This window comes from Gadus macrocephalus, chromosome 12 (genome assembly GCF_031168955.1).
Source record: "Gadus macrocephalus chromosome 12, ASM3116895v1".
In the NCBI taxonomy this organism is placed as follows: domain Eukaryota; kingdom Metazoa; phylum Chordata; class Actinopteri; order Gadiformes; family Gadidae; genus Gadus; species Gadus macrocephalus.
The window spans coordinates 11,397,406-11,541,584 of NC_082393.1; the positions used below are offsets into that span (position 1 = coordinate 11,397,406).

The following is a 144,179-nucleotide window of genomic DNA, read 5'->3' on the forward strand; positions in this document are numbered from 1 at the left end:
ATGTAGGCCTAAAAAATTCAGTTCAATGTTATTGCTTAAGAAACAGATTCCTTCCAACTAACTATTTACGAAAAATGCAATCATTTATATAAAAGTAAATGTTTACATATCGACCAGCAACGAAGTTGGAGTAGCCTACCCAAATAATGAATTGTAATACACCAACATTGTCAACTGTCATACATAGCTAACCATAACCCTGTCATACATAGCTAAACAAGCAAATGAAAATGAAATACCTACCAACGCAACTGAAATGTTAATATTAGACAATTAACAATATTATGAAAATTACGTAGGTCTCCCATAATCATTCAGGTAATCAATACGTCCGTGCCTGTTACAGCTATTTCAATGATATGTGTGTTATATATCCGTGTTCAACGCCATTCATGTTAAGTAAAAGGACAAATCTCAGACTTTGGAAGTTAATGGAAGTTAATTCGGAATTTAATTCAATTCGGAAGTTAATGGAGCCGTGCACTTCAAAATAGGACCATAGCAAGGAGCCGTTTGTTTCAGTACTGCTCCTTTCAGCTGCCCACCCAACATAAACTGCTAATAAAACGCTTGAGGAGGCGTTTTGAAAAGAAAAAACTTACATTTTTTTTGAACAGGGTAGAAATATAATTATGAGCCTTTGATTGATATCCAGACATTTTTTGCGGAGACACAATCCTGTTCCCCACTTGTATTGGAGTGGACGGCGATATCTACTTCTGGGCCACATGAAATGACAGACCCCCGTCCACTCCCAGCTTAAACAGCTGCAATACCAGGCTTGGCCTCTGAGCACTGGTGGATTGTGGAAGTATGCGCCTATCCTGGGGGCCTATGGTGCGTTTTAATATCCATCCGTCTCGGAGGTCCGAGGACGTTGCCTAGCGACACGCACAAACACGCCCCTTTTCCTCGGACGGCGATCTCCCCATCTCGGTTGAACTCAGTGGTGACCGAGCAAAATTCCGAGACAGAATTCAAGATGGCTGCGCCCATTGTGACTTGAAGTATGAACTGTTTTCATTGTGCTTGGACCACTTTGGTGGTTTAAATGGCAATTTCAATCACTCGTATTACTGCAATACCTTACTGCGTCCGTATCTCTGCCTATGTACACAAATATATTGTATTTTTGTACAGCACTTTGGTCAACTACTGTTGTTTTAAATGTGCTATATAAATAAACTTGACTTGACTTGACTATGGCCTATAGCCTACTTATATTGGATCGCCTGTATGGCAAGCCGAGTGTGCCACAATTCGACTTCAATTAAACGCGTTCTGAAACGCCAGCATGCGTGCCCAGAACGCGTTTTGGTTTTCCAGAACGTGTTCCGGCGTTTCAGCGCGCGCGCCCAGAACGCGTTCCGGTGTTTCAGCGCGCGCCCAGAACGCGTTCTGGTATTTCAGCGCGCGCGCCAAGAACGCGTTCCGGCATTTCTGCGCGCGCGCTCAGAACGCATATTAGCATATTAACAGCACGCGTGCTGTTAATATGCTAATGCGCTCCTCCCCTCAATTTTCTCAGCCAATAGATTTGAGCCGTTTTCACCTAATCATATGCTAGGGCAAACACACAGACATCAGTCGAGACCAGAGCTCTTCTTTCGCAAATCTTTTCTGTTGTGTCGTTCTTAAAGTCGAAAGATGTTAAGATGTTTCAAATTAGGTGGTTAATGTGGAGGTGGTGAACACTACAAGTACATACACTTTGACTATACACTATCTAAGCTACTTGACCGAACATTGTGTATGGTAAGTGCCGTGGCAACTATGATAACATAATTAAAAAATACTTTTATTTATAGCGTATCGTTTATTACATTTATTTATTACAGCATTACATGAGTCAGCTTATTCGTCTTCTGAGTACAATAAAAACAATAAAAGAGTTCAGAAGTTAGAGTTAAAATTCCATTAGAAGTAAATAAGTCCGTCTGAAGTATTAACATGCAGTTGCAGGTTTTAGCCTACGTGGTAGTAGCCTATAAGACGAGGTATAATTCACTTCATCAGTTGGAATGAGACAGATAGAAAAAACTATATATATATATATATATATAATATAGGGAGGTGAGGAGATAGATACTACTACAACTGATACTATTGGTAACCAACTGGTAGGTATTGGTACCCAACAGACCAAGCCCTTTAGGAAGACTTCCATCCCGCTCCTGTCACATTACATAAATAGTTGGTGTATAGCCTATATAAATGCAGAAAATATTGCAGCCAAAATTGCCCCCAAAATATTCACAACATTTACCATTTAACCATCCCTTTTCACATTAAACTGGCCTCTACTCTTGATACATTTGTAACTCACCTACAAACTCACTCATAGCCTTTAATTTAGTGAAACGTTTTGGTCACCTGTTTCCTATTTCTTTTTCACAGTGTCTACACGTCAGGTCATGGTGAGGAATATATGAATCATATATTTATATTAGTTAGTTAGTATGTTATTACTATATTGTTATTAAGTGAACATCAGTCCATGTGTTACAAATGTTGGGAAAAATAACCTGCTGAGTACATCACATGTACATTATAAATATAGCTAACTCCTACCCTAGCCTGATGAGCACATCACATGGACACATTATAATATAGTCAACTCTTGCTCTAACCCAACAACACAAACATGATAATATATAGTCAGGTCAAGGCCGGAGCTGAAGGCCCCATCTCCCAGGCAGGCAGATGGTGGACACTCAGACAATGCACTAGTATCATCTCCAGAACGGGAGAGCCACATTAATTTATCACACAGGAGACATTTTGAGAGCTCTTCCCCGTTCGGAGGAACCAAGAGATACCTCTGCCCACACCAGGGGCCTGAGAGCCACATTAAATTATCACACACGAGACATTTCAGGGGGGCACTCCCCGTTTTAATTTATCACACCGGAGACACGAGGAACTCTCCCCGTTACGAAGCTCTCTCAGGGCATGGGAGCCAAAACACACAGAACCGCACACGCCTCAAACGCACACACCTCATCGAGAGGAGGATACAGCATAAGACTGCATCACACAGGGACTCTTCACCTTCTTCTGCAGCAGACCTTCCACGGAGGCGAAGCTCTGGACGAACCATCAGCGCTGATTAGGGACTTAGACATATTCGATTTCTCACGCTTTATGACTCTGTATAACCGTTGCCACTTTACTTAATAAATCCAAGGTCCTCGTGCCGATAGACTTTATTACCTCTCCGTCTCATTTCATCTGGTCCAGTAACTAGACAGACCGTTTTTCCCAACACAAACAAACAGCAGAAATCAAATGCCGGGAGGAGGGAGAAGCCTGTCTGGGCAGGCTCTATACACTGCGGTCCCGGTCCAACCAGCACCTGTCGACAATCTCCTGATTAGGAGTGAGAGAAACACAGGCATACACACAGCAGGGGCCGGGTCAAAGACCCGCCTGGGTCATCACACCTGCAACTGAACACCTCCAAGAGAAATTGTGGTGGATTACAGGAGGACTAAATGACATATGCTACCAGTCTCCATTGAGAGGGGACAATGTGGAGGGGGTCACCACGTACAAATGCCAACACAGATGCACTCTAGAAAGAGCAGAGCCGGCTGTACTTGCTAAGGAGGCTGTGGTCCTTCAATGTCTGCAAGGTCCTCAGGATGTTTAGCCAGTCTGTCATTGTACTCTCCTATATGCTGTTGTGGGGAGGCAGCGTTAAGAAGATGGATACTGGGCGACTGGACAGGTTGTTAAGGAAAGCTGGCTATGTTTTGGGTATAGAGCTGAAGTGCATCACTTCAATAGCAGAGAAAAGAAGACTGAAATGGATGATGGCAATCCTGGATAATGACCCCCACTGTACAACACATTCAAATTGTTGGGAAAAATAACCTGATGAGCACATCACATGGCAGGCACATTAATATATAGTCGACTCTTGCTCTAAACCCAACGAACACATAACACAAACATGATAATATATAGTCAGGTCAAGGCCGGAGCTGAAGGCCCCATCTCCCAGGCAGGCAGATGGTGGACACTCAGACAATGCACCAGTATCATCTCCAGAACGGGAGAGCCACATTAATTTATCACACAGGAGACATTTTGAGAGCTCTTCCCCGTTAGGAGGAACCAAGAGATACCTCTGCCCACACCAGGGGCCTGAGAGCTGTTCAGTTGGCCTTGCAACACATATTAAGATATCAAGGAGACTCGTAGAGACGTGACTGCATGGTATGAACTCCGTTCTTTTAATGGCCTCCCCCCACTCGTTGCCTAGGTTACATGTATACAGAACGTTCCAACGTATTACCGTATTACCTCTAATACTACATCCCCCTTTCTGATTTAAGGATGCTGTCTTAGAAAATGCATAACAAAACAATAAAACTCCTGTTAATAAAACATTAATTATTTCTTTCACTCCTCTTGAGAGTTAAACTAAACACTTGCATCTTTTCAAGCAAACAGGTTTTTAAACTAAGACTGTTTTATGTTAATCTCAAACTTTTAACCTTTATGTCAGTCTTACTGGAACTATGAAATCATGTCAAATGTAAACAGTTGCATTTTCAATTTCAACAAATAGATACTCTAACAAGCATCAACAACATTTACAACATTTGCACATCACTTTCTCTTTTCTCTTCAGTCATGGACTTAGTCTTTTAGGTACAGTCATAGTCTTTTAGGTACACTGGTGGTACTCTCACTCTGGAAGGGACAGGTCCTTCTTTTACTGGTGTCTGCTGCCCCGAGTCACAAGGATTTGCAGGTGTGACAGGTGTGTTCACCGCAGTGGATGCACCATCCTCAGGTAAGTCGGTGCGTGTTGCTGGTGCAATAGGGGTGGGCGAGAGATGGTACCTGTTTCTTCGCAACGTGCCCCTAGGTGTCTCCACATTGTAGGATCTTGGAGTGCCTGCATTTGACACCACTGTGCCTCTCTCAAGGATGTCCTTGACCCACACATGGTCACCTTGTCGGAGGAGTGGCAGGTTTCGAGCTCTGTGACGACGGTCGTAGTTCAGTTTCTGCTTCTGTCTGTATGCTTGTTCAATTATTTTTAGACTGTTCATGTCTGTCCAGCCCGGGTTAAGCTGAGATGGGATGACAGGGACAGGTGTTCTAATGTTTCTGCCCATGAGGAGCTCTGCTGGACTGTGTCCGTTCGCCAGAGGAGCGGCCCGGTAGGCCATGAGGCCAAGGTAAGGGTCACTGGATTTCTTCAGGATACCCTTGATTGTCCTAACGGCCCGCTCGGCCTCACCGTTGCTTTGTGGGAAGTGGGGGCTGGATGTGACATGACTGAAACCCCACTCTCGTGCAAACTTCCTGAAGTACTCGGATGCAAATTGTGGCCCATTGTCTGAGCGCACCACATCTGGTATGCCATGACGTGCAAATATGGATTTGAAGTGCTCCACCACCGCCTCAGATGTTGTATAAGTGAGTTTGGCTACTTCAAAGAATCTGGAAAAATAGTCTACAATGACCAGATAGTGCTTATTATTTTCTGTCTGAAATAGATCTGCCCCCACAGTGGACCATGGTCTTGCTGGGAACTCAGTGGGTTGCAGTGTTTCTCTAAAGTTGGTTCTCTCCCGACTGCAAACATCACAGTTCTCTATCAGTTGTGTCAGGTCTTTGCTAAGGCCTGGCCACCACACAGATTGCTTGGCCCTCTCTCTGCATTTAGTGAGTCCCAGGTGGCCCTCATGCAGTTTGTTCAGCATCTCTGCTCTAAGTGACACTGGAATTACTATTCTACAGCCGTAAAGTAGCAAACCCTCATTAACTGTTAGCTCACCTGAGAACGGCAGGTAGGGACGGAATGCTGTTTGTATGGAGAATTTATCAGGCCAGCCCTCCTTGCAGTATCTCTTCAGTGTGTGGGATACAGTGTCTTTGTCCTGATGTGTTTCTATTTCTTTAAGTCTTTTGTCTGTAGCTGGCAGGTTTGCCATCACAGTGTCCACGTACAGGCTCACCTCTTCTTCCTGTAAGCCCTCCGCTGTGTTCTCGATTGGCGCTCTGGAGAGCACGTCAGCGGTGGCGATGTCCTTGCCTGGCACATGTGAGATGGTGTAAGAGAACCTCATCAGCCGCATACGTAGACGCTGTATGCGAGGTGGCAGTTCATCCAGACTCTTTGAGCCTAGCAGGGGAACCAAAGGCTTGTGATCTGTCTCTACGTGGAAGTCCTTTCCTATAAGGAACTCTGCAAATCTCTCACAGGCCCATGTTGTGGCTAAAGCTTCTTTTTCGATTTGAGCATACCGCTGTTCCGTGTTGCTCAGGGCTCTCGAAGCATATGCCACCGGCTTCCAGTCTTTTCCATTTCGTCGCTGGAGGAGAACAGCACCCATGCCGTATGAAGATGAATCTGCTGAGACAAGTGTGTCTGCATTTGGGTCATACAAGGCAAGACCCGGCGGTGTTGTAAGCTCAGCCTTAATCTGTTCAAAGGCTTGCTGCTGTTGTGGACCCCAGGCCCACATGTTTGATTTCCTCAATAGATCTCTGAGAGGGCGCGTTTTCTCCGCCAGGTGAGGCAGGAATTTTCCCAGATGATTGGTCATTCCCAAGAAGCGCCTCACCTCACTGACGTTACTGGGCTCTGCCATGGCTTTCACAGCGCCCACCTTGTCAGGGTCTGCACTGACTCCAGTGGCGTCGATAAGTTGTCCCAGGAACTTTATCCTGCTCTTTGAGAAGTCACATTTGTCATTGAGTGTCACCCCTGCCTCCTGCAGACGTGTCAATGTCTTCCTTAGCCTCTCATCATGCTCACTCTGCGTGGCACCCCATATGAGCACATCGTCCATCTGACATACAACACCTTCCAGGCCCTCCAGGATACGAGACATGCGTTTTTGGAAGTGCTCTGGAGCGGACGAAATTCCAAAACAGAGACGGTTGTAGCAGTACCGCCCAAATGGTGTTATGAAGGTGGTGAGAAGAGAGGATTCTTCGGACAGCGGAATCTGCCAGAATCCAGCATTGGCATCGAGTTTAGAAAAGATCTTGGCTCCTGCAAGCTGTCCTAAAGTGTGCTCAACAGATGGTAGCGGATGCTTCTCCCTCATCACTGACCTGTTCAGCTCCGTGAGGTCGGTGCAAATCCTGACTCTGCCAGAGCTCTTGGGCACCACAACCATGGGTGCACACCATGCTGTAGGCTCCTCCACCTTTGAAATCACTCCTTGCTGCTCCATGCGAGTGAGCTCTTCTCTCACCTTTGGCATGAGTGGGAGGGATATGCGTCGCGGGGTCGAGAGAGAAAAGGGCTTTGCTCCAGGCTTCAGCACAATGGTGTACTCTCCCTCCATTTTCCCTAGTCCAGAGAAAAGATTTGGAAACTCTCTTTTCACAGTCTCTTTAGTATCCAGGCCTATGTTATTCACACGAGCAACCAGTTGAAGTGTCATGGCGGCTAGTCCACCCAGGAGTGGCGTACGTAGCCCATCAACAACATAAACTTCCTCTTGTGTGCTTTTGTTACCCTTACTGAGAGTAGCTGTAAATTTTCCATTCACCTTTAATGCTGTCCCTCCTGGTCCATAAAGAGTCTTTGTGGCTCTGGAAAGTTTGCTGAACTGGCCCTGGGTGTACAACTTTGCTGGGATTGCAGTGACATCTGCTCCAGTGTCTATCTTAAACACTGATTTTTGATTGTCCACCCTAACCTCTGTCATCCATGGGCAGGCACCTGTGGACTCCACAGAGCCCAAGAACGCGACGTCCTCATCGCTGTATTCCTCATCGCTGTCTTCCTCAGTCACTGCAGCTACATGAACTCCCGGTTTCTTTTTAGCTTGGCAGACTCTAGCATAATGTCCTTTCTTTCGGCACTGGTTACACACAGCCTCTCTAGCTGGACACTGCTGCGGATGATGCCCTCGTGTGTCCCCGCATCTGTTACATTGTGTTTGTCTTTCCAGTGTCTTTTTATGAAATGTCTGCCTATCTCGCTGCATGCTTTGCTTTGAGCCGCTGCGCTGCCACGATTGCATACTGTCTAGCTGAGTGCTACTGGCTTCTGCTTTAAAGTTTGTTTTTAGCATTTCAAGTTGCTTCTTTACCTGCTCACTTTGTCGTGCCTTGTTAATTGCCTTCTCCAACGTCAGTTCAGGGTCCATCTGCAACTGTTCTGAAAGGCGTTTATCCCTCAGGCCCACGACTAGACGATCTCTCACCATTTCGTCGTGTAGAGCACCGTATCCGCAGTACTCAGCAAGGCAATGCAGCGCGGTGTGGAAGCTGTCTGCTGACTCGCCGACCTCTTGTTGCCTCTGGTTGAACTTAGCCCGTTCGAATATAATGTTCCTGCGCGTTACAAAATGTGCGTCCAGCTTATTTTTCACGGTACCATAGTCTCCCGCCTCTTCTGCGTTTAAATGTAGAGAAACTACAATGTCCTCTGCTTGTTCTCCCATTGTGTAAATCAACGCATTGACCTGATTTTCCTCGTCCTGAGCGTCCATTCCAGACGCGATGCGAAATCTGTCGAATCGTTTTATCCATTTCGTCCACTCTTCTGCCTTGAACGAAAACGGCTCCGGAGGCTTAACTTGGTACTGAGCCATCGTTGCTCCCGCCGTCAAGCTGCTAACGCTAACTCACTGACTGGCTTATCTAACCTAACTCAGCGAATACCACTAACACTTTGCAGCTCACTGTCTTCACTTCTGACACCATGTTCAGTTGGCCTTGCAACACATATTAAGATATCAAGGAGACTCGTAGAGACGTGACTGCATGGTATGAACTCCGTTCTTTTAATGGCCTCCCCCCACTCGTTGCCTAGGTTACATGTATACAGAACGTTCCAACGTATTACCGTATTACCTCTAATACTACAAGAGCCACATTAAATTATCACACACGTGACACGAGACACTTCGGGGGGCACTCCCCCGTTTTAATTTATCACACCGAGACACGAGGAACTCTCCCCGTTACGGAGCTCTCTCAGGGCCTGGGAGCCAAAACACACAGAACCGCACACACCTCAAACGCACACACCTCATGGAGAGGAGGATACAGCATAAGACTGCATCACACAGGGACTCTTCACCTTCTTCTGAAGCAGACCTTCCACGGAGGCGAAGCTCCGGACGAACCATCAGCGCTGATTAGGGACTTAGACATATTCGATTTCTCACGCTTTATGACTCTGTATAACCGTTGCCACTTTACTTAATAAATCCAAGGTCCTCGTGCCGATAGACTTTATTACCTCTCCGTCTCATTTTATCTGGTCCAGTAGCTAGACAGACCGTTTTTCCCAACAAAATTCATACTCTTATTCTTTCCATATTTATAGAATATGTTCCACATTCAAATTTAACAACAAGCCATACTTACAGTGATTATGTCCTGCACTGTGTCACTTTACACTACCACCATTGCACTACCATATCTGTCTCATTCCAACTGATGAAGTGAATTATACCTCGTCTTATAGGCTACTACCACGTACAGGCTAAAACCTGCAACTGCATGTTAATACTTCAGACGGACTTATTTACTTCTAATGGAATTTTAACTCTAACTTCTGAACTCTTTTATTGTTTTTATTGTACTCAGAAGACGAATAAGCTGACTCATGTAATGCTGTAATAAATAAATGTAATAAACGATACGCTATAAATAAAAGTATTTTTTAATTATGTTATCATAGTTGCCACGGCACTTACCATACACAATGTTCGGTCAAGTAGCTTAGATAGTGTATAGTCAAAGTGTATGTACTTGTAGTGTTCACCACCTCCACATTAACCACCTAATTTGAAACATCTTAACATCTTTCGACTTTAAGAACGACACAACAGAAAAGATTCGCGAAAGAAGAGCTCTGGTCTCGACTGATGTTGTCTGTGTGTTTGCCCTAGCATATGATTAGGTGAAAACGGCTCAAATCTATTGGCTGAGAAAATTGAGGGGAGGAGCGCATTAGCATATTAACAGCACGCGTGCTGTTAATATGCTAATATGCGTTCTGAGCGCGCGCGCAGAAATGCCGGAACGCGTTCTTGGCGCGCGCGCTGAAATGCCAAAACGCGTTCTGGGCACGCGTGCTGGCGTTTCAGAACGCGTTTAATTGAAGTCGAATTGTATGGCATATGGCAAGCCGAATTGACATTTATTAACTAAGTTTGACTATCCGGAATTTACATTGTAGATATCAACAACTTCATTCAAGATATCTGTTACGTAGTTGTGACTAGTCGAAACGACAGTTAGAGATATCTGTGACGTAGTTTTGACTAGTCGAAACGATAGTTAGAGATATCTGTAATTCAGTTTTGACTAGGCGAAACTGAATTACAGATATCTGCAATGACTTCACGGAAAACGACATTCAACTCGTCACACATCTTAAATGACAATTGCAGATATCTGTAATTCAGTTTCGCCTAGGCAGAATGAAAGTTAAAGATATCTCAAACGTCATTTGAGTGTTGGGCATTACGTTTTAGATATCCAGAAATACGTAATTTCCCCTTGCCGCCATAATCAAAGAAGAAGTGGGTTCATTTCCGAATGGAATAAGAAAGGAGCAGTCATGGCGTTGGCTGTGATCGAAAAGATCACGAGAAAATATGGAGCGATGTAATCAGTGAATTGTGTGAATGATGATTGAACAAGGAGCTGCTCCGCTCCCGCTTAAAGTAAACGGTCCTATAATTTGTCATTACAGATATCTGAAACGTCATTACAGATATCTGAAACGTCATTTCGCCTAGTCAAAACTCGAATTCAAGATATCTATAATTCAGTTTCGCCTAGGCAGAATGAAAATTAAAGATATCTACAATTGTAGATATCTCTAATCAAAATTCCTTTCAAGATATCTATAACTTGATAATAGATATCTACAACGTCATTTTGACTAGTCGTAACTCCAGTTAGAGATATCTACAACGTCATTTTGACTAGTCGTAACTCCAGTTAGAGATATCTACAACTTCATTTCGCCTAGTCAAAACTTAATTTAAGATATCTGAAAAGGGACATGTAGATATCTTGAATTGAGGTGAATTAAAGATATCTTGAACTGGAATTATGACTAGTCAGAATCAAGTTGTAGATATCTCAAACTGGAATTACAGATATCTACAATTCAGTTGCAGATATCCGTAATTCACAAAGTGGATATCCGCAACTGAATTGTAGATATCCGCAATGAGAAACCCCATAGACATGAATGGCGAAAATGACGCAATTTCGCCTAGGAGGAATGTCTTTGTGGATATCTGAAATGACAATTGCGGATAGGAGGAATGTAGTTGCGGATATCCGAAATGTTAGTTTTGACTAGGCGAAACTGAATTGCAGATATCTGCAATGTAATTTCCGGATAGTCAAACTTAGTTAATAAATGACAATTCGGCTTGCCATAATGGCAAGCCATCCCCGCCAGAAAACGGCATAATTTAGACGCGTATCACCTTCATTACGCCGTAAAAAACGCCGTAAAATGTAGAAAAACGCCGTAAAATACGCGGTCATGCGCAAAAAAACGCCGCTTTTTACGCCGCAATTGAGCCGTTCAAGAGCGCGCGTAAAAAGCGCCGTTTTGAACATCAAACCGCGCGTAAAATACGGCGCTTTTGTGCACATCACAACGCCGTAAAATACGGCGTTTCTCTAGTATGCTAATAATCTCCGCCCTTCTTTTCTCTCAGCCAAGGCATTTGAAGTGTTTGCGCCCAATCGCTGAACAAGACAAGCAGACCAAATCAGTTCAACACAGATCTCCTCTCATTTGGCGTTAGTTGTAGCGCCATATTCATATAGATATATATATTAGTAAATGCAGTTTAAACGTTGTGATAACCGTGGTCCAATCGATAGAGACGCTTGCCATGTAGGGAAGAGGTTGTCGGATCGAATCTATATATTGTCAGATTTGTGCTTTTGTCAGATGGTCACGCTTTTATGATCGCAATGCTTTTTAGTCCGCAAGCCAGACCTCCTGGGTTATAAGTTCCAAATTCAGTGCCTTTTTAGTCAGCCAGCCAGATCATCTAGGTGTCTTGTTACACGCTTTATAAGTTAATTATAACTTATAAAGTTATAATTAACGTTACGAGTTATCGTAACATCCTCTCTTGTTCAATCGATATAAATACACAGTGGAAAGGAGTGAGAGGGAGCATAGAGAGAGACACTGATGAACTGGGGAGCCATGCTCTAACAACGTTCAGAGGCTTGTAACAGTCTACTGAGTCTGACACGGTGCTTAAATGGGCTCTGGAGACGCAGGAATGTTGTTGGATTCAACTATTTGTGCATGGAAGCAAAAAAATATCTCCCCATCAAGGCCAACAGCAGAGTAGCCGAAAAGAATAGACTGATATGAATGCTTCAAATATTAAAACCCGATTGATTAGGCCTATGCCGACATAATATCAGTCCTAATCCTGAACGCACCGTGCGTACATTTTTCACGGCATTTTCCCCCAGACAGACAGACAGACAGACAGACAGACAGACAGACACTTTATTTACCCCAAACTAACTTTCATAATCCAGCAGGTTACACAATACAAATAACTCTTACACAAATACAGACAGCCTATACAGTAGGCTAATACAGCGCCCACCTCAGCAAAAGGTAAAATGTAAAAAGAAGATATAAGCTACATTTAAAATACAGATGCTGTAGCCTACATAAAAATACAGATGCCACATGAAATATGAAAATAGGATGCAATGTATAAATATGCAAAACTAGGATATAACTAGGCTATAATGAGAATACTTGGTTAACTTACATCTGTGCAATGACTATCCTCCTAAATTAAATTAGTTAGATGGAAAGATTTTTGTCTATGGAATGATCCTGTCACTTTACTGCCACACATTGTGTGTGTCAGTAAAGTGATGAGGTAGGAGAATCCGTGTATGGTTCGTTCTTTGAATATTCCGATTTATAACAAAATCAGAAAAAAATATTAACAGGATTGTTTTTTGGTTTTTCAGATTTGGTTTTGAAACTGAAAAAGGGCAAAAGGAATAAACAAATAAACGGCATTTGATTTTGTGCGTTGGTTTTTAAAACCCGAAACAGAAAAACAAATAGGGCCTACAAAAATATATACATTTATAGTTATAGGCTACACCAGAAGGCAGAACGCAGCGAAGAAAAAAGAGCCAACCACCTAAACCAGCAATAGACTATAGCCAGCAATTATATTTAGCCTTAGTTATGGCCGCACTTGAACCTTATGTTGATTTTATTCGTGAACTATTTGACACTGGAAAGACACGATGCGATCAGTACCGCTCTAAAGCATTCTGGTGCCCCGAAGTACTCCGTTATGATGGTGAGGAGGTTCTGTGTGGAGCACAACCTTCGAAGAAGAAATCTAGTTTCGCCGGCTCCCATGGGAAACAATAAAGCTGCCCATTGTAGAATGCGAGAGACTCGATGGAACGTTTGAAACGTCTTTATATGTATTATTATTATTTATTTTTAAACAACCTCTTGCCTACAGAGCAAGCGTCTCTATCGATTGGGCCACGGCCACGGTGACCACACTGTAGGAACTGGATTTACTAATATATATCGATATGACGCTACAACTAACAACAAATGAGAGGAGAACTCCTCAAAGCAGATCTGTGCTAAACTGATTTGGTCTGCTTGTCTTGTTCAGCGATTGGGCGCAAACACTTCAAATGCATTGGCTGAGAGAAAAGAAGGGCAGAGATTATTAGCATACTAGAGAGACGCCGTATTTTACGGCGTTGTGATGTGCACAAAAGCGCCGTATTTTACGCGCGGTTTGATGTTCAAAACGGCGCTTTTTACGCGCGGTCTTCAAAGGCTTAATTGCGGCGTATAAAGCGGCGCTTTTTTGCACATGACGGCGTAAAATACGGCGTTTTTCTACATTTTACGGCGTTTTTTACGGTGTAATGAAGGTGATACGCGTCTAAATGATGCCGTTTTCTGGCGGGGATGGCTTGCCATAGAATTGTGGCACACTTGGCTTGCCATACGCCTGGTCCTCTGCCAAGGCTACCGCGACAACAGCTTTCCGGGTGGCGTCCATGTTTTCCTCCAACGACCGAGCGAAATAATAAAACGCTTGAAGTGTGGGCGTGGCATCAGATCCGAGATCCGAGTAGGTTCGCAGAGAATACTCGAACGCGTAAGATGGCCGCCAGTGGTGACGTTAGACTCCATTGGCCAGCAGCGCGGACGAGACATCTAGTTCTATGGTCGCCCCCAGAGCTATAGAGAGAGAGAGTTGCGACACGCTATGATCTCGCCGACAGGGTGGTCACGTGGTTGTCACGTGGTTCATGTAAGCCTCAATAGTTCCAAACACGCCGCGCTTTCAATGTTATTCTATGGGACGACAGTAGAGATTTCAATATTAAATGGTAAATATGAATGAAAAAATCACATACAAGTATTTGTCTGACTGTTATTGCATTATTGCATATTTGTAAATGTCAGTTTTACATTTAGAGCGGTAGGGGGGCAACTGAAAGCTATCTATAAGTACTATTACTTAGATACGTTTTTAAGTTTGAGGGAAAGCTTCACGTTCGTGTTAGCATACTGGCCTAACCTTAACTTTTACCTTACATCTGTGTTGAAATCAAAGTATTCAAGATGTTCTACCATGATCATTTAAAGATATAAGCCACACAAAGTATCAAATATATTAAAGAATAACAACTCATTACGCTTGGATGAATGAAATTGTATTTTTTTTTATTAAACAATTAGTGTGACAAGAACAAGTGATTGCGATTGTGTGAACAGATTCAACAATGGACACAGCAGGGAACACTATATACTTAGGGCAAACCATTAACATATAACGTTGCAAATATACTATACTTTATGCCATTACAATACTTAGAATAGCCCTGAGCAAATTCAAAATGGGTTTAGGAGGGAGGATCCTCGTTTTGTCATGAACTCTGACCTCTAACCTATTCTCAAAAGTCGGGGCATAAGTGGTTGAGGAACAGTTGTTACCCGCTCTGTGATCTTCAATGGTGTCATGGTTCATTGGTTACAACTAACATTTTATAGATCAATGGTCATACCATGGTTGGCTGTGCAGCATTTGGATGCTCCAATCGGTCCGAGAAGGGTTATCACGGCTTCCCCAAGGACCAAGAGCGCAGGGAGAAATGGATGGCAACGGTCAGCCGTCAAAATTTATTGACAGTCAGCAACAGTCAAAAACGATGTAACGTAATGTTCAGATCACTTGCTTGCATTTCAAAGGGCATAATAATTCTAAGTGTAGAGAATTATGACTTTCCAATGATATTTGAAGTGCAATGGAAACTGATCTTACAAGCCTACCTACAGGTACACTTTGAAAATGACCAATTCAAAGCCACAAAAGTAGATAGGATGTTGAAGTTGAGGCCCGATGCAGGCCCAACAGTTTTCATCCATCGCCCTAAACCGAAGAGGAGGAAACCCCCTTCTGTGAGGGTGCCTCCGGAACCAAGTGCAACGGACCACACATATTGCGCCAAATTAAACTTCGGTATGATCCATGCAGCTAACAATATTCCCCATTTTATGTAATTCAAGGATAGACTACACTCCTAATGAGATTACATAATTCATATTTGTACATTCAGTTTAAAAAACAACCAGAAGGCAGGGATTCTCTGAGGATTTGCACACAATGTAGATAATCGACACATTTCTACCCAATTAACAATTGCCGGTAGATCCATTTATAAATTGTATTGGTTTCTGATTGTGGCAGATGATTTAATTCACATTACAGAAATGTTTTGCTTTAATTCATTTTCTTACATTGGAGATGACAGTAGTTGCAAATGCAAAGGCAAAATACATATAACAGCAACATTACCTTGTAATTGTTACAGAGATTGAGGGAGAAATTTAGGTGGATTTCAAGAGCGTTGAAAAGGACATCACAGGAGACAGAGCAATCAAGAGGCCACATTGCCAGGGGCAGGTGATTCAGGGGCAGGTGATTCAGGGGCAGGTGATCCAGGGGCAGGTGATCCAGGGATTTGTGTGCCGAGGGCCAGTCAGTCAGGGGTCAACAGTGAAGGAATAACTTTTGCCAGGGCCAGCTGCTCCAGGGACCAGACTGCCAGGGACTGATGCCCGACTGTGGAGGACCTAATAAGGCAACTAGAAAAGGAAAAATTAATGAGAAGGAGAGCAGAGAGGGCTATTGCAAAACAAAAAAGAATCAATTTGGCACTAAGAAAGAGAATCAATTTGGCACTAAGAAAGAGAAACAATTCAGTCAACAAGAAGTTAAAACGAAAAAGCCATACAGGTTAAATTGACCGCCCATCATAATCAGCATTGTTGAATCGGCGGCATCTGTAGGGCTTCATGTGCTGAACATCACCCTTTCCAGGATATAATTAAACAAACACTGTTATTTCTACTAGCTATCGCATCATAAAACCCGTCCTTAAATCAACCTAAATTATCCTAGTAATCCAACATAAATAACTAACTAAATAAAAGTTAGATTCACTAGTACTGAACTTTGTAATTGTTGGTGTAGATACCATCACATGGTGCAGTCGAGCTAACAAACTAGCAGGCAATCGGTCGTCTACCAAGATAAAAATATATATAATTACGCTGTGCATTTACAAATAAAGATCAGTATATGCATCATAAAGGTCCTGATACAATATAGACAGTTGACTTGACAATTCAAAAGAGGTAGCTATTTAATCAATTTACCCCTGGAGATACCTTCACAGATGGTGAAATCGAGCTAACAAACTAGCAAGCAATCGGTCGTCTACCAAGATAAATATATATATAATTACGCTGTGCATTTACAAATAAAGATCAGTATATGCATCATAAAGGGCCTCTGATACAATATAGACAGTTGACAATTCAAAAGAGGTAGCTATTTAATAAATTTACCTCAGAAGTTACTCGGCGGCCAGCAATGGAAATGAACGGTCTCCTACGCCGTAAAATGGTTGTTTGGAACTATTCGAGGCTCCATACCCCGGAAGTAGGCGCTACAACGGAGTCCAATAGAGTGGCGAAGTCACGCCCCTTCCGGTAGGGCTCATGGGACCTATGAGATCGAAAAATATGAATGGGTGTCAATGGAGAGAAAATAATTATTTTCTGGTCCCGGTCTTTATATGCCCTGGATTACACATATGTTGTTTGTGGATTTAAAGGATAATTTTTCATGCAAAGAGTTCGACCGTTTATTGTGCAATTGTTCAGATAAAGGCTGTAGAGAAAACACAACGAGAAAGACTACACGGCTCGTATGTGACGTCACGCTCCCTGCGACTGGCGTGGAGAAGACCGACAATCTTCCCATCGGCATAACTGAAACTCTGCACGTGCCCAGACTTATAATGGTTTTCTCCTCTTTCGATGCTTTTATCCTCCCCTTGGAAAAAGCGGTGAAGTGGGGCAGAGAGATCGCCATCTCTGTGCCGAGTTCCAAGGGCGGGTGTGGTGACGTATATCATATGCGTCGAGAGCAGCGAAGAGCTGTAGTTCACAAAGCGGCCTCACATAAAACCTAAAATTATCAAACTTCTTCACGAACATTTTTAGTTTTCTTTGCATGAAAAATTATCATTTAAATCCACAAACAACATATGTGTAATCCAGGGCATATAAAGACTGGGACCAGAAAATAATAATTTTCTCTCCATTGACACCCATTCATATTTTTCGATCTCATAGGTCCCATGAGCCCTACCGGAAGGGGCGTGACTTCGCCACTCTATGGAAGTGTCGCAACTCTCTCTCTCGTCGGCCCCCCTCTAGTCGTGTCACGTGACATTTGGCTCGTACAGGAAGTAGTCTGGATGTGGATTTGCCAAGGGCTGAGTAGCTGAGGCAAGCTATATGGTTTTATTTTCTAAATCATGTAGTACATTTGACGAAATATATTATCGTTCAGCTTTGTGCAAAAAAATCGAAAGATCGGAGACGGCTCACCTTATTACGTAAATGCTGGATGTAGCTAGAAGCCACACTAGCACAAAGCTGGCCCCATTTAATGGGGTAAGGTTAGTTCAAATGTTGTTTCGGATTGTTCATCAAAATTATATAGGTTTTGTCAAAAAGAATCAAAGTGATATCATATTTGCACAGTTTATAATATGAATGCATTGAACATCGAAAATACATCGACAGCATTGTTATCTCTCGGTTTTGCCATAGACGGCACTGTCCACCGCCACGCATTAAATTAACTGTTTTCAATCAAAAAATCTAACAGCATCCACAATGACAGCCATCAAACATGCGCTCCAGAGGGACATATTCACACCCAACGACGAGCGTCTCCTCAGTATTGTGAACGTTTGCAAGGCGGGAAAGAAAAAGAAGAATTGTTTCTTGTGTGCAACTGGTACAGTATAAGCACAATATGAATAATATAATGTATGAAGAAATGTCTGAGTAACCTACAATTGCTTTTGAGTTCCTCTGCAATAACAGAGTTGCTCACTAGAACACCTGCTAGTGCTTTGTGTGAACAGTGAATTTATGTGGATTAGTCTGTAGCTTTTAAATTGCGTTTCTTCTTCAACATAAGTAACGACAGAGAGGCCTGTCCAGGTCAAAGTTGTAAAGGTAAAGAAGTCTGACAAGGGGGACTTCTACAAGCGGCAGATAACATGGGAGCTGCGGGATCTTGGAGAGGTGGATGCCAAAGATCCAAGCAAGGTGAGGAAAAGATAACTACTTACTTATTTTCGTACTTACCAATACTCCTCATACAGAACAACAAACTAATCTAATAACCTTGTTGTTTGGAAAAACATATGCTTGTCTAACATGTCAAAAGTTAAAACATGCATGCTTAGGTTTGTCCCCCACTTTAAGATTATGCTGCCATACACACTCTAACCGTTCCAGGAAAATCCAGAATTTGACCTTCATTTTGAGAAGGTGTACCGATGGGTGGCAAGCAGTGTGGCTGAGAAGAACTCCTTCATCTCTTGCATTTGGAAGCTGAACCAACGCTACCTGAGGAAGAAGGTGGAGTTTGTTAATGTCAGTCCTCAACTATTGGAAGGTATGGAAAACACTGACTGACCCTGGGATTATCTGATGAAGCATTTGCTTTTTCACTATATACAAATTATGGCAAGCATTTTCCCCTCGGTTCCTGGTCTGTGTTTGTGTCCGCTAGTTGTCCCTGTGTAAGTGCTTGTGGTAATTGCACTCTTAATTACTACCATAAATGGAAACGTTTCCTGGCTGTACATGTTCTATTGCATGTTCAAATATATTTCTTTCCCTCTGTAAATTAATGTCTTGTTGTATAGTTTTGCTTAAATATAAATTGGAATCTAGTGTGTTTTGACTGTTATCTCCTTGAATGCAATACGTAGGCTGTAGAACAAAATCCTTCTGCTTCTTCTTTGTTTTACTCTTAACTCTTCTTTATTCTGACTCTTCTCTTAAAATCTTTCTCTGGCCAGAACTTCCTAAAGCGGAAGGTTGGTAGGACTTACCCCCATCATTCCTCTCCGTTGTATTCCAATCATATCAAACTACAATCACCATTTTTAATAACAGAACATCCCTCCTTTTGTATACTGATTTACCAGGATAAGGTTTGGCATGCATTTCATGAAATATATTGTGTTGATACATTGGGCTGGAAATTGTAGGGGTTGGTTGATGGACACTGTAGAATAATTCCTCGATTTAGATTCTCTCTTATTCCGTATACCGTAGTCGTCTTCTGCCTGAGTCAATTAGTATTTAATTATTTTACAGATTTATTTTAAACCAGACACAAATGTATAATTTTTTTGCCAGGTGCATTTAGAAATGATGCTGTCAGGGAATTAGGGAATTAAGTTGTTTGGCCGCATTAATTATCTTGACAAATGCCGCCTAAATTAAAAGTTGAACTAATCACTTATTCAGTGTTATATTTCTGCAAGTCATTTAAATCACTAATGATGGTTAATAATTTTAGCAAATTCCCATCACAGAAAGTCCATTGTCCGCTATTGTCTCCTTCCTCTTAGGCTTCATAGTACACTATGATTTGTGCTCATTTCTGACACATAGCACATATGTTTATGATGGGTTAGAGTCTGCGCCAAGAGGTGAGGCCCAGAGTGTGGCTGGCGGAGATGAGGACGCCCTAGATGACTACCAGGAGCTCAACGCCCGAGAAGAGCAGGACATTGAGGGCATGATGGAGGTGTGCGAATATGCCATCTCTAATGCCGAGGGCTTTGCCGAAAAACTCTCCAGGGAACTACAGGTTCTAGACGGGGTAAGTTATACATGCTCTGGCGCTCTGGTCTTAAGAGTTGCTCTTGGTAAACTCGCGATAAATATTTATTATAGCAGCTTGAACTTCAAATCTGATTTGAAGTCAACTCCAATCAAGTCCCTCCCTTTTTACAGCGTTGTTTAGGTTTTATGGCTAGTAGGCACTGATCTTAGTGTCAAGCCTTGGTGCCATCTTATTCAGTCTTTTCGAGAAAAAATAACTTGTAGTCAATAGCCCACAGTCAATAGCCCACCTTTCCGCAAGACAGGAATGTTGCTGTTATTGTGCCTGGCCTTCTCAAAAAATTTTGAAAACATGGAATAAGGAGGCATGGAATGTGTTTCCATTGTTCAAGCCAGCAGTGTGAGTGTGCCCATACCAGGGCTCCAGAGTGCGACCAAAATATTTAATAGTGCGACTAAAAAAAATTCTGGGTCGCACTGGTGCACCTGACGCTGCTCGGGTGAAAACATTTTTCACCCGAGCAGCGTCATCTCTATGGTCGCCTGATTTGTTGTCACCAATAAGAGACGGAGCTCAGGGCGTTTCTTTGCCTCTGATTGGCTGTCGTCTTTTTCTCTAAGTGCGAGTTAAAAAAATGCGATCGACCTGAGCAGGCTGAGCGCCAGAGTTGCCTAAATGAAACAGAAAAGAAAATAAACACGACAAAACGAGTGAAAATGAACAGAGGTAGAAACATTGAAAGCTTTTTCATTAAAGGTCCCATAACATGCTATTTTATGTATTCTTTAATCTAGGTATTAGTGGGCAACTAACACAGTATTCAAAGACGTTCCCGAAATTCAGCCGTGGTGCAGAGTTACAGCCACTCCGAGCCAGTCGCACATTGAGCTTCCCCCAAATGCGCTGTTTTGGTGTCTGTAGCTATAATGCAAATGAGGAGGAGCGAGGCGGGTCAAGGAGGAGGGTGGGGGTGTGGCCCTGAGCAGCTTGCAGCCACGGTACCATGCGCTCTGTTTACAGTGGATGTATCGCAATGGCGAAGCGCACACAGCCATGAGCCGTGTTCTGTAAATATTCTAGAACACACAGGAGTTCTGCAGCTCTATATCTAAATATTATCATATAGCCTGCATAGATATCGATATCATGAATCTCAAACGACCGCATTGGGTTCTCCGACGTTCCTGAACCGCGACAAGGAGGAGAAAGGGATTGTTGCCGGGCAGTGCTTAGGCACCTCCGCCTCCGTCGGTGGTCCCTCAGCGGGGCTCAAGCGGGAGACATTCGCCGCCAAGAATCCCTTTCTCCTCCATGTCGTTCATGTTCTTGAGGGAGTCAAAGCCAACGTTTTTTCCCCCCAATTCATTCTCAACCTTGGCTGAGATAACCCCCACACTACGAGTCTCGTTGTAGAAATACCACAGACGAGAGTCCGACGTGTTATGCGCCATAACACCAAAAGCAGAACGGTTATCCAAATAACAAGGAAGTGTACAACACTTGCGTTACAGTCCTGGAGCTCTATATCATATACATAGTACATAGTACATATATGCATAATACATAGATATCTATATCATATAATACATATTATCACGGCCAAAAGCTGTGTGCGCCTCCAGACGATATTATGAATCACAAACGACTTTGTCGGGTTCTGCGACGTCTCTGGTTCTTCCACCAACGTCTCTGGGCGGGCCAGGCAGAGTAAGGGGAGGAGCTTAGATGCTTTATGAGTTTATGACGTCCTAAATAAAGACGTTCCAAATCAGCGCGCTTGAGCCTCCGTTTTTTCAAAGGTGAGCAGAACAGCTAGTGCTAGTTTTACACCAAACGCAAGTTTTAGCCACTGGGGGACCATAGGCAGGCTAGGATAACTCATATTTATGTTAGAAAACCTCATAAAGTGAGATTTTCATGTCATGGGACCTTTAAGAAATCCAGCCAAGACACGGAGACCTCGGCGACGGTCCCTGGGAAGATGCCAACTGGCCCCGGTCCTTCGGCGATAACATTAGATTCGGAACCAGAGGAGACAACCGAGTCAGAGATTGAGCCCGGCCCCGAGACTCAAATTAAAAAGCCCAAAATGTGCTCTTTCAGACATGACTGGTTGACACAATTTCCCTGGCTGAGATACGACACAGGACGGAATGCAAGGCACTGCATTTACTGTCGGGAGTGCGGTCAGAATATGGCCGGTAATAGTGCATTCTTAGGCGAGGCAACAGCGTTTCGTATCGAAACGTTAAATGTCCAAAAAGAAAACAATATGCCGTGACAAATGTGTAGATAAAGTGGCCCCTCTCCCAGCTGCATTTCAGAGGCAGGCAGTAGTAATCAGGTCCTCTGAGGAATCCGAAATTATCATAAAATGTAATGTTGCATACAACATTGCAAAGGAGGAAATGCCGTTCACCAAATTTAAGTCAGATATTATTTTAATGAAGAAAAATTTATTAAACGTCAACCTGACCTACAGCAATGATACGGCATGTGCCCAATTTATTGGTGTAATAGGAGATACATTAAAGAAGAAGACTGCTGCGGACGTTGGTAAACTGCGGTCAGGTGAGCCGCCATTCGTTCATCCGCGGTTACGCCTCGTTTCCACATACGTATGTTTTTCGTATCCGTGCTTCCGTAAATTTACGGAAGGGGTCGCTAGTGTTTTACGTACGGACATGAATTTATTTACGCCAGCCAAAAAGATGGAGGTACGTATGATAATGGCCGTTTTTAGGAGACCGGTACTTTGGAACATGAGGATCGACATATACAGAGATAAAAACAAAACCAACCAGGCTTGGAAAGAGATCGGCGAGGAGTTTGGCCTGCCAGGTACTTACATGTTTTGTGAAAAACATAAAAACTTTCATACGGTATCTCCGTAAAACGACGGCGAAACTTAATTTTTTTGAACGTATATTGCGGACATACCGGACAGAAATTTTATGGAGGGGAGGAAAAACTGAGGAAAAACGGACATTACGGAGAATCACATAGGAATGACTGGACTTTCGTTCGGAGACGGTTGGATCGCATACGATAATGTATGTATGTGGAAACGAGGCGTTAAGCCAGCTGTCACACAAAATCTTCGTGCGCCTTTACTCTAAACAGCCTTTGGGTGGTATCTCGCAACGTTTTCAAAATAAAACCCTTCACCTACGTGTGTAAATGTATAGAAATGACTTACGGCGGCGTCTAGAACGTCCGCACTTGCGGCCATCTTGCCAGTCAGCAGCTCACCCATAACATTGTGTTGGTAGTGGTACATGTACCTTTTTAAATAACCATAATTTGCTAGATTTTCAACCGGTTTACCCACGGTTTGGTTTCTTACCAACGTTATTCATGTGGTTATAATATTGTACATATTTTAGAACATTATTCCATTATTTTTTAATCTAACATAATTATTGATCAGTATCAAGTATGCAGTGCCGTAACTACATCTCTGACGTTTAACAAAACAAACCGTTTGAACATTTGGCAAGTTATGCTTATTTAAAAAGTACATGTACATGTACCACTACCAACAGCAGCTGACTGTGGCAAGTTGGCCGCCAGTGCGGACGTTCGACTCCATTGGCCAGCAGAATATGCATATGTGAGTTTTTTTAAATGACATTTTCTCAAAATCTATGCAGTAAAATCACATGGGTCCGTGTGTATAAGTAGTCAGTACAACAGTTAGTATGGTCCTATCAGTCAGTGCCTGAACTTGCTGACATAATGCAATTTGCAAAGGCCAAAATGTGCATGTGAGTTTTTCAAAAGACATTTTCTGAAAATCTATACAGTAAAATCACATGGTTCCTTGTGTAAAAGTAGTCAGTACAACAGTTAGTATGGTCATATCAGTCAGTACCTGAACTTATGTGAAATTCGGTCTATAGCTCACTTCAAAGTGCTGACATAATGCAATTAGCAAAGGCGAAAATATGCATAGGCTATGCAAGTTTTTTTATATATATAATTGGGCTAAAAATAAAGTATTTCTCTACACCTTATTGTTAAAAAATCATTCACATTATATGAAAGTTATGGAAAGCTATAAAAAGGTGACCTTTTGGCGTTAAAGGCGACGCAATGAAAAATGTGGGTGCACCTAAATGTTCTGCTGGTGCACCTAAAAAAAATAAAAATAAGTTAGGCGCACCAATGCAAAATGTTAGTCTGGAACCCTGGCCCATACAGTTAGTTCCAGTGCTGCATCAAGGGTTGTTTCATTGCTCACACAAATGTAATTTTATGCATCAACATGGTGTATACCAGAGGTTTTCCACAAATTGAAATGTCTTTAAATACACATTAACATGAATCCAACACACTAGCTGTGTTTACATGGACACTTTGATCTGATTTCTAATCGGAATAGATCTATTCCTATCATGCGATCCGAATGGCATTTACAAAAGTGGTAAGCGTACGTTCGTATGTCTCTCGCGCACACCTGACACATCAGGACTGGCTGTGACATTTTTATGTATTTGATTTGAATGAAAGCCCGGCAGGAGAGACCTTTTCTCTGCATGCTCCTTCAATTAAGAAGAAGGACAGCACAGCGACTCGTCCGGTCTTTATATCTACCCCCCTCTCCTCCGCCGCAAACAATACGTATTTGGATGTTAATGCGCAGCCAAGACTGTTGGGAGAGAGAGTGCTGTTATGCAAGGGATAAAGTACAGAACACCGGGAAAATAAGCGATCAGCAGAGAAATAGTCCACCAAAGGCGTTGACGTCGCATAGCAACCGGACACGCTGGGGTTGATAAGTTACCGGACTACTCCCGGAGTGATTAGAAAGACACTAACAAACATCACTAATTTTCGTTTCCACATTTATGTTTTAAAAATTTCTATTTGAATAGCTTTATGCATGATTACATGCAATTGACAGACATTGTTGATCTTGGCAGGTATCAGTTTATTATTTTATGTTATGTTTATGAATGTCAGTGGCATGGCCACCCTACTCACTGTACCTTGCACATGTTTAAAATAAAAACATGAATATATGAACCAGTGTATTATTTGAATATCTGCCTGGAAAACGTTGAAGACCCCTGGTATATACGATGAACTTTCTTCCATTTAAAGAGTGGTATCAATGTGCACTGCTGGGAAAAGCCCCTTGACACATAATTTTTTAACCACAACGCATATGTTATAGGACACACATGAGGTTGACACTGTTGTGTTTAAAATCGTGCCTCTGATTCCGGAACGCCAACATGTTATGTCAAACCATACACAAGGCCAGCATATTCCTAATCTTTTTAAGGGCAATATTTTGGGATCTCTGTGAGTGGCTGTTGACTTGATGTCTGCTATATCACTTCTTTATGTTGTCATAAACTGCATAATCTTGAGAAAGAGATCCAATGGGTACTCCCGCAGGCAATCATGCTAAGCTCATTGTTCTGTAACCTATATACCGGCAGGCCAACATCCAGTCTATCATGGCATCCGAGAAGCAGGTGAACATCCTGATGCAGCTGTTGGACCAGGCACTGTCCGAGGTGGACAACATCGAGGATAAGCTGAGCAGCTACGAGGAGATGCTGCAGAGCGTCAAGGAGCAGATGGACCAGATCTCACAGAGCAACCGTCTGATCCAGATCAGCAACACAAATAATGGGAAGCTGCTGGATGAGATCCAGTTCCTTGTGGTATGGGGGGAAAAGAGCTTTCCATGACTGATATTGTTCTTCTAAATAACTGTGCCGCCTTTATTTTCTGATTAGTTATTTAATTGTAAATTTCAAATGCTTATTTTTTTTGTGTACATATAGCAGGGTGGTTTCAGTTGTTTTCTACTTCTTCATGAAATATAAACATAAAATATTAATGCGATGAAAAAACCAAGGGCATCGCATTCTTTAAAAGGACAGTCAGCCATGAGAAGCAGGGACGTGTTCTACCCATGAGTTTGATGTTGAATAGGCTTCTATTGGGTGTGTGTGTGGGGGGGGTGCTTACACTGGTATAAAATATCTAAACATTGAAGCAAGCTACCCAAAACTGTTATGGGTGCACAAAAAAGCCTGGGTAGGTGTGAAAATGACCCAGGAAGTGTGTTATATATCCCCTTGAAGTAAACTGTGGGACATTTGTTGTCTTGTGGCAAAGCTTGTGCACATTCTTGAGGCAATCTCTCACTATAGTGTCTTCTTCCATTTTCAGAACTACATGGATCTGTCCAAGGGCCACATCCGGGCCCTGCAGGAGGGAGACCTGTCCTCCCCTAAAGGGATTGAGGCCTGCATCAATGCATCTGAGGCTCTGCTGCAATGCATGAACGTGTCTCTCCGACCAGGTCCGGTTTTAAAAATAAACTATCAATAGCATTTTTAATAGAGTAGAATCTAAAATATAAGTCACAATGCAACTTAATTGGGTGTATATTCTTCAAGTTGACCTCTGTCTGTCTTATTTCTGTTGTAGGTCATGATCAGCTGCTAGCAGTGAAGCAGCAGCAGCACCTGTTCAGCGACCTGAGAGACACCTTCGCTCGTCGCCTCACCAACCACCTCAACAACGTGTTTGTCCATCAGGTAACCCTCCACCCATAAACAGCCCAGTTCCTCCACCTGAACCTTTGGATCCCCTTATATTAATATATTATTATACTACAGAATTAGCATGGCACTTATATTTATATATTTATGTGAAAGAGATGTCTTGTCATGAATGGATATATGTATTTGTCCCTTAAGGGCTTTGTGGAAAACTGGTCATTACCAAACAATGACGAGAACACTCTCTCTCTCTCTCTTTTTCTCTCTTATCATAAACTTCGTAGGCAGATCTGACCCTTTCCTGTGCGCTTGTGTTTTCCATTCCCCCTTCCTGTTTTTGCTGTTTTGGACTTTGTGGCTGTGCGCTCTGTCTGTTAGTTTAACTACTTCAGTCACTTCAAAATGACCATCCCTCAGTTCAATAGGCCCTCCTGTCTGTCACTTCCGGTGAGTACCATCACGGTAGCCCTCACACGCCCCCCACAGTCCTTCTTACATTCATCATTCATTGCATCCCAGCTAGCCATTCAAGTAACTCTCTTTTCCTGCAGTACTAGCTGCACAACATTGGATGCAAGGGATATGCCACCTATTGACTCTATACACCCACCTCTCTTGCAAAAGCCAGAGTCACAAACCCATCTGTCTTGTCTTCTCATCCAAGGACTGGTCATTGCTTGCAGCTTTCTGTGTTGCGTTTTCCAAAAATGCGAAAAAGGACTTTGCAGTGCAAAGGTGCGGGGACATGGGAAATCTGCCTGTCTAGTCTGTTATGCCTGCAGCTGCAGATGAGACACTACATCAACATGGTATAAGAAAGTTCAGAAATTCTCCAACTTATACAAAAGTGTTGTTTTTCTAAATCGAATAGTCGTCTCACTAACATATGACCTGATGTATTTGTGGTTCCCAGACTTATGCACCCTATATCAAAATGAACGTGCCGGTAAAACAAAAAGTCCCCATCTATGATGGATGCACTCTACTCGATACCGGTGTGTGAATTTATATTAGACTCTGCTGGATACTTAATACTTGGATAAAAAATTAAAGGTTGGGTATGCGATTTGCGAAACGCCAGCAGATTTTGAAAATACACAACTCAAATGGTCCTACCCCCTCTCCTTCAACGCTGACTCTGACTCCACCCATTCCAAGTACCTGGACGCGCAATCATGCACGAGCGCGAACAGAGATGCGCGAGAGCGAGCCAGGCTAGCGTAGGTTTTCGTTTAACAACATGGCACTACATTCAGCTGTAAGTTGCACCCAGTACCGCGGGAAGTAGGGGTGCTGGGGGTGCTGCAACACCCCCTGTCCGAGGCCCTGTCTTATCACAGAAAACGATCATTTCTAAAAACTCCGGCCAAAGTGGAGATTTCTGAAAACGCCGGTTATGTGTTGTCGTGTCAACGGGGACTCTGAAGCGTCACATTATGCACCAGGAAATGCTTAACGTCATGTGAGCGCCCGCTGTACCGTATTGGTCCGAATATAAACACAAACCCCATTGTAAGACGACCTATATTTGGAAAAAAAGATTTGAAGACCAGATCTTGTTTTTATGAATAAATAAATTTTATTCATTGAAATAATATACGAAAATAAAAAGGCATAGAATAAAACACTGCATTGCCACTAAACAGTAGTGCAAATAGGCCGTACTGATGTGTACACCAAAGACTATTCCTGACACTCCTCTGCCCCGCTGTGTTCGCTCTGGCTGTGGTCGCTCCTAACTGTTTCGGCCCGTGGCAAAGCGAGTCATCCTCGCTGCTGTCCAAGGCATTTTGAGACGCAGCATTTATTTGATGCTCATATGACCTAGTGCTGAAAAAAGGTTATATGAAAAAGTGTGAGGGTAGCGGTGGTGCGCTAAACTTGTTCTGTGAGCAGCTGGATGTGAACCATGGTGTGAAGAAAGTGAACACAACGATCGATTTTCAACTGTGCGCGCATGCACTGGTGTAATTGAGCTGCGCTGCTATATATCTTTTTTATCAATGTAACGAGTTAAGAGTCTAGTGCAGGCTGAGTTTTTTTTTTCCAGCACCCCCTGCTGAGAATACGTTCTCGCGGCTATGGTTGCACCAGATGTTATAAACATTAAACGGTCACATAAATCATTACTATTTTTAGAAAATGTATGTTTGTTTCATATAATTGTATTGGAAGTCCTGGTTTTCACTAGGGTTGCTGCGGTGTGGACATTTTCACAACGAGTAATACACTTGTCTCAACACCGGTATTACCGAGTATAAACGGTATAAACTTTGAAACTATGTCAACCGCCACACAAGCATCGGTTTTTAGACCCTTCTCGTCCTTCAGTTGCCGCCAACGTTCGAAAGCAGCGCCTAGGATTATTCTTGATTTCAGTTTTTCTCTTTCAGCGTTTTTATTATCAATTACTCTCTGAAAAAGAGTTTTCCTTCTCTTTGCTGGTGGTGGTGGTGGTGGTGGGGATGGTGGCGTCTTGTCTGCCATGGAAATTGTCTTCTACTGCTAGGTCCAAATGTGGATTAACTAGTTCCAGTAGCTACCGCAGGATAACAACAAACAGGAGCTTGCTCTGGGTCACGAGCTCTGGGTCACGAGTACTGCACGAAGGGGTCGCGCGCGGGGCGCGGGGGAGGGGGAGTGCAGTACGACCGTTTGACGTACTTACTGTCCAATGCAACGAGGTGGCAATCCAAATGATTGGCTGGAGTTTTTCAAGCCCTGCCCGTTCCACAGATGATTGACTTGTTTAATTTTCATGTCAGTACTTCTAACTCAGTGGCTGTAAGCGGGTTATGATAAGGATTTCAAGTAATTTTGCAAAAATGGCCAAAAAAGCAAATTCCGTACCCAACCTTTAAGTATATTGTTCTTTTGTTGTCACAGGGCCATGACCAGAGCTCCACTTTGTCCCAGCACACGGTGGACCTCAGCCTGCCGAAACACAGCCCACTGCACAGGGACCTGCTTCGCTACGCCAAGCTGATGGAGTGGCTGAAGAACACGCAGAGGGAGAAGTACGAGGGCTTGTCCATGGTCAGTCTGTCTCAAGAAATACCTGCATGTTAGCGGCACATTATCTTATTACTCAATCTTATAATCATGATCAGGGTTTCTTATTCTAATACAATCTTTTTATAATTAATAATTAACTTCAATAATATTATAAATGACTACAACAAGGACAACATTATTCAAGAGGGATGTATGCATATGGCATCCAGTTAATGCTACAGGTTAACACCTTTTTTTTTAATATCTTTATAGACCTATGTGGAATACATGACCAGATTGTATGAACGAGAAATAAAAGATTTCTTTGAGGTGGCCAAGATAAAGATGGCTGGCACAAGCAAGGAGGCCAAGGGCAAGTTTGGTAAGATCAGTGTAATTAGTTTATTTTATTTTGTATTTCTTACGCAATTGTCCTGAACACACATTGTTTTCTATAATATTAGCTGTATAATTTGGTGTGGTCAGCATACATCCGTCTCATGAAGATGTAAAACAGTAAATTAATGCTTCTTGTCTTAACACATAGGCCTATATCTGATTATTTTCTGTAACTGAAAAAAACAATAACCTAGCTTCTTCTACTCTCTTTGTCCAGTCTCTGCAAGATGATTGCGATGTAGCTCCAACTCAAAGATCTCTTGCATATAATGTTCTTTGTTCTTTGTATTAGGGCCTGACCGATATTGATTTTTGAGTGCCGATGCCGATTATTTTCAGAGAAAAATTACGATTACGATTTAATCGGCCGATTAAAAAAAAAAGCATATAAAACGTAGTTTTTGATACCTTAAATATACTTTAAACACTTTTGACGAATATGTGAATTGAATTCAGAACCTTTGAGTGTTTTAGAATACATTTACAGTCAAAAATTAGTGTAATTTAAAATGTAAAATAAATAACTAACTCCCAATGTGCTGCGCTCGTGAGCAGTGACTAACACGTGCGTGCTGAGCAGTATGGTCTCACCGTTAGAGTCTACAGTATAACAAATTAACATGGCCTGGGACCTAAAGAAAAACAGGCACAACATGCTCAAACAACGCGTCTTGTGTACATTGGTGAGGTGAGCGTGCAGCTGCCTGAGCGAGCGTGCTTTCATGTTGTACGGTAAAATTCAATCTCCTCTTTTTTACTCCAGCTAAAGTTGTTAGTTAGCTAGGCGAGTAGGAGCACAATCTGCAGGATACTAAGCGCAATAACATTTAAAAAAAAAAAAAAAAAAATCGGTTGTAATCTGTGTCTTTTTGGAAGATGTCGATTATTTTCAAAAAGGCTATAATCGGCCGATTAAATCGGCAGGCCGATGAATCGGTCGGGCCCTACTTTGTATATATGTATAAAAATATCACTTGTCAGTGGTTTGTTAGCATTGTATAAAGTAGGACTCTGCTTGCCTTTGGTTTTGCTCAACACAAGTACTCTGCTTTCCCTGTTAAATGTCACCTTCCCTGTGAAAACAAAGTTTGAATTTTGTTTTCTGAACATTTGATCGCCTTAGCAACGTCTAGAGACCCTGTACGTCTAACCTGTACCTAGTGGCTCACTTACCTTGTGCTGCATGTTTTTAAGCCCTAACCTGTCTTTGTCTCTGATGCCTGCCTTTCTAACTGACCTCCAGCTACGCTTCCGCGGAAAGAAAGTGCACTCAAACAGGAATCCGAGAGTAAGTATCCCCCTGCACAGGGAAGTTCCACCTGCTTTTTATGCCGTCTGCTCCTCTCTGCTAAAGGTGTTACTTTGCCCAAGATCTTTTGCTTTCCTCTTCAGATAACTAACATGAAAATGTCCTGTTACATACTAACTACGCCATTAGCCCAGTGCTCTTTTACCCCAAAAAAGCTGTTTACATTGTAACACAATTTAGTTCAATCATAGATGTGACTCAGAATAACAGAATAACGAATTACTAACGGACCGATTAATTGTACTTATTGGTGGATGGTTGGATGTTCTTGGTGTGGTGTCCATGGTCACTTCTGAGATGTGGTGTGGTCTTTATCCAAAAGTACTATTTTAATTAAGGAACACAATTTTGAGTCTGACCTTCCTTGTGCTGTCCCAGGCCTGCATGGCAGCTCTGGCAAGCTAACGGGATCTACATCTAGCCTAAACAAGCTGGCAGTGCAGGGCTCCAACAGTCGGCGCTCCCAGTCGTCCTCACTGCTCGACATGGGCAACATGTCTGCCTCCGACCTGGACGTGGCCGACCGAACCAAGTTTGACAAGGTGACACTTCAGTGGTTCTAGTGCACTGAACAGCCTGTGGTTCTTTTCTTGGGATGATCCTGGGAATACGTTTGCATTAAACTGTCATCCTGTTGCCAGATCTTTGAGCAAGTCCTCAGTGAGCTGGAGCCTCTGTGTCTGGCAGAACAAGACTTTATCAGCAAGTTCTTCAAGCTGCAGCAGCATGCCACCGTCCAGCCGCCCCTGGCTCAGGTACAACTGACAGCTTCGAAGTGGCTGCAAAAAGGGAATCTTACATTACACAACAGCACTGACAAATGACTATCACCAATTGATTAGAGTCAGAGGGATTTGCAGCAAACCGGGCCATCACAACCGTTTATCTAGTATCGGGCAGGAACGATATGATGACGAACAGAGGTGTGTTGTGCTGTTGAGGCATTTTCATAAACAACCAAGGTAACTGATGGGTCAAACATTTCCTTGCCTTGATTGGTATGACTTTGTCAGCAGAGCTCCCCGGGGAGTAGTTCTCCAGTGTTTCATGAGGTCCCGTTTGTCAATTGTCTCAGTTTTCTGAAAAGATTGGCTGCATGCATTCATTGAGATCTGTCATGTGTCTCCACAGCCAGAAACAGAAGAAACGGATGGAGCGATTACATCTAAAGTGACACCTCAGAGCGAACCTAGACCCTCCTTATCATCAGAGTGAGTTGTCTTTGGGGTTTCCTGAATCTGTTACCAAACACAAAAATACTCAATGCCCAACATAAACTAAACCAATGCATCCCGGCAGTACCAAACGCAAAAGTACATGGCCTTCCCTAACCCAATGACATTCCACACTTACTAACTCAGCGCCAGACCTTTTGTGTTTGTCTATCATCCTAAGCCAATGTTTACTGTCCACCCAGGAAAGACTTGGTACGGATGATGATGAACAAGATCTTCCAGAGCATCGAGACGGAGCTTAACAGTCTGATCGCGCTAGGGGACAAGATCGACAGCTTCCACTCTCTGTACATGCTGGTGAAGATGAGCCACCACGTGTGGACGGCAGAGAACGTGGACCCGGCCTCGTACCTCAGCACCACACTGGGGAATGTGCTGGTCACCGTCAAGAGGAACTTTGACAAATGCATTGTGAGGGTTACTCAACTCCGTGTGTGTGTGTGTGTGTGTGTGTGTGTGTGTGTGTGTGTGTGTGTGTGTGTGTGTGTGTGTGTGTGTGTGTGTGTGTGTGTGTGTGTGTGTGTGTGTGTGTGTGTGTGTGTGTGTGTGACAAGGTTTACACCTTGAGCTATCTGCATTGCTTGACCCACATTCAAAATTCCAAGTCTAGACCCTCCCTTAAGTCATACTGGTAAATAAATCATTAACCACAATCATAAATCATTGGTGGTGAGTAGAGTTTGTCAGGCCCCCTCTTTGTTAAAAAAAAGAGTAATGCCGGCCCCCTATTTTTGGTTAACATTGGCTGGCCAAGTTCACGGGCGTCTGCTACAGAGCTTCTTCATTGTGATGTTCCACCGCAATGACTGCCTCCGTTTACTGAGTATTGGAACGTCATTGGTAGGAATATTGTTTTGGCCATAGTTTAGTAGTTAATTGTGAAATTATTTACTTTAACTTTGGGAAACACCAGCTTATGAGTATCATGAAAATAATCCATCTATTCTCCCAGTCTGGTCAGATCAAACAGATGGAGGATGTGAAGATCTCCAAGAAAAGCAAAGTGGGGATACTTACTTTTGTCACAGGCTTTGAGGAGTTTGCCGAGCTGGCCGAAACGATCTTCAGGAACGCTGAGCGGCGTGGAGATCTGGACAAGGCTTATGTCAAGCTGATCAGAGCTGTCTTCATGAATGGTGACACAAAATCACATAACTCATCATTGACTGCTTCTAGCTGGTGTGTCAAAAGAGGAGACGGGGAATATCTGCTTTCTTATTGGTTTCTGTCTCAAGTTGAAAAGGTGGCCAATGAGAGCCAGAAGACGCCACGGGATGTTGTGATGATGGAGAATTTCCACCACATCTTCTCTACGCTCTCCCGCTTAAAAATCTCCTGCCTGGAGGCAGAGAGGAGGGAAGCCAAGCACAAGTATACCGAGCACCTGCAGTCCTACGTCATCAACTCTCTTGGTCAGCCTCTGGAGAAGCTCAATGTAAGTCTTTGTTGCTATCATGACCATATATGCTCACTGTGTGATGTAGGGACTAGGGTGTTGGTTAAGGGTTCAATCCCCAATGCCTACCTTCTGCATCCTTGAGCAAGACGCCTTATCCCTGCATGTTCCAAAATTAGCTTTTTCCAAATTACTGCAAGTACCTTTGGTTAAAAGCTAATGCTTAATATATAAATAATAAATAATAATAAAGGGTTTAATAAATTGGTACCAAACGGCTTATATAACTACAATCAACTACAATTAACTATATTCGGTTTGGTCCTATTTCCAGCATTTCTTTGAAGGAGTTGAGGCACGTGTGGCACAGGGTGTGCGTGAGGAGGAGGTGAGCTACCAGCTCGCTTTTAACAAACAGGAACTGCGTAAAGTTATCAAAGAGTATCCAGGCAAGGAGGTGAAGAAGGGCCTGGACAACCTGTACAAAAAAGTAGATAAACACTTGTGCGAAGAAGAGAGCCTACTGCAGGTGAGAAGGACAAGAGAAAATGGCTAAAGCTCTTATTGCTTCATGAAAACAAAACTGTAACCCAATCTTGTTGATTCGTAAATGGTTGCAACTCTTTTTTTTCTCCAATAGGTGGTATGGCACTCGATGCAAGATGAGTTCATCCGCCAGTACAAGCACTTTGAGGATTTGATTGGCCGTTGTTATCCCGGATCTGGAATTACAATGGAATTTACCATACAAGACATGCTGGAGTATTTCTCTAGCATCGCACAGTCTCATTAATTTAGCTGCTCCGCGTTACTGTTTAGTTTACTAATTAACTAATGCTTCACAATGACAAAAAACACTACACCGCAAATCATTTAAACTCTCGTGCGTGTGTCAATACGTGTCTGTTTTACAGAAGTGCAAACCAATTTATAGTGTACTCTGCAAAAATGCTAAATAGATCCATAAATATTTTGTGTCCATTTATCTTCCTGCATCTCATTATGCGCATCTTGTAACACATCCATATCATGTATATTTCAATGATGCTTTCTGCATGTGTTTTTTTTCTCCTTTGTAATTGTTAAGCGAAATATGCACAATAAACCATTGTTACTCCGCCTCTCTGTGCAATCCCAGGGTACAAATCACGCCAGCCTTCACTGCTCGTCGTTTCCATGGTGTTTCTCGGTCAGTCGCAGTCGGCGCCCTTTTTAAAACACTTGGCGCGGAAAACAAGCTGTCCGTAGTACTAGTGTTTACCGTGTAACGTCTATCATTTATTATATGCGTGAGGGAAACAACGGATTATGGTGCATGTGAATCCTACCTTCGTCACATGAGAAGCTGAACTGTTGGACTGGATGCTAGCTGTGTACAAGGTGGGGTGGCAGTAGTGGTCATGGAGATGGCATTGCTAATGGTGCTTTGTGTTATCAAGACAGAACTTGGACTGCTGCCACACGAGTAGATGTAAGAAGCACTAAGATCTAAAGGTTAAACATTATACTTCAGATACGAGTTCGGAGCTATCGTTGCTAACGACACATCCTGCCGGCTAACTGTTACTACCCCCCTTCACTTTAGGCGTCTTTGAGTGTTATTAATTATTATTCTTCATGTTTAACCTCTGTTTTCCTTTTATTCCTAGTCTGTTTTACATAGTTTTGAATGATGACCATATGCTCTGTAAGGTGACCTTGGGTGTCTTGAAAGGCGCCTCTAAATTAAATGTATTATTATTATTATTATTACCATGGCGCCTGTTAAACATGGCGAACAAGCGGTACCACCAGATAGATGACATTGTCTCAGAATTATCGTAATGTTTGTTGCTTGCCTGCCTCTGCTATTTGATAGATTAAAAAATGAGCACCACCGCAGAGAGGAAGTTCCTCAGTCTGAGGAGACGTCTGGATCAGTTGGGGTACCGTCAGCCACTGGGCATCGAGACGTTACCACTGGTCGAACAACTATTTAGGTAAGACATGTTTCACTGGCTATTTCTGAATGAACGAACCCGCCAGTCTGACACGCTTACTAAAATGACGTACAGATGAACTTGTTCTAAATAAATTCATTTTGGAATCACAGTGATATGATACACACAACCGAGAGTTTGCGCAATGCCAAACTTTCTGCTGGGAAAACTGAAAAAGAAGGCAGAAACTTTGACGCTTTACTGGAACCATACAAGACCGACAATGCCCGGGTGGTCAAGGAGAACAACGAGCTGCACCTCGCCCTTCTCAGGTTAAAAGAGGACAAGGACCGTGTTTTTAGAGGTAAGTGATTTAACTTCGGTCATACTTTGAGTTGTTTATGCAGATGCATGCCATGTCAACACATTTCTAACCGTACGTCCCAATGTTGAGGGAACCAACTCCTAGGGTGACCGCTCCAGACGTTTCCGGGGACAGTCCCCGTTTTCAGTGACCTGTCCCCAGCTACTGCTGACCCCGGAACTGTCCCATTGTCTCATTATGGCTGAAAGATCCGAAATTGGATTAAGGAAAAAACGAAAATGTTGACCAAACGTAGTTGCGCACCCTACTCATTGCACAGGCTAATGCCAGACAGAACAAGCGCCGCTCTGCAAAGAGCTCAGAGCAGAATGCCCATCTAGAATGCCCATAATTCTGGTATTTTGATTGGTGGAATAGCTGCGCGGTAGAATATTTACCCTTCGCGAGAGGAAGCAACAGGTACTCCATTCTTTCATGGCATTGATGCATCCATTCAGCCAGTTTGTGGGTCACGCCCACTTTTAAATGTAAATTACATGGTCTAAAGATAAATCGGTGTATGGCATGAGACATGCCCCACCCTCCTCATTACTGTGCGGCCCACGCATAATAAATTGGGTACGGTTATTTGTAATTTTTGATTTTTGATTTTTACTTCAATTATTTCAAGTTACGGACCATTCACAATAAGACATTTAATATCGCACAACAAGAGGAGATGTATCATGCCAGGTTGTAGCTGTTGCTATTTCCCACCCATATTAAGGGAAAACTGATTCAACCAACTTAAAAACATACATTTTCTAAAACCATATAGTATATACCCTCAAGTTGTCATTCAACATGAACTGTAGCATTTTCCATTTAAAAGTCTTCCCCAAACCTTCCGAAAATCATATGGTGTAAGGAGGAGGCCTTAGTATGGGGCAAGTGACTGGCTGATCCCTGTTTATTACAATTGATTTTATGGATGTTCTTGATCTCAGCTACTTTGATCAGAGGAAAAAACAATTGTTAATCAATTCCTTTGCAATTTAGGAGAAATGGGGTGAGAGAAATTACTTTATGAATGGTAAGGGCAGTGTCCCCATTTTAGTTTTTCAAAGACAAAAGCACTACATGCTTTCAAGGTTTTTACGCCTCTGAACCGAAAATGTCCCTGGATTTTGTCACAGAAATCAGGTCGACCAACTCCTTTTTCAGATTTAACCATAATAATCACAGGAAGATGTGTATTAGTACATACGTATGAAGTTTCTGATTCTGTTGGATTCTGTTCTCAACTGCCCTGTAAATACACATTACAAGTACTTTGCGAAGGATCTTTTCTACAGAGCCCCCTCTGACATTTGATCAGTGGATACGCTATCTCAAATCCTAAAGCAGGCCTAACATTAATTTAACGTGTTCATAATGTTGTGCTGAATTACCATCTAGAAAGTTAAACAAGTCACATTCACAAAAGTACTCCTTATCCCTATCCAAAACGTAGTATCTCTTTCTTGTTTTAGAGCTCAAGTCACATGTCCGAAAACAGGAGAACGACACCACTGACCTGAAGTTCCTAAACAACCAGTACGTGCACAAGGTGCGCTGCCTGGAGAAGGACAGTAAGACCAAGTCTGAACGCATTCAGCAGCTACAAGAGAAGAACATGCAAGCTGTGGTACAGACACCAGGTAATACTAGGGCTGGGCGATATGAGCAAAATATCATATCCCGACATAGGTCATTCATATCCCGATAACGATATATATCACAATATAGCACATTTTCTGTAAATTCAATGAATAATTAGTTTATATAAAATGACCACATGGAATGGCCTATTTCGTATTACATTTAGAATTATATACTCTGCAAATAAAGATAACTTACTCATGAATATTTGTCTCCTTTTATTTAGAACATTTGTGCAAATTATGCATGCAACAAAATATTAAATATGAATGTATAAATATAAAACGGTAAATAGAAAACATTTTTTTGGTTGGTTTTCAAAAATATTAAAACCAACCTTACCAATAGTCTTTAACAGTAGAACTTTGTATTGTAGAGGCAAACAAAAATGAATACAGGCCTAACATAAATATTGGTCTATAAAATACGAAATGTAAACATGGAACACTTTCAAGTTTAAACCAATGCAGCAATTTAAGGCTCAAAATATAAAAATATATGATATAACAAATAAGTTTTAAGCACTCAACGACTGTTCTTTTGTTGATTTCATCTGTAGACTCTCCGTACTGTTTGTCGTGATTCATTCGTAGATGGTAAAATAGGTTGGTGGTGTTTGAGTCTGGTGAGGGGACCGGTTTGCGGCATACTTTGCAAAGTACGTTTTTCTGGTCCGTGTCCGACTTTTCAAACCCAAACCATGTCCATGCGATAGAGGTAGCCCCTCTTTTAGATATGAGCTCACTTTGTCTTGGCTGGTCGTCGGAGTCCTTCTCCTGTCCTTCTCCATTTTCACGTTCACTCTCCTCCATGTTAGTTTGTGTTGCATTCATGTGCCATGCGGAAGAATGTAAAGCGTCGTCCAAATGACGTAAAATATTGCCGGAAAGAGTGTGATTTGCGACAAGACGATGTAAACGATAGAGCATAATATGAAACGATAGACATTTTTATATCATCACACGATATATATCGTCATATCGCCCAGCCCTAGGTAATACCAGGACCCTGGACCAGTCCTGTTTAGGGAATCGACCGATGTGGATTTTTTAGGGCCGATACCGATATTTTTTCATTAGGCTTAGTCGACAACCGATACGCCGATACCGATTTTCTTGAGCCGATATTTGGAGCCGATAATACCCTGGAAATCCAGAGTTCTCGCGAGAGCACAATTTGAATTTACTCAGCGAGTCACTCTGGGAACGAGCAATATACTCATGTATATTCTGGATCTTCCCTGGCCCAGAACATTAATCAATGACATCGATGTATTAATTAGGGCTGGCCTGAATTATTAGAATATTCGAATACTCGTTCGGAAAATTAGTATTCGAAGCTTAAAGGCCCACTATGCAACTTTTTTAGCCAAAATTACATTAAGTATGCAGGTTGAGAGTTATGCTGATGGTTCTGCATCCATTTCTGGGTCGATTGGTGGGTGTCATTTTCCCATGTCGCCTCTACAGTGAAAAAGCGCATATGCAACTTGATCTGCTCGGACCGGGACATTCCGGATGTGACGCAGCGGAAGTATCCTCGAAAATGTAGTCAGATTGTAGTTTCGAAAATGCTTTACGGCACAGACACACACCCAAACATGGCACCGGCTAGATATAAACAGCCAGTTGCGAGGCAATTGTTGCATTCATCATGGATCAATCGACTGATAAGGAACCCAAGAGGCGACTGTCGGTGGAACAAAAGAAGAATGGACCAGAAAATAGATCAGACACGAGTGAAAGGGGAACTATGCAACTTTTTTGGCTTGATTTACCTTAATATAACAGGCTAGGAGTCATTGCGATGGTTCCATTATACATTTTTGTTCGATTGTTCGTTGTTTCAACTCCCCCTTGCGCATCTTGGCGGAGAAAAGGAATATGTTTCTGCCGGCGACCCGCCGCCCACTCTCGCGGGAGTCTCGGGTCTCGCGAAGTAACGAATTGCTTTACGGCACAGACCCCCAAACACGGAACCGGCTCGATATAAACACAAGTAACTAAGGGATTGTTGTTACATTCATCATAGATCAGCCGACTAAAAAGAGACAGAGAAACCCAATGTCGGAGGAACAGAAGAAGAGAAAAGGGAGACTGACCGACAGAGAGGCCAGACACGAGTAAACGTTGGGCAAGCTTTTCAGGAATAGCGTGAACTGAAAGAAAAAGAAGACTGCAAATCAGACTCCGACTTGGCCGTGTTGCTTTTGAAATTGAAAGTACCCTTGGGTGAACTTTGTCCTTGTGGTATTCTTGATGTTGATAGTCTCTGTACACATGTGTTTGATCAAACCATTTTGTTGTGAGCCCTGTAAAAATTGTTTTCTCGACCGTTTTGTTGTGAGCCCTGTATGTTTCTAGCTTGCTTGGTTGCAACCATATAAACACCTTTGTTTCCATTGGTGTTTTGCTGTTCGTCTGTCTCGTCCCCCTGATACAGACTGAATCCCCGAATCCAGGTTCTTGTTTATTTATATTATTATGTTGGCCAACACTCTCACACTGATTGTTCTGTTCAACCTAAGATAAAATAATTATAATCTAGGATATAAATTCTCCCCGTCAACTATAAAAAAGGATGGCTTTATGTTTATTGCAATACAAATACACCATTTTAAAAATGTATAACCTTGCCTACACTTCATGAACATTTACTTCGGACATGGCTCCACGCATTCGCCGGCTTCTTTGAAAACAAATGCACATGGCTCGCGTAGAAGTGCATGGGGAAGGGTCGTCAACGAGTTGTTACGACAGTGTTGTAAAATATCTACTACGAAGCTGTAGGGGGCGCTGTGTAGAGAAATGTGCGTGCCAAAACCAAGAAAACAGCGAAGAAATTCCCGAAGTTGCATAGTGGGCCTTTAAATCAGTATTCAGAGCTTCGTTTTTTCTTTTTTCACGTACGTGACGTTACCAGAGCGAGGGAGGCAAACTATAAGCGTCAGCGACACCAAGCAGAGAAGCGAGAGAGGTGGAGGAAGAATAGATATCTTGTTTCCATTTACTTCATAACACAACATTAGCGGGATCTCTGGAGGAAAAGTAATACTTAAAACCTTAGCTTAGTTGTTTGTTTACGTTCGCTGTACAGCGCCGCGCCAATCAACTGTGACTGGCTTGCTGCAGAGCGTGCGCGTCTTGGGAATACCCGGTCAATATAATGGATATAATATGGACACATAAGACAATCAATATTCGGTATTTGTTATGGATTTATTGTACAAATTCCCTGAAAAGATGCACGTTCCAGGATGAATTGAAAAGCTCCCGTAAGGGCTGAGATGGCAGAGAACAGCTGATTTGGAACGGAGCAACAGCTGTTCGCTTTCACGCGGACAAACTAAGGAACTTCAACCTACTTAGGCCTACTAATTAACATTCAAAAGCTATTAAATCTTCAACAAAATATGCAGATACTGTCAAAATCGGTTCCAGGGAGTATATAGGGATTATTAATGTTGTTTTTGATGGTGTTTTTTTCTGTAACGAGTATTCGAATATTCGCTCGGAAAAACCAACGAGTATTCGAAGCCTGAAAAATGGCATTCGGGCCAGCCCTAGTATTAATATAGGCGGGCCAAAAGCGTTGCATTTTTATCGACCGGATACGGCAAGAGTCTTATCTATTGGTTAGCTCCACTGGTCTGGTTACGTCACCCCATGTATTCTTCTGATATTTTCAAACACATGCTTGGTGCAGCCCCTCGAGTTGGGCCATTTTCATTACTCGTTGCCAGACCCTATAGTTTTCTAGATGTGGTTTCTGGATTTCCAGGCTAAGCCTCCCTCAATTAACATCATAAAAAGGACACAATGATGATAGCAAATGTTAGTGTCTCAATTTTAAAAAGAATCGGCCGATACTGAAAGAAATATCGGCCAATACCGATGCACGTAAAACGCAAATATCGGCCGATAATATCGGCCGGCCGATATATCGGTCAATCACTAGTCTTGTTCAAATACAAATACGTTTGTTGCGCAAGCTGACACATCACATGTGACAGCATATAAACAGCATGTAAATAACAGTGCCTGCCACACAGGTTAAAGAAAACAAATTAAATCAAAACAGAGTTAACATTAATTATTGTGGTAATTTATCTACTGCACCTGTAACAACACAGACATACACAAAATAAGCAAAAGATCACATTGGATCTTCGACAGCGCAAGGGCGAGAAGGAATTTGACCCATACAAATACACGAGGGACGGTCAATCATGTGACCACATTGACAAAATCATGTGGCCACATGACCTTTGATATTTACAATGTGCAGACTCTACTCTTCTCCCTCTCTTCTTTCAAATCTGCCCTCAAAACATACCTTTTCACACTAGCCTTCCCCACCTAACTCCCACCTTATTCATGTTTAACCTCTTTTTCTTTTATTCCTAGTCTTGTCTTACAGGGCAATATGTAAAGCGTCTTAGAGTACCATATTAAGCGCTATATAAATTTCATTATTATTATTATTATTACTCTTTGATAGTAACCATGGATATGTGTGCCTTCTACTTGGCAGTGCTCCTTAAACACCATACAGTCAATGAATTAATAATTCTGAAAATAAATCGAATTAAGTATTCACAGAATATCTGTGGTTACTTATTGTTATTGGAATTGCATCTTTGCACTTGCACAGGAACAGATTTGTTCCATTTGATAGGTGGGAAGAAGCGCAGCATCCCTTTCAGACGCCAGAGAATGCAGATAGACGAGCTCACACCTCCGCCTGCCACCTCTGCATATCCCGTGCCACAGCCAGACGATCCCTACATCGCTGACCTGCTGCAGATGGCAGACATGAGGTTGGCTTTTCCACGTCTTTCACCATATTTTGTCACACTGCCCTTGAAAGGTTCAGAGTTCAAATGCCAGTCATTCTCTCTGTATGCGGTAATGCCGAGACAATACCTCAAAAGAGTCATACGTTGATAAAAGATTACATTTATTTGTATGAAAGCGTCTAAGGCTAATACTGGTAAACTGTTAATTACTTAGACACACAGAGGGATGTTTCCATCATAAAACTGTGTTTACACAAGTCATTCTAAAAAATCACTTTTGGTTGATTGATATTTCTAGGATTCAGGAGCTCCAGGAAGAAATCATGATGGTCAAACTGGATCTGGAAAAGTCCCAGGACTGTATGGAGCAGCTGAACCAGCAGGTGTGTGTGTGTGTGTGTGTGTGTGTGTGTGTGTGTGTGTGTGTGTGTGTGTGTGTGTGTGTGTGTGTGTGTGTGTGTGTGTGTGTGTGTGTGTGTGTGTGTGTGTGTGTGTGTGTGCGCGTTACAATGATCCAAACGCTTTTGTGTCTCTTATATTTCCATCTCCTGCTCGTAGATACAAGGGAGTGATAAAGAGGTTCAGCGTCTGAACCACGCCCTTAGCGGGGGACGCCCTCACAATGTCCTCTCCCTAGAGGCCCAGAATGTCAGCAATGAGAAAATGATTGCCCACCTTAACCTGCAGGTCAGTGGAATCTATTTCAATGCACGTGTATTTGCTGCCTGCAGTGACTGAAAAATGACTGTGAGGCAAGTGTTGGCCCTTACTGGTTTTATATAATAAAACCCCAATTCAAATGAATTTTGGACGTTGTTTAAAACTTCAATAAAAACTGAATACAATGGTTTGCAAGTCCTATATTCAATTGAATACAGTACAAAGACAAGATATTTAATGTTCAAACTGATAAACGGTATTGTTTTTTTGCAAATCACTCACTTGGAATTTGATGCCTGCAACACGTTCCAAAAAAGCTGGGACAGGGGCATGTTTACCACTGTGTTACATCACCTTTCCTTTTAACAACACTCAATAGGCATTTGGGAATTGAGGACACTAATTGTAGAAGGTTTGCATGTGGAATTCTTTCACATTCTGGCTTGATGTACATCTTCAGTTACTCAACAGTCCGGGTTGCTAAAATAAGCAGGGACGTCCCTGACGTAACTGCTTGGACGGTAGCATACGTGGCTCCAAAACCTGTATGTACCTTTCAGCATTAATGGTGCCCACACAGATTTGCAAGTTACCCATACCATGGTCACCAACACATCCCCATACCATCACAGATGCTGGCTTTTGAACTTTGCGCTGATAACAATCCGGATGGTCTTTTTCCTCTTTGGGACGGAGGACACAACGTCCATCATTTCCAAAAACAATTAGAAATGTGGATTTGTCAGACCACAGCACACCTTTCCACTTCCACGCGTCAGTCCGTCTCAGATGAGCTCGGGCCCAGAGAAGCCGGCGGCGTTGCTGGGTGTTGTTTGTTATATGGCTTTCGCTTTGCATGGTAGAGTTTTAACTTGCACTTGTAGATGTAACGACGAACTGTGTTCACTGACAATGGTTTTCTGAAATGTTCCTGAGCCCATGTGGTAATGTCCTTTACACATTGTTGTTGGTTTTTAATGCAGTGCCGCCTGAGGGATCGAAGTTCACAGGCGTTCAATGTTGTTTTTTCGGCCTTGTCGCTCACATGCAGAGATTTCTCCAGATTCTCTGAATCTTTTGATGATATTATATTATATTATGGACCGTAGATGATGAAATCCCTAAATTCCTTGCAATTGTATGTTGAGAAACGTTGTTCTTAAACTGTTGGGCTATTTGATCACGCAGTTCACAAAGTGGTGAACCTCTCCCTATCCTTGCTTGTGAATGACTGAGCCTTTCGGGGATCCTTTTTTTATACCCAATCATGACATTGACCTGTTGCCTTAAACTGTTCACGTGTGGAATGTTCAAAACGGGTGTTTTTTGAGCATTCCTCAACTTTCCCAGTCTTTTGTTGCCCCTGTCCCAGCTTTTTTGGAACGTGTTGCAGGCATGAAATTCAAAATGAGTGACTATTTGCGTATTCAATTTCAACTGAATACAAAGATTTGCAAATCTTTGTATTCAGTTTTTATTTACGTTTGTTTACACAACGTCCCAACTTCATTGGATTTGGGGTTGTATGAACAATTCTTCAAGGGATGCAGTGATGATGTATCAAAATATGAAATTCCCCTTTACTTTCTTGGTAACGCATATATACATTATACAATAAATCCCTGACTCACAATTGAATAATTTACCTATCAACAACTCCTCATTCTGGTTAGAGAGTCCAACTACACACTACCGAACCATGCTCATTGCTCATTGTTCCTCACAGAGCACATCGTCCCAACACGCCGTGTGACCTCTCCTTCCTACAGATAGAGTACCTGCAGGCGGCCAACAGCTCCATGGAGCAGAAGGTGGAGGCAGCGCAGCAGAGGAAGCAGGACGCCTCCAGCGAGTTTGCCGACCTGTCGGTGAAGAACCATGAGCTGTGCCAGGAGCTCAGCCACATCGACCACCTGGCCAAGCAGCTGGAGATGGACAAGGAGCTGGCTCTGCAGAAGGCCCACCAGGAGCTGCAGGAGGCCCAGGTCGGAGGGGGAGGGCTACTGGATGGGATGGAGGGGTGGAAAAGGGAAGGTGGTCATTGGATATGGACCTAGATGTTGAAGCAGCAGTGTGGTGCTTTTGAAGGGGAATGGGAAATGGCCTTTTATAAAACTGGGCTTTTTGGTTAGTAATGGCAACTTGGTTATTTTGTTAGTAACAAAAGAGTGGATTTTAATAAAATACCTTGCCCCGTATCCCCCCAAATAGTCTGGCTTTCTTTGTTGATTATGTGCCAAAGAAAGCTAGACTTTTACTTTTCATCGTCATCTGTCATTTTACATTGAATCGTGCTAAAGCAATGCCATTTCATGGATAAATTAAATGCCAATCATCATAACGCGGAGAAAAATACAACACAGGTTCTTTATTTTCTCATTAGAAGGAAATTCAGAGGCATCAGAACACCATCGAAGACCTCAAGAATGTCATCCAAACAATTAGAAGGGTATGTATATTCATTTTGTCATTCTGTCTCAGTCGTTTGCATTCATGCAGAAAGATTTGTTGGTGTTAAGGGCTACTTCGACTAAAGTGTAATTCTCAGTTTCAGAGTTTAATAACTAGCCTTACCTTTCATTTAATTTAAATTCAGGATCAGACTAAGGGGGACTATGAAAGGAACCATCTGAGTGACCAGCTGGTAGAAGTACAGCAGCAGAGAGACCAGCTGGAGGGTCTGGGGAACTTCATGGAGCAAGACAAAGCCAGGCTTCAGGACAAATTAGAGAAAATGACAGCAAACGGTAGGCTGCTTTTCTCAACGTAAAAACCTGTTCTGTTTGGGGTTTCCGGGGTCTTTATTGGTTTTAAGTTGGATAAAACCAATAAAGACCCAATAGCGATATTTGTTAGCAAAGTGTTTGTAACAAGTTTGTCCACTATCCTGCGTTCTGCCCACCAGACAGAGAGCTAATGCTGGAACTGGAGACCATGCGCGCCAAGCACGGCATCTGCAGGAAGGAGCGCTCTCCGTCCCGCCTGGACGCCTTCGTCAGGAGCTTAGAGGAAGAGAGAGACCACTACCGGAAGGTGGCAGAGCACTATAAGAGGGTCCGCCGACCAGAAAGCCTGAGCCTCAGCCCCATCCGGAGCCCAGGCCAGGAGTCAAGCCCCAACTCCAGGAGGCGAAGGGTAAGTGTGTGTCTATAGAGGGCTCTTATTTTGATAGAGCTAAGGTTATATATCTATATGATGTTGATGTTTTGATGTGAGACTGATTAATTTAATCTGGAATTATCATAAAAGTGCATTACAACCCTGAATTTTGTCCAACGTAACCTCTGTACCTGTATTAGAATGTTCTGATATCCATTTATGTCCCATCCAGGATGAATCTATTTCATCTTATCATATTAATAAGAATTGTATTTGTCACACAGATCAGATTCTGAACTATCTCCACCTAACTCAGTCCATTGCACTAATGGCCTTTTTATCTTCTCTGTCTCCAAGAGCCCTGGGGAGGCAGAGTTAGTGCGCGTTGCGAAGGAGCGAGACGATCTGAAGAGCATTCTTCTGGGAATCGAGCGGCACATGGAGGACATCCAGACGGACGTACAGGCTCTCCGTGTAGAAAGAGACCAGCTCAAGGCTCAACTCAAGCAGGCAGGAAATACCGAACCTCCCATCTTGGAGTCCAAGTCTGTCTGACGGAGCTATTTATGTTTGGAACAGTACGGTTTACATTACCCATCATCCAACACAGATGGAAAACTAGCTAAAATATCCTGTCAGGAGTGTATTCGTTATTTTGCGTGTGGGCATAGCTTTATTTGGTGTTCTGCACCGTTGGCCCTTTGAATTGTTGTTATGCGACACATTTAGATGATCAGCCTCTACAGTGTGTGTTATAACTTCACTGTGTGTTTGTGCATGACTTCAGCAGCAGGAGGAGCTAGGGATAGGCCGTAGCGCTGTGGGGGCTCCTGATGAAATCTCGCGGCTAAGGAAGGAGAGGGAAAAGGCAGACTCTGAGCTCCAGCTGGTCACCTCAGAGAGAGACGTCCTCATGGAACGCTTTAAGGTCTCCACGCCGTAGCAACCCCCAAATATCAGATGCATTCCCATAATCCCAGATCCTGACGGCATTAGGATGGATTAGGATTCGGTTGTCAAAATTGCGACATTAGATACATATTTCAATTGGAAATGACTTTGGCTTGATGCGTCTGCTGTACATTATTTGGATGGGAATGTCTCAGATGAGTGGAAGATGTGTCACATAATTCATTGTTTAAGATAAGGAATTAGAAATTTTTCAAGGATATTTGGTATTTTAACAAAATGTTAAACATTGATTTTGGTGATTACTTGCCATTGGGTTAAATTAGATTCATTTTAGTATTTTTGGTTGAGGCTTTCATGTTAATGTTTTTCCAGGTTTCCCAGAGTGCAACTCTGACAGAGAGACGGCAGGATGAAAGGAGGATTGAAGAGCTCGAGAATAACATCAAGAGTGTGAGTCTGAGGAGCCATTCAACACCAATCTGCTGCTCGGACATTAGACAAATATAACTTTTCAAGAAAGAAATGGTATATGTGTGACTTGTTGTCTGTGGGCTACCAACAGAAATCTTGACTTTTAAGTGTATGAATACTTTTCCTTTGACGTCACTGTTTTCTTTAACGTCTCGGTTCAGTTGGAGCAGGAGCGGCGGGAGCTGCGTTCTCAGCTGCTGGTTTTGAAGGAGAATAGGGAGGCGGAGGAGGAGGAGCTCCAGACACGCTCAAGAGCTCTGGTCCACACTGCAGAGGAGCTGGCCCAACACAGGGCTGAGAGCAGCAATCTCAGGTTGGTACCAAAGAGGAGAGCACATTCTTCTCATTTAGCATCCACAGAAACACCACTGAAGTTAAAGTAGCATCACCACTGTGACACCATAGTTACAGTACCATCAATACCGTGCCACCATAGTTACGGTAGCACCACTACATTGTCACTGCAGTAGGGCTACTCGTTTATGGAAAAAATCATAATCATGATTATTCTGGTCAATAGTGAAATCACGATTATTCAAACGATTATTTTTGAGTTTGAAAACATGATGTATTTATTCAGCATGTCTCTCCCAAAAAACACTTGGTAACTGAGAACTTTTCGCCTTAAAACAATGCACAAAATGGTCAAAAAGAAAATGTTCGAATCTAAAATAATGTACAGATATGTATCCAGCTTTTCTGCACTTTCTATAAAACATTTAATAAAAAAATAATAGTAACAAAATAAATAATAAAAATTTGATTATAATAGTTTTGTGATCGTTTGATGCTAAAATCGTAATCGCGGTCAAAATTTGAATAATTGCCCAGCCCTACGCTGCAGTAAAAGACTCTTAAGTGTCGCCCTACGCTGCAGTAACAGACTCTCAAGTGTCCCCCATTACGGTTTGTGCTGGGTGTTTGGACAATAATTGCATCATCCATTTGTTCAACTATAAGTAGGATGTGTACTAGGGCCCGACCGATATTGATTTTTGAGTGCCGATGCCGATTATTTTCAGAGAAAAATTACGATTACGATTTAATCGGCCGATTTATAAAAAAAAAAAAAAAAAAAAAAACGTAGTTTTTGATACCTTAAATATACTTTAAACACTTTTGACGAATATGTGAATTGAATGCAGAATCTTTGAGTGTTTTAGAATACATTTACAGTCAAAAATGAGTGTAATGTAAAATGTAAAATAAATAACTAACTCCCAATGTGCTGCGCTCGTGAGCAGTGACTAACACGTGCGTGCTGAGCAGTATGGTCTCACCGTTAGAGTCTACAGTATAACAGATTAACATGGCCTGGGACCTAAAGAAAAACAGGCACAACATGCTCAAACAACGCGCCTTGTGTACATTGGTGAGGTGAGCGCGCAGCTGCCTGAGCGAGCGTGCTTTCATGTTGTACGGTAAAATTCAATCTCCTCTTTTTTACTCCAGCTAAAGTTGTTAGTTAGCAAGGCGAGTAGGAGCGCAATCTGCAGGATACTAATCGCAATAACATTTATATAAAAAAAAATAAAAATCGGTTGTAATCTGCGTCTTTTTGATCGATGCCGATTATTTTCAAAAAGGCTATAATCGGCCGATTAAATCGGCAGGCCGATAAATCGGTCGGGCCCTAATGTGTACAGTTGCTTAGACCAGGGGTTTTCAAAGTGTGAGAGAGTGAGCCCCCCCTCAGAGAAGAAATTTCAGCTGAGCCCCCCCCCCCCCAATTTTTTTTTCTAAATACCTGTTTTGAAAGCTATCTTAATTATTTTACACATTTTAAACATCTCTGATCATAATTTTAAAACATTTGAAACATATTTTTGAAACATTTGAAACATATTTTTTCAGCAACACGTCAGAATATTTTAAACATATTTCTGAAACATTACAACATCTTTGTGCGTTTTTAAACACATTTCTTAACACAATTTAGCAACTTTATCTAGGCATGTTTTAGCTTAACCTTTTTTAAAAACATTTGAACATCTTAATCTGTGTAAACTGCCAGTTTACACAGATTCATTCAGGGTCGAATCAGATCTACCTTTTCAGTCCAGAGATTCGACTATTCGGCGGGGTTTGTTTACCGGCGTTGCTATGGTGACCTAAATTATTATAAGCAACTGAAAACGATGCCGGATTGAAACTAAAACTGTGATTCTGAAAAAAGTATAAAAGCTATCAAAATTTCGTTTGTTTAATGGTTTGAACGATGGTAAACGGTTGAAAAATGAATGAGTTACGATGTCTAGAAGTAGGTGTATCAGAATGGGCTGACGTCTTCAATGAAAACAGCTGAAAACAAAGCGGCATGAAACTAAAACTGTGATTCTGAAGAAATTTTAAATATCGAAATTCTGTTTAGATATTATTGAAGATACAAGTGTGTACATTTGTTAAATGGTTTGCACGAAGATAAACGGTTGACAATTTATTTAGTTATGTTACTTCTACAGTTGAAGTACGACTGATGATTTGAATCATCGACTTTCAGTTTTTTTTTCGGGTTTATTTTTTTCTCACATCGCGCCCCCCCTGAAGAACTCTGGCGCCCCCCAGGGGGGGCGCGCCCCACAGTTTGAAAACCACTGGCTTAGACAGTTAAATTGGACATTGGGATTGAATGTCCTCACATGTATCTTTTTTGCTGAAATTGAAGCCCACTCTAGTCTGCCTTGTGTTGATGATGTCATGCGTGTCCAGGCTGCTGCAGGACCAGATGGAGCACTTGCTGTCCGACGTCCAACGAAGACTGTCGGTCAAAACCAATGAGCTCCATGCAACCCAGATGCACATCACACAACTGGAGGAGAGACTAGGTGAGCTTCTGTACATGGATGAACCGAGGGGAGGGGAAGGGCTGCAAGGGGCTGACTCAAAGACCAATGGAGGCATCTGCTGCATTTTCTTTTCCACACATCTATTCAGAAAATTAAGTTAACTTCAATTCACTTTAATGTGAATTGTGATTCCTATATAAAAAAAGGCATTAATTACCCTGATTTCTTTGCATGATTTAGTTGTGATTTTCGTACAGTGTCAAAATCTGGAGGAATGAATTTGTTATGTATTTTGTTAATAATTTGTTGCTAAGGGTGCACTCACACTAGGCCATCTGGCCGTGGCCGTTGGCCGTCGCAACTGTGGCCTGGCCACGGTAGGCTCTTGTACATACGTCATCACATCGTAACACGTCATCACCAAGCGTCCGCTGCATGGACCATAATAAAGTCTGCCGCCAGTCAGAGTTCTAACAACAATGGACAACAACACACAGAACACAGTTCGCACTTTGCTGAGTCTGTTGCTTATTTGGATATATGTTTGACGTTTAATGGGAAAGAAGGCTCGTCGCCTTTATTATGTCCGTGGTCGTCGCATGGACTATACGTCATCCAGCTCAGGTTGCGTAGCCGTGCGTGTGCGCGTGTCGGCTCATTAGCATCTGTACCGTAGCGGCCCGTGCCGTAGCAGCACACCTCTCCCAAGTGGCCAAATTGGCCCGGCCTGGCCAGACTGGCCACACTCACACTGGCAGATTTGAGCACGGTTAGGTGCTAAAACGGCCACGGCCAGATGGCCTAGTGTGAGTGCACCCTCAGTTCCATGTCAATACGTTTCCACCTCCCAGGGGTGCTGAGTGGCGTGGTCTCCTCCCACAAGGAGGAGGTGGCTGCTCTTCACAAGTCCATCACCGCCTTGGACCAGGAGAAGGACACCCTGCAGGACGAGGTAGACCTCAAGACCGAGAGGCTGGTGAAGCTCCAGGAGGAGCTGGCCAGGAAGGTAGCGGTTTCCTTCCAGTCACAACCTTCTTCCTGCACTTCCCGTCTGGTTCATCCGGTCTCATTTCCTAACCTCTATTCCTGTTGCACAGGAAGAGCCCCTGGAGGATCTCAGAATCACAGTCACAAACATGGACAACTCTCTAAGGTAAGTGTTACGACCATTCTAGGGGGTAACATGAACCCAACTTATTTTTCTTTTTGCTTTTGATCCTTATAACCTTGCTTGTTTCTTTTTAGTGGATCCCAATTTTTATGTGTAGCCTGCATGTCAAGCGTATCATGATATGGCAATAGGCGTGGAATTCTGTACAAGCCTACATAGGCTTCGCTCCCACCTTGCACAGATGTTGTCAATTGTGCTAAACAAATAAACTAAACTCAAGAGTTTTGGTTTAAGGAAACAAAAATATTTATTGTAAAAAGATATCTATTCCAGAATAAGCTAAACATCAGGGTGAGCCTTGGCCAAAATAACCAACATAAGGGACTAACCTTAAAGATCCCATGCCATGCTATTTTATGGATGCTTTAATATAGGTATTAGTGGGCCACAAACACAGTATTCAAAGACGTCCCCGAAATTCAGCCGTGGTGCAGAGTTACAGCCACTCCGAACCAGTCGCACATTGAGCTTCCCCCAAACGCGCTGTTTCGGTGGGCGTGTCAAGGCAGGTCAAGGAGGGGGGTGGGGGTGTGGCCCTGAGCAGCTTGTAGCCACAGTACCATTCGCTCTGGTTACGGTGGGCGTGTCAAGGCAGGTCAAGGAGGGGGGTGGGGGTGTGGCCCTGAGCAGCTTGTAGCCACAGTACCATGCGCTCTGTTTACGGTGGATGTATCGCAATGGCTCGTAGAAACCCATATTATACATAGATATCTATATAATATAATACATATTATCACCTGGCCCTGAGCAGCTTGTAGCCACGGTACCATGCGCTCTGTTTACGGTGGATGTATCGCAATGGCTCTTAGAAACCCATATTATACATAGATATCTATATCATATAATATATAATATATATTATCACGGCCAAAAGCTGTGTGAGCCTCCAGACGATAGGCTATTATGAATCTCAAACGACCGCGTCTTCTTCAGATTGATGTGGAAGTGGAAGAACCAGAGACGTCGGAGAACCCGACGAAGTCCTTTGTGATTCATTATATCGTCTGGAGGTGCACACAGCTTTTGGCCGTGATAATATGTATTCTTTGATATAGATATCTATGTATTATATGATATTATTTAGATGTAGAGCCCCAGGACTGTAACGCAAGTGTTGTACAGTTCCTTGTTATTTGGATAACCGTTCTGCTGTTGGTGTGATGGCGCATAACACGTCGGACTCTCGTCTCTGGTATTTCTACAACGAGACTCGTAGTGGGGGTTATCTCAGCCATGTTTGAGAATGAATTGGGGGAAAGGAACTTTGGCTTTGACTCCCTGAAGTACATGAACCACGACATGGAGGAGAAGGGGATTGTTGGCCGCGAATGTATCCCGCTTGAGCCCTGCTTCCCGCCGCCTCGGCAGCGGTCAGCGCTAATCACCGCCTCCTGAAGCCGAGGCGGTGGTCCATCGGCAGCGAGGCTCCGGCGGGAGACGACCGCGGTCAACAATCCCTTTCTCCTCCATGTCGTGGTTCATGCCTACTTCAGGGAGTCAAAGCCAAAGTTCCTTTCCCCCAATTCATTCTCAACCATGGCTGAGATAACCCCCACTACGAGTCTCGTTGTAGAAATACCAGAGACGAGAGTCCGACGTGTTATGCGCCATCACACCAAAAACACCTTACAAAAACAATAGGGATCCAACCTGTTGGCTTGGACCCCTAATAATCGCTACAAAAACTAGAACTGTTGGCAATCCAGTCCGGACTGCAGAACGGCCATATTTGTAGTCCTAAAAATATAGGAGAGGGCCAGAAAAAAACAGAAAGGGGAAAACCGAAACCCCTACAAATACATAGGAACGTAACCGAAAGGTATTACATAATTGTATGTAATGTAGTATTAGGTGGACGTGTTACACAACAACTTGGCAAGAAACAGGAAACGGCAAAAAATCTAGCATCCTGTTTGGTAATGGTCTACATCGTGATCATGAAGCGGGATCTGGATAAACCTCATACTCTCAATGTCACGTTTGTTACTAGGAGGTAGCGGTGTTGACTTTAACATGGCTTTGGGTGCTTCTTTCTCACACAGGCCTCTTTTCAGGAGAATGCCAGAGTTTTAATACCCTGTTTTGTGTAATTCCCCCTCGCCACGACTTGTTATCACTGAGTAGCGGTGTGAATGGAAGAGCAAATGTGTTTCTCCACCATTATGGTATTGGTCCAAATGTCTAGAGGCCTTTTTGGAATTTGCAAGAATCGTCTAAAATATAATAGCATACAGCAGGGGTTTTCAAAGTGTGAGAGAGTGAGCCCCCCCTCAGAGAAAAAAATTCAGCTGAGCCCCCCACAAAAAAAAATTGTTCTAAATACTTGTGTTTTGATAATAATCAAAACACATCATAATTTTAAAACATTTGAAACATATTTTTGAAACATTTTAAACATATTTCTGAAACATTACATCTTTGTGCGTTTTTAAACACATTTCTTAACACAATTGAACAACTTTATCTAATCATGTTTTAGCTTAACCTTTTTTAAATACATTTGAACATCTTAATTTGTGTAAACTGCCAGTTTACACAGATTCATTCAGGGTCCCCGACTATGAATTTTCTGAGTCTAATCAGATCTGCCTTTTCAGTCCAGAGATTCGACTATTCGGAGGGGTTTGTTTACCGGCGTTGCTATGGTGACCTAAATTATTATAAGCAACTGAAAACGATGCCGGTTTGAAACTAAAACTGATTCTGAAAAAAGTATAAATGCTATCAAAATTCCGTTTTGATAGTATTGAAGATACAAGTGTGTAGATTAGTATAATGGTTTGAACGATGGTAAATGGTGGAAAAATGAATGAGTTACGATGTCTAGAAGTAGGTGTATCAGAATGGGCTGACGTCTTCAATGAAAACAGCTGAAAACGAAGCGGTATGAAACTAAAACTGTGATTCTGAAGACATTTTAAATGATATCGAAATTCTGTTTAGATATTATTGAGGATACAAGTGTGTAGATTTGTTAAATGGTTTGCACGAAGATAAACGGTTGAACATTTATTTAGTTATGTTACTTTTACAGTTGAAGTACGGGTTTCAGGGGTCTTTTCGTTTTTTTTTTTTCTCACGTCGCGCCCCCCCTGAAGAACTCTTTGCCACTTGGTGTTTATTGGTGACTGAATCCTAGGCACCATACACTGTGTTCTGCAGCCCCCATAAACACATGTTGTTGCTATTCTACCTTCTGATTAGCACATACTGGTGGCAGGTGGGCGTTCTTGGAAAATGCCATGGCTGTCAATTAGAAACTGCCTTTTCAATTACCTGTGTTTTCTCGTAGGTTTGACTAAAGTGATTGTTGCTATTTATATTGAATCCTTTATCCTTTATCCCCCCTTATTTTCGTAATTAATTTATAATACATCAAATTAAACCACAACATTACCCCTCCCACCATTTTGACCCAGGTCTTGTTGTTGCCTTTAGGTTTGAGTTGCGGAAGAGCCCCACAAGACAAGTGTGTTTGTGTGTGTGTGTGTGTGTGTGTGCGTGCAGGCAGCTGAAGGGCTGTGTGGGCAGTCGGGACAGGGAATTAGCCAGCCTGAGGAGACAGCTGGACTCAGCTCAGGGGGAGGTGGTTGAGCACGGCCGAGCCAAGGACATGGTGGTCCGGGAGAACCGGAGGCTGCAGGAGGACCTGGCCACCTTGACCCGGGAGAACCAGGTGCACAACATGCACCATTTGAATTAATAGCAGCTCGGATGTCTTGTGTTTGAATGAGTCTTGCATTGAAGTATATTGCACTCTTTCAATATGCTGTCATGGTAGTGCTTGTGATGGCGGAGACACTGTAAATAAGTTGATAAAAGATGGAAACCTGAGTCCTGTACTATGTTGGTACAGTGTCTTGAGGTAGGCTCTGCTGTCCTCAGACCTTGCACGCGGAGATGGAGGAGGCCATGCACGAGAAAGATGAGCTCAAGTCCAGAGTTCTCTCTTACATCTCTGAGGTGGCCAGAATCGAGAAACTGATTACTACCAAGGCAAGGAACCACTGTTTTTCCTAAATGATTCAAGAATAGAGGTATATCTGTGCCTAAATGGCAGAATAGTATTCCATCTGTAGTTATTTGTGGCCCATTACTGGCTACTATCACTTATAATGAAAGGTAGGCGAGAACACTCGAGTGTGTGGGATGTCTATCACACATCACAATGATAATCCTAATATGACCAAAGATATTAGTAATACTATGATCTAAAGAATATATCAACAATGAGAAAAAATAAAAAATCTACGCTACAAAGGAAAAAGATGGATCAACAACAATGGCCGTTTGGGTCCCTGCGGGTGTGCAGGAGCAGGAGAGCCAGGATTTGCTAGAGCGGTTCCGCCTGGCACACACAACGCTGGAGGAGCGGGATCAGAAGCTCCAGCAGGCCCAAGGCTTAACCAGCTCCATCCGGCTGGAGCTGCTCTCCTCCGACACAGAGCGCAGACACCTCCGCCAGACCATCAGCCACCAGGAAACAGAGATCCAGCAGGTGAGCAAGTCTACCGCTCACTCGTTCTCACACAAACGCACACATCCTCAAAATGGATATAGGAGGGGATTTAGGACTTAATTCCTGTCATCATTTAATCTCTATGGTAGAGAGATTAAGTGCCAACTGAAACGTAATCACAATCGCATTTCTAGTAGGGTTGTCAGTCACGATACTGGATTTTCTAACTTCAACACTATTCCTGGAAAAAGATTGATATTCTATGCCATTTTTGATATCAGGGGAAAAGTTGCTGCAAGGGCGATAATGTCATCTTTGGGCCAAAAGAAAGATTGTTGTGCAAGTGAAATATTCAAATGGGGATAATACTTGGTTAAAGTGAATAAAGCCATGGAACACAGCATAAGTGGAAGATAGCATTTCCACCTGAAATAATTATCAGTATCAGTTGGTCGTTATCAGTTGGGAGCGCTGTCTTACTATGAGACACAAATAAAGGTAGATATCTTACAATTTTGACACTTGACACCTCTATTTAAAGTTCAGGGCAATCAAATGCACCAAGCCAAACACTCGCAAATAAATATATGGCCACTAGATTGCGCTGAAGAATATGTTTTCTGATTGAAGGCAATTTACCTATTTCCTAAGAAACCTTCTCTTATTCATTGATTGAAAACACCATGTTAAGTTGCAAAATTTGGCCCAGCTACTGGATAATCTGTTTATGGTGGTTTTATTCGATCAGAATCAACTTTGTGGACAAAAATCACAAAGGTAATACTTCATTTTTGGTTGTTAAAAGAAAAGGGGACGTTTCTTCTTAAGTTGTTATTTGCGAGTTTTAGTCACAGAATGATATGGTTTGGACTGTGGGAATAAGTGGAGGCTCAGCTTTCATGTAATATATACAGTAGTTTGTGAGGGTCCAATTTCGTGAAAAAGGTCGCTATTGCTGTGTGCATGTGCACTGTTATGAAACCCAAAACCGTGTTCTTGACTTTCCTTGATAATTTGCCTCAATCCAAAGTACTTCCAAACTGCACTCCTCCATCACTACTCCATTTAACTTCTACCTAAACCGTTCGCGGAGGTGCTGCACTTGAGATGCTAGCTGTGTTGGCTAACCTTTAGCGAATCACTGCCAGAGACCGCACTGCGAGTGAGTGACAGAAGGCGGGGCTACATTCGCACTGAAGCGATGCGTGTCTGTTAACTCGCTTTCCGAGAGAAGAGAAGACAGCGCGCTGATCAATTGCAAATACTTCTATTTTGTGTGGTTTTGAGGAACAAAAGGTTGTTCTGCAGTTTCTAAAAACATTAGAATAAATAGCTTTTATATTAACATCCACCCAAAATCCACTTGCCCGTTCGGGCAACCAGAAAAAATCTCAACTTGCCCAAACATTTTTTTTACTTGCCCCGGGCAAGCGGGCAACCGTTAGTGTCAACCCCTGGCTTAATGAATCAACCTGATCCCTCGCTCCCCCAGCACATGCACGCCCTGCAGGCCTACGATGCCCAGGTGTCCTCGCTGGCCCGAGGCATGGCCCGCCTGGAGGAGGACCTGAAGGGGGCACAGGAGGAGAAGGCAGCCCTGCTCTCGGACCTGGCCTCCGTCAGGGAGCTCTGTGTCAAGCTGGACTCTGGCAAAGAGCTGACGGCCTGCCACCTCACCTCCAAAAGCATGGAGCTGGAGCGGGTGGGTCGCACTGCAGGGAGACCAAGACAGGGCCGTCGCTAAACTTACGGGGATACATTCATGACTAGCCTAGCCTTTGATAAAACAGCATTAGTACAATAAGCCGTTAGCGTGGACATGGCTCAAGGTTATCTGTGTAGATCTACAACCGTGTGGAGTTTCAACTTCCCCTCAATCATTGTTCATCTTTCCACCTTGCCAGGCTGTATGTATCGCCAGATATGACAACATGGTTCAACGTGTGTGTGTGTGTGTGTTCTGCAGCTGACCGGAGAGCTTGATGATGTTCGCTCAGAGGGTGAGCTTCTGAAGAAGCAGCTGGCCAGCGAACGGCAAACGGTCCACAACCTGGAGGCTCTACTCTCCAACAATCGGCAGAAGGAGTTCCAGAGCCACCTGAGTGCCAGTGAGAAAGAGTCTGAGTTGAGGGTGCTGCGAGAACGCCTGGCACTGGCCGACAGCAAGACGTAAGGCTGTTGAACTCGTGAACACTTCTTTATTATATGGTATGAAGGAGTATCCGGTATTTCAATTTGTGTTTATGAAGGATTATCCAGTAGTTTATTATATGGAATAAAGGATTATCCGGTAGTTTATTATCTGGTTTGTTTAGGATTATCCCATAGTTTATTATATGGTATCAAGGATTATTCGGTAGTTCATTATATGGTAAGCATGATCTCCAGCTTTTTATGGTTTGTAAGAGTTACTGAACCCACTGAGATTTAAATAAATTCGTTTTTGGTTGAGAGTTTAAGGAAAGAGGGGGGGGTGTTATCACAATGGTTTGACCCACGCCAACTTTATGATACTTTATCAGTACCGTTGTTGTGTATGATCGTTAAATTGAGTGATGTTGAATATGAAATGCGCCACACACCTTATTATTATACTATATTTGTCACTATAGGTTATATTACACTATAAAAATACTATAGCTGTCCGGGAAGCCTAACCCTCACTCGGACACTGACATTAAATACATCGCTTCTCAGACGGAGCTTCCCCATCCACACACAACATGGTGTTATACTGTAAGTATTCTGAAAAACTCAACTTTCTTTTATACGCCGCAGACGACCTCTGCCCATTCAGGGCTGGGTCGTGATGTCTGAGCGCCTCGGAAAAGGCCTTGAGACATCCCAAACGGAATGCTTTCTGCGTTCTCAGCAGAGTGGTCCGTTCACAATGTTTTGAGGAGAATGGCAAAAAAATTAAGGATTCTACATATTTTTTCCCTAAATTTGAGACTTATTTCATTAAAAATTATATAAAAGCATAGATTAATATGTTGACGATCATGTGAGACAAATTACCAAGTTTAAAACCAAAATAAAATGGTTTTAGCATAATATCAAATTAATAAACTCTGAACTCTGAATGCGATGACTTGCGTATTAGAGCAACATTCTTGTTTATTCAAGATAATTGAAGATTGTTTTTGTGTGTGTTTGATAGTGCAGGACATGCCAGGGAGGTATCTCAGCTCCGAGGGAGAGTGTCTCAGCTTCAGACAGAGATGGACATCCTCAAAAGACAGTTGACTACAGAGCGCTTTGAACGGTGGGGTGCTCCTCGGTAGCCTCTCAGGGCCAGTGTTGAATATATTTCAAGAGAGCAGCATGGACACAGCTCTTGAGAAGGACTACTAGACTGGCATGAAAATTAATTTCACTTAGAGCTGTTGACATTTCTTAAAATAATATATTGCTTATTAGAACCAATCGGATAGATGGTTGATTAAGATCTATTTTTGGTAGGTTCAATATAAATTTCATGATGCCATGTGTCCATAATTAATGTTGGTTTTGCTTGAATTGGACAGATTTCAAGAATGGTATATACACAATAAGAATGTACAATTCACTTTCAAAAACACCAATGTACGTATCTCTGTCCTGTGCAGATTAAAGTAGTCGGTACCATATTAACTATTAAAGAAACGCAATTTCAAGGCCTACGTCTGCCTTGTTGGTAACACTCAAGTGAAACGCCAGATGCTGTTTGTTGGGTTGCTGGTCTGCTTCAAACACATCAGCCATTCATTAGTGACTACTGCTGCTCCCAACAACAGTTGTATGGCCAGGAATAATAGGCCTCTTAGTACGATGTTAACACTGAGTACGATAGTCACAGGATAAAACAATAACAACCAGTAATAACATGTGGTTGTTTAGATTTGCAGTGATCCATAATGTACATCTTGATGACCTACTAATACCATCCTCTTTCTCCACAGCGAGAGGGCTGTTCAGGAGATGCGCAGACAGGGAGTTTCTTTCTTGTCGCTGCGTAGCTCCTCCCCCCTCAGCCCACGGCCCCCCTCCCCCGAGCACTCCATCCTTCGAACCCCAGACCGCTCTGCTGAGAAGCTGCCAGAGAAGTCTGTACTTTCTTCTTCTTTTTTCAAAGTAAGATTTTCATTTTGGACACTTAATGAACTAAAGATTTCTGCTTATTTTGTTGTCCTCCACAGAAGTGTGAGCTTTAAGGAGTAGCAGCCAAGCCAAGCAGACAAGAAAAAAAAAGATAAAAGATTTCCCTGGAATTTCTCTTTCCCTGAGACACTGCTATGCAACCCGGTATACACACCAGACTGGCTTCAGGATTCAACTGCAGAAGCATCCTGGAAACCTTAGGTCCTCCTTCTGCATTAAGTTCCATCCACCAAAATTAAAATCATGATATTTCATGTAACAAAATGATTGCACATAATTTGACATGAATTATCTCACCAAATTTTTGACATGACCTGCCAAGTGTTTTTCTTCAACGTTTGTTATGATGTATTATTTATTGTGTATGTATGATAAAATATTAAATTATTACTGAATAAAAAGATGAACTGGCACCCCCCTGCTGCTATTTCTAATGTGCTGTCTGCTTATGGTTTGATAGGCTCACTGAGGGGGAGGGGCAGGGGCAGAGCCTTGTAGAAGGAAACGCACCATGTCGTCGTTTTGCACCATGTCGCCTTTATCCAAACGAGACATCACTCCATCGGAGTCTCAGCTCAGAGGGAGTGTCTCCGCTTCAGAAAGATGGATGTCCTCTAGAGAGTTGACTACAGAGCACTTTGAACGGTGAGGTGCTTGGTAGCCTCTCCGGACCAGTGTTGAAGACATGTAGCAGCAGCATGGAAATGGCTCTTGAGAACGACTGCTTGAGAGGAAGTACATTTTTAAATTATGTAAAGAATGATTAAATTTAAGAGGCAGTCTTGGTCAGTTACGATATTCCCCTTTTTTTCTTTAATTCCTAAATGAAAATTGTAAAAACATCATTATTATAAACAGGGTTGTGAATAAAACGTTTAATCGTACAAAAAAATTATCTAGTAGACTAGGTTTGATTGTAAACTAAAATTAATAACATTCAAATGAGTGGCTGGCAGTAACCTGTTAAACGTGGCAATTTGTACAATTGATTCAAGTTTTAGCGGTTTAACATGCCGCAACTTTCAGTCTTTGGATTAACAGACACATTTTGTAAAAATGTAATGGAGGAACAAGTCAATACAAAGACATACTTAAAAACATACTTCAAAAATTCAATGCTCATGTGTTGTATTTACGTATCTACGAATGATTCGGATGTCCGATACGAGTATGGTATGCATCCCTGCTGTGCCCCCAATATATCCATTAAACAAGACTCCCTCTTAATATAAATTATGGGTCTGCTACCATTAAATACCAGGGCATGACATTGAAGTAGCAATGATGAATATCTTCACTTTGGTCTACCTGCCCCCTGACGCATCCACAGTGCGTTTACATGACACTCAAGAAAATCTAATTATTGGCTTAATCCGACTATTATTGGATTATTCAGATGCACGTATACGGTTTGGTCTGACTAAAATCAAATCGAATCGGGTTACCCATAGTCGGATTAAGACCCCTAGATTATTCGATTGATAGTCGCTATTTAGCGTGCATGCATGCGTTAAATTCGATTGGAATTGCATTTTGCATTCTGCGCATGATCGGGATCTTTTCCCGGAGCCGTGAGCCGAAAGTATAAGGAGACGATACTTGTGTTGTCTCCATCGGAAAACGAGAAACAGCAATTTATTTAAAAAGGTGGCCAAGAAGATGGAAGAAGCTGGTGTCTTGCCAATGTAGTTACCCCCTATAAGTGTATCATCATCAAGCATTCAGTACACACTACACATCTGTTACGAGAGTAGCGTATGTGTGTACACGAGAATGGCAGTGTGTGTGTGAGTGACCTCAGCGAGTGAGTGAATGAGCGAGGAGATTGAGCAGTAGCGTGTGTCAGTTTCATGAATTTAACGAGTCCGGTTATGTCTGTTCAAATGTGTACTGTAAAGTTTGTGGAACTACGAATAAATTACCCAGCCCTTCCAAGAAACGATAGCTGCTTCATTCCGACCTAAAAGCAGACCTACTGCCCGTCAAAGTGAAGGGTGTTGCCCCGAGAGAACATCGGCCCTGGAGGGAACGTCTCTCCTGTGCTCCTCAACTACGATCTGGGAGCCGACAGCAGGTAAGGTGTAACACTTCGATTTCACCCAAGGCTGATTTAAAACTACATGTTTTTCTAAATGTTCGTCATCAACAAGGTTGTAAAGTAGTAACTTCGGGCATATCGGTCAAAATTAGTTTTTTTTCTTCCGACGTGTTTACGATCTTTATTCATTGCACCGCAGCCGAACTGACTGGGATGTTCTCTGTTATGTGGAATCTTAATGACTGCGTCGGGTTCTCCCACTCTCTGGTACTTCAGAAAAAAGTAAAGACTAGTGGGGGTTATCTTGGCCATGGTGGAGAAGGAATTGGGGGGAGAGGAACTTTGGCTTTAACTCTGAAGTAAAGATTGAACTGCAACATGGAGGAGAAAGGGATGGTTGCCGTATGCGGACTCCCGGAGGAGCTGCTCCGCCGCCACCGGAGGAGTCCGCACACGACCGAGAGGTCGGAACAATGGAGTGTCATGGACCCGAAGTGAACTGACAGCTGTCTACTGGAAACATCTTACTTGAATGCCGCCTGAATTTGGTGTTGCTAGTGACGTAAAGAGGTCAGCCGGTGGCTCTATTAGTTTAAATGGGTACAGTGCCACCTATTGTACCGGGGCATGAAATGCTTCGGCCGATGAATCGATTTTCTCACCGCCATGTATACTCAGAGAATTGCAGTTGTCCAAATGAGGAGCATTGTCGAACTACGGCTTTAATCTGATTAAGCTGTGCATTTTAACGTACTGAGCGAAAAGGGTCTATATACGGCTTGATCCCTAGTATAAAACAATGCACAGCTGAAAGACACAGATTCCATATCTAAAAAAATATTTCAACACTATAGCCTAAGCGTCAATGTCTGCAGTTCGGATTGGTTGTGTTGGGAAGTGGGTATGTGAACAGGGAGAAGTCTAGAATGTACTTGGGCAGAAGGTCTTTCAGCAGCTTCTGCGGAAGACTGCACAGGTAGTATTGCAGCGTCTCCGCGGTGACCGGCTTGTACCACGGCTGCCTGACTGGGAAGCGGATATGGTCGGGTGCCCCCACACGCCGCAGAACGTACTCAGCGTCGCGCTGCAGGTTCTCGTAGGAGCCGATGAAGTCGTAGGACACGGCGCAGGGCTGGCACAGGTTGTACGCTGGCATCCAGTGCTCGTTCATGCGCTCCACGTCCTCGTCCAGGAGGTACCGCACAAACTCTGCGAAGGTCACGTCGTCCCCCTTGACAGCCGGGCCCTTGGCGCCTTGGCCCTTCCTGTAGCGCTTCACGATTTCCACGCCGTACCTCTTCTGGTACATCTCGATCTCCCCAAACTTGTTCTTGTATGCCGAGAGCAGGCGCTCCATGGGCTCCCGCACAAACAGGAACTTGAAGTAGTGCTTGAGGCGGTAGCGGATCTCCTCAGGCTTCAGGGAGGAGAGGAAGAGCAGGTCGCTGTGGTGGTCCATCTTGATCTTGACGTCCACATTCCCCAGGGCCCCGCTGAGCACCTTGAGCAGCCTCTTCCAGTTGGAGCATGCCACCTTGGGGACATAGCAGTAGAGGAAGCGGTGCTGGTCGTTAACCAGGACGTGCTGCAGCAGGGTTTTTCTCTGCAACGGGCTCAGGGACCACACGTCGTGTGGCATGCTTTTCTGACCACACATAGTTCGGATCGTGCGGTTGCGGATCTCTTGAAGGATCTGGATGTGACACACACACACACACACACACACACACACACACACACACACACACACACACACACACACACACACACACACACACACACACACACACACACACACACACACACACACACACACACACACACACACACACACGATAAGGATTACTGGAACATATAAATAACAAGATCTGCCACAAGCTCTTTCTTAGTTATTTTCTTATTTCTCATGATTTTCATTAGCCTGGGTAAGGTCTGGCTATGGCATATAATGCTGCAAATACAGATTTTAAAAGTGTATGTCAGGTTGCAGACATGGGGGACTCGAGTCACATGACTTGACTCGAGTCAGACTCGAGTCGCAAATTTGAGGACTTGAGACTTGCTTGACTAATACTGATAAAAGACTCGACTTGACTTTGACTTGGTCTTCATGACTTGAGACTTGAGACAGTTGACTCGAAATGACTTTTCTAAAGTTAGATTATAGGTTGGATATCTGTTTTGCGATACGCCAGCAGATTTTGAAAAGACGCAACTCAAATGGTCCTACCCCCTCTCCTTCAACGCTGACTCTGACTCCACCCATTCCAAGTACATGGACGCGCAATCACACAAGAGCGCGAACACAGATGCGCGAGAGTGGGCCAGGGCAGGCTAGCTAGGTTGGAGTTTAGGGTTGTATTCTAGCGCTAGGTCCAAATGTGGATTAGCAAGTAAACTAGCTCCAGTAGCTACCGCAGGATAACAACAAACAGAAGCTTGCTCTGGCACGAGCTTTGAGTACGTGCACGTGCACGAAGAGGTCACGCGCGGGGAGGGGGAGTGCAGTACGACCGTTTGATTGACGTACTTACTGTCCAATGCCACTCGGTGTTTCTGAAAATCATTGGCTGGAGTTTTTCGAGCCCTGCCCGTTCCACAGATGATTGACTTGTTTAATTTTCATGTCAGTAGGCTACTTCTAACTCAGTGGTTTTAAGTGTATTTTTGTTCAAGGTGGAGGTACGAGTTATAGTAGTCCCTGCATCAAGTGCACCTGTTGAACGTGTGTTCAGCCATGGTGGGGTGATAATGTGACCGCATCATTCAGAACTCAGTGACAAAGTACTGTCAAATTATTATTTTTGCAAATGCAATGCATTGTAAGTCGATGTATGTTGCGAGGCAGCAAGATTGCTACCAGCTTTCAGGCTTGTGTATTACTATTTCCCCTTCCTACAGTATGTGTATGTGATATTACTTTTGAAATATTATTTTTATTCATGTCTGATGCCATGTGTTGCAAATAATATTCTACAACATGTAGGGAGATTGAGTGATTGACTTGAACTGTTGTCGTATACAGCTACCTAGAGGTTATATTTGATTCTGTTCATAGGTTGGAGGCAATGATCATAAAAAACATTTTCAAACTATGCACATAATGGTTTTGGAATGTTTTGAGTAGTTTGAGTTATTGTTATTGTTAAGACATTGTTATTGTTAATGTTGAAATAAAACTCAACTTGTGAACCACTCTCTTTACCGATTTTTAAATGTGGAAACTGGGTTCATTCAAAAATCATCAGATTTTTGTATGACTTGACTTGTGACTTGCTTGACCTGAGCAATGACTTGACTTGTGACTTGCTTGATTCTCACCACAGTGACTTGGGACTTGCTTGAGACTTGAAGGTTATGACTTGAGACTTGCTTGTGACTTGTACATGAATGACTTACCCCCACCTCTGTCAGGTTGTAACAGTCTATTGCGACATGATCATTTCCGTAACAACGTGCATTGCTCTAGGAGCGTTGAAGCGTTTTTCCTGGGTTAGCAATTAAGAAGGCATTAGTTAAATAGTTCCTGGCTATTTGCTTACAACAAATATTGGATCAAAAAAGTTGTTAGGCCCATGGGTAACTTGTAAGTTGTTATTCACTAGATAAATAACAAGGTAATACAGTTAGTAAATAGCCTACCAAAATGACTTTTGCCTCAGGATTCTCCCTGGATGGTCGCTTCACTGATATCAGCAGAATATCGATATAGGTACGATGCATTGCAGACGCATACCTGAAAGTCTGTGTCCACTACCCGGCCTTGTTGTCTGACATGGGCGGTATACTCGGACCGTTGGCCGGTCCCTCGAGGCGGAGGTGTATCCAGGCTGTTAAGCATTCCTTTCTCAATCATAAGCAGCAGGCCTCCGGATGCGACGATCACAGCGAACGTCAGCACCGACGGCAAAACGGCAGAACTGTGGCGTACGGAGCTCGACTTAACCGTTTTAAAGTTCATAACTGAACGGCTCCTTGGCCCGTTAGCTCCTTTCATTGCATAATCCTGCTTTCGCGGAAGCATGGTTTCTATCGAGTTGAGCTGTAAAGGAAGAGGTTCTATTTTTGGGGGGACAGACTTTAAATTCTAACACGTACCCATAGTTATCGTAAAGACTGTCTGCACGAGTCTCTTCTACTCTTTTCCTCAAAAAGTTCAGCGCCCGTATGGAATTGTGGGATATGTAGGCTTTGCTTTTCGAGAATGTCCAATAGAGTGGCGAAGTCACGCCCCTTCCGGTAGGGCTCATGGGACCTATGAGATCGAAAAATATGAATGGGTGTCAATGGAGAGAAAATAATTATTTTCTGGTCCCAGTCTTTATATGCCCTGGATTACACATATGTTGTTTGTGGATTTAAAGGATAATTTTTCATGCAAAGAGTTCGACCGTTTATTGTGCAATTGTTCAGATAAAGGCTGTAGAGAAAACACAACGAGAAAGACTACACGGCTCGTATGTGACGTCACGCTCCCTGCGACTGGCGTGGAGAAGACCGACAATCTTCCCATCGGCATAACTGAAACTCTGCACGTGCCCCGACTTATAATGGTTTTCACCTCTTTCGATGCTTTTATCCTCCCCTTGGAAAAAGCGGTGAAGTGGGGCAGAGAGATCGCCATCTCTGTGCCGAGTTCCAAGGGCGGGTGTGGTGACGTATATCATATGCGTCGAGTGCAGCGAAGAGCTGTAGTTCACAAAGCGGCCTCACATAAAACCTAAAATTATCAAACTTCTTCACGAACATTTTTAGTTTTCTTTGCATGAAAAATTATCATTTAAATCCACAAACAACATATGTGTAATCCAGGGCATATAAAGACTGGGACCAGAAAATAATTATTTTCTCTCCATTGACACCCATTCATATTTTTCGATCTCATAGGTCCCATGTGTCATGGTGTGTGTGTGTGTTTCCCTGTGTTTCCCTCCTGTGTTGATTACTGTTCCCTCCCCTAATGTGTCTCAGCTGTTCCTCGTTGTGTTTGTTATTTAAGCCCTCGTCTTTCCTTTGTTCCTGGTGCTGTCATTGTGGTCGTTAGTCCTGCGTGTTCCCTGTTGTCTCCCGAGTTCCCTGTTGTCTCCCGAGTTCCCTGTTGTCTCCAGAGTTCCCTGATTCCTGTGCCCAACGGCGTCAGTTTGTTTTTAGAAGTGGTGGGGACAATAACCATAAGCTTGAGTGTGGTCTGAAAAGTGCTGGGTACCCTTATGTAAGCTATTCATCCATTCAACGCTGCATTACAACATGCTGTACAGTGTTTTGTCAGGTGTTGAAATTATTCAAATACTGGTTCGGAAAATTAGTATTTGAATCTTAAATCAGTATTCGGAGCTTCGTTATTTTATTTTTTTCCACGTACGTGACTTTACCAGAGCGAGGGAGGGAGGCAAACTATAAGCTTCAGCGACACCAAGCAGAGAAGCGAGAGAGGTGGAGGAAGAATAGATATCTTGTTGCCCTTTACTTTATAACACAACATTAGCGGGATCTCTGGAGGAAAAGTAATACTTAAAACCTTAGCTTAGTTGTTTGTTTACGTTCGCTGTACAGCGCCGCGCCAATCAACTGACTGGCTTGCTGCATAGTGTGAGCGTCTTGGGAATACCCAGTCAATATAATGGATATAATATGGACACATAAGACAATCAATATTCGGTATTTGTTATGGATTTACTGTACAAATTCCCTGAAAAGATGCACGTTCCAGGATGAATTGAAAAGCTCCCGTAAGGGCTGAGATGGCAGGGAACAGCTGATTTGGTACGGAGCAACAGCTGTTCGCTTTCACGGGGAAAAACGAAGGAACTTCAAGCTACTTAGGCCTACTAATTAACGTTCAAAAGCTATTAAATCTTCAACAAAATATGCAGATACTGTCAAAATCGGTTCCAGGGAGTATATAAGGATTATTAATGTTGTTTTTTATGGTGTTTTTTTCTGGAACGAGTATTCGAATATTCGCTCGTAAAAACCAACGAGTATTCGAAGCCTGAAAAATGGCATTCGGGCCAGCCCTATGAAGATCCTATTCGAACAATAAAAGTTGAAAACCACAGTTTGGGATATGTAGGCCTAATACTAATACACACAGGACAAAGAACAGTGTTGGCAATTTAACACTTATCTTGACATCAACAAAGTTTACCAGACAAACAATGCCAGACTGTAAAGGGGGTACGAAATGAAACGAGGTACTGAACATCAGCCTTTTGAAGACGAGCAAGGGCTGGTAGCATATGTTATGCTGCATTAAAAAAAGAAGAAAAATGCAAGCACCCAGAGGAGAATTGCATCTGCCAAATCCTGACCACCAGTAAACACTTGCGAAGGACCAATGTAGACTTCACACGTTACAACATCATAAGAAAATTGTCCGCAAATAAAATACCCTTCGGTTTAGGATAATCACACAGGTTATGCGAGAACATATTTATGTAAGGATAGGCCTACCGGGCTCCAAGTCGTCACATATCTCAATCAGACAAAACCAACTATAACCACATTGGCATAGCAATCGCACCGTGTGTAGCTGCTACTAGCTGCAATCTATATATACAATGCATACTAACTGGAGCATCAACCAGAATCAGATCACAATCGCTTAGGACCGTGGGTAACCTTTGGCCAGGTCATCACGATTCACGAGCAAACAGAACCAGCAGCAAAGTTTACGTAAACCAATTTCTTACCTTATGTGGCACTCCACATGCAGGCTAGATGATGTAGGCCTATCCATATCGATATCCAGTGTCACAAACATGCTTTTTATAGGAAGCAAAAGGACCGGCTATTTTCTGAATAAAAATGTCAATTTTGGCTGTCTGTCTTGAAACTTCTCCAGTGCGTTCACACCAAACGCAACGGGACGAGATCCCATACAAAGTGAACGTATAGACGCGTATTGGGCGATTTTTTTTGATTTGTCGCGCCACACTTTCGCCGTGCACAGGCAAGCGTGTTCACGAGGATTTGTGGCGCGACAAATTTAAACTTTGACACGAATTTCACGTGATGACAGCCAATCAGCGTTCAACAGCGTGGCCACTGAGTGACATGTGTAACGTAACAGCCAATCAGCGTTCAACCGTCAAACTCAGCGCAGTGCAGTCCGGGGTGTACTGCAGCATGGAGGAGAAAGTGATTGTTGCCGTTTGCGACTCTCGGAGCTCTATATATAATAGTATATAATATAATATAATTGTATATATAATATCACGGCCAAAAGCTCTGTGTGCCTCCGGATGGCCGTAGCGCGGGGAGCTCATAGGGATTGGGCTTCTCGGGAGTCGGGGTTTGTTTACCGGCGTTGCTATGGGTTCCGGTCTTGTGTGTTCCAACGGTTTATTAGGTAGGCCTATCTAATAAATGATGTCTTCGAGCGCGCCTATCGCATGATTTTAGACTCGACGATTTCGGTTGAGTATGTGGGGATTTTTTCAGTCACAATTGGTTTGCACATTTTTAAAACTGGTGGGGACAAAATTCGTATTTCAAATAGTGGGGGGGACATGTCCCCCCCGTAATCGACGCCTATGCCTGTGCCTTAGCCTTTAGGCTTGAATAAGGTGCCGTTTCCTGAAACCGTCTGCGTCTGGGTCCTACCTGCCTGCCTGCACCCGCAGCTCCTTAACAGAATGACAGCACCAACATTGGACCCAGCGGACGATCAAGCTAGCCGTGAGTGGGAGGATTTATTTGAGTTCTTAGGGAAGGCAATAGATCGCTGGGAGAGTTTGGGGTACCACCCGGTTCCTCCTGGCACTCCAGCTCCCGCACTGACTCCGGTCCCCGAGCCCTGTCCGGTTCCTGAGCCCACTCCTCGCCTTCCAGAGGGGGACCGGCCTCTTCGCCTGCTTGAGGTGGTCCGCCCTCCGCTCCTGCCTGAGGGGGCCCGCCCCCTGCTCCTTTCAGAGGGGGACCGGCCTCCGCTCCTGCCTGAGGGGGCCCGCCCCCTGCTCCTTCCAGAGGGGGACCGGCCTCCGCTCCTGCCTGAGGGGGCCCGCCCCCTGCTCCTTCCAGAGGGGGACCGGCCTCTGCTCCTGCCGGAGGGGGTCCGCCCTCCAGACCGTCCAGGGGAGGCACGCCCTCCGTTCCTGCCTGGCCTTCCACCAGAGGGGACCCGCCCCCTACCTGGCCTTCCACCAGAGGGGACCCGCCCCCTACCTGGCCTTCCACCAGAGGGTACCCGCCCTCTACCTGGCCTGCCTCCTGAGGGGACCCGCCCTCTACCTGGCCTTCCTGAGGGGACCCGCCCTCTACCTCGCCTTCCTCTTGAGGGGACCTGCCCTCTACCTCGCCTTCGCCGGCCTCCTGAAGGGTTCCGCCTTCACCGCTGCCGGCCTTCTGAGGGGGTTCTTTGCCACTGCAGGTCTCCTGAGGGACTGAGCCCTCATCGTCCTTGCCGCCGGCCTCCTGAAGGGTTCCGCCTTCCCTCTGCCTCTGCTTGCCCCCCAGGCCGTCCGCCTGAGGCTCCCTGCCATGCCCTGGGGCAGTTTTCTGGCCGCCCGCCTGACGTCCCTCGGCTCTGCCCCAGTCCATTTTTTTTTTTTTGCTCTCTATCCGTTAAATAGGGAATGTATTTCATGTATTTTAAAACCTATTTAGAATGGCTGACCTCAAATAAAACGACAGTGAAAGAGACTGAAGGCTGTTATACCGTGTAGTGCACTCTACAATAAAAGGCTGACACGGTCATCGTGGGATTTACTATAACTTTTACTCGGCGACTTACATGTATATCAGTCGACTGCCAGTATGCCTACTGCATTCGGGGTAATGCAGTTAACGTAATGCACATAACAGAGAGGCAAACATAATTTTGCCTTTGTGGGCACGCTAAAGTTACGTATTAGCAGCGAGACTAGCTAGCTACTATGGGTTTCTACAGGGTTTTGAGCTAAGCGTTAGCCGAAAACTGCAACATTTTGAGAGTTATTGTGAAACCGCTAACTTTTAGCGGTGTCAGACTGGATTTTTTTAAATAAAGGTTTTTCATGATGACCCATAAATGGTGAGCAGACCATCATCACCTGCCTTATAAATAAGGCCTTATAAAGGATATTATGAATCATTACTAACTCATTGAAACCTGCTTGCTTAATCATTTGTAAAATGTGAGCAGACCATTATTATATACCTTATTAATGATCTTATAAATAATTAGAAAATGGTTTGAAAAATGTTCATACAAACATGACTACTCGTTTACAAATAGCTTGCTAATGTCCTTATAAATGATCTTTTAGATCGTTAGAAAATCATTTGAAACATGTTCATAAATACATCTATACTCATTTAAAAATAGCTTACTAATGTCCTTATATATGATATTATAGATCATTAGAAAATCATTTGAAACATGTTTGTAAATACATTAATACATGTTTGTAAATACATTAATACTCATTTATAAATCCCTAACTAATGTCCTTATAAAAAACTCTTATAGATCATTAGAAAACAGGTTCATAAATACATTACTACTCATTTACAAATACATTACTAAGGTTTGTAAATGTTGGGATAACAATTTGTAAATGATGAACAAACTATGAACAAATGCTTCATAAATGGTTTATTATGGAGGGTTATTATGAAGTGTTACCGACATATTTGTGTGTGGAACAGAAATGTGTATTTTTGTTTATGGATTTATTTTACATTTATACATGCCGATATCCATTTGTGTGTGCATTGAAATGTATTTGTGAGAAGAGAGTAATTTATCTATAAATCACAAAATACATTTGTGAATCCTTCTCTGTGCATTCATTAATAATGAGACTGTTCTGACTCCATATTGAACAGCTGCTGGGGGTCTGAACAACCTGGGGCTGGGAGTAGTAAATAAAGGATCCCCAACATAGCGATATTCAAAACAATTTACATCCGGCAGCCTGTAGGGGGCGCAGGGAGGCGGGTCTATAGAGGTATAGACCCTCCTACGTTGTTTGCCCTGTATAATGAATGTATTAGTACACGTGCATGAGTGTGGGTGTGTGTGCTGGTAGGTGCTTGTGTTTTGGTGTGTGCGTGTGTGTGTGTGTTGAACCAGTAGGGGGCGCTGGGATGCGGGTCTATAGAGGGATAGACCCTCCTCTATTGTTTGCCCTGTATAATCAATTGAGTGTATTAGGACACGTGCTTGCGTGTGGGTGTGTGTGGGTGTGCGGGTGTGTGTGTGTGTGTTTGTGTGTTAACAGATGTTTCTTGGTTCTTGGTTCTATTAACATCCTTTCTGTACCAACATCAATATATGATGCACTTCTTATGACAAATGTACTTATTGTAAGTCGCTTAGAATAAAAGTGTCTGTCAAATGCCCTGAAAACAGATGGGGTTATTCGGTGCCTAAAAGTCTGGGCTGGGTCAGAATGAGAGAAATGCATACAGAACAACAGAAGAAGCACCAGTCGTTGGGGTGGTTATCTGGATGTAAGACCAGGGTCTTACAAGGATGAAACACCTTGGGCGTCACAGAGATGTTTGAAGTCCAGACAAGGAGAATGGGATGAACTGGGGTAAGGATGGGGGGATTGCTGTGTGTGTGTGTGTGTGTGTGTGTGGGGGTGTTTTTGTATGTGTGTGTGTGTGTGTGTGTGTGTGTGTGTGTGTGTGTGTGTGTGTGTGATGGGGTTCTTCGAAGCCTAAAAGTCTGGTGGGGCCAGTATGAGAGATATGAATAATGAGCAATAAAAGAAGTACAGTCGTTAGGGGTGCTATATGGTAGTAATACGTTGGTTGGGGATGAAACACCTATGGCGTCACAGAGATGTGTGAAGTCCAGCCAGCCGACAATGTGGATTGAACTGGGGTCAGTGTGTGTGTGTGTGTGTGTGTGTGTGTGTGTGTGTGTGTGTGTGTGTGTGTGTGTGTGTGTGTGTGTGTGTGTGTGTGTTGTGTATTGTAATCATGTTTTATCTACCCTATTATTCTACGAATCCTCTTAGTACGTCTATCTCATGGCCAGCGTATTATAGTGATGGGAAAAAAACCATCCCGTAATTATCCGTATAGCGATACGTATAGGCCTAAGGGATATATCATGGGGTAAAAGGTGGGTTCACCAACGTTCCAGAGGGAAACGGGGGAAGATACGGACGGTAGTTCACATAGACGACTTATTATGAGTTATCATGAAACTATTAACAGCTATTCTATTAATTTCATCAATTATAATGTATGTGTATTAACTTTACTCATTTTCAACGGTAAATGTATAGACCCTTTTACTGTTTGTACACAATGATGACGTAGAACGCATGCGCGCGCAGTCAGGCAACAGAAGTATGGCAGAGATCAACAGCTTGTCAAGCTATGCAAGGGAATTATCAACACAAGATCGCGAATTTTACTTCAACAAGTTTACTTTGACAAATGGTGTCCGACTTCCAGATCCGTGTACTATTAATGAGTGGGTTGAAGACGTCAACAAGTGGCCGAATATACAGTGGCCAGATATATATACATACTTAATAGAGAAACCGAGCGTGTACACCAGAGAGAAATTACGAGCCTATAAGTCACTGGATGCTTATGAATACGTTGTCTGTGGTCATGTACAGAACGTCAAATACCATGACATAGACTCCGAGTTTTGTGTGGTGAAATCAGAAATCCTCCAAGGACACAAGACAACGATGTATGAGGCTTGGGTTATAATCAACCAACGAGAAAACGCAGAGTTACGTATGTAACTCCGGTTCTATGAATCCTGGATGACCGCCAGAGGCGGTGCATTAAGCACTGGATTTATCCATCTCGCGCATGCGCAGTTCGAGTACCTATACCAACAAGGTCACATGTGACCCTCGTGACACCGGATTGGCTATATAGCCCGGTGTCGACAGAGGATCTGTTCCCAGAATCTTCTCGCGAACCAGGAGACTTCTGAGTGACCTGTAACTCTGGCGGTCATCCAGGATTCATAGAACCGGAGTTACATACGTAACTCTGCGTTCTATTTCATCCTTACTGACCGCCAGAGGCGGTGCATTAAGCACTGGATGGCCAATACCAACAACGTCACGAAGAATCAAGGCGCTCACCTACTGACCAGAGACAGCAGAGCTTGGCATCAGGGCCACGCCCATTGGATGGGGAGTGGCAACGTTGACCCGGTAGAACCTGGAGAATGTGCTAGGCGACGCCCATGACGCCGCGGCACAGATGTTCCCCAGGGGCACCCCTCTCAGGGCAGCCCATGATGTTGAGACGCTCCTGGTTGAGTGACACCTCACCCTGGATGGCGGGGGGCGGCCACTGGCCCCATAGGCGTGCGTTATGGTCTCCACAATCCAGTGGGACAGCCTCTGCTTTGTTAAAGCACGACCCCTGTTAGGGCCACCATGGCAAACAAAAAGCTGCTCCGACTGGCGAATACCGGCGGTAGCAGAAATATAAGCCCTAAGGGCCCGCACCGGGCACAGCAGCTCAGACCCACCATCCCCAGAAGGGGGGTCAAAGCGTGCTAACTGGATGGGCTGGTTAAGGTGATTGCGTGGCAGCATCTTTGGCAGGAACGCAACATTCGGCCATAGAGTGACACCCGAGCCATCAGAGTTCCACCTCAGGCATGTATCACTCACTGATAGGGCATGCAACTCTTTATGGCGAGTAAAAAGGCAGCCTTCATGGACAGCCACTTCAACCCCCCTTGACCCAAAGGCTCGAAGGGAGGCGATGACAAGGCTTCCAGCACCAGCGGCAGGTCCCATGCTGGAGACCGCATGGCTGTAGGGGGACGCAGCCTCAAAGCCCCTCTAAGAAAGAGGGACACTAATCTGTGGCACCCTACCGTGGCGCTGTCAACCCTATCATGTAGGGAGGAGATGGCAGTGACATAGACCCTCAAGGTAGAGTGCGACCAGCCACTATCCAGGAGGGACTGTAGAAATTCCAGCACCGTAGTCACAGCGCAGTGCACTGGATCCACGGCCCTAGCCGCACACCAGTTGGAGAACAGCTTCCACTTGTTTCCGTACTGCAACCTGGTCGACGGTGCCCTGGCACTCATGACCGTACCCCTGACAGCCGCAGTGCACTCCCTCAGCAGTGGGTCGGGCCCTGCAGTGGCCAAGCCCAGAGCTGTAGGCGAGAGGGGTCGGGATGCCAGATCTGACCCCCCAGCTGGGATAGGAGATCCCTCCTGTCGGGGAGGCGCCATGGCGAGCTGCAGCAGAGCCTGAGCAGCAGTGGATACCAGAGCCTCCCCGGCCAAAAGGGGGCCACCAGAAGGAGCCGGTGGCCCTGCAAAAGGACCCTCTGGAGTGTCGGCAGAACCAGAGGCAATGGTGGGTACGCATAAAGAGGCCTGTCCGGCCAATCGTGCGCCAGCGCGTCCTGCCCTAAAGGGCTGGACGCTTCTGCCCAGGAGAACCAGAGGGGGCAATGCGCCGACTCCTCCGAGGCAAAGAGGTCCACCTCTGCCCTGCCGAAGAGGCCCCACATTGACTCCACCACCTCGGGGTGAAGCCGCCATTCCCCCGGTGGAGGCTTCCGTCGGGAGAGGAAGTCTGCAGCCCGATTCTGGGCCCCCGGCAAATAGACTGCCCGTAGGCTGGCCAGACGGGGAGAAGCCCAAGTCCACAGGCTCTGGGATACCCAGAGAAGCCGTGCTGACCTGGTGCCCCCCTGGTGGTTCACCTGGGAAACCGTGGCCATGTTGTCCGACCGGACCAGGACATGCCGGCCTGTCAAATGGGGAAGAAAGCTGGCTAGTGCCAGCTGCACAGCCCGGAGTTCCAGCACATTGATGTGTTGTGCCACGTCCCGGTCAGACCACCGTCCCTGCGCAGTCCTGCCCTGCCACACTGCGCCCCATCCCGAGAGGCAGGCGTCGGTTGTCACCAACTCCCGGCGTGCCGGGATTGCGCCCATGGGCACGCCTGCCTCCAGATACGCTCTCTTTCTCCATGGAGCCAGAGAGACAAGACACTGCAGGGTCACCTTGACCCTCCTCTGCCTGTGCCACTTGGCATCTAGGTGCAGGCTGTTCAGCCACATTTGGAGTGGGCGCAGGGACAGTAAGCCCAGAGGCACCACAGCTGAAGCAGCTGCCAGCTTGCCCATAAGCTGAAGAAACTGAATAAAAAGCAGCCTCCTGCCGGCTCTGAAGAGGGGAAGGAGGCGGAGGATGTCGTTCACCCGTCGAGGTGAAAGGTAGGCCTTCATGGCGACCGAGTCCAGGACCAACCCCAGATAGGTAACCCGTTGGGAAGGGTCCAGGCAACTCTTTGATTGGTTCACCGTCAAGCCCAGCCGGGCGACGTGCGACAGCAGGCGGGCCGTGTCCTGGGCCACCTGGGACCTGGAGGGCGCACAGACCAGCCAGTCAGTGCGAGGGCTGCCGCCACAACCCTGGTGAAAACCCTCGGGGAGAGGGAAAGCCCGAAGGGAAGTACCCTGAACTGGTAATGCCTGCCCCGATAGGCAAACCTCAGGAACCGCCTGTGGTGTGCCGCAACCGGTACATGAAAATAGGCGTCCTTCAGGTCTATGGTCGTGAACCACTCCCCCCTGGCAACTACCCTCAGGGTGTCCGCCGAGGTGAGCATGTGGAATGGTAATATTTTTAAAAACGTGGCCCCTTAGGTCTAGAATCGGCCGTCTTTCTTGGTTACCAGAAAGTACGCCGAGTAGAACCCCCCGGGTTGTAACTGAGGGTCCACTGGCTCGATCGCACCCTTGGCCAGGAGGGCGGATAGCTCCTGGGCCAGAGCTGCGGCCTTCGTCATCCTGACCCAGCCGAAGGCCTGGGGCCGGCGTCGGAACTGTAATTCGTACCCCCGGGTTAAGGTGGAAACCACCCAGGGGTCTATAGTACAGGCAGCCCAGTAACTGATCTGCTGCTGGGAAAAACAGCCGACGACCGGCCCCGTGGTCCTAGCGCCTGGCCCCCCGGCCTCTGTCGGCTCTGGAGGGGTACCGGTGAGGCTCCGCGGCCCGAGGCTGCCCGGGCGATGGGCGGGCGGGGGCGCGAAAGCTATCAGCGGGCTGCTGGGCGGGCCGCCGAGACCTGCGTAGACCCTCATCTCTCGCTGGGTAAGAGCGTGGTGGCTGGTAGCGGCCCCGGGGGGCAGCCGAGGGGGCTCTAGGCCTGCCAGGAGCGGACACACTCCTGTGAAGACCCGACAGCTGCAGGTTGGTTTGCCTAGCTTGGGCAGCTCGCTCCATCGTCTCCAGGGCAGCTGACCCAAACAGCTCCCCCGGTACCACTGGCACGGCTCTGAGGGTCTTCCTGCACGCCTCCGTCAGGGGCGACTGAGCCAACCAAACCTGGCGGCGAGTCTGGACCAGGGTGGACATAACACGCCCCAATTCCCTGGACATGAGGGCAAAGGCCTGTAGGGACGCGTCGCTCAGGTCCTGCGTAGACGGCTCAACTGCAGCTTGTTGCAGCGAGGTCGAGAGCGCCAGCATTAGGTGGGAGAGGGAGTTGCCAATCCGCCCCATACGCGCTGCTGCGTCATAGGCCTTCGAGAGCAGGTCGTCTGTGACCCTGCACTGGGGCCGAGGACACCTGGCATCCGGCCGCAAGGCCTGATCGGGGGTTAAAATGAGGGAGGCAATGGCGGGCTCAACGGGTGGCATGCTACCCAAACCATACTGCGCTGGATCCTGCATGGCAGCCAAGGCCCGAGCACTGGAAGAAGGATGGGGGAGAGCCTTGGCATCCTTCCAGCAGACGTGTAGCACCTTTAAATACTCCTCCGAAGTAGGGACAGAGAAAGGGGCTGTGGCAGGGCTGCGCCTGAAAAAGGCGCTAGGCTGAGCCAAGTCTGCCTGAGGAGCATCGAGCCCCAGGTGAGCCAGGGCCGTACGGATGACGGCCCCGATGGGGTTACCCTCTGTGCTGTGCCCAGAGCTCTGAGCAGAGGAGCGGGAGGCCTCCCCAAAAGCGTTTGAGGCTTCCTCCCCCGTGACACCCTCACTGAAGAGGTTGGCTGATGCCGCCAGCGACAGGACATCGTCCGTCCCCGGCACATCCCCCAAGGAAGGGTCAGGCCGGATGTCAGCCACCGCGCCACCTGCCCCAGGTTGCAGGGTCAGGAGGAGTTCCTGTATCCTCACCATGTCGGACGACAAGCGATCCACCTTGGATGCTAGCTCGTCCCTAGCCCTTTTCCTGGGGGGGGGGCCTGCTCTACCCCGACACCAAGAACGGACGGGCTGAGCCGGAGGAAGTGGCGCCATTGATGGATGGTCGCCGGCTGTTGGTTGTTCCACCGCTGCGAGCCTAGCCAGCCTGAGTGCCAAGGGCATGGAGCCGCAGTTCATACAGGCCCTCTCTGTAAGGCCCTCCCTCAAATGCTCGAAGCCGAGGCAAGAGGGGCAGCGATCATGGCCATCGTCAGGCTCAAGGAGGGCCACACAGGCGCCACACACATGAGCCATCAGCAGAACACTGGGAGAGGGAGCACTGCCTTCACCAGTAAGCTACTAATTCAAGAAAAGCCAAGAAAGTGTTACCGGGAGAGGACGCGAGAGTGCAGTCTTCACCAGCAAGTGACTGAAAATAATTACACACTCAAATATACAGCAGTGTTCTCGGGTGATGACGCGAGAGCGCTGCCTTCACCGGTAAGTGACTGAAAAGAAACCCCCAACAGTGTTACAGGGAGAGGGGGCGCGAGAGCGCTGCCTTCACCGGTAAGTGACCGAAAGAAATACGCAACAGTGTTACAGGGAGAGGGCGCGAGAGCGCTGCCTTCACCGGTAAGTGACTGAAAAGAAAACCCCAACAGTGTTACAGGGAGAGGGCGCGAGAGCGCTGCCTTCACCGGTAAGTGACCGAAAGAAATACGCAACAGTGTTACAGGGAGAGGGCGCGAGAACGCTGCCTTCACCGGTAAGTGACTGACCGGAAAAACTTTTACCAAACAAATTTGGTAACCCAGAACACAGCCGAGCTGTTTCTATCAGGGAGCTATCAAGTAGCAGCTACAAGCGCTGGGGGGAGCGAACTGTACAATGTAGCCAGTAGTGAAAATAATCCCAGTAGTGAAAATAATCCCAGCAGTGTTGCCGGGAGAGGACGCGAGAGCGCTGCCTTCACCGGTAAGTGACTGAACGATTATATATATATATTCTTCAAACAAAAGTGTTACTAAACAAAAACTTGGAAGCTTCTACTCAAAGGAAGCCTTTCAGCGCTGTACAGACAAACAGCCCCTTGAGGACGAGTTCACCCGTTGCTCCGACCCTTGGTCGCGAGGCTGCACACAGTCTGGAGCGCAATCCTTTTCAAAAAGCGAATACGCTATCCGCAAGCGGTACTACTACATGCGTCTTTGCGAGAAGATGAAAGGAACAGATCCTCTGTCGACACCGGGCTATATAGCCAATCCGGTGTCACGAGGGTCACATGTGACCTTGTTGGTATAGGTACTCGAACTGCGCATGCGCGAGACGGATAAATCCAGTGCTTAATGCACCGGTCAGTAAGGATGAAATAGAACTACGTCCTCACAGCGAATTGCACCTGTATGGCGGGGTAAGTTGCCTATTATTTAGGCTCTATGTTAGGATGGGAAGGACAGAGAAAGCAGCGGTTACTTCTGGAGTGTGCATGTGGAAAGATATCAGCAGGAAAGAAGTCATGCCAGCTCCATTGAGGGAAATCAGCTTCCATAAACCAAAGAGGCTAAGCAGGCAGCTTCCAGCAGCTTCAACATCTGCTAGGAAGAGTAGTATCACACCGAGAGGCATGTAGTAGTTGACAGAGCCTAGATAAGTTTCATTTTGCCATAGTGCATTTTATTAATTCAGAGGATTTCTTCTCAGTGTTTTGACACCATAATCTAGCCTGAGATAGGTGTTACTTATGCATAGATGAAAAGGCCTACAGACACAGTTTGAATAATGTCAGTATAATTTGTTATGTTAGTTTTAATATGTCTGTGCATTTGTCTTCAGATTACTGATTCTAGAAATCTGATTGTTTGTTATCTATTGTTCACCCATTTAAGAATAATTCAGTCAGTATTCTTAAAATGAATTAAACTGAACATTATGCAGCACAATAATCGTGTATTTTTGTTGCTCTATTATCAGTGTTGACAGATGATGACATCCGGGAACTGCAGGTTGTGGACCCAGGTGTTGCAGTGCTGACAAGCCTGGAAAATAGTGACACGGACACTGCATCATCTGACCCTGATTCAGAGGAGCTTCCAGACTTACCTGAGCCCTTGACTGCTTTATTTGATGCAACACTTAGGGAACTCTCACCACAGGAAATGCAGGTGAAATGTCAGGATATATTTCACAGACTAAAAACGACACTACAACCTCATCAATGTGAGAAATTGGAATTTGTGACTCGGCAACAGTCAATGTCAAAGGAGTGGCACACCTATAGGGCTGGTCGGACCAAAAGTACCAAATTTCACCATGCGACCACAACTGACAAGATCAGCATGACATACCTAACTGATATAATGCAGTACAACAAAACACAGTTAAATGTCCCATCTGTGCTCTGGGGTCAAAACATGGAGGAAACGGCAAGACAAGCCTACACTGCATTTATGTCCCAAAGCCATCCAGATTTCAGCATAAGCTCATGTGGCTTAGTGGTGCAACCTTCTGAGCCACACCTTGGATCATCACCAGATGGGATAGCAAGATGTACCTGCTGTGGCAAAGGGGTGGTAGAGATAAAGTGTCCCTACAAATACCGTGATAGCCTTCAAGGATGTACAGAAGACAAGCAGTTTTGTCTGGACAAGTCATTCTTATTGAAACAGTCACACACATACTACTATCAAACTCAACTTCACATGTTTGTGTGTGGTGTTAGCAGGGCCGGCGATCGGCATAGGCGAGCTAGGCGACCGCCTAGGGCGACAAATGCGTTGGGGGCGCCCTCTGGTGGCGCCCTTAATTAAAAAATATATCAATTAAAATATACGACGCGAACGGAGAAGCGAGGGGGTGCGGGAGCAATTGTCAGGGCGGCCCGAAACCGTCAGCGTAGCACCCCCCCCCCCCCCCCGCTCGCAAGACCTGTCCAGGGCGCAAGTTGATTTCGAGTCGCCTAGGGCTCCGAAACGGCCAGCACCGGCCCTGGGTGTTAGCTACTGTGACTTTGTGTTGTGGACGAAGGAGAAGTTCATTGTGCAACGTATTCTAAGAAATTAAGATTTTCTGCAGGAGGCGTTGCTAAAAGCACATGACTTCTTTATCTCAAGTGTGTTGCCTGAACTACTGACAAGAAGACATGACCCTGTCTTGGTGACACAGAGAGCCTGCGAATACTGTAAAAGGCCAGATTTTGGAAAAATTATCATCTGTGTCAAATGCACCAACCACATACACTACAGCTGTGCACAAATAAAAAGGAAGTCAGCAAAATGGTTATGTAGGAAATGTCTGTGAGTTGAGACTTGAATGCCTTCATTTAGGACTGAATTATTAGGAATTATTATTTACTGTTTGATCAGTTTGATTGTAATATATTGTACATACTCCTACTTTCCATGTCAATGTTTAATCGCACTTTAATGGCACCTATGTTGTTTGTATACTATGTTAATATCATTACAAATAAGTGATGCTGCACACTGAATTAAGAGGTAATCTGGGGGGGAAAGAACCATTAGACACACCAGCAGCAGACAATGTTGGGAGGTTTATTATAATTCATTCCGTTTTAAGTACAGTAAATACATGTTACAAATAAATCACTTTAACTCCTACATTCTTATGTGCAACTCATTTGGGAACAACACTCTTACAGAGGTTTGTGAGGGCACCACATACAGTCACAACATCATCCAGTAAATCAACCTGCGACACTGGAATAACTGTTTGCAGAATCTTAAAGTTTTTCCACCGACCAATAACTCGTTCCACATGGATCCTCACACGAGAAAGTTGTCTGGATGTGTCCACTTCCTGTGCAGAAAGCTGCTTTTTTCCCTTTGTGAAATGAGGGATACGAAGGGTTGCACCATAAGCTGCAAGCTCGTCTCTGATGAGAAATCCTCTGTCTGCTAAAACCTCATCTCTAGGCTCCAAAAGTTTGAAGAATCCTGACTCTTTAGTGATCTGCTTGTCTGAAACCCGTCCACCCCACCCAGGAGACAGAAATGAAATTGCACCAGCTGGAGTGATGCCGATCAAATATTTAATGGTGTTGTTGTGTTTATAATTTGACCATGTCTGGGCCCTGGAAGTCAGATTACTGGGTCTAGCTATGAAAATGTCTGTGCAATCTATTATGCACCTGCATCTTTTAAAGTTGCACTTGAATATTTTTGGCATATTTTTCAGTACTGCCTCCTTACTTGGCCATTTAATGAGTGGCTTGAGGACCACGGCCATAACAGGGACCCAGCTCCGCAAAATATTTGATATGGTTGTTTTTGATACCTTAAATCTATATGCCAAGTCAGTATTAGATAGGCCCAACCTTAATTTCATCAATATAACCAAAAGGTGGTCCTCAACTGTAAGTTTTTTGCAAATTATTTCTACGCTCCCTGTTATTTTTGTAAGCAGCCACTCAAAGATCACAGAGGTCAGTGCTGTGAGAAAAATCAATTGTACATTGTTGCACTTAACAGTGGTGTAGGAAAATGTAGATTTTTGCAGCTCCTCTTTCAGCTTTACATTTTCAGCTCGTAGTGTGTCCAAATCCTGTCGCAGGTTGACCTAGTCCTCCTGAAGTTGACTGTGTCTCAGGTTCAGATCATCATACTCTCTCCTTGGAACTGGGATATCCTCTTCAGCTTAAATATAGAAAAAAAATTATTAGCATGTGCTGCAACCAATGCAGACAAGTTCCCAATCAAGGGGTACTCACACATTTTTACCAATGATTTTTCAAAACGTTTCCATGATAGAAGAGCAGATACTTTATTGATCTCAGGGGGAAATTTTCCTCTGCATTTGATCCATCTAGGGGCCAGTGTACACATACATATGCAATTGGAGCAATGTGCCTGACACACACACACACACACACACACACACACACACACACACACACACACACACACACACACACACACACACACACACACACACACACACACACACACACACACACACACACACACACACAGTTGATTCCAAAACCACTTCAAGGTCTGGAAAACTGTTCTAATGTAATCATTTCTCCTGGAAATACATGGCGGTGGGAACCCTGACAATCAGTTAATTGTAAGATTAAATATATTCATACCAGAACAATGATCCATGCTGCATTCTTGTTCTGGAGTTTCAGATGGAACCGGAGGATCTGTTGCAGTGTTAGGTCTGTTAGGTCTCTCTCTCCTCCTTTTCCTATGGTACCTACAGTATAAAAATTATAGTTAGACTGATCCATATCTCCAAACAGCAGCTTTATGCACCAAAGCTTATGCAAGAGGAAAATAAACTAAAAAACGACGAAGAGGAGGGCAACTCAAATCGTACCTGTCCATCTTTGCATCGGGGTTCTGGCTTTGTTTTGTGTACACAAACACAGAAGGCACAAAATCGGGGCTACTAGAGTCCAATGACGCCTCACCTGCAAATAAAACACCTTTTAATCTAGTTTCAAAACTTTATTTACACTAGTAGGGCATTGTAGTTTCCCTCACTTACAATGACCACGAGTTTACAGCAAGGGACATGCAAACAGCAAATCTAACGCCAGCTTATCAAACTTTAGCTGCATTTGATTATTATTCTACATTGTAAATACAATCACTAATGTAAACCAAGCTTTTCTGTAAAATTAAAGAGTAGATAGATAACCTTACCTGATATAAAGTGGGCGCTACAGACCCGAGCATTTTTTATTATGTCCTCATTCCAGTCAACACGTTTAATCGCCTGCAGCCACAGACGCCGCCGGTTGCTCTTAAATGGTTGTGATCCTGTCGGAATCCTATAAAACTTTAGTCCGCCGGTGGAATATCGATTCTGACAACCATATACGCAACAACCAGACATTTTGATGCTGGAAACAGTTTTTTATCCAGTTTTAAACTCTTACTAGCCAGTTGCTACCTCGTGTGTGAGTCAGAACGACTGGGAAACAACACCACTTCTGTTGCCGGCCTGCGCACGCAACTATTTGATGACGTTGGCTGTAAAAGGGTCTATAGGACGCCAAGGAGTGGTGGGTGTGTGTAAACAAACATCCTAAACGTAGGTAGGGTGTGTCCCAGGTGTCTATTGGCCAGGATGCAATGACGCCGAGGGGGTGGGGGGTATGGTGATGAGCGCATGTCATAAATATCGATGATGGATCGGCATCCTTGAACCATACAGAAGACTGCTATTCTGCACCGGCAAACAAGTCTTAGCGTCTGAAAAAAAACGCGTTCCATCCTGTGATACTATGCCGACTGACTGCAAGTATTCATCTGCATGTGTGTTATATTTCAGATATATCATGACATGACAATGTGTATCTGTTGTCCATATCTGACTGACTGATGAATAGTATCTCAACAGTGATTTACGGTGCCGTCGATGAGACCGTGAAACACCAACTGGATCCACGATCACGTATGTTATTATTTTACAGTGTATAATATAGCTCTCTCTCTATTATTATTAGTTATTATAGTTTATGCATGTAGAACAACGGCTAGATCGTATTTCCTGGTATGTAACAGGTTTGTGCGATATTCAGCGAAATAATCAAAGATCGACGCTCGGCGATCTGACCAACGTGGGTGCCAGCTGTAGCCATGGTAAGTTATTAATAGGCCTACTAGTAGTATACATATATTATGGCTATTTATTTCACATAAAAAATAAAAAAACCTAACCCATACGCGCTTTTGTATTTGTTTTGTTTTTATGGTCCACGTAGATACTCTACCCGTAGCACCTAGCGCGTGTGGTGTAAAACAGTGGGCCCTTGGAGCCGGCCGTCTGCCGAAGAAAAACCTCAAAAGAACAAGCCGCGGATTGACTCTACCCTGCCCACTAGTGATGCGCGGGTTACCCAATTACCCGCGGGCACCCGCGGGCCGGGTGGGTTGGGTAGCAGTTTTCTCTAAGTATCGCGGGTTCGGGTGGGGCGGGTCAAAAAAGCCAAAACCCGCAACCCAGAACTTTTGGAATACATAGGTGAAATCGCAATTTTGCGTTAGCCTACAGAACTTATCATTTGCATACATCCCACTGTCACAAAGTTATTGCACTCAAAGCTCCCACTCCTGCTAGTCGTCTGAGTTAGGCTACATAACCTGGGTGTCCACCTCACATTTTATTCTACACTTTATATTTTGTAAAATTATGTTACCTTTTAGAATGGTATAGTTTAAGATACAGCTCCGGTTAGTTTATCCCAACATGCCATCCGTAGCTTTTGTTTGCACCGCCAAAACTTCTAGGAGGACTCGGCTACATTGCCTTTGATAGTTTTGAGAGTTAGTGCGTGTGCATTGCCTGCGCTATGTGTCTGTTTGTGGGAACATCATAGATAGACATAGGCTATGTCTTCCACGCATTTGTTAACAGTTCTTCAATAAATAATTGCGTAAAGCTGTCGTTGTTGTTGTTGTTTGATGTAGACCTGCCGTTGAAGTTTCACAATAATGCGAATTTAGCGCAAATCCTTCTCATTTAGTTACGTGTTAAATTAGGCATAAGCCTCAGCCCCAGGCTTTTTATTTTATTTGTTGTTATTATTATTTTTATTTTTTTGCGGGTCAAATTGGGAGGGTCGGGCGGGCCGCTTCAGAATTCCCCACGGGTCGGGCGGGGCGGTTTGGAAAATGTCTTGGGTCGGGTTGGGGCGGGTGTTAAAAAAACGCCCTCTCGCGCATCACTACTGCCCACCTCTGGCAAAGGATCCACAAAGTCCCCATAAAAGGGCGAGAAAGGGGGTCGCTCAAAACGCTTTAACTCCTGAGAATATAAACTTGATTCTCCATGCAGTCATTAACCCTGAAATCTCCAAGCAAGGGGGTGGATGGTCTGCGACCGAACAGCCTATGGCTGAGCCTGTGTCTGAGCCGCCTACAGAGACCGTCACAGTGAAACCGGATGGGACCATTCAGCATGGTAGGAAATTAAAGAAAAAGTACATATGCTATAGAGTGTGATGACCTGGGGGGCGTGATATTGATCATGTTGATTTCTTTTTACTATTATAAAACTGTTACGTATTTTAAGAACATAAGCTGCCCCCACATAGCCTCTAGGAAGCAGATTCAAACACGCAAGCTGTATTAGCCTCACACAGCCACTAGGAAGCAGGACCGAACATATAAGCCGTAAATACTGTACATAGCCACAAGGGGAGCAAGACCTTACTGAAGGCTGATCCATCCACAGAAGGCAGCACCTTTAGATAGGTGAAGAAGGCGAGGCTAATACGTCACATAGGCCACGCCCACTTCATATAGGCCACGCCCACTTGACCCTATCAATCTCGACAGAGAGGTTGGACGGCAGAAACTTCTAGCAGCCCAGACTTAAGGGCATGGGTGGATTACTGCACGGGCACACCGGGCACATGCCCAGGGGCCCAAGCTGCCCCACAAGTTAGGCTACTAACAGTTACTAACTACCCCACAAGTTACTAACAGTGGGGTAACTGTAGCCCCACTTTTAGTAACTGAAGTAGACTGAGCCGCCCCACGAGTTACTAACTACCCCACAAGTTACTAACAGTGGGGCCCTGGGCCCCACAAGTTACTAACAGTGGGGCCCAGGGCCCCACAAGTTACTAACAGTGGGGCCCAGGCAGGGGCGGACTGGCCGTCGGGCATACCGGGCAAACGCCCGGTGGGCCGAGGTGCAATATGGGCCGATAGTCCCGATTTTTTTTTATTTTTTTTTTCATATAATGGTCTGACCGGCTGGCCCACGAAAGTAGTTCATCAGCGGCCCTATTGACACTGGGCTGGCCCAATCACATCCCCTGGGCTGACCCAACACCAACCCCTTTCGATTTGGACCTGCCTACATAATGCATTAGGACGGTAAACAAACTCAGCGTGGCCCATGGCCTTGACATTCTTGACACGCGCACGCTAGTCTGCGGCCCATTGGCTGTCTTCTGTACTGACTATGGGCTCTTCCAATCATATCACAAAACACCTTCTACCTTTAGCTTGGTCGGTGCACAGAAACGCACGTTTCGTGAGAATCCTCCAGTCCAAAATGGAGAGAAAGAGAAAAGGGGGTGCAGAGAAACTGCGAGACAAGAAGAGGCTTGCTCTTCAAGCCAATGCTGCCAAATGTGGCAAAATATCAGAAATGTTTGCCACGGCAGGGCCATCCTCAGCTCCCGTGGATGACAGTGATGCTGGTGGCGATACGATACAACGACCTACGGTAAGCTTACTGATCATGAATTAAAACGTCTCTAAAATATGTTTGACTTAGGACCTATGTTCTATGGCCAAGTTCGTTTGCATTGTAAATACAAGACAAGTCTGTAGCTGTTGCTAGCCCTCAGCCTACTCTACTCTGAAACAGCCAGCCGTTAGCCTACACTCTAATGTTGTGTGTTTGAGTGGTGGGCTAGCCCGTTAGCCTATTGGTGCGCGGTCCAGATACCGAATTATGATAGCCCTATACTCCGTCCAGGGGTATTTTTCGGTAAATCACATTCAATAGTTTAATATTATAAATGAGATTCACACTGTCATAATTTAGCCTTGCACATATCCAGTCTATGGTAGCCTGTGAAGTGCTAATGTTAATGCATTGCGCCCTAACGTCATGCCATGCATTATTCAGAATGTACAGTCCCGTGCGTGAAGTTGACAAGCATTTGCAGTTAAGCATAGCCTCCGTGTACTTTTGAAGTTAAATTGAAAAAATAGTCTAATGGTGGTCGCTGGGACAAAACCAGTTGAAAACCCCTGTGCTAGAGAATAGCTTCTAACGCCAAATGCCAACCCTATGTTTGTGGGATGAGTAGTAGGCTCCCTTTTGACTGGGTAAGTTCACAATTTAGTGGGTACTACTCTTGATACAGTAGAGTAACATCTGATCCATCATTTATTCTCTTCTCTATTCTTTGTCTTTGTCTTCTATTTTTCGTCTTTGTCTTCTATTAAACGCAGGTACACACCCAGTCGGATGAACTCTACCCATTACTGTGATGGACGTGGAGTATACTTTTTTTGTTAATAAATAACACCTTTTGGAAGTGTATAATGCGTCCACTCTCACTGATTGATTTTAACTCATTGCATGGCTTAAGGTATGTGGAAAATAGTTGCACAGTAGGATTTTTTGTACAGCACTTGATAGTTTTTAGGTAATATTACAATTACACTGATTTATTTATATGTTTAGTAATTTAATACATAATAACAGTGAGTGTAACTGAAACTAGGCAACAAGGTACAAAATTCAAGTAACAACTTTAACAAAAAGAAACAACTTTCTACACAACTTTAAAGTGTATGATGTATATTGTATTGTATTGAATTTAGATTAACTAAGACCACCACCTTAACACACAAACTCTTGTTGAACTCATAAAGTAGTAGGTTCAGTGACGTGCGGTGAGACAGCTGTCTTCTGTAGCTTATGCGAGCCCGTGAATCAATGTTTCGTTGGAATCATGATGTAACGTTGTTGTAGCGGGAATACAGCAATGCTATTTTCTAATTGGCAGGGCATATGTATGATTCTAGACTTCGCTAGGGCACTGAAGCGACTGAAATGGTGAACTTTGATCACATTCAGCCAAGTTAACAGGTAAAACGGGAGAAAAATAGGGCGTCTTTAGGCCGTCCTGCCTAAAAGTAGGGCGTCCCATTTCTTCTTATTTTTTAGTAGACTATAGGGCAGACGCCCTGCTAGCTAAAAGCCTGGTTGGTGTAGACATTCGAGAGACCAAAAAGACTGAAAAGGTGTGTTATCGAATTTAGTGGGCCGGTCTGGTTCAAAATGCCCGGGCCGATTTTTTGTCCCAGTCCGCCCCTGGGCCCAGGGCCCCACAAGTTACTAACAGTGGGGCCCAGGGCCCCACAAGTTACTAAGAGTGGGGCCCAGGGCCCCACTCTTAGTAACTTTTAATGTTGCATTGTCGAAGCAATCAGTAGAGAAATACAAAAATTCAAGCGAAAACAGCAATAGTAGGCCTATTACTACTGAGTAAATAAATTAATCACAAGATCACTAGGGGGCACTATTTCAGTTTGTGAATTTGAGACCGGTCACGAACAAGTCACTGTCATTTAAACATGGAGCAACGGCGAACTCAAGTGGAGTGTTGAAGCGAAAATTAAAAAAAGAAAAAGAAACAAGAGAAACTGCCGCCTTGCAAAATGTACCTCGTGTTTCCCAATTTTTTTTAAAAAACCATATAATCTACTGTAGAAACTCAGGAGCCTGTTGCTACGTGAGATGAAGAGCAACGAGCTGGCAAAAATATTAACGTGCTGCTACCACCACCAGACATCGTGGAGGATTTCGCACGGAACAGAGCCCGAAAAAAATGCATTTCATAGGTGAAATGCATCACTGTCAATTAATGTAAGGAACTGTTCGTATTGAGTTGCTTTAAGTCGTTTTTATTTGTGGTTGAAAGCCGTGCATTCGAAATTCGTTCAAATCGCCAAAAATGTCATCAATTATATATATTTTTTATCCTGTTTTGGTTAAATAGAGATGCATTTATTTGTAATAATTATTGTGAGGTTGCCTTTCCTGTGCTACAAATCCTGCTGAGTTGCAGGTATAGGCCAATGACTTATTGTCGCCAATAAGTGTGTGTGTATTCTAGGTGCGTGAGTTTATGTTGGAAGGGGGGGGGGGGGGGGGGGGGCTGTGGAGTCCACGTGCCCAGGGGCCCGATATGTCATAATCCGTCTATGCTTAAGGGTTAAAGATTTGGTCAGCTGGGAGTCGCTCAGCACGTGTTAGACACGCTTCCCCTCCTTTTGCTCCATAGTTACCATACCGAAATACTTTAACGATCCAGATTGGACTACTTTCTTTGAAGAATGCTGCAATTTGGTGACCCTGTACGTTCTTGGGAAGTACCGGGACCGGAACTCGGACACACGCGGCCACCGAGACGCAAAACAAGCTCTTCGCAGGCCACACACGTATTAGGTAAGCAGAACCCATTGTCTTAAAGATTGAATCTGCAATAGAATTAGTTATAAGGACATTTAGGTGAAGAGCTTGTAGTGCCTCCGTCTGGTCGCGGGGCTCCGTGGTTTCGGGCCTCGGGTTGAAAATCATAACAGCCTTGTACTTGGACGGCCGCGGACAACGCTAACAGATTTAATTAAATAATTATATTCAAGGAGCAAGGGGCCAGAAGTGTGTTTTTTATGGGACTGTAGATAGAAGGTATCCACTCACATCTAGATCTAATGTTTGTACCGTGTTGGAGACATATTACATGCGGTTTAATTGTCAAATAGTGAGGGGACGAAGTACTCACTTTTGTGTTACAGCGGTTTTAATTGTTAAATAGTGGAGGGACTAAGTGTGCACTGTTGAATTATTGCGGTTTGATTGTTAAATAGTGAGGGGACGAAGTACTCACTAAAGTGTTATTTATAACCGACTATAACCGTTGATCGCCGTTACGGAGGGGTGCAAACTGGTCGGATAGTCTACTTAATCCAATACAGTGCGTTTGACCAAATAATATCTAGGTCAATTTGCGACACACTTTGTTTGTTACGCGAGCATTGGGTGAAGCACGTGGTTTCGGTGTTTAAAGGGACGGCGCGTTTTGTTGACGAAGGTTTCTTTTGTTACAAACGCCAGCGCCATCTTTGTAGTCTGGGAACCTCTGACACGTTTCAGTAGGCCAATAGACGCCATCTTGCTTTGTGTAAGGACCGCTTGGTCTGGCATAGAACAAGAACGGCGGGGTGCCCAGCTCGAGTGTTACACCCTCCCTCCCTCCCCCTCTCTCTCTCTCTCTCTCTCTCTCTCTCTCTCTCTCTCTCTCTCTCTCTCTTGGAAAAGGTGATTGACGCGTTTTGTTATTCCCTTTTGTTCAGACCACCAGTTCCATCTTGTGGTTTGAGTGCCTCTAAATCTGTTCTGCAGGACGGTAGACGCCATCTTGTCTTTTGTGAAGACTGCATGGTCTCTGACCTGGGACAGTAGCAACGCCCAATTCGGGTTTTGTTATTCCCTTTTGTTCAGACCGCCAGTTCCATCTTGTGGTTTGAGTGCCTCTAAATCTGGGGCTGTATTCACAAAGCATTTTATCTTACCGCTAGGAGTGCTCCTAACTCGTGCTAAAACATTTTACGTAGGAGTTTTTTCTTAAAAGTTATTCACAAAGCCGCTGAGACCTACTCTTACTAAGGATAAATCACAAAGAGTGAACTAAGTGACGCGCCGTTGCTATGTATTACGTCAATTCTCGTGCACGAGTTTAGAAGCGGTCAGTTCGGTGAATGGTTGTTCAGACGAGCCCACTGAATCACCGAAAAACAAGGAAATAGCCTAGGCTAGAAATGGATTCCTATTAAGTAGTTATAGTGCAGTTAGCAGAATACAAGCATGATGACAATTTTGTGCAGACCACGATAATGACGTTGTAGCCTGCACGTTCAAGAGAGAGAGAAAGCAAACAATAAAAATAATAATTTAAAAGAAAATAAATGTTATGAACTACCCAAGTGTTGACTGATATGTGCCAAGGTGTTTACCTAAAATGTGTTTTCAAAGTGATCCCTAAATGCCTGTCCACTCGGTTCCACACGGCCAAATTCCTTGTCATGTTGATCGCCATCATCATCATCATCATCATCATCATCATCATCATCATCATCATCGTCTGGCTGTGGAATGTTCCTCCGCTTGCAGAGGTTGTGTAGAATGGCACATACAGTGATTACTGTGCTTGCCCTCTCTGGGGTGAGGCGTATTTCGTCGTGGAGGACATGGAACTGACGTTTCATCTGCCCAATTCCTCTCTCCACAACATTTCATGTATGTTTGTGTGCTCTAGCACAGTGGTTTTCAAACTGTGGAGCGCGCCCCCCCTGGGGGGCGCCAGAGTTCTTCAGGGGGGGCGCGACGTGAGAAAAAAATAAACCCGAAAAAAAAACTGAGTCGATGATTCAAATCATCAGTCGTACTTCAACAGTAGAAGTAACATAACTAAATCAATTGTCAACCGTTTATCTTCGTGCAAACCATTTAACAAATCTACACACTTGTATCTTCATTAATATCTAAACAGAATTTCGATATCATTTAAAATTTCTTCAGAATCACAGTTTTAGTTTCATGCCGCTTTGTTTTCAGCTGTTTTCATTGAAGACGTCAGCCCATTCTGATACACCTACTTCTAGACATCGTAACTCATTAATTTTTCGACCGTTTACCATCGTTCAAACCATTAAACAAACACAATTTTGATAGCATTTATACTTTTTTCAGAATCACAGTTTTAGTTTCAATCCGGCATCGTTTTCAGTTGCTTATAATAATTTAGGTCACCATAGCAACGCCGGTAAACAAACCCCGCCGAATAGTCGAATCTCTGGACTGAAAAGGTAGATCTGATTCGACCCTGAATGAATCTGTGTAAACTGGCAGTTTACACAGATTAAGATGTTCAAATGTTTTTAAAAAAGGTTAAGCTAAAACATGCTTAGATAAAGTTGTTAAATTGTGTTAAGAAATGTGTTTAAAAACGCACAAAGATGTTGTAATGTTTCAGAAATATGTTTAAAATATTCTGACGTGTTGCTGAAAAAATATGTTTCAAATGTTTCAAAAATATGTTTCAAATGTTTTAAAATTATGATCAGAGATGTTTAAAATGTGTAAAATAATTAAGATAGCTTTCAAAACACAGGTATTGAGAAAAAAAAATTGGGGGGGGGGGCTCAGCTGAAATTTCTTCTCTGAGGGGGGGCTCACTCTCTCACACTTTGAAAACCCCTGCTCTAGCATATATGGAAGAAATCAGTAAACAATAATAAATATGGATTCAACAAATAAAAGGCGTGAAAGAGCCAATACGATGTGTTTTACGCATAGGACTAAGCGTAATCTGCGTAATCACTTTGTGGATTGAGGTAGGGTGTCTAGAGCCACGTCTTGCATGGATAGTCACATGTCACCCAGCAAGTGACACCCAACTGGTACATCTCAAAAAGCTGCCTCAGACCGCTCACCATTAAAATGCGCGAATCATGGGTAGCTGAAGATCCAGGCCACTTTGCAACAACATCCAGTAGGCTATGTTAAAATTTGCATCTAAAACAACCTGCGTGTTGATGGAATGCACTTTCTTCCTATTGACGAACACGTCCTCGTCTTTTGATGGCGCAATTATTTTTACGTGCGTCCCGTCAATAGCACAGACCACACCGGACATACCTGCAAATTGCTGCAATTGCCATGAAGTTGGCTTTGATCCTGTGTAATTGTTGAATGTCCAAAGGAAAGTTTATGGCACGGCTGACTGATGGTTGCGATAATTTTAAATCGTCGGCATTGCAAAGTTGCATTTCCCCTGTTGCTAAATGACGTAGTGTGGTCAAACATTTTATTTCGGGACTAATCTGATTATTCCTGTTAGTCGGGGATGTTATTGCATCGCGCATTAACTCCACAACAAGTTGAATACCCTAACATTTCGTCTCGCATTTTACGATTTTTTGTGAATAGGTCTTACTGAGTTAGGAGTCCTCTTGAGGACTTTTAAGCTCTCCTAGACTTAGGTGCTACTTTTAGGCCTAAAATACTTTGTGAATTGCTCTTAGTGAAAAAAGTTAGGAGTCCAACATTTAAGAGTGATACGCCCATTATTTTTAGGAGTTACTCCTAAATTCGCCAGTTAGGACCTACTTTTAGCCCTAAGATCCTTTGTGAATACAGCCCCTGTTCTGCAGGTCGGTAGACGCCATCTTGTCTTTTGTGAAGACCGCATGGTCTCTGACCTGGGACAGCATCAACACCCATTTCGGGTGTTAATTCTCTCTCTCTCTCCCTCTCTCCCCCTTTCCCCCTTATCTCTCTCCCTCTCTCCCCATAAAAGTCATTTTCTCTCTCTCTCTCTCCCTCTATCCCCCTCTCTCTCCCCCTTTCCCCCTTATCTCTCTCCCTCTCTCCCCATAAAAGTCATTTCTCTCTCTCTCTCTCTCTCTCTCTCTCTCTCTCTCTCTCTCTCTCTCTCTCTCTCTCTCTCTCTCACACTTTTTGAAGGCAACAGGGTGCCATTTTGTGGCCTGGGTGCTCCGGCGCAGTCCGATAAGGCGATAGTCGCCATCTTTTTACCTGAAACAATTGCAACAGGATACCCAAAGCGGGTGTTGCTCTTTCTCTCCCCCTCTCCCTCCCCCTAAAACTCCTTTGATATCCCACGTCTCTTTATCCCTGTCTCCACAGGTCCTGTCGTGACACCCCCCTCCCGTTCCCCACCCTTACAACTCCCGCTCCACAGGTCCTATCGTGACATCGCCATCCCCCTCCCCACCCTTTCATCTCCCGCTCCACAGATCCTGTCGTAAACCCCTACTTATATTTCTCTGTACTTTTACTTTTACTTCGCTACATTTTGCGAAGAAAACGGATACTTTTACTCCGCTACATTTCCCTTGAAACCTTCGTTACTCGTTACAAAATCAACTCATCTTTAGAAAAAAAAAAAAGAATCATGAGAGATATGAGAATAACATCGGGGACTGTGGTAGAACACAGACTGCGAGCCTGTTTGGCGAATCAGCTGTCCCAGCGCACGTTCGCAAAGCCCCCTTGCTTAGTTACTGTTGCTACGTCGATCAAAACTCCTACGACTGTAATAACCTATAAAGATTATTTATTCTTATTCCATCTCTGGCGAGGTATCTATCTAGCCAGTTAGTGCTAAGGCATGATTGGACGAGGGCAGTTAGTTATAGGGAGGAGTTTCGATAACGGTCAAACAAGTGGCGGTATTTTGATAACCAGTGGTGCCTGCCAGTGATGCTATCACTACGATAACTGAATTCGTGATGGAAGCAGACATGGAAGCTACTCCCTGAACAAACGACGAAGACCAACACCCGTGGCCATATTTGAAGGACATGTTTAAATATGTTGGAGTGAATGATTCATCGACTTCTTACAGGATGAAGTGCCTCTTATGCCTACCTAAAGAAATAGAGATATTGTCATTTAAAAACTCCCCATCCAACCTGAGGAAACACATTGAGGTAATTTAAGATTAATCCCATGAGCCACAACAGTAATTTTTAGTTATCATAATTAGCATAAATCTGTTAAAATATCAGCAGTTTTCCCACAGGATTGGAGTATATCTTTGGTCAGTGAGGGGGGACAGGTGTCTTATCCTCTTATTTAGCTATACATGGTGTATGTTAGTTAGGCTAACGTTCGCTAGCTATCGTAAATCAAATGAGACAATTAGTCTAGTAGACAGATCGCTAGCGAGTTACTGAGCTGAGGAAGTGTTCAGTTTGACAGTTGTGAGATCTTGTTGATTTGAGTCATCTTAGCTATAATCACTGTATCACTAGTTGGCTTACGTGAGCTAACTTATTGTTAGCTAGCCACTGAACCATAGGATTGTCAGGAGCGCAGCATTAGCCTACTGGCCATTTCCACATACGCCTTATTCTTCCCGCTCTTATTCTTCCCGCTCATTGGGAATGAATGGAGGAGATATCCCGTCCTTTCAAAGTTGGTGATTCTAAAGGTGTTTACATTACATTTTATATGTCTACATAAACTCGGTTTGTTATGTATATATTACACGACTGTGTAGGGCATAAAGAATATCAGGGGAAACAGAATAGTGTAGTTCTTAACTGAAGCCGTCGACCATTAATTGCAAGCTTGCTGCTAATACGTTAAAATAGAACTCACAACAAGCACCAAGTAACCTCTGATATGTGGGGATCTTGATTTAACTGGTTGATATAAATGAATCAGATACAATAAATGAATCAGAGTAAGACTGAAACTATTACTCGAATACCTCATTACAAAAAATGTGATGCTTTGTTTAATTAATATCATGCTCCCGTATTGCTGTTTCATACGGACTGTTATTATAGACATATGCACATTCACAGTTTTAGGGTGGCTCCATGGCAGAGATGTTATTAGAAGCAATTACCATGCTTTAGCTATGTTCTGTTCTTATGTTGATTCAATGTAATAAGGATGGGTTAATCCTGTTTAGTTGAGATTTCGACTTTAATGTAATATGGATGAGATATTAAATTGTTAGAGATGTCACAAGCTAATCTGCTATATAAGCGCTACACTGCAACTGAACTTGCTACTTGACAGCTTAACTTGATTTTTCTTACTACAACCCCTAGGCGGAATACAGCCTGGCGATAAAAACACATGTTAAATGGCCAGTTACGATTTATACTGCATCAAGTGGGGCTTAAGTTGTTATGCTTACAAAATGTCTTTCTCTCACTGTTTCAGAGAAAGCATCCACACCACCTAAAAAAATATGGAGAGCTGACGTCAACCAAGAGAAAGAGGACTACAGAGACTCCCTCCAGCAGCAAGCAGACGACAATAGTGAACACCTTGACGGTGTCTCAGAGGTCCATAGACAAAGCTGTGGTAAAGTATGTGGTCCAAGGGCTCCAGCCATTCAGTGTTGTGGAACAAGAACCATTTCAACACTTTGTGAAGGAACTGCAGCCTAATGCGAAACTGATGACACGACTGACCCTGCGCTCCATGATCAATGACGCTGCCATGGGGATGAAGCAGGCGGTGACTGAGGCCATGAGGGAGGTTGACCATATTGCCACCACCACCGACTGCTGGTCTGTCAGAAGGAGGAGTTTCATTGGTGTAACTGCCCACTGGATTGACCCTGACAGTCTACAAAGATGCTCAGCAGCCCTAGCCTGTAGGCAACTGAGAGGTTCGCACACCTTCGATGTGTTGGCAAACGCTCTGAATGACATACATTCTGAGTTTGAAATTCGGCATAAGATTCAGAGAACAACCACTGACAATGGCTCAAACTTCATTAAAGCATTCCAAGTTTTTGGTGAAGAAGAGAATAATGCCACACCAGATGTAACACCGGAAGAAGATGAAGAGGGGGGTGAAGAAGTGGAGTTTGTGGATGTTTCTGCGCTTCTGAAGGAAGATGAGGGCTTGGAATTCCAGCTTCCAAAGCACCAACGCTGTGCTTGTCATCTTCTCAACCTACGGTTGATGCCCAGAAGGCAACCTCCAGTGAGGTTTACAAAAAAGTGCACCGATCAACATTTGGAAAGTGTAGTGCACTGTGGAATAAATGTGGGAGATCCGCACTTGCAGCTGAAACTGTCGAGGATGCTTGTTCCCTCCAACTGCTGCGCCCAAATGCTACCAGGTGGAACTCCTTGTTCTTGGCAGTGGAAAGACTGCTGAGGATAATTAAAGACAAGGGAGAGGGGGCCATCAGAGCCATCTGCACAGACCTACAGGTTCCGATGTAAGTAAGAATTATGTATGTTTTATTATTTCATCGTAATTGGACCTTTTTGTTGAATCTGATGAAATGGTAATATAGTGTTATTAAACGGTGTTGTTGTTTTTTTTGTTTTTGTTTTTCATTTCAGGTTCAATCAAGCTGAACTCGCATTCCTTGTAGAGTATGCCACTGTCATGAGCCCAGTCGCCCAGGCAACCAACATCCTGCAAGCCGAGGCAAATGCACAGATGGGTTGGCTACTTCCAACCGTCAACCTGCTGAACGCCAAACTTGACAGAATCAAGTTGCCACTGAAATACTGCAAGCCTTTAGTGGATGCTCTACAGGTGGGAATTAAGAATCGGTTTGGCCACATGTCTGTAGACCCGGAGATGATAGCAGCTGCAATTCTTCTGCCAAAGTTCAGAACAACTTGGACAAAGGATGATGCCACAATCAAAATGGGTAAGACAGCATGGGGATAATGAAAAATAAGTGTATGGTTGTTCATTTTGACTTTGTCATATTGGCAAATCCACAAATCAATGATTTTTTTTACCCTCACTATATTTTCAGGAATGGACTACATCAAGCAGCACATGGAACAACCCTCCCTGCAGCTAGGTGATGCCACCAGGTCCAGTTCATCTGATGAAGATGATTTCTTCTCTGCTCTGCAGTCTTCTCAAGCCCAAGACAGCACCAAACAACTGGATGGATATTTGGCCTGTTCAGCAGATCAAATGAACTTGCTGAAATCCTTCCCAGCTGTGCTCAAGTTGTCTGTGAAGCTGAACACACCTCTACCTGCCTCAGCAGCCTGTGAAAGGCTATTTAGCATCGCAGGCCTAGTCTTCAGCCCAAGAAGAGCGAGACTGAATTCTCAAAATTTTGAGAATCAACTTCTTTTGAAGATGAACAGGAATTTTTTTAGTTTTAAGTAATGACGGTTTTTACGGTTTTTACTTTCGGCGCTGTTTTAATAATGATAAATAATTAATTTAATTTGTATAGCACACTTTAACACTGCAAGGAGGTTTGAGTGTCCTTCATTTAAAATGAGCGGTGAGGAGGTCCTGGAGGTAGGTTGGACCGGAAGTGTTTATGGCCTTGTGGAGTTTTGCCTATTGTGTTTGTGTTAGTTGAAATAAACTCCATTATTCTCAAAATTCTGACCCTTTGCTTTTTTATTAACAGCAGTTACTTGTACTTTTACTTTCAGTACTTAAGTACATTTAATATCAGAAAAGTACTTTTGATACTTAAGTACAGTAAAGATCAGATACTTTAATACTTTTACTTAAGTACTATTCTAAAAGGTGACTTTTACTTTTACTTAAGTAATTTTCCAGTAAGGTATCTGTACTTTTACTTAAGTATGGCTTTTGAGTACTTTATACACCACTGCTTATATAGGCCTACTGCATTTCAGGACGTTTATTTGGCGTTTGTTATGTAGCCTACGTTATGCTAGCATGTGTACTGTGAACCAATTGTGTACTGTAGTGGAAAAAGTAATGCTACAGATGATACTTTAAAGTAATGAGTTGATGAATGGAGAACGGCTCTTGGTAACTAGGGGTTGAGCACCGAAACTCGGTTCCAGTAGGGAACCGGTTCTGACGTAAACGGTTGTAACGAGATCGAATAAGAACGCACATTTCGGTGCCTCGTAACGATTTTTGATTTGCTCTGTTGTGTGGTGTGAACTTCTTACCATCACAAACCAGGTGAACAAGCTACTTCAATCAAGTTCCATGCAGCTTGATATTGTTGTTAGGCTCATTGACAGTGCCAAATGTAACCTCACCAAATACAGACAGTCTGGGTTTGACGAGGCTGTGTCAACTGCTAAGGAACTCTGTTGCCGCTTTCACACCAAAAAGAACCGAGAGCCAGTTCCGGGCTGGTGCTAGGGCCAGTTCCAAACTGGTTCCAGCCTTACCCCAGTTAAGGACCGGTTGGTTTCACACCGGCGAGAGCCAGCCACGGAGCCGGCGAGAGCAACGTCATGACGTCACTGCAAACGTTTGCTTACGTCTCCACTTTACCAGCAACCCTCGCAGTTTCAAACAACAAGAACAATGGTGGAACACTCCGCAGCTGTTCAAGTTTTGCTCCTGGATTTGGGCGCCTACAATTCGTGCAGAATTTCCTCGTGTCCCGGGAGTCATTCGAATACATCTGTGACCGTCTAAGGCCTGCGTTGGGGAGAAGGGATACCAACTTCCGTTTGTGTGTCCCGATTCGAAAACGTGTCGCCATTGCCCTATGGAAGCTGGCCACCGGGAGTGAGTACAGGACCATCAGCCATCTGTTTGGAGTCGGCGTCAGTACTGTGTGCATATGTGTCCAGGCGTTCTGCAGCGCGTCCATCAAGGTGCTGCTTCCCATTCACATCAGAACCCCCGATGCTGATAAGTTGCTGGAGATGGCAACTTTCTTCCAAAACCGTTGGAGAGTACCACAGTGTGTTGGTGCAATTGATGGAAGCCACATTCCTATACTGGCACCAGAGGAATACCCACGTGACTACTACAACCGGAAAGGATGGCATTCTGTAGTTTTGCAGGCAGTTGTAGATGGCAAAGGGCTTTTCTGGGATGTCTGTGTTGGCTTTCCTGGAAGTGTGCACGACGCCAGAGTGCTGAGACAGTCACAGCTGTGGGAAGTACTCGGTGACGGTGAGTTACTGGGTCAAAACAAGGTGAACATCTCTGGCTGTGACGTTGGACATTACCTGATCGGTGACCCAGCTTATCCCCTGCAGGAATGGCTCATGAAGCCCTTTTCGGACACTGGAAGACTGACCCCAGAACAGCACAACTACAACTACAGACTAAGCAGTGCCCGGTCTGTGTTTTGGGAGGTTAAAAGGAAGATGGAGATGCCTTTTGAAAAGAAATGACGGCAAGCTGGAGCTCAGCAAGAAGATGGCGCTGACCTGCTGTGTTCTTCACAATATCTGTGAGGAACAATGGTGACAATTTTGCATTGGAGGTCACGGATAGGCCGGTTAACATTCAGCCACATGGGCAAGCTTTACCTGAGCATGGCAATCTGGAGGGGTCAAACATAAGAGCTGCATTAATGGCGTACTTTAACAGAGGGGATGAGTGATTTAATTTTAGTAACAGCATCCCCCATTTTTCTTTAACATTGTAACTGAGCATTTTGGCATGTTGATGTAATCTAATTTTAATCCCAGAAAAACTTTAGATAATGTGGTATATTATTCCCCCCAATTCTGTTGTAATACTGCCTATTCTATTTGTTTGCAGAGTTTCATACAATAAACAACACAGAATAACCAGTGTCTTTCAGAAGTTTATTTAAAATATATAATAAAATAAAAAGGTACAAAACCATGTGCATAATTAAAATAGAAGTGCAAAATTTAAATAGAAGTGCAAATTACAAAGAAGAGGAACAGTGTCTTTTGGAGTTTTGGGGTCCATTTGGTGTTCATTTTTGCCCAGCCTCCATCACCGTCACAACACGTCCCATCAGCCCGAGCAAAGCGGTGTTGCTTGCGCTGATCTGCTCAAGCAAATTGTTGGTCACCACTCTGGAGGCCTCCAGGGATTGGAGGTGGCGCTCGTCAGACCTTTCCAGATACTGCAACAATTCGCTGTCCTTGTCCCGCTTTCTTTTTCCTGTGTACAAGAAATATTATATCAGATTTATATTGTATACTCATAACATTTAAATACACATTTTAGCAGGGGATTAAATATCCTGCTAAATGCAGATCATGAAGTAATATATTGTTTCTTGCAGGCAAGTGTAGCTGGAGTTGGTTTGATACTATAGTAGGATGTTGTCAGTATTTCGCAGGGTGTACAGATGAGTACACCAAATCTTTACTGTATGTCACAGCCTGGTGGTAAGATCAATATATCTTAACGGTTACATGGTCTGTTGTGAAGCATACATTATAAATAACACAACATGTTTACCTTGTCTGGCAAGTGAGCTTCCTTGGCTGGACGGTGATGGTGACGGTGATGGTGAGCTACAACTCTCTTCTACGGCAGACAACTCTGTAAACAACAACAAAGCTTTAAAACACAAACTTTTACATTATACATTTACATTATACGAACACATAGCCACGGGATTTAACATAACCCTAATTATAAAACGCACAGTAAGGTACATGAATAGGTGGTTGGGAGACGGAGTGAAACATTTGAAAAGTGTAACTTACCGATATCAGGGGTGCTTTCGATGAGCGACTCGTCCACCATCGATTCCAGCATGGCCGTCGCAGAATTCAACGCCCCGGTGATTTGGCATGCCGGTCTGTCGCCGAGGACCGAGTCTATGACATCAAAATGTGGACCTTTCTTTGGCCGTCCATTGCCGCTTCGCCCCAGGTCTTTTTTCTGGTCCCTGAAGTCCTTCTTCGACTTTTTCAATTTATTTATTATCTGCTCGGCGCTCCGGTCATACCCCGCCGCAGCCATCTCCCGCTGTAGCTGCTCGAAGACAACCTTCGTCCGGGTTGCTCCCTCTAACTTTTTCTGGACCTCGGCAGAAGACCAAAATCCAAGGAGACAGGTTCTCTCCTCCACGGTCCACTGTGATTTTGTCTTAGCGTCCATCGTTCACTTCGGTGATTTAAAAATGCCGCCCTTCGTTGGTCTTCCTGGGATAACCCCGCCCCCTGCCCCCTGCGTAAAAGCGGTTCTCGTTCTAGCCCAGCTCTAAAGTGGGGCCAGAGTTGAACCGGTTTTTAGGGGCCGGAGCCGGTTCTTTGGCGGTGTGAAACCAAAGCCCTGGCCCTAGCTCCGAACTGGCCCGGAACCGACCCCGATTTTGCGGCGGTGTGAAAGGGGCATGTGAGGCCCTGAATATAGAACCAGAGCTTAGGCAGAAAAGACTCAGGGGCACAAAAAGGCAGTTTGCGTATGAAGCTGGTGAAGAGCCCTTCAATGATGCCCTTAAAAAGCTTCACATTTTTCAATAGTGTTGTGGACTCTTCTTAATGTCACTGCAGGAGAGGTTTGAGACCATGAATCAAGTCAAAGAAAAATGCTGCTTGATTTCAGCAAAGGTAATGGAATGTCCAAGGAGGACTTAAAAAAACACTGCAATGAAGTACACAAGTGATGAAGAGAAAGTTCTCTCACGGACACGTCGGACAGCGAAATATTTGATTTAATCTTAAGGCATGATCATGGGAAAAGTACTGGCAGCAAAAGTTACCAAGAACACATTCGACGAGACAATAGATTCACAAGATTCTTATAGGGAACATTAACATTGTGGGAAGGAAGTGGGAGTGACCTTAGGCCAAGTAAATTTGTAATACAATGGGTGGGTATTGGACATGTCTACAGGTTTGGCTCTAAACGAGTTTACATAACAAAGGAGTCAGTCGATTGGCCTGGTCACAAAACCAGACTTACTGGCTCCAGTGGGAACTTGAATACGAATTAACTTAAGTTACAGGGAGAATGTATACAGTTCCTTCGAATGTAATAATTATATAAAAAAGGTTAATATAATTTGTATGTGATTGTATATTTATAGTTATGATTGATATTTCCACGACAACAAGACACTTACGGAAAAGGGAACAGCTGACATTGATGGACCTGAGATGCTGAAGGAAATCATCCACCTTCCTCAGCTACCACCAAAGACATCTGCCTTGGAAATGCTGACATTTCTTCATGACAATCAGCTCCAAGAGGTGTATCCCAATCTGTGGATTGCTTTGCGAATTGCACTGACTCTCCCCGTCACAGTTGCCTCTGCTGAGCGAAGCTTTTCAAAACTCAAGCTCATTAAAACATACCTGCGTTCATCGATGGGGCAGGAGCGTTTAAGTGGACTGGCCGTCATCAGCATCAATCGAGACGTGGCTCAGAAACGGTCATATGATGACCTGATAGCTGATATTGCAGCCAGGAAATGCAGACGTGTCCCTCTGTAGGCACTGTATTATTTTATTTATTTAAATGTTTGGTGCTATTGTTGATGCACAATTAGTGTAGTCTTTTATCAAGATTTTAATTCCTCTTATTTATTTGCAAACATTACATGTTGAAGTTATTTTGGAAATAAAAAGAAACGTACTGACAATTACTGAATTGAAGTCCATTTTTGGGGGGCACCATAATGCATTTGTGCTTAGGGCACCCAAATGGCTAGCGCCGGCCCTGCGTGCAACCCCCCTTACCCTTCGCCACCTTTTTTCCTCCCTCTCCGCAGGTCCTTTCGCGGAACCCCCGTCCCCGTGCCCCACTCTTGAGTTGTTTTGAGTACTCGTCGTTAACGATTGTTCTTGGTACTGGGTGCGAGGTGAAGTCCTCCACTATCGGTCTCTGTGTAGATCGGGCCACAATAGAATATTAACGAGAGTTCCAATCCTTACTATCTTTCACTTCTCCCATTCTTCTGAACTTTCCTGAGGCCGGCACGGTCTGTAATCCTAAGCAGTAGCTCCATAGCGGACGTTCGGACTCGAGTAAATACCATCTTATCTGCCGATCTGCTAATACCACCCTAGACTGCATGCTTACATTTTACATTCAAGTCTGTTGGTATTTTGTTATTAAAGACGATGAATTATTAATGTACGAGTCCCCCCTGACCCCCTACGCTCGTAAAGTCCCCACCACCCCCCCTCCAGGCCCAGTCTAACACCCCCTCCCCTCACTGGCCTTTCATCTCTCTCTCTCTCCAGGCCCAGTCTCGTGACTCTCCTCCTCTCCTCCTCCACTATCTTAATGAACCCCCCCATCACCACTCTTCCTCCCGCCAAACCCTCCTCGTAAACCCCCCCCCACCTCTCCCACGACACATCTCTCTCTCTGTGGCTATTTTTACCAAAAAAATAGCCACATAAGGTGGTAGCCTTATGCCATAAGGTACCACAGATTTCAGCCGGACAACTCAGAGAAGTTTCTGTTATCGGTTAATACGTTTGTAGTTTGCCCCGCCGCCATATTTGTAGTTCTTGGTAGTGAATCCAACACCCCCCTCTCCCCTCCCTCCGATCCCCCTTCGTGAATCTCCTCCTCCTCTCCGCCTCGACTATCTTAATGAACTCCCCATCACCACTCTTCCTCCCGCCAAACCTTCCTCGTAAACCCCCCCCCCACCTCTCCCACGACACCTCTCTCTCTCTGTGGCTATTTTTACGAACGATAACTTCTGTTTGTAGTTCCCCTTTTCATCCATGGATCTCATAGGGCTATCTGTGTATAGATAAATGTACACACAGCGCAGAGACAGAGTGTACTGAGAACGCAAATTGCGGTTAAGTGGTAGCCTTATGCCATAAGGTACCACAGATTTCAGCTGGACAGATAGAACTCAGAAAAGTTTCTGTTATCGGTTAATACGTTTGTAGTTTTCCCCGCCGCCATTTTTGTAGTTCTTAGTAGTCTATGTAGCCAACCCCCCCACCCTAACTTAACATCTCCCTGCGCGTTGAGAAGACAACTATTCCCGGTTCTATCTCAACGCCTCCCACCACTGGTTGAGAACAGAACTATTCCCAGTTCTATCTCGTCGTTTCCCCCTACTCGTTGACACCAGAGTATTCCCAATTCCATCTCAACATCTCCCCCTGTACCACAAGAATATAACTATTATAAGTCCCAACTGGACGACCCCCTGCTTTCCAAGAAGCCAACTACTACTGTTTTCCCCCCATCCAGCTCAAGAATCCCCTTAATTGTCTGCCCCCACCAGGCGAGCCCAAGTTTGCCTTGCAACAATAGGGTAACCCATTGAACAACCGTTCAAAACCCCTCTTGACTTTAACATTCATACTGGAACAGAGGGATCTCATACATACACCCCCTATGCCCCATCAACTTGATAGGCAAAGACCTGTTGATTTCCCTGCAGATCACACAGACCTGCAACTTAAAGAGGACCACACCTAGTCTGTACCTTCAAACACTCTCTTCCACACACTCCCTTATTCATATTGATGAAAGAAGGAGGCTAAACCCCTTCCTATTGTCAGTTAAATTGAAGTATTTTCTTATTGTTCTTTCTTCCCCTTGCCCCCTTCCACCCTAAACACTTGGCCATGTGTTGGGACCAGAATGTACATTTATTATATTTGTTTGTGTATTTGAGGCAGGCCTCGACATTAACGGTTGCCCGCTTGCCCGGGGCAACCAAAAGTCATGGTTGGGCAAGTTGAGATTGAATTCTGGTTGCCCGAACGGGCAAGTGGATTTTGGGTGGATGTTAATATAAAGGCTATTTATTCAAATGTTTTTAGAAACTGCAGAACAACCTTGTTTGCCGCAAAATAACACAAAATATAAGTATTTGCAATTGATCAGCGCGCCGTCTTAGCGAGTTAACAGACAGACACGCTTCGCTTCAGTGCGAATATAGCCCTGCCTTCTGTCACTCGCAGTGCGTTCTCTGGCCGTGATTCGAAGGTGTTGGCAAGGTTAGCCAACAAAGCTAGCAAGTGCAGCGCCTCCGCGAACGGTTTAGGTAGAAGGAAAATGGAGTAGTGATGGAGGAGTGCAGTTTGGAAGTACTTAGGATTGAGGCAAATTACCAAGGAAAGTCATATGCAAGAACACGGTTTTGGGTTTCATAACTGTGCACATGCACGGCAATAGCGATCTTTTTCACGAAATTGGACCCTCACAAACTATATATTACATGAAAGCTGAGCCTCCACTTATTCCAACAGTGAAAAACCATATCATTCTGTGACTAAAACTCGCAAATAACAACTTAAGAAGAAACGTCCCCTTTTCTTTTAACAACCAAAAATGAAGTATTACCTTTGTGATTTTTGTCCACAAAGTTGATTCTGGTCGAATAAAACCACCATAAACAGATAACCCAGTGTCTGGGCCAAATTTTGCAACTAAACATGGTATTTTCAATCAATGAATAAGAGAAGGTTTCTTAGGAAATAGGTAAATTGCCTTCAATCAGAAAACATATTCTTCATCGCAATCTAGTGGCCATATGTTTATTTGCGAGTGTTTGGCTTGGTGCATTCGAATACATTTGCCCTGAAATTTAAATAGAGGTGTCAAGTGTAAAAATTGTAAGATATCTACCTTTATTTGTGTCTCAGAGTAAGACATCGCTCCCAAATGATAACGACCAACTGATAATTATTTCAGGTGGAAATGTTATCTTCCACTTATGCTGTGTTCCATGGCTTTATTCACTTTAACCAAGTATCATCCCCATTGAATATTTCACTTGCACAACAATCTTTCTTTTGGCACAATGATGACATTATCGCCCTTGCAGTTGTGGAGATATACTCTATTTACTTTGGGTATGTTCTTTCCTGAAAAAAACTTTTCCCCTGATATCGAAAATGGTATAGAATATCGATATTTTTCCAGGTATAGTGTCAAAGTTAGAAAATCCAGTATCGTGAATGACAACACTACTAGAAACGCGATTGTGATTATTCAGTTAGAGCTACAAGAAACGTGAAAGTTAAAAAAGACATATCTTTGCTACTACCTCTGACATTTAGTTAAGTACATTTGCATGAAATCATGCAGGTCTACATATAACTTGGCGATAGCTTTAATAGGTTGCAACGGTGGACTGAAATCACTTCATGGCACGATGTGACCGCTCGATAAATAAGTAAACAAAGGGAAGTTTGTTATTTTTTAAACACAACATGTGTGGAAGCTAACCTTCAGCTTCAGTCTGAGCTAGGATGATTTTTCTGAGCCCCCCCAAAACCAGGCCGCGTGCCTGGCAAAAAGAGGCCTGTTCAAGATTCTGATTATAATTTGGGCAAGTGAACATCACATTCGGGCAAGTTGAACCTGACCTGTACTTGCCCGATGGGCAAGTGCTTTTGAAACCTTAATGTCAACCCCTGGTCTGTGTGTGTGTCTGGGTGCTGAAATACGGGGAGCCAGTCCCTAGATGATATCGGCAGAACACGCAAATATTTGTGTAGGTTGTAATCAATGTTTTTTGATTCACCAACATTCATAGTTTAAACAATCTATAAATGTTTGCATTTGTACTAAATTTGTTCTCTTTTCTCTTCACGCCTTTGCAACCCGAGCAGTGATGGATGCCCGGCATTCATCATTTTAATTGTTTACATCACTACAAATATTCTCTTTTCTCTTCAGGAATTGGCAACACAAGCACTCCAGTGGCCCAACACTCAGTCATTATGTTTTTCCAGGTTGCTGGGCCCTTCTGTCTATTTTCATGCGTTTTGTGTAACAAGACAGGAGTGCAATAGACACTGGTTGTGTCATGCACATTGATATTAGGGAACCAGGATGGTTCAAATAGACACAGGGTTCAACTGCTAAAATAATATGTTGAATTAATAAATGGTGCACATGGTTTTAACCGGTGCACAAGGAGGGAGTTAGCTCAACTGCTGTAGTTCAATTACAATACATTTTTTGCGAATATTAAATCTACATGGGTAAAATTCTGCACTAATCAGCTACTACATACGAATAAACTGAATAACACTGCGTGAGATGTTCAAAGGTCAACTATTGCTTCCATTGGAGCGATTGCAATAGATATAATATCGTACCACCAATATGCATGCATTATCTTGTATTCAATAATTAGGGAAGCCGAATTCCAGAACCGAAAGAGGACCTACCAAAAGAGACCGACCCAGGGGTCTTACATCAAAGCAGATCCCTGTACAAGAGTTACACGGTGATCTTAAGATAATTATCGACACAACATGAACGATTAGCCTTTAAAGTTGTCCATAGCATGCATACCGCTCGTCCACAGAAGTCCGGGGAATATCCGGGCCTGGGGATTCTTATTAGAAGAGTTCTGGGATAACCTGCCTCGTAGGAGAGCGGAAGAGTCCCCCCCAATAGAGGACCCTGAGGACAAGCGGTAGAAATGCATAGTTCCACAGACCTGACGAGGTCCGATTACCAAGATAAAAATATATTTCCTTACAAATTATGAAAATAACAGACATTTCAATAAAAGTCATCACGTAATCTATGGTTAATAATTGGCAATATTTACAATTAAATTAAATAAGTAGGATAAAATGTTATCCATAATTCATCCTAATTGTGATTGACAATATACGTGTTACGTTTTTCATTACACGACGGGCTATGTAGACAGTGGATACTCGATTATTAAAATATATCAGAACCAGTTTAATGGTCAACCAAAACGCACAGCCATAACATGACCCCGACTGTCCCCGACAGGACCCCGACTGACAACGTTCCGGTAACAACAGAAATGTGTTGCCTATTTGTGTTGCAGATTTTTTATATTATGATATTTTGTTAATGTTACGAATTTAAGTTTTGTATGTTTGTGTCTTCCCATGTGGTCTTGTCACCCTGTTATTCTGCACGGTCGTTTAAAATGTAATCCTTTGAGGTTAGTGGTCAATCAGTTCTCACTCTGTTCCTTTGTTATCTTATGTTGGTTTGGGCCTGTTATCCTTGATCCCCAGGGAAGCGCAGAGACGCAAGTGATAAGGAACGGCCAACCCCTTATTTATGACATCTTAAGGAACTTAAATGACCATGTGGTTAACAAAGGCTTTTGGTTTGTTGGGAGACAGCTGCCCTCAACAACCCATTCTGAGTGTGTAAAAACTCCTGGCCACTCAGCGGACTTCTCTGCGGACCATTTAGAAAATGAAGGGCCCCGCAGGGAGAAATCTCATCTGAGTCCTCAGATTATTGAATAATATGCCTGTTTTTTATGGTCTGTTGATGCATCTTTGTTCGTACTTTTCTTACGAATGTGTGTATAAAGATAAAAGATAAAATGAAAATAAAAATAAGTAAAAGTGTAAAATAAAAACAAATGAAGGATAAATATACCATGTGTGAATGTCCTCTCGTGTGTGTCAGAGCCACCAAGATAGTGGAGGTTACTCGACAGTTACATACACGAGGGGATATTGAAAGCATACTTCAAATTAAACTATAGGATAATTTGGAAATAGTTTATTATAATTAACTTACAATAACATTTGTTTCAACCGATAACTTCTGAATTTTTCTTTTAGGTTCAGTTTTTGTTTTGTTTATAGAATATCACCATATATTTAATACCCAGATGTGCATAATTGTTGTAAGTTTGGATGACTCTTTATTCTACCTAGTTTAGACGGTTTTGATTGACCTAGCTCAAGATTCACCAGGTGTCAGACGTAGGATTGTGGCACTCCTTGGGAGCCTTCGTGCCGCACGTCTACTGACTAATCGTTCCTGCGGGTTCTGGAGTGGTGAGGGTGGAGCTCATAGGGAGGCTCCGGGAGAGTTGGCAATCATGGGCTCACACGGGGAGAATTCAAGTGGGTCAGGATTTCAAGGTTAAACTAATGTATCAATTTGATGTTAAAAAACAAACAAACCAAAAATTAGGTACAAAAGAGTGAATCAAAGTGGACAACATCAAATGCGAACAATAGGTAGAATAAATGAAGATTAGGTCATCCAATATACATAGTTAGTGTAGGACAATCGGGTAGTATAATGAAGGTAACTGTTATTATGAGATACGGTTGACACAGAAGTGATATTGAACATGCAAATTTTAACATTGTTATTTCCCTTTTACATCTTTTTGGGTTATAGATAAGAAATGGATTAGCGATACATCTGCTGGGAAGGGAACCTATCGGCTAGGTTCTCAATTTAGATTCAGAAGTAGTGGGTTCACCTTTCAAATGCCACTGCTACTGCTGTAACGCTTTGATACAACGTCAGCGTTTCATAGTCTGATATTTTTTTACTCTGATAAGTTACGGCACACAGGTATACTGACTCATGAATCGTTTACGGTCTACTGCATTTGAGAACAGCGTGGTCTCAAGACGGCTGCATAGACCCACCACTATCGACCTTTGGTTTTGTATGCACTGGTCTTCATTTCTCTTCAAAATAGATTGGTTTATGAACAGATGATTAAGGAAAGGAACTTCAACTTGGTTGCACTACACCGTTGTTAGGTTTGGTTGTCATTCAATGCGCATGGCTGAAGCCATGCGCAAGATTTAATGAATATTAAATCAAGGTGGATACCGTAAATCAAAATTTTTAAAATAGAACTGTCATGCCAAGGTTGAAATCAGCTCAGAATAAGGAATGGGACACTCAATTTTTTTTTTAAAATCTGTACAAGCACTAAATAGAATTGGTTAGATGAAGGAATACAAATGAGGCATTATCAATTATAATACAAACATATTTAAAACACATACAATTTTCAGGTCCAATGTTTCCAGAAGCAAGATTAGTACCATGTATCACTCTGACACAGCTAACTTTGCACGTAATGCTTACGGTTAGATTCATAATTACACTTACATTTCAAGGGTCCCATATTGGACTTCCATAAGAACAATTAAAAATAGAATTAAAGGAAATATGCTTTTGAACAACTAACTGCTGTACATGAGTCTGTATTTCTACAATAGAAACACAAAGTTCCAGAGCCAGATGCAGACACATCCGGAGCCTACAAACTACGTCCGCCGAGCAAGGAGTAACAGTCACATGAGGAAATCAAATAACAGCAAGATTTGAATCGGTTCTGTTTTGGTTGTCCACCATTAGAAAAAATATTGTTTGGATAAATTACATATATCATAATCAGCAACAGTTCGTACAGTTTTCCACGAATAAGGTTAAAGGAATATATAAGGTATGGATATGTTATTGACAGAGCAAGGAGGGGTGTATGCGATGATAGGCACAACATGTTGTACTTTTATCCCCAATAACACAGTGGGTTGGTGACCAGGGCGCTGGGCGCTGGCATGATTACAATCCCTCAGGTTCGAATTGACAGAGAACTCCGGCATTAATGACCCTTTCACAGGATGGATGGAGAATATGTTTGGGAGGTGGAAAGGCATGATCCAGTCAGTGCCCGTCGCGGGAATAATGGCAGTAACCGCGTTAATTGTAGCCGGCTGCCGTTGTATTCCCTGCGCACCAGGGCTACTGCATCTGCTGATCACCACAGCAGTGGGTGCTACAGAAGCCCCAAGTGCCATTCAGGCTTACATGGGGATCAGATATGATCCGGTGAAAGTGGAGGATACATCACCTGAGGGGCCCAACCCAATCCAGCTGTAATATGTAGAATAGTCAACACCTATACTATTCTAGTAGTAGCGCCTGTATAAGATAATCAATATCCCGGATTTACTTGAATAACACATTTTTAATCAACCATACCAGGTTATGTTTGTTAATGTGTAGTCTTGCTTGGTTGCGAGTGCAACCCATTATTTCTGTATCACTGCATTGATAATGGGACTGTTGATTTTCTTTGAGAAAGTTGTTTACAGGTTTCCTGTTGCTGACACGACGACGATTGAACGCCTGAAGGAGGCTCCCATGATGTGAAAGTAACCTCTCTATGTGAGCTGAGCCCTTGACAAGGAGGGACGAGCCTTGGGTTCATGAATTACAGGTCCCGATGGCAACAGAAGAAACAATGGCTGCGATTACAACAATGTCCAATACCACATGCAACAGCGCACCAATACACGAAGATCACCTGAACCACCCAAATCCATGCTGGCCTACCAATAATCTTGAATTTTTTAAATTCTTAAAATGACTACTAATTTTGTACTTTACTTTTGCACATGCCGAAAATGTTATGACCTTGTTACATATAACCAAAAGTATTAGCTTGGATTTCTATGGATACTTATGTTTATGTGCCCTTTGACCATATGATTGTATGATAACCAGGATATGTGTTCATTGTTGTATTGTTAACAATGACTTGTATTACCTATGAAACCCACCAAGGCAAATGCCGTTTCAGTATTATGGGGACGCGTTGTGGTTTATCTCCAATATGGAGCTTTTTCCACTTCGGTCGGTGGTGTTAATGATTTATTATACTTTGACTATGTTTTCGGTGTGGTAAATGGTGTTTATGACTTAAAATCTTATTGGATGAAGGCATGTCGCGATATGCAATAAATCAATTAATTGCGCGATAAATTAAAATGGGCGATAATTTTTTGCCAGCCGCAATAATTTCCATTCACACTCTTTTTTTTAAATCATTGCTTTATTGGCCTAATCTGAAAATAAATCTATGCCATAAACAGAAATATTATAGGCCTTTATTACACGGGTCTTCTGAATGCCGTGGAACGCTCCGTTCACTTGCATGGGTAGTAGTCCGGTAACTTGTCAACCCCAGCGTCTTCGGTTGTTAAGCAACATCAACGTCTTTGGCGGACTATTTCTCTAACGAATAAATTGTAAAAAGACACACCATGTGAAGTTATTTTTTCGTCTTGGCAAGTAGCCTTGTAATAAGCGGGATAATGTATAGAACGTCGCCGGTCATTCAGGGCGAAGCAAGACACCTCCGCTGCGCGTCGGTCGCCTGTTCGCCCTGTCGGGGCTTATTTTCCCGATAATGACCAGCGTTCCATGCATTATATATCATCTCATCTCATCGTCATCCGCTTATCCGGGGTCGGGTCGCGGGGGGAGCAGCTCAAGCAGGGGGCCCAGACTTCCCTTTCCCGGGCCACATTGACCAGCTCTGACGGGGGGATCCCGAGGCGTTCCCAGGCCAGTGTTGAGATATAATCTCTCCACCTAGTCCTGGGTCTTCCCCGAGGTCTCCTCCCCACTGGACGTGCCTGAAACACCTCCCAAGGGAGGCGCCCAGTGGGCATCCTTGCCAGATGCCCGAACCACCTCAGCTGACTCCTTACTAAGTAAAGGAGCAGCGGCTCTAATCAGAGTTCCTCACGGATGGCTGAGCTTCTCACCCTATCCCTAAGGGAGACGCCAGCCACCCTTCTGAGAAAACTCATCTCGTCCGCTTGTACCCGCAATCTCGTCCTTTCGGTCATCACCCAACCCTCATGACCATAGGTGAGGATAGGAACGAAGATCGACCGGTAGATCGAGAGCTTTGCCTTGCGGCTCAGCTCTCTTATCGTAACAACGGTGCGGTAAAGCGAACGCAATACCGCCCCCGCTGCTCCGATTCTCCGGCCAATCTCACGCTCCATAGTACCCTCACTCGCGAACAAGACCCCGAGGTACTTGAACTCCTTCACTTGGGCTAAGGACTCATCATCACATGCATTATATATATTTATATATATTATATATATTTAGCAGGGTAGGCCTAAGTAACAAATGTCGGGTTGAAATCGGGCTCCGGCTCATAATTACAGGGCACAACGAATAAACCCCCTCGTCAAGTGTCAGTCACTTGTTGCATGGTCTGTGTGGGAGGCGGAGCCCTGGCGCGTGTTTATTATTTTTTGAAGCGCAATCGCGTTTACATCCTTTTTATTTAGTGTTCCAATTTTATTTATTGTTTTTGGTGGTGTTTCGTTTTTATTCAAGAGCATTTTTTGTTAATAATAGATTGTTTTTGGTTGTTTTGTTAATTTATTCTGGATATTTTAAATGTCTTCCAGACGTCCAGTCCCAGTGTTCTTTAAAAATAAAAGTTTATTGATCTTCGGAAGGGTGTACTTTATCATTATATTAGTTGAAAAACTGCAATATTATCGCTTATCGCAATAATTTCTGGGGCAATTAATCGCCCAGAAAAATGTGTTATCGTGACAGGCCTAATATGGTCATCTGAGATGACCAAGGAGGGATTGTTACGTATTTTAAGAACATAAGCTGCCCCCACATAGCCTCTAGGAGGCAGATTCAAACACGCAAGCTGTATTACCCTCAAATAGCCACTAGGAAGCAGGACCGAATATAAAAGCCGTAAATACTGTACATAGCCACAAGGGGCGCAAGACCTTACTGAAGGCTGATCCATCCACAGAAGGCAGCACCTTTAGATAGGTGAAGAAGCCGAGGCTAATACGTCACATAGGCCACGCCCACTTTATATAGGCCATGCCCACTTGACCCTATCAATCTAGACAGAGAGGTTGGACGGCAGAAACTTCTAGCAGCCCAGACTTAAGGGTTAAAGATTTGGTCAGCTGGGAGTCGCTCAGCACGTGTTAGACACGCTTCCCCTCCTTTTGCTCCATAGTTACTAATGAAGATTAACTGAGATTTAAAACACTTAGACTAATTCAAGAGAGAGAGTGCAAAAGAAATCGAGGGGTCCGGAGCAAGAATTGACAAAAGACTTTATCGTGCAGAAAAACAACAACGATAACAGCCTGAGTAGATTTGCAAAGTCACTGGCTGGACTTCGGTCCCAGCCCTCCTTTATACACATACAGGAACTTCGAAATCCAATGGAGGTTCCCTTTGTCCCTAATGAGGTTTTCCGCCTTGTCTCTTCATCTCAGCATGTTATCAACCGTGCCCCGATCTGAGGTACGCAGGGATTAGGCTTGTCAGTCAAAATGACCCACGCCTGAAAGGTGGAGGTCAACATGACTTGACCCTGCAGTTCCCAGGGCATTTCTGCGTACCTACCATCTGGTGTGAAACCTGACTCAGGCGTCATGTGTTTTCCACTATTTAAAATATTAAGCCTATTAATAATCATGGTTTACTATAGAATATACTCACTAATTTCTACCACAATCCCCCCTTTGTGACTACTAAGGTCACAACAAAAACATAACAGTCGTTTGGGTCATATTTTGCACTACATTTGATCATCGTTAAAAACCTTTAAACATGTTCAGGAGTCTCAACCTGATTTGAGGCAAAAAGATCTATCAAATGTCTATCATGTCTAACTAGAATTCACACATAACACAGTATTTTCAGCATGCATTGAAAATAAGCATTTCAAAATATATGACATAAAAATATGAAACTCAAAAATGATATTTCAAAAAATAAGTAAACAATAGGAATTAAAACTAAAAGAAATTAAAACTGAAAACTGTCAACAAGCTTGCATGGATTGGGATAGTTCTGATTATTGTCATGTACCGGTATACTATATAATGTGGGGGGTTAGGGCACCAGTTAAGAGAATAGGAACTCCCCCTGATGTCCGATTCTCACATTCCGGTCTCCTTTCTAGTGTCACTCCAATCTATCTCCCCATAGAGTATCCTCTCCCACTCCCCCGACTCCTCTATGCCAGACACCATGAGGGCCATCTCCTTAGAAAGCCTGGATGCTATTACTGATCTGACTATGGGAATGCAGCAGCAGAAGATAAGACCCATTGCTGTTAGTACTATTAGGAGCACTACACCTATCTTAGCGAACATCATTCCCCACATGCCAAACTTTGTTTCAAGCCATCCAAACATTCCCTGATCATGGCCTGCGTTTTCCTTTAACTCTTTTCTTAAACGTTTTAAATTGTTCATTGCAAGTGTAAATGATCCATCTGGGGCAGTATTATTTGGAATGAAGGTACAACACATTTCACCAATAAGATCACAAACTCCCCCCCTTTCTGCTAGAAGCCAATCTAACGCCTGTCTGTTCTGCCAAGCCACAGCGCTTGTGGCTGTCAGCTGTTCGCCCAATGCAGATAATGCATCATCTGTGTAGTTAATGAACCTCTGTTGGTTGTAAAAGATATAATTGATCCATTCCGCATTTTTAGCAATTCCGATTGCTGGCAGTAGTGCCTCAAATCCTGCTGCTACTTCACTTCGTGCCTTAAATTTATCGGGTATTCCCCTGGGTTGTCCTATTTTATCAATTTGTATGTTCTCGTCTGCCTCGTATGCTCTCTTCCGCCTATTTAGGTTATCTGTTTCTAAGTTATCGACTACATCTTTTATTGATGGTAGTATTGCAATTTCCGTAACCACTTGGACTTTCGCGCATCGTCCTCTCCACATTTTAGCAAGTATGGGACGAAGAATGTTATTACCGCAAAGCCAAAACTGATCTGCCACCACTCTGTCCTGGCTCACGAATGCTCCATCACTACACAGTATTGACATGTAATTCTCTCTAGACTTCTGCTGAGAGCCTGGTAAAAGCTGAACATTTTTAATCGCAGGTGGCTGATATAACATTCGTTTCCCGTCTATATCGAATAGCGTGACATTCCAAATTATGTTACATTGTTCCTCTGTTATACTACCTACATCGCTGGCATTTTTGTTTCCTTCGTCATTTTGAAAGCATTCTAATCCTTCTTCAATTTGAAAATTGGTTTGTGTTGGTCGTGTTACTTCGCCTATTTCTTGTGATAGAGTTATATCAAATTCTCGGCATCTTTTCATGATTACATTCCATGGCATTCCGTCATATTTATCTTCAAGATATTTGTTATGTTGACTCGATCCTACCAGCAGAAAACATTTCATTGAACATATAACATACTTTTTCTGATATGGAATACCTTCTGTTCGTGTTCTATTTAAATTGACCTCTATATCATACTCCTGCGGTGTCCGTTCTTCTAAGCAAAATTCAAACGCTGTAGAGCGGCGACCAATGCTTAACAGTTGTTCGTTCTACAAGAGTCTCTTCAAGAGACATGGATGTTGATGTAAAGATCCTTGTCGCCATAGTTTATTTTTGATTACACAAGGATCTTCTGCTTCTAATGTGAAATTAAACGTTCTGTCTGACACTGCTTTAAAAAAAATATGAATTCTCTCACGTTCAATTGATAATTTCCGTTGTAGTCCCATGTTCTTCCTGACGTTACTTTTAGACACCATTTCATTGAATCAAATTGGATATGTAATTTACACCGATCTTTCCTATGTGCATGTTCATAATTCTGGCGGAGGGTTAATGCACATAGGTGTTCATCATCCGACATAACAGTATACACAAAGTCATTGATTTGGTCTTGCGGTGGTATCTGAGCATACAAGACTATTTTCCCTTTGTTGTCAACCAGTCCTGAATGATTTTGGGCCGGATTATCCTGTGTTCCTCTCTGGCTCTCTTCAGTTGGCCTACTACCCCCTAATTCCTGGCCCTTCCAGGTTTGTGTTGCCCCAATGGTTTCATCCTTCCTCGGGGTCTGTGCTTGTGCCAGCTGAATCTGGCACAACCCGTAAAGGATCAGAAACAGGCTCCCCGTTTTCAGCATCACCATGCTGCTGTATCTCTTGGCTCGACTGGATCTGGTCCTGGGGCAGCTGGTCAGCCCCACGTGTGTCTGCGTCTGGCTCCTCCTCCTCACTCCTCACGTGCAGTGGTTGAGATGATACCACGTGGCACTTCCTTCCACTTGGATGGCTGTTGGTGTTGCGTTGGTGACTTTGTATGGTCCTTCTCTCCTGGGTTCGTTTGTTCCACTTTCTCCTGAAGACTCTGATGTACACGTGGTCACCCGGCTCCACCCCCCTTGGTGGCTCCTTCTCCAACTCTGGAACTCTGTCTTTCTCCTGTTAGTAAATAAGCCTGTGTATGCCAGTTAGTTGTCCCATATAGCGTCTTAATTCAGTTTCCAATTGTTCAAATGGAGGTCCTTTGTGAGGCCCTCGAATGACAGGCGAAGGCATGGGTCGACCCGTAAGCATTTCATGCGGGGTTAGATGCGTCGTTCTGTTAGTTTTCATGCGATATCTTATTAGTGTCAGTCGTAGTGCATTAGTCCTTTAAGTTAGTACTCTAATTTAATTTTGTTAATCTTTGTCTTAAGCGTCCGATTCCTCTCTCCACCATACCTTGTGGTTTGAGGAATGTAGACACAGCCTAATCTTTGTTTGACATGCAGATGTTAAATCACTTGTTTGAGTGTTTTCTGAATAAACGCTGCCCTATTGCCTGAGCTAATTTGTGACGGAATTCCAAACCTTGGCATGACTTCTCTAGTCAGAACCTTGATTACCGTAACCGCACTTTGGTCTTCTGATGGGACTGCTTCTACCCATCTGTTGAACACTGTTTTTTCAAATATTTCACACTCATTTAGCTGGATGTTAATCATTGTTTGCAAGTATGGTGAAGAAAAACCTTGTTTTCAAATTTTTTCTAATTCTCCTCAATACCTCCCCCCTTGCGCAATGGTCAAAGCCATGCGCAGTAAATGATAAGCAAATCTAATAACGCCGTTGGTGCAACCAACGTCGAAACGTGTAACCTTAAGCATCAGCAAACTGAAACCAATCTTTTGGGAAGGGAAATCGAAACCTGTATGTTCAAATCCAAAGCCCAATATGGGTGGGTTTACCATCAGCCGCCTGAAACCACGCTGTTCCAAAACCATGCACTAAACCGAAAAAACGTACATGCATTAGTGGCCTTCTACACCACAAAGGAAAAATTAAATAAAATAAAAACGCGACATGCCCCGTTCCAAGACCACTTCTGCTGCCATAGCTGACATATCTGACTCCTGTTCCCCCTCCACCTTTCATCAGCCGGCTTTTCCTATGATGGTTGCAGTCCGTCACTCCATGATCAAGTGAGCCAGTGCTCACAGTGACTCTGCCAAGTAATCGTGACTGTGCCTGAATTAGGTTGTCCCGGGCTTCAAGGTGGGATCTTACCCGTCGTTGGCTAACCAGCCTTCCATACTGGCTTATTGCAGGATGCCGTACCTGGGATACGATCAATCCCCACCTATATGGTGGTATAGATCGCAAAGTGGAGGGATGGAGACAGAGTCATCAGCCGCATCTGCCTTATGCAACCATATGTGTGCGTAATGAATACAAATCAGGGCGACTATAAAACAAAAGATAATTTATCAGAGTTAAAATTATTAAAGTATTGCAGCAGTATTAGTGGCATTTGAAGGTAAACCCACTACTTCCGAATCCAATTTGACAACATAGCACGTATGACTCCTTCCCAGCAGATGTGGCGTCAACCCACCTACTGTCCTTTACTAGGGAGATGTGAAAGAAAACAAAAATCACAATATTAAAACTTGCATTTTCAATATTGCGCGACTCACTTTTGTCTTAACCATTACTCAAAATCATAATTCTCTTCATAATCCTACCCAATTGCCCTTCACTATCTATTTAAATTGAACGACCTAATTAAACCTTTTATTCTACCTATTTATTTTGAATGACATGTCATTGTGGATAACCTAAATTAGAAATTTGGATAACGTTTTATCATACTTATTCGGTCTAATTTTTAAGTATTGCCGATTGTTTTTTCTAAATTATAAGATCACTTTTAATATATTGTCTATTACTTATCATAATCTCGAGGGAAATATTTTATTTGTGTTGTTATCTTGGCACCTAGACCTCGTCAGGTCCAAGCACCAAAATAACATCCACCTATCCACGCAGAGTCCATGGGTTGGGTCTGCTCCTCTTTTGTTGAGTCATTTTACCCTGGCGCCATTGAACCCATTGACTCCTGTGGAGTGTGGTGTGCAGACAATTTTTTAACGCTAATTGCTCATGTTTTGGAGTCTAAATAATTGTTCCTAAATCCTGTAATCACCATTTGACTTGCTCAGGGACACATCAACACTCAGCTAGGAGAGATGGGGATCGAACCAGCAACCCTTTGGTTACTAGCCAACTGCTCTACCTCCTGAGCTAAACGACCCCAGCCACCTCTCCGCTGATTTATTACCTCCGGGTCGGTCCGCATCCGCCCTTTTTGCTCTCTATATATTCCACTCCCTTCTCCAAACACCTTCTCCCTCTGATCCAATCTGTTGTCTCACCAGTGCTCTGTGTACCAAGATGTAATGATATATACCACATGATATTCCGATGCGATGGAGAGTCTCCAAGAGCCACAGAATCACCAATCCCAGCGGTGGTTCTAGGTTTTTTCTAAAACAGTGGACATGGGTTACATACAGGAACCAATTACAGAGTACATCCAAACGCATAAATCATGTATTAGGCACAATGCAAATTCAATCTCTTTCTCTCTGTTGTCTCTCTGTCCAGCCCCCACCTGCGGGTTTTTTCATTACTTACGTTCCTTCTCTCTAACTTTCTTTACCTCTCTTTATCTACTTCCTTTGCTTTCTGGTTTATTCGTTTTTTGGACACTCTCCAAAACTAGATTTATTAATCTTAAAAAGGCCATCGAAAGATATGAATCTCCCCAAAGAAAATTCTAACCGGAAAGCCTTCTCCAATCTCATCGTCACTTCTCGTTGCCAATCTACACACTCTTCCTCTTCTCTGTCTCACTCTTCACAAATCACTTCATCTGTCCCCTCTAACTTAACTCGATGCTAACTCTTACTCACTCACTCACTCACTCACTCACTCACTCACTCACTCACTCACTCACTCACTCACTCACTCACTTATACAACTTAAAATAGGAATTCACCGATTCTCATCCTTGGAGCTGTCATAGGCATTAACTGCGTGTGTTCCGAGAATCCTAAAGTTTTGGTGAATTTTCCTGCCATGGGGAGGTGAGAGGCATAATTTGGACCTACGCAAGTGTAAGTGGCTCCAGTGTAGTGTGGGCCATCATTGGCGTGCCTCTATAATTTATCAGAACCTGCAGTACTGGTTCCTCATCAGCTTGTTTTGTGATTGCTACAAGCTGACCCTCCCCCTGTGGATTCTCTGGGCACCCCTAGTATCCCTGACCTAAAAAGGGACCTGCCTGGTAGCTACCTCCTTGTTCCTGTCTTCCCTGATAGCTGTTACCCTGCCCTTGCTGTGGTGGATAGGGGTTAGCCAAACAATTCCTCCTAATATGTCCTTCCATGTTGCACCCATAACATATTAAAGGACCTCTGCGTTGTCCTTGGGATCCTTGTTGTTGATTGTTTCTAAACTGTCCTTGGTGTCCTTGTTGCAAATTGTTTATATACTGACCTTTGGGCCCCTTATTCTGATTCTGCCTATTCCCATTTGTTGGGTTCCCAGTATTATGTAGGTGTATCTGAATGGTGTATATGAATGGTGGAGTGGGTGACCATTGGCTCTGAAGCTGTTGTGCTGGGGGGGGGAATGCCTGTTGAGGAGGTTGGGTTTGTGGTGCGCCCTGCTGGACGGCTTGCAATATTGTATCAACAGACTCTGAAACAACAGCCTGCTTTTTCTTCTCCTTTTCTCTTTTTGTGAGTTCTTCCAACTGAAGCTGAGATAGCTTCCTCTGCACCTCTTTGCTTTGTTCCTGTATTTTGTGTTTATTTTGCCGATATTTCTCCACTGCATGAACCACATGATCGCAGAAGTCTCTATGAGTTTTATTTGTAACCAGTCCAACCACATCCTCTAGCTTAACTTTGATTGGGCTAGGTAGAATCTCTATCACAGAGTTTCTGAACATGACCGAAAACACAGGATGGATCTCAGGATCCTCATTCGTCTCCAAGCGCCATCTGTCCACTTGGGCCTGGAGGTAGGATGCAGGATTCTCTGTGTCATTGATGGGGAGGCCTCTCATGTTTTTATGATCGATATGGGTAGGGAACTCCGTTCTTAGTGCGTTCCACATCGCCACTCTGTAGTAATCAAGTGTAGTCCCATCATGCATTCCATCCATTATGTCCAACCCTCCATTCCTCAGTACAGACTCCATTTTAGACAACCCCAATACTCTTGCCAACAGAGCTTTCAGGTCCCCCACTGCAATTAGCTTTCCCACTGTGAGTTCCTCAAATGTTCGAATCCATTTAGACGCCCCATTGTGAATGTTAGGGAGTTTAGAAATAACTCCCTCCAAGTCCTGTGAACCCCACGGTTGATAGTGGACTTGTTGTCCTTTGACTAGAATAGGATAATTACCTGGGAGGGTGTCGGGTGCCTTTCTTCCCCTTCGTGCTCTCCTTAGTTTCCCCCGTGACTGGAGTACTAGGGGGCTTTGTATTGATATACTGCAGCCAGACTCCTCTGTGCCTGGGTCCCCACTGACCCTCCCTTGTGTGTTACATTTATTATCTCCTTCATCTAGTGTGACTTCCCCTTTAAATTCCACGTTGTCTGTTATCAGTGGATGCATGTTAGTTGGTTTGTACGGCGGTGGCTCAAGCTTCAGAGGCAAAGGTTGAGCCTCTTCTTCCTTTGTGATTATTTTTCTGGCCACTCGTTGTATTGCGCGCCACCTCTCTCCCTCCATTTCAAACAAAGCTAGCACTAACCTTTCCCTGTCTCTCATCTCTAAGGCCTTTTTTCCACTTCTGTTAGGTTTGTAGTTCCTTATTACTACCTCCATGTCCCTACACATTATTGGATCAAAAGTCCCTCCCATGGGCCATATCGTGTTTGTTTTAGCTGTTCCTTTCTCCCATTTCTCAGAGATCCTTGTTATCTCATCTCTGAGCAATGGATTATTTTTGCTCAAAATCTCTACCGCTGTTGGTGCCATTTTAAATTATTACTATTAATTATTATTAATTTATTTGAGTTTATCCTACTAGTTAGTTTAAATACTTTATTATCTCTAAGCTACAAACGTGAACTCCTCCCAAGCGCTCGTCTCCCTCCTGAAGATTGGAATGTGGCCCCAACACTGGCCTGCAGGCTCCTGCTCGTCCCCTGTGTGTTTGCTCGTGCACGTGCAGTTAGTCAGCGCGGTGATGTCAAAGAGGATTTACACATTTATTCAGTACTTCAACAAATGAACTATTCTTTATCCGTCTAATTTATTTATGATTATCAACTACTTCAAAACAAATTAACTATTCTCTGTCCGCCTAATTTATTTATGACAGAATCAACAACAAATGAACCGGGTCGTAAAAACCTCCGAGGACTTAATCCTAACACGACTTAAATACAGACAATAAGCCGGTTCATACAATTTCTTTATCTTATATTAAAAAATGTCCGAATTGTTTGTAATTAATTACAAATAAAAAGTTGACCGAGTGTATAAACTGGCCTTTTGGTTAACACATGACCAGTCGGATGAATTATGAATCAACCAGAATTTCAAACAAGAACCTATCGCCACACAGCACCAAGATCAGAGTTACAGACTGGCCCTTTCTTTAGATCCAACACTGCAGCGTGATTGGAAGATTAGCGGGTCAAACTCATTCAAACGGAACGTCAAGCGACAAGCCCATTCTTTTTAAAATAATGGCCGAATACATAACCACTCGAACAGATCAAGAACAAACAAGAAACTTCTCAAAACACCAAGATCAGGATTAGCTAATCACCTGAAGCGGTATCCCAACCAAGAGACTTATCTATTCAAAAAGTGCGAGAAGCCTGTTTCCTCAAAATAGCAAGATCGGAATCAGAAATTCACCATCATTGGTGCAGGATCTGCAGGTCAACTGCACCAAGATGAGCATTTAAAATTCACTAGTCGGCATCCCAAGAAAGCTCCTCAAATAAAAACGACTGAATTCATTCCCAACTGACAACTCAACTCCAAATAGGATACTGTCAGAAAAAATCCTACAGGTCTGTTTCTTTCGACCTGCGAGCCTGCTGGCCCTGTCCTTGTTAGAACTTTCCACTAATTCGTTCCTCCACAAGACAGTCACAGGACTTACAGTAAGCCTATTTAACCAAAACACCAAAACACCAAATAACAACAACTCGTTTACTCGTTTCAAAATAGGGAATCACAATGCGTCTTGGTCATTTAGAACCACAGCGCCTAGGGCATATGTGCGCGCACACGTCAATCTCTTCCGGAGCTCCCGTCTCTCTCACTCGCTCGTTTATCTATAATTTTAGTTCGTTTGATCAAAGAGACACTTTACCTGCTGCTCGGCGTTCAGACGGGGCAAGAACAGATCAAACGACTCTATCCTATATATGGCAAGACAACTTACCCTTGAGCTCTGGTCGTATGATCCGTTCGCATCCCGTCCTCTGGCCCGGCAGCTGACGAGTCCCTATTTCCTCCTGGTCGTGACGCCAATATAATGAAGATTAACTGAGATTTAAAACACTTAGACTAATTCAAGAGAGAGAGTGCAAAAGAAATCGAGGGGTCCGGAGCAAGAATTGACAAAAGACTTTATCGTGCAGAAAAACAACAACGATAACAGCCTGAGTAGATTTGCAAAGTCACTGGCTGGACTTCGGTCCCAGCCCTCCTTTATACACATACAGGAACTTCGAAATCCAATGGAGGTTCCCTTTGTCCCTAATGAGGTTTTCCGCCTTGTCTCTTCATCTCAGCATGTTATCAACCGTGCCCCGATCTGAGGTACGCAGGGATTAGGCTTGTCAGTCAAAATGACCCACGCCTGAAAGGTGGAGGTCAACATGACTTGACCCTGCAGTTCCCAGGGCATTTCTGCGTACCTACCATCTGGTGTGAAACCTGACTCAGGCGTCATGTGTTTTCCACTATTTAAAATATTAAGCCTATTAATAATCATGGTTTACTATAGAATATACTCACTAATTTCTACCACATTACCATACCGAAATACTTTAACAAATAAAATAAGTTAAATGCGATCCGGATTGGACTACTTTCTTTGAAGAATGCTGCAAAACAGACCCTGAATGCTCCAACCTTGGAGACAGGCCAGTGGCCCCCACTACCACCACTGACAGCTGAGGACCTCGAGCTCCTTGACGACCTCACGTCGTGGGGCGACTCACCGAGATGTGAATCGCTATCGTTGGAACAGATCGACCTCACCCCATCTCTTTGGATAGACCTTCCAGTTATGGCCGTAGGGGGGACCCCCAGTGTTGAGACAGTACACCATCAGCCTGCAGACACACCCTCTGAAGAATCACACCCCATCCAAGACCCACCGAGCATTGTGAGTCCCAACACCCATGATGCTGTGGCTACACTGCTACCAGTCAGCTCTGAGGTTGTTGAAGAACACAGGTCGGGGGGCGTTGTAAAGAATGTGTGGATAAATTAACCTTGGTGACTAATGCAGCGGATGTCAATTCCAACCATCGGTCATCAGTGTAAACTGGACGCACTGGCTGGTAAACGTATTAACCGTAGATTCCAGGATAGCGACGCACGGGCAAAGCATGACCTCAGCTCCATCAAGGCCGAGGTAGTGCGGATTGGTTTGGCTATTGCATCCCTACAGTGTAATCTATTGGATATCCAAGCAGCGGGGCGGGTTAACACTCTGTCTATTGAGAGAGAGAGGGCACATGCGGGTCCGGATGCTGCGAAAGTAGCGTGTAAATTCTGGCTAATTGAATCTACGGGGCGGGATAACGCCAGGGTTTGCCGGACAATGGCTGCAGAGTTGGCTGTGGTGAATAATTCTCTGGAAAAGCTTACACTGAATCGATAACACCATTGATTATTTGATTGTCGTCGTCGTTTTTTTTTGTGGGGGGTTTCTTTTGTTATAAACTAATAATAATAAAAATAATTATTAGTTATTAGTTTTAATACCTGTCTAATTAACTTTTTTTTCTATTTGCGTAAAACTATCTGTAAACTATGAATAAAACCATGAGCCCTAGAAAAAGGAAATTCAAATCTGTAGACGGTAATCCCAAGAGACTGCGTAGATCTGATAGTGGGTGGATAGGGGTGACACTGGATGCAGATCTTGAAGAGGTGGTATTGAGGTATGATGAGACTGTCGATACGGCTCATTTGTCTGCTGCATGTCGTGTGGGGGGCGGGGGCGAGGGTGTAGAAGGCGGTTTAGATATTCGGGATATATGTGTTGATATAGCGAGAACTAGGGGTGTGTTAATCGCAGCTGAGGCGTGGGGGCATAGTATGTTAGAGGCTCTAGACACGGCGGCAAGGATAAATGTTTCGAATGAGCCATGGGTAGATGACGGGGAGGTGTGTGGGGTACAGGATACCCCAGGGGATTTAGACATTCGGGATGTGTTGCATGCGGCGACGAACACCGGAGATGTACTAAACACTGTTGGAGGGTGGTTGGATAGTATACATGAGGGTCTAGACATAGCATCTCAGATAGATGTTTTGCATGCATCGCAGTGTGATGATGGGGATGGAGAGGGTGTTCAGGACCCCCTGGCTGCTGCAGGGGGTAGGATTGGTGACCCTATAGGGTCAAATATACAGGATGGTGGTGGTGGTGGTGGTGGTGCTGATGGTACCCCTGAGCCTAAAGTGGTTGGGGATTATAATGACGAGATGCATACTAGATTATTCCCACACTTTAACGGTTTTGAGGTTAGACAGTCCATTGATCTGAGAAGTATCCCCCTTGTAAATTTACAAGAGGTCCCTGATTTGATCAGGGAGAGGCTGACGGGCGTCATAACACACTGCTCACAAAGTACAGCCGACGGTAGTGTCATAAACTTTGTTCTGAGAGGGCCTTCGTTGGCCGGTGATGTACAGGCTGTGCTCACAGCAGGTGACGATTACAATGCAGATTTGTTTATGGACCATATAACCCAAGTCATACAAAGTAATGACACAGGTCTGTCGGATGATGTGTTAGAACTGGTTGTCACGGGGGTCCGTAATAAACGGGGTGGTGTAAGGTTAAAGTTAAAAAACATTCCCTATGATGAAATCATTTGCAGGAAAAAATTAAGTCTCTACACCCCCAGTAACACTCACAACAATTTGTGTTTCTCACTATGCATGACACATTTTCTGCGAGAGGGGGTAGCCGCGGACGACACGGTGTCCGCAGAGACTAATTTGAAGGCAGCTCACAAATTACACAAATTACTGGGGTATGGCCCAAATTACCCTGTGGGTTTCTCGGATGTCTCCAGATTTGAGAGACGATGTTAAAATCCTGATTTTCCATCACAACGCATCATTCAAGAAACTGGAGATGTTCCAGACGCATCCTGACCAACATCCTAAAACAATATGGTTGTATCTACATAATAACTACTATCACTACATAGAGACCCGGACGGCTTTCTTTGGTACGCAATATGTGTGTGAATATTGTTACAAGGCCCATAAGGACATCCTATTCCACAAATGCCCCTTCCATTGCAATGTATGTCTGACAGTGTGCGATAGACTAGCAGGCCGTACGATAAAGTGCAAGGACTGCAGTCGTATATGCCACTCGCAGGTCTGCTACGACACACATAAGCAACATTCAGACGTACATGACATTGTACCTTGTGAAAAGCTCAAATACTGCAATCGTTGTTGCAGGCAGTATATCGTACCGCAGCATGTGTTGGATGGGGAGGGGAAGGGGGATGACGACAATGGTCATGTATGCAGCGTGACAAAGTGTTTTCACTGTGGGGAAGCGCGACTCAGCGACACAGTGCATGATTGCTATATCCAGCCGTACAAACGTCTACGGAAGCGCAAGGGCAGGCCCAAGGGTCAAGTTAAACGTGAACGTCACGACGCTACGGTTGACAGCCATACGACGGCTACACCTACAGACAGGGCCGCTGACAGGTTTGGCTGGGCCCGGGACAAAATTCTCTCAATGGACCCCCCCCCCCCCCAAAAAAAAACCACACACACCTCTACTTTCTCAGTCCCTACCCTACCCTTAAATGACGGAAATTCAAAAAAATACTCATTACTCAACAAACAATTTATTTGAACATTTTAACTTTAACTTTGTGTGCAACTATTTAGGTGCGAAATGCCATGCGCCAGACTTTTGTGGTGGCAAAGTCATCAATGAGGTCATTGAAGTCCAGCTTCTTTGCAAGCTTGTGCTCTATGGAAAGCATTGCCAGCCCGTTGAGCCTCTCCTGTGACATCTTTGAGCGCAAGTAGTTTTTTATTAGCTTCAATTTGCTGAAGGCTCGCTCACTTCCAGCCAATAGTCACACAGGCTTGGACAGGTAGATCCTGAGCAAAATGCAGAGGTCCCCATAAATGCTCTGAAGCCCCATTTCGTATAATTTAACACAGAAAAGAATAGACTGATCAACTTGGCTAACTCTATCCCAAAGACTACAAAAGTTTAAAAATCTAAGGTTTTTTTTTTTGTTCCCAAAATTGTCAAACGCCGAAACACAACCACAGAATTCCCTTGTGCATGTTAAGGGTTGAGGGTGCAGGCAGGCAGGTAGGACCCAGACGCAGACACTTTAGGGAGAACGGCACTTTATTTATGCCTAAAGGCTAAGGCAAGGAACCAGGGAACTCAGGAGACAACAGGGACCAGGGAACACGCAGGACGAACAACCACAATGACAGCACAAGGAACAAAGGAAAGACGAGGGCTTAAATAACAAACACAACGAGGAACAGCTGAGACACATTAGGGGAGGGAACAGTAATCAACACAGGAGGGAAACACAGGGAAACACACACACCCTGACAGTGCAGCTCCCAAACACATGACGTCGGGATGACAAGCCCATTTATTACGGATAAACCAAAAGGATTATTTACAACTTTAATTGGATAGGCTATGGATATGGACTGAGTGAAGTTATGGCTTTCAGAATCATACCACAATAAAACTCACGCTATTGTATTCACTTAGAGCTCATTAACTGCACATTTCATTGACCATTTTTCACTTGACCAAGGGGAATCATGTCAAGGGTTTATGTCCGCTGAACTTCCAGAGAATGTTTGGGGAACAAGGCGGAGCCCATTCATCTGGCGAGTTTCAAGTTAACGGCAATCAGAAACTAAGTTACAGGCTACCCCAAAACGTCACGTTTATAACCCATTCGTTACATCCAACTCTATCTAAATGGCAATTTCACATGTTGCCATGCCACTGGCTTATTTTAAACCATGAGCCGCGTTACACTGGCTGTAATTCAGCTGACTGGGAATGATTCTCAAATCAATTCAGCCTGATTGGAGTGCGCAGCGCGTGCCTGCCTGAAACATTTGATTTGGACATGGGCCTATTTGCGGGGTAATGTGCATATTCTAAGATTCAATTAGATATAGGCGTATGAAACACAGTGTAATAAAGCCGTTGTGGTTATCAAATTATTCAATGCCCCCTGTCTGTCTGATATTGATCTCCGTGTGACTTGCTCATGTGGTGCTGCGCTAATATGTTTGACACGCCGCCTGTGCCTGTGTTACTTGACGACGGGGCTGGAAAAAGTTGGCCGTGTCTTACCTGGCTGTGCTGCACAGCAGCCTTTACTGGTACCTGCAGCATCACCTGAGTCTTTTCTGAAATATTTATAAAGAGATCCCCTCAGGCTTTCGGCTTCTTCCTCTCTTTTTCGCCTTTCTTTTTTTTTCAGGGCTCCTGACTCGCGCACTGACCACTAATGGAATGATGTCGTCTTTTTTCTTCTCCAAAGACCAAACCATTTTGCCATAGGGGTGATAGGGGGTTATTGGCCGTTTTTTCAAGGGCAATGAAGGCAAACAATCTAGGAGTCATTAATTGAATGCAAATAAAGCACTTTTCTTCTCTAAATCAACACATTTTGAAGTATACATACAATAATTAATCCCAACTTCATGGGGGTCCAGTTATGGGCCCCCCCCATTCCAGGGCCAGTCCAGGGCCCGGGACAACGTACCCGTTTGTCCCCCCCTGTCGGCGGGCCTGCCTACAGATGACGATGACGACAGGGGCCCACCTGATAATTACATATTTTATGATTTTGAGATACGATATCATACTGGCAGACACGAGCCAAACTTTGTGGCGGCCAGGACGTTTGACAACAAGGAATGGCACGCTAGTGGTGCTGATTGTGTTGGAAAGTTTGTGAGACGCTACAGAACCGCTACGCATGCGTTGTTTACATTCATAGCTCACAATGCATCGGGCTTTGACAGTTATCTCGTTCTGGATTACATGACCCGACAGGGTATTACTCCCTTTATAGTCATGAAGGGTAGTAGAGTCGTTTTGATGACCGATGCGGCCTACAGGCAGAGATGGATCGACTCATTTAGCTTTTTGCCCATGCGACTGGCTAATGCACCGCATGCGTTGGATTTCATTGGCCCATTGCGTTGGGCCAATGAGTTTTATGTGGGTGCATACCCTGAGATGTCATATTATGGATATGATTCCAAGACTTGTGATCAAAAGACCGATTCCATGCTATGGTACAGATCTGTACGACACAGAAAATTTAACCTTCAGAAACAGTTGCGCAATTACTGCATCAACGATGTGAGGATCCTGCACAAGGCGTGTAGGATCTACAGGGAGAATTTCATAGAGTGTGCATCTATAGACCCCTTCGCCTATGCCACTCTGGCATCGGCGTGCATGGCCACCTTCAAAAAGTCGTTCTTGAAGGAAAACGTCCTGGCATTGACCTATGAGGGAGTCCATCAGAAAAAGCAAAAGTCGTTCTCATGTGCATCCATCCAGTGGCTTGAATATCTATCCCACTCCAATAACCTGGAGATTCGGCACACTCTCAACCACGGGGAGGCTCAATATGGGCCATTCTTCCTAGACGGATATGCTCCGGCTATAGACACAGCCTATGAATTTGCAGGATGCTTTTTTCATTGGTGTGAACATTGCTACAACGAGGGTCATCAGAACCCTGTCACCAAAAAGTCCTATGGTGAAATGTGGTTGCAGTTTCACCTCAAAGTCGCGGCCCTCAAAAGAGATCATGGTTCAAGCATTGTGGTCATGTGGGAGTGTGAGTGGCGCAGACAGAAAACGACCAATGTTGCATTGCAGGCATTCTTGGCGACTCTGAAGATACAGCCTAGGATTGATCCTCGTGACTCTCTCTATGGGGGTCGCACCAATGCCATCAAAATGTACCACAAGGCCGAGCCCGGTGAGAAAATACGCTACTATGACTTTACCTCTCTCTACCCCACAGTACAGGCTCGCTGTCCTTATCCTGTAGTGCACCCCCAGATAATTTTTAGGAATTTTGGTCCTTTGGATGAGTATTTCGGCATCATCAAATGCACAGTGTTGCCTCCCAGAGGTCTTTACCATCCTGTGCTCCCTTACAGATGTCATGGGAAGCTGATGTTCCCCCTCTGTGGTACATGTGCCAATGAGCTCAATCAGACAGACGCATGTCATCACGGCAGCGATGAATGGGCTCTGACCAGTACATGGGTGACGTTAGAGTTACAGAAAGCTGTTGAAAAGGGTTATCAGATAATCCAGATGCATGAGGTGTGGCATTACAGCAGACGGTCGAATAGTCTGTTTTAAGGGCATGTCAAAACGTTTCTCAAGCGTAAGCAGGACTCTTCAGGATACCCCAGCACAGTGGATACTGAGGAGAAACAGCGTGTGTATGTGCAAAACTACCTGGCTAAGGAAGGCATACAGCTGGATCACGACAATGTGTGTTAACAAAGCCATGCGTAGTTGCAACAAGTTGATTCTAAACAGCCTGTGGGTTCGCTTTTCGCTGCGCCCAGACCTGCCCACATGTGAGCTCATTTCTAAACCTGAAAGGTCAGCTCATGTTTAGCGACAGCTATCACATTAGTCACTTTTGCTTTGTTTCTGATAATGTGTCTCTTGTACAATGGAAACACAAAGATGCCCGACTTGAAAGGGCTCGGGATGTTAACGTGATTGTGGGGGCTGTGAATACAGCCCATGCCAGACTCATGCTCTACGACCTTCTAGACAAACCACAGGAGCGTGTCCTCTATTGCGACACAGACAGCATCATTTTTATTTCTAGGGAGGGTGAATGGGTACCCCCTTTAGGCCCTTACCTGGGGGACTTGACCGACGAGATAAATGATGGCGACCTGTGTGGCACCGAGCAGGAGGATTACATTAGTGAATATGTCTCAACAGGTCCTAAAAGCTATGCATACCACACACGTCAACACAAGTCTGTAGTCAAATGCAAAGGGGTGGCTTTAAATGCAGCAAATGCTAAAGTTGTCACCCAGCAGACACTTGTTCTTTTGAGGTTTTTCTTCGGCAGACGGCCGGCTCCAAGGGCCCACTGTTTTACACCACACGCGCTAGGTGCTACGGGTAGAGTATCTACGTGGACCATAAACACAAAACAAATACAAAAGCGCGTATGTGTTAGGGTTTTTTTTTTTTTATGTGAAATAAATAGCCATAATATATGTATACTATTAGTAGGCCTATTAATAACTTACCATGGCTACAGCTGGCACCCACGTTGGTCAGATCGCCGAGCGTCGATCTTTGGTTATTTCGCCGAATATCGCACAAACCTCTTACATACCAGGAAATACGATTTAGCCGTTGTTCTACATGCATAAACTATAATAACTAATAATAATATAGAGAGAGCTATATTATACACTGTAAAATAATAACATACGTGATCGTGGATCCAGTTGGTGTTTCACGGTCTCATCGACGGCACCGTAAATCACTGTTGAGATACTATTCATCAGTCAGTCAGATATGGACAACAGATACACATTGTCATAGTCATGATATATCTGAAATATAACACACATGCAGATGAATACTTGCAGTCAGTCGGCATAGTATCGCAGGATGGAACGCTGTTTTTTTCAGACGCTAAGACTTGTTTACCGGTGCAGAATAGCGGTGTTCTGTATGGTTCAAGGATGCCGATCCATCATCGATATTTATGACATTCGCTCATCACCATACCCCCACCCCCTCGGCGTCATTGCATCCTGGCCAATAGACACCTGGGACACACCCTACCTACGTTTAGGATGTTTGTTTACACACACCCACCACTCCTTGGCGTCCTATACATTTACCGTTGAAAATGAGTAAAGTTAATACACATACATTATAATTGATGAAATTAATAGAATAGCTGTTAATAGTTTCATGATAACTCATAATAAATCGTCTATGTGAACTACCGTCCGTATCTTCCCCCGTTTCCCTGTGGACCGTTGGTGAACCCACCTTTTACCCCATGATATATCCCTTAGGCCTGTATGTATCGCTATACGGATAATTACGGGATGTTTTTTTTCCCATCACTATAATACGCTGGCCATGAGATAGACGTACTAAGAGGATTCGTAGAATAATAGGGTAGATAAAACATGATTACAATACACACACACACACACACACACACACACACACACACACACACACACACACACACACACACACACACACACACACACACACACACACACACTGACCCCAGTTCAATCCACATTGTCGGCTGGCTGGACTTCAAACATCTCTGTGACGCCATAGGTGTTCCTATCCCCAACCGACGTATTACTACCCCTAACGACTGTACTTCTTTTATTGCTCATTATTCATATCTCTCATACTGGCCCCACCAGACTTTTAGGCTTCGAAGAACCCCATCACACACACACACACACACACAAACACCCCCCCACACACACCCCCACCCCCCCACACACACCCCCACACACACACACACACACACACACACACACACACACACAGCAATCCCCCCCATCCTTACCCCAGTTCATCCCATTCTCCTTGTCTGGACTTCAAACATCTCTGTGACGCCCAAGGTGTTTCATCCTTGTAAGACCCTGGTCTTACATCCAGATAACCACCCTAACGACTGGTGCTTCTTCTGTTGTTCTGTATGCATTTCTCTCATTCTGACCCAGCCCAGACTTTTAGGCACCGAATAACCCCATCTGTTTTCAGTGCATTTGACAGACACTTTTATTCTAAGCGACTTACAATAAGTACATTTGTCATAAGAAGTGCATCATATATTGATGTTGGTACAGAAAGGATGTTACAGTTTTTTCCTATCGTTTTAGGCAATTTACCTAAACCATGTTCACATTCCCTAAACACTTCACACAGTGAGCATACCAGTAGACCATGTGAACCAAACTGTGGTTACTTGCCCCTATGCTAAGATACAAATGCTGGCAATGACGCCTTCTTCCAAATTTCATGGATACCTGCCCCAGTCAATGTTCACTACCGGCAAAACGCTGTGGAACTACAGCATATTTTACCAATGTTTAGATACTCTGTTCAAAACAGTGAACTTTCTGTTCAAAACCTAACTTATCAGTAATTTAGATCACTGTAGATGGAAAGATGCTGCATTTGGACAGACAAATTAAGTTACATGTTTGAATAAGAAAAAATATTTAGTTTATAGTTTATTTATTTTATTTTACAGTCATTTAGATTTTTTTCCCCCTATGCACCATAGTTCTTGGTGAATTGGCATGGAATTACTTTTTTTACGTAAAAGCAACACTACATACAATGATCTGTACAAAACACAGAGGATAAGTTTTGCAATGCAAAACACCTGGTGGTCATTTCAGCTAAAGACCTACTCAGCTAAAGACCTACTCAGGTGTTTTACATGTAATTTGTGCCTCGTTGAAAAAGGGCCTTCTTTGGCATTTGCTTTGGACTTCTTTACGTAGTTGGTATAGGAAAATGGATGCAGCAAGAGCAAGAGCAAGAGGCAGAGGCAGAGGAAGAGGTGGAGGTGAAGGTGAAGGTGGAGGTGGAGGTGAAGGTGGAGTAGGAGGAAGAGGAAGAGGTAGAGGAAGAGGTGGAGGTGAAGGTGAAGGTGGAGGTGGAGGTGGAGTAGGAGGAAGAGGAAGAGGAAGAGGTGGAGGTGAAGGTGAAGGTGGAGTAGGAGGAAGAGGTGGAGGTGGAGGTGAAGGTGGAGGTGAAGGTGGAGTAGGAGGAAGAGGTAGAGGAAGAGGAAGAGGTGAAGGTGGAGGTGGAGGTGAAGGTGGAGTAGGAGGAAGAGGAAGAGGTAGAGGAAGAGGGAGAGGTAGAGGAAGAGGGAGAGGGAGAGGAGCAGCAGCAGCAAGGACAGTTGTATCTGATGAAATCAGAGCAACTGTCATCGACCATGTAATCAATCATGGTCTGTCCATGAGGGAAGCTGGTCTGAGGGTTCAGCCGAACTTGCCAAGATCAACGGTGGCATCAATCGTGAGGGTTTTCACACAAACTAACAGGTACTATACAGTATTTACAGCATTCTGACTGATGTGTTTGTAACAGTAGTAATGTGATGTGAGAAGTCTCCAAAACTCTCCTGACGTATCAGTGCATTTGTGTCTGACTCACTATTGTAGGACCCAACGGTTGCCCCACTCAGGTGGAAGGGGAAGAAAATTCACTTTGCCACAAGAAAATGCAATAGTGCAAATGGTTATTGCTAACAATAGTATAAGGCTAAGAGAAATTTGTGCAAACATCATCGCAGACATTGGTGTATTTGCCAACATTGAGAATGTTGGCACCACGACCATCGCCAGAGTGCTGAAAAAGCACCAAATTCGAATGAAGCAGCTTTACACTGTCCCCTTCGAGAGGAACTCTGAGCGGATAAAGGAACTCCGGTACCAATACGTCCAGGTAAGACTGAACACAGGACACACTGTCATGTTGATTGTGATTTTGCACAAAACTGTAAGCTATGCCATTTTTGTCTTATGGTATCTTGTGTATTCTCTAATTTCCTGAAGAGAGCCATGGAACTTGAAGCCAGTGAGAATGAACATGCGTTCATCTTTGTGGATGAGGCTGGCTTCAACCTGGCAAAAACACGTCGCCGTGGAAGGAACCTGATTGGGAAAAGGGCCACGATAGATGTTCCAGGCCAGAGGGGTGCGAACATCACCATGTGCGCAGCAATTTCGAACGATGGACTGCAGCTGCAGAAGGCCGGCATAGGCCCATACAACACCGAACGCCTAATTGCCTTCATAGATGAGCTTTACGAAAGGCTCACAGCAAGAGAGGTAGACAGGCAGAATCTACCAACGTATGTAATTGTATGGGACAATGTGGCCTTTCACCACTCCCGGCAAGTCACAGGGTGGTTTGCGGCGCATCCTAGGATGAGGTCACTTTTCCTTCCGCCTTACTCTCCTTTCCTCAACCCCATCGAGGAATTCTTTTCGGCGTGGAGATGGAAGGTCTATGACCACCGCCCTCAGGACCAGATGTCCCTATTAGAGGCAATGGCTGCTGGGTGTATGGACATAGCCCCAGAAGATATCCAGGCCTGGATAAGGCATTCCAAAAGATTTTATCCACGTTGTATGGCAAGAGAAACCATACGTTGCGACGTAGATGAAAATTTGTGGCCAAATGCGGAGGATAGGAGGGATTAGCCCAATTCTGCGCCATTGGGCTACTGTAATATACAGTATGTGCAGGTTTTGTGCATTGCATTTTTTGTTAGAACACATTTTTTGACTTTGTAATGTATTTTCTGTTTTGTGTAACACTTGCACTGTGACAAAATCTCCAAAAAGTAAAGCACAGTGAAAAAAACTGTTGTGTTTGTGATTTGTTTCTGGATCATATATTACGTACTTACTGTATGTAATTTGCATTACAAAAACTGAAAATTGTTATTCTCAGTTTCTCATAAAACACTTACAGTATTTACTGTATTTACAATTACAGTACATTTACCACACTCAATTGTGACATCTTTTGTGGGAGGTAAACCGACATATGAACACTGTCAGCAGATACTTGGCTTGGATTGTCATACTGTAATATTACAAACTTTATTACTGTAGTCCAAAGAAGTGTTTGTCTGTGTTTTTTCTCTTTCAATGCAACACTACAGGAAATCTATGCCAAACTGGAGGACACAGCAACATTTTATATATGCAATTGGCAATGCTTCAAGATGTTAGTGTTTTTTAGGTCATAGTGTTCTGAGAGGAAACATGTGTTAAGTTATGGCAGCATTGTTTGTGGTGTGGTTGTTGCAGTGCATTTTGCACCAAAGGTTAACAGATATGCAGAGGTGTGTGTCTCTAAAGCCCACTGTGTTAAGTGATAGGGAAAAGTGACCATAGTATGGGTACATGACCGAAAACGATAGGAAAAAACTGTAATAGAACCAAGAACCAAGAAACATCTGTTAACACACAAACACACACACACCCGCACACCCACACACACACACACACACACACACACACACACACAGCAAGCCCACCCCACCCTTGCGAGAAAACACACCCACCACAAACACACACACCAGAACACAAGCACCTACCAACACACACACCCACACCCACGCACGTGTCCTAATACACTCAATTGATTATACAGGGCAAACAATAGAGGAGGGTCTATACCTCTATAGACCCGCATCCCAGCGCCCCCTACCGGTTCAACACACACACACCAAAACACAAGCACCTACCAGCACACACACCCACACGCATGCACGTGTACTAATACATTCATTATACAGGGCAAACAACGTAGGAGGGTCTATACCTCTATAGACCCGCCTCCCTGCGCCCCCTACAGGCTGCCGGATGTAAATTGTTTTGAATATCGCTATGTTGGGGATCCTTTATTTACTACTCCCAGCCCCAGGTTGTTCAGACCCCCAGCAGCTGTTCAATATGGAGTCAGAACAGTCTCATTATTAATGAATGCACAGAGAAGGATTCACAAATGTATTTTGTGATTTATAGATAAATTACTCTCTTCTCACAAATACATTTCAATGCACACACAAATGGATATCGGCATGTATAAATGTAAAATAAATCCATAAACAAAAATAAGTTTCACAAACACATTTCTGTTCCACACACAAATATGTATTGTTTTAAATAAAGGGTTAGGGTTAGAAAATCCCTAAATATATTCATCAATATATTAATTAAAAAAAGATTTGCAATTTTCATCAAAAATGTATTTGGATGTTGTTACATTTATGTACAAACTGTTAAATTTGAATTTACAAGACGCTTTTCATTTGTGAACTTGTTTGCATTTGTGTGGGAAACGGTCTGTATTTATGTGTGGATTTTTGAGACTCTCCTGACGTGGCTGGATTCACAAATGCATTTTTTTCAACAAGGAACTCTCTGTAGCCAATCAGATGCCTCCTTCGTTTTCAGCCAATCACATGACTGCTTTCCCACGAGGGGTACCTCAGCAAGGCCAGAGCACAGCATTTTCTCTGCGCATTTTGCGTTGCTTTTCGGTAAACGAAAAAAATAATAGTTATCCGGACTTGACCTTTCTTTATAGGTACACTTGACTGGTAAGAGTTCAGCCTCAACATGGCGTCTGGGAATGGCAATCATGATTCTTTACTAATTAAGCTAGTTGCCCTCTTGTCTTTAGTCGTGAAATGTTCTTGGACCATCAATTAATGCTCTTGCTAAGTTTTAATGTTAGGTCAGTAAGTTAGTTCAAGAATGATTTGACACTTTCTTATTGTAGCCTGTTTCCTCATGCTTATTGTGCTCTTCCTCTACTACATCTTGATATGAAATTAACATGAGTGAAAATAACGTGGCTGTGTGACAGGGTCTATCGCCTCAAGCCGAGGTAGCAGCACGGGCTTTTGTGCAATTGTTAGCCAGGGAGCTGTCCGCGCCTGCTGCTTCCACCTCGTCGCACATGGGCAGAGTAAACCAACCACCAGTCAGGGCAGTGAGCACACCAGTCAGGGCTGGAGACAGTGCCCAACCTGTGACCAATAATGATAGGGTGAGGCAGGCCATGCGAAGGTGAAGAAATAAATTTACGATATCTATATTTCACAATTCAGTAGTTCATGGTTTGTATCCTTTTGATGTTTGTGCTTCTGATATTTGAGCTCGCCCACCATTTTACAAATTTACTCAATATCCATCAATATCATGGCTGATGGTTTTAGACATTTTCCGTCTGGATTTCTCAATGTCCTCGTATCCTGCTTGTCAAATTACAATTCATGTAAACCTGTGATGTTACTTACAGTCGCCGGCCTCGTGGGGATCCCAGACACTATTTATTATAATATATGACAATAAAAAAAAATAATAATAATATATATATATTAGTGGTGGGCCGTTAACGGCTGCGTTAACGCAAAACTTTTATCGCGCGCTAAAAAAAATATCGCCGTTAATCTATTTTCAAACACTTCCTTGTTCGGACCCATCACGTGACTGAACCAACCAATCAGAAGCTAGAATTTAGACTGAAGTAAACGTGAGGGAATCAGAGGCAGATTCAACAGAATATCCTGACTGTGTTATATATGTAAACATGTAAATATGTAATAATTGTGTAACATAAATATGTAAATGATTAACTGACTAACTGAAATTTTAAGTACATTTCTAGAAAATTAACTAAAAATTATATTAATTTATTCTACAACTTTCAAATATTTAACTTCTAAACCTTACATCATTATGGATTATTACACGGCTCTTCTCAATGCTGTAGACTGGTCCATTCACTTGCATGGGCCTTCCAAATGTTCAGCTGTCAATTATTTTTGTTTATGCTCCGTTCACTTGCATGGGCACTTCACAACTCGTGGCGGTGAATTATATTAGATAAATAACCATTGCCCAGTATAATTGACCGCTGTCAAGGTAAACGAACAGATGTTTTGCCGTTTGCCATTTTAATCTAGATTAATTTTGAAATTAATCTAGATTAAAAAAAAATATCTATGCCCACCACTAATATATATATATATATATATATAGTAATGATTCGCGAAAGATGAATCAGTCCAACCACGACTTTGGTATTAAGTTAACCTTGTGATGTATTGGCATATTGGTCTATTGGTCTCTTGAATATCGTGAACCCGGTGACTGTAAAGTTACCGAACAGCACCAGAGTATTTTATGCAGTGTATTCAATTAATAAATTCCAATTATTGAAAACATGGCATATAAAACCATAAACCAAAGCCATACGTTTTTATTATGGACCAATCTTGGTCTTGATTTATTCTGGTTTTCATCACAATTTTTTTTGTTATTCTCCACATCAGGCAATTTCCGAGTATGTTTGGTGAGCAGCCAAGAGGGAAAAAAACATTCACTTCTCCTGCTCCTGCCCCCTGCGTTGTTAAAAGGACAGATTTTAATATGTATGTCCTTTCGGGGCCCAGCCAGTTCACTCCAAAGGGCTCTGAAGAGCTAGAACATGCATATGCTGGCCTGGGTAAGAGGATGCTCAGTATACCAGACAACCTCATACACAGTGAGGTAATCATATATACAATATTGTAGATTGCTCAATGATTAAAAATGTAAATAACTTTCTACATTATGAATCATATTTCACTTTGTTTTAAAGATTGTGGCTCTACTTGAGGGGGAATTTCCCAAACTTAAAACCTTAAAAGGAGGCTGGATGTTCTACAAGGCTACAGGTAACATTTAATCTCAATTACCAATGATGGGGAAATATAGCCTTTAATGTTTTTCACATTCAAAGCCCCAGAGATGTGTTATGCGGCATCCTACTTTGAAATACCATTAATATCACTCCAAGTGGTAAACACCATTCTAGTTTGCCTGAAATGAATGTATGCATGTTAACAAGGTTTTAAAGGACATTTGTGTTGTTCCTCTTTACATTTCAAAATAGGTGGTAGCGGACATCGCAAGTTGAGCGTTAATTAATAAGTAATTAATAAGCGCCTAGCGGGAATGGGAACAAGGTATTGTGTGTTTTAATTTGTTTAAGACTTTATATTACTTAAAATGTGTTTAAATGTGTTGTTGCTACAGCCGTGCAAATGTTATCTTCATGGTGATAGTTGTATATGTGTAAGAGCTAATTAATGTTATTTATCTGTCCTGTAGCTCTTACGGTGTTTATGAAGAAAGATGTGAAGAAAGGAATATTTATGCTCAAAATAAGGCTGACGGCTGAACGTAAATAAAGGCTTCTGAAACATCTGTAAGCTTCACCATTGTCCGGCTGGGGTTCGCTACAGTAAGAGCTTGACCCACATCGATTCGACCATTTGTTGCCGCTGTCACACAAAATTTGTACCGGGGGCGAAATTTGTACCGGGCGCGTCATCATTACGTAATCCATTACAAACCTGCCCTGCAACAGATGATCGCGTCGTCCGTTGCCGGGAAGGTTTCAAGAAACATTTGCGCTCATGTTGCCAAAGACGAAATAACATAATACAGTTAACGGATCGCTAGATAATGTAATGTTTTGTTGGGTTCCTTAATAAACACACGATGTATCTTGGAACAGACATCAACATGCAGCGCGCCAATCCAACTGCGCATGCTCCGTGTGACGGTCTAATAACTGATGTTGATATCATTACAGATAACACTTGTTTTTACTTTATATTTGTATTGTATTTAATTGTTTAATCAAATTTAGCAAGTAAACTGAGTTTAAAAGCAGGTCAAGGACGAAATAGCACAATACAGATAACGGATCGCTAGATAGAAGGTTCGCGAATGTTCACGTCATTCGACGCGATCGTCCGTTGCCAGGCAACGGACGAAGCGATCATCTGTTGCCAGGCAGATTTGGAGTGGATTACGTATGGATGACGCGCCCGGTACAAATTTCGCCCCCGGTACAAATTTAGTGTGACACCGCCATGACGGGTCACGACGGAGGGTCTTCACTGCATGCCTGCTGCTGCTGCTGCTACATCGCCCCATGCTGTTCACATGGAGTCATCGAGCAGCACATGTTCCTGCATGTCAACGCATGATCCACTACAGCAATCCGGGCAGTGGTCTCGTGGATTCTGTGCATTGGTCAAGTACAATCGCATTCATTGACGCAGAACTGAGTATTACCCAATATTCAACCCGGTCTCACGAAAAGACGTGGCACTGTCACGTTATTTAATCTATTGAAACGTGATCAGGATCACGTATTTTCAAAATTTTCGTGTTAAAAAGCACAAATTTCAAACCCATGTATTTCAATTGGAAGTATTTGTCGTGTCACCAGCACGACTTCCAAACTAAGGTTCTGTGCGGGAGCGTTCTCCCTAATGTCCCTTAAGGAGCTCCGTACAGTAGCCTACATTTATTGTTAAAAATTGTGAACAATATGACAGCTTTAGGCCACCCCTTTCTACTTTCACCTTTGATTCTGAGAAATTGTGACAATTCACGGATATAGGCTATTAAATGCAGGTGCGCTGCTCAGGCAAACCGCGAAAGAAAAAAGGGTAGCTGCTTAATCTGTTCTTTTTAGAATTGTATGTCTTGATGTTTTGATCTAGCCATAGATCTATTGTCTTGTTTTTGGCTATGTGAATGGAAGTCCGCGTCGATGCCTCGCAAGTCCAGTGTCGCGAGCGGACGTGACATCTAGAAGTCATACCGTATAATAATGGGTTATCATTAATATTGATGCGTAGGGGTTGATTATAACTCTTGTTTATTGTTTATACCACAGTCTATGCCATAAACAGAAATATTATGGGTCTTTATTACACGGGTCTTCTCAATGCCGTGGAACGCTCCGTTCACTTGCATGGGTCCGGGGATATCTCGGGATTGGTTTCTTTATTAATCGAATGGGAAATGCAATAGGCCTATTTTAGGACCGAATCACCGTTGAACTTGTTTCTAATAACATTTCTAGCGAGAAACATACTTTATACTTGCATAATCTTTAGTCAGTGATTACGTCTGATCTTTAGTTTAATAGTTATTAGGAAGATTTTATCGGCTCGCTCGCATGTTTCAATGACGTCAGGTTGCTAAGGACGCTGCTTTCGCTAAACTAGCCGCTCACACACACACACACACACACACACACACACACACACACACACAATGCATTTCGCTGCAGATATTCCCTCAATTATTATTACTTTCAAAACGTTGGCCAAGGTGGAATATCCTTTTTATTTGGGCTGCTTCTAGGACATTTTGGGTGGATTTTGAACGGTATGTGGGCGGGACGTTTTTTGCAGGACCTGGCAACCCTGCGCTGTTGCCCGGGGTGCTGAAATGCTCCGGAACAGATCTGGATCCACTATGGCCAAAAGACTTGTATGCCCCCCCCCCCCCCCTTAAATTAATTCTATGGCAGAATAAAGAATAAATTCATGCATTATCATTCAACTTGAACATGTGTTTTTACAGTATAGCGTGGTGGAGGGCTGACGTATGTTGCCCAACCCGGAAGTGAGCGTCGCCCTGGTTTCCCTTGACAAAAAGCCAAGGGGTTTTTCCATTGGATTTTGGATTATTGCAGAAAAATTAGCATCTTTGAAGCACCTCCTCAAAAACTGAAAATAAATAGATAAATAAAAATATCTGTGCTCCAAAGAACGAAATGTAAACCAATGCATTCTGAATAATAATAATAATACATTTAATTTAGAGGCGCCTTTCAAGACACCCAAGGTCACTTTACAGAGCATATAGTCATCATTCAAAACTATGTAAAAAAGACTAGGAATAAAAGAAAAACAGAGGTTAAACATGAAGAATAATAATAATTAATAACACTCAAAGACGCCTACAGTGAAGGGGGGACCTCACTAACCACCACCAATGAGTAGCACCCACTTGGGTGATGAATGGGAGTGTTTCTCAGATTTTTCCATGCTACACAGAACGAAATGTAAACCCATGCAAATAAAGACTTCATGTTCATAATCATTTAAATATCATTAATCTCCTGAGTGTGTCGAGTGGTATTCTATTTTTTTCAACGGGGCTGCATCCAGTCACTTGACCGTCATGGTTGCTATGGTGGTTGCTATCGACCGCCCCCTCTAATCCTTACATGGTTCTAAAAACCACGCGGCAAAGGAGCTGCCGTCCATTGTGTTGTTTTTGTCGTAAACTAGGGTCAGATGGTTAAAAAATAGACAGATATTCCAAGGTATCCTTAAAAGGCAGCTTGGATGTTTTTATTTTGTGCAGTTTAGACTTCTTCTATAACCTATTTTTGAAAGCAAAACACCAAGCTCATTGATTTAACGA

General features: G+C 43.7%; 5 protein-coding genes and 2 long non-coding RNA genes across 21 annotated transcripts; 4 read left to right on the plus strand and 3 right to left on the minus strand.

Annotated features, from left to right (window-relative positions):
* The first annotated feature begins 17,758 nt into the window (after positions 1-17,758).
* Positions 17,759-35,215, plus strand: exoc1 (exocyst complex component 1). Of its 7 annotated transcripts, none has more exons than XM_060068025.1 (20): positions 17,759-17,863; positions 18,249-18,380; positions 18,567-18,697; positions 18,890-19,049; positions 19,459-19,476; positions 20,083-20,270; positions 25,685-25,912; positions 26,427-26,559; positions 26,688-26,797; positions 29,648-29,797; positions 30,029-30,137; positions 31,398-31,442; positions 31,842-32,005; positions 32,105-32,218; positions 32,595-32,674; positions 32,881-33,109; positions 33,651-33,834; positions 33,934-34,133; positions 34,429-34,623; positions 34,735-35,215. In XM_060068025.1, exons 2-20 carry the CDS (start codon positions 18,257-18,259, stop codon positions 34,885-34,887), a joined length of 2,715 nt encoding a protein of 904 aa, XP_059924008.1. In that variant the 5' UTR covers positions 17,759-17,863; positions 18,249-18,256; the 3' UTR covers positions 34,888-35,215. The 7 variants fall into 7 exon arrangements, with proteins under 7 accessions (XP_059924008.1, XP_059924013.1, XP_059924011.1 ...); XM_060068026.1 differs by lacking the exon at positions 17,759-17,863 and adding an exon at positions 17,870-18,036; XM_060068027.1 differs by lacking the exon at positions 17,759-17,863 and adding an exon at positions 17,870-18,031.
* cep135 (centrosomal protein 135) lies at positions 35,149-62,446 on the plus strand. Of its 9 annotated transcripts, none has more exons than XM_060068017.1 (26): positions 35,149-35,283; positions 35,953-36,073; positions 36,187-36,377; positions 37,850-38,017; positions 42,672-42,837; positions 43,115-43,199; positions 43,375-43,503; positions 45,246-45,461; positions 45,860-45,925; positions 46,073-46,223; positions 46,382-46,611; positions 46,933-47,085; positions 47,363-47,503; positions 47,860-47,937; positions 48,120-48,271; positions 50,668-50,783; positions 51,596-51,750; positions 51,842-51,897; positions 55,423-55,591; positions 55,801-55,911; positions 56,228-56,413; positions 57,867-58,076; positions 58,341-58,543; positions 59,535-59,639; positions 60,316-60,459; positions 60,553-62,446. In XM_060068017.1, the coding sequence occupies exons 2-26, from the start codon at positions 35,961-35,963 to the stop codon at positions 60,572-60,574; spliced, it is 3,516 nt and encodes a 1,171-aa protein (XP_059924000.1). In that variant the 5' UTR covers positions 35,149-35,283; positions 35,953-35,960; the 3' UTR covers positions 60,575-62,446. The 9 variants fall into 9 exon arrangements, 8 of the variants coding, with proteins under 8 accessions (XP_059924000.1, XP_059923998.1, XP_059924001.1 ...); XM_060068015.1 differs by lacking the exon at positions 35,149-35,283 and adding an exon at positions 35,334-35,474; XM_060068018.1 differs by lacking the exon at positions 35,149-35,283 and adding an exon at positions 35,334-35,474 and having other exon boundaries at positions 47,366-47,503.
* Positions 61,375-66,738, minus strand: chst14 (carbohydrate (N-acetylgalactosamine 4-0) sulfotransferase 14). Its single transcript, XM_060068036.1, has 2 exons — positions 66,289-66,738; positions 61,375-64,245 (listed from the first exon to the last, which is right to left on the minus strand). Exons 1-2 carry the CDS (start codon positions 66,574-66,576, stop codon positions 63,415-63,417), a joined length of 1,119 nt encoding a protein of 372 aa, XP_059924019.1. The 5' UTR covers positions 66,577-66,738; the 3' UTR covers positions 61,375-63,414.
* Positions 66,739-83,504: 16,766 nt separating this feature from the next.
* Positions 83,505-84,513, minus strand: LOC132469919 (uncharacterized). Its single transcript, XR_009528520.1, has 2 exons — positions 83,979-84,513; positions 83,505-83,855 (listed from the first exon to the last, which is right to left on the minus strand). It is a non-coding gene; the product is annotated as an uncharacterized LOC132469919 (long non-coding RNA).
* A 2,827-nt stretch (positions 84,514-87,340) lies between these two features.
* LOC132469909 (uncharacterized) lies at positions 87,341-88,679 on the plus strand. The gene is made up of 2 exons (XR_009528510.1): positions 87,341-87,848; positions 88,586-88,679. It is a non-coding gene; the product is annotated as an uncharacterized LOC132469909 (long non-coding RNA).
* Positions 88,680-98,014: 9,335 nt separating this feature from the next.
* LOC132469548 (uncharacterized) lies at positions 98,015-98,846 on the plus strand. The gene is made up of 2 exons (XM_060067534.1): positions 98,015-98,367; positions 98,479-98,846. Exons 1-2 carry the CDS (start codon positions 98,097-98,099, stop codon positions 98,844-98,846), a joined length of 639 nt encoding a protein of 212 aa, XP_059923517.1. The 5' UTR covers positions 98,015-98,096.
* A 2,450-nt stretch (positions 98,847-101,296) lies between these two features.
* Positions 101,297-104,001, minus strand: LOC132469549 (uncharacterized). Its single transcript, XM_060067535.1, has 3 exons — positions 102,042-104,001; positions 101,770-101,782; positions 101,297-101,558 (listed from the first exon to the last, which is right to left on the minus strand). Exons 1-3 carry the CDS (start codon positions 102,507-102,509, stop codon positions 101,368-101,370), a joined length of 672 nt encoding a protein of 223 aa, XP_059923518.1. The 5' UTR covers positions 102,510-104,001; the 3' UTR covers positions 101,297-101,367.
* Positions 104,002-144,179: the final 40,178 nt, after the last annotated feature.

Coding starts and splice junctions, on each gene's coding strand:
- LOC132469549 (XM_060067535.1), bottom strand. CDS start 102,509: ATGGACGCTAAGACAAAATCACAGTGGACCGTGGAGGAGAGAACCTGT.
- chst14 (XM_060068036.1), bottom strand. CDS start 66,576: ATGCTTCCGCGAAAGCAGGATTATGCAATGAAAGGAGCTAACGGGCCA. Junction 64,246..66,288: donor TAGTGGACACAGACTTTCAG/GTATGCGTCTGC, acceptor TGTCACATCCAG/ATCCTTCAAGAGATCCGCAA.
- exoc1 (XM_060068025.1), top strand. CDS start 18,257: ATGACAGCCATCAAACATGCGCTCCAGAGGGACATATTCACACCCAAC. Junction 32,006..32,104: donor ACCGAACCAAGTTTGACAAG/GTGACACTTCAG, acceptor TCCTGTTGCCAG/ATCTTTGAGCAAGTCCTCAG. Junction 33,110..33,650: donor GGAACTTTGACAAATGCATT/GTGAGGGTTACT, acceptor CTATTCTCCCAG/TCTGGTCAGATCAAACAGAT.
- cep135 (XM_060068017.1), top strand. CDS start 35,961: ATGAGCACCACCGCAGAGAGGAAGTTCCTCAGTCTGAGGAGACGTCTG. Junction 38,018..42,671: donor AGCTGTGGTACAGACACCAG/GTAATACTAGGG, acceptor GCACTTGCACAG/GAACAGATTTGTTCCATTTG. Junction 42,838..43,114: donor CTGCAGATGGCAGACATGAG/GTTGGCTTTTCC, acceptor TGATATTTCTAG/GATTCAGGAGCTCCAGGAAG.
- LOC132469548 (XM_060067534.1), top strand. CDS start 98,097: ATGAGCCCAGTCGCCCAGGCAACCAACATCCTGCAAGCCGAGGCAAAT. Junction 98,368..98,478: donor TGATGCCACAATCAAAATGG/GTAAGACAGCAT, acceptor CTATATTTTCAG/GAATGGACTACATCAAGCAG.